At 42.9% G+C, this 144,179-nt stretch overlaps 1 protein-coding gene across 1 annotated transcript; it reads left to right on the forward strand.

The window, feature by feature from the left end:
• Positions 1-9,023: 9,023 nt before the first annotated feature.
• On the forward strand, positions 9,024-83,840 carry LOC130483628 (eukaryotic translation initiation factor 5A-1-like). The gene is made up of 2 exons (XM_056856439.1): positions 9,024-9,027; positions 83,294-83,840. Exon 2 carries the CDS (start codon positions 83,306-83,308, stop codon positions 83,711-83,713), a length of 408 nt encoding a protein of 135 aa, XP_056712417.1. The 5' UTR covers positions 9,024-9,027; positions 83,294-83,305; the 3' UTR covers positions 83,714-83,840.
• Positions 83,841-144,179: the final 60,339 nt, after the last annotated feature.

Below are 144,179 nucleotides of genomic sequence, written 5' to 3' on the forward strand. Positions count from 1 at the left end.
AGCTTACATGCCTCCTTGACTAAAAGTAATGTCAAACCAATAACATTTTAAATACTTTTGCCCAGTTGTACATTATCTTTCTAGACATGGGAAATTGCAACATTATGCAGAAATAATGCATCGAATTGATGGCATTTCCACAGATAATACATTTAATTTAGCATTTATTGACTTGCACAAGAAAAAAAGACACAATAAATGTGACTATTATTTGCATTTGGTAAATTAAAAATGCTAGTGTAAATAGAAAATGCAGAATTATTCATGTTTGCTCTAAGCCTAAGGGGTTCCGTGTGACAGTTTAACGAAGGTTCTTCAATGGTCCCCTATTTCCCTGAACTATTAAACCCAAGTAGCTGGTGGATACATAGTGTTTAAGTGAACACATACTTGTATTTGAAAGAACTTTCCTAGATTTGCAATGTTCCCAAGGTTTATAGCACATGCTATAATTTCTTTAGACTGACGACAGTATACCTACAGGCTAGCTCCGTCCTAAGACTAATATTTCAAGCTTAGGTTTATTTTCGTTATGAGATCATTCATCCCAACCATTGACCACAGTTCTGTAAGCGGTCATATTGTAGAGGTGGTGGTTACATTGTCCAAACTATGAAGAATAAAATGGAAACCATACAAATTAGCACTATGGATTTCTGCAGTGTTGTATTTGTTTTGCAGAATGATGATAGGTATCAGTGGACTGTACTCCTGGAAAAAGAACATCTCATCCTAATAATCCAATGATAAGCATATTTAACAGGAAAATATGTGTAGTTTTCAAAGTCCAGACTACATAATATGGTTTAACCTCAAAACAAATTGCAATGAAAGCATTTTATACCAAAATCCTCCTGCAGATTCAACAAACCTGTATAATATGTAACCCATGCATTACCTTGTTGTAGAAATAATTGACCTTTTGTCCATGTAAAGTAAACTACAGTCTTTAGCTTGGTTCAGACATTACACAAAATAATTAAAAATGTATGTCCTATATTTTATTCAGTTAATTTTTTAAATCAATAGTTTAGTTTGTTAAGCCAACATTCAGTTTACAAATCATCACATAAATCCTGGTTTGCCTCAACAAATGCTCCCCTTCACTCTGACTGGGCATCTCTGTAGCTAGGGAGTTTGTTAGGGCAGCCCTGGGAGACCAGTCCAGATTAAGGCAGGCTGTCTGCATTCATTTGCCACACCAAGCCATAGTTAAGATGAGCTGTGATTAACACACCAACTTCCGAGACCATGGTTTCAACACCTGGTTTGAAGTACCCTAATCAGGGCCAGATCTACAATTTTTTGGAAGGGGGGCAAAAGTACAAAATGACTCCCCTCCCATATATTATATACATATTTTTCTTTATATATACATATCTACTCTATACTAGGAGCTCTGTGGTTCAGAGTGGTAAACTTCAGTACTACAGTCCAACCTCTGCTTATGACCTGAGTTCGATCCCGACGGAAGTTGGTTTCAGGTAGCCGCCTCAAGGTTGACTCAGCCTTCCATCCTTCCGAGGTCGGTAAAATGAGTACCCAGCTTGCTGGGGGTAAAGGGTAGATGACTGGGGAAGGCATTGGCAAACCACCCCGTAAACAAAGTCTGCCTAGTAAACGTCGGGATGTGACGTCACCCCATGGGTCAGGAATGACCCGGTGCTTTACCTTTACTCAATGCATATAATATACATGTATAATCAACAACTCTTTTAAACAACAGAATAAAGCCAGAGGCGCTGCTGTGGTGAGCCTTTGCCCTGTGGCAGCCGGCCCTGCACGAGGCACTCCAGTAAGGTTGCCAACCTCCAGGTAGTAGCTGGAGATCTCCTGTTATTACAACTGATCTCCAGACGATAGAGATCAGTTCACCTGGAGAAAAAGGCCACTTTGGCAGTTGGACTCTATGGCATTGAAGTCCCTCCCCTCCCCAAACCCCGCCCTCCTCAGGCTCCACCCCAAAAATCTTCAGGTGTTTCCCAACCTGGAGCTGGCAACCCTACACTCCAGGCAGCCTCTTCCCCACAGCAGCCAGGCAGTAGCTCCAGTCTGTCCAACGGCCGCCACCGTGGCCCACATGGCCCCCTCTCTGCCGCCCCCCTCAATTCCTGTGCCTGGGGTAACTGCCCCCTCACCCCTGCTAGATGTGGCCCTGGCCCTAACCATAGTTAGCGAACTGCCTCACTGTGATGAGTTGGGGTGGTTGGACCGAGAACTAAAATATTTTTGGTGAGAAACCCCCACTCAGCCCTGTGCCACTGTCCTCGTGATGGTAGCATGAACTAATTTTAGGATTAATTGAGGACTACTGCCCATACCACACTTCCCTGTCACACCACCAAGCACACCCATGAAAAATGTCAATGAAATATTTAGTTACTGACCTGCCAGTGCTTGGCACTGTTTACAGCTAGCCATCTCTGAGGTAAATTGTGACGGTGTTCCTGAGCCTGAGGTACCTTCTCCCCTGCCTTGGTAAAACCTGGTTATAACCATTTCCACCCTTTATACCATGGAGAATAACAGAGATTGAACGCAGCAAGAAGGGGATAATTGGGGATAACTTTATAGAAATGTAATTTATTGAGAGATTGAGATATGGAGATATAATTTCTTGATAGAATAAACATACATTGTGTCAGAGTGGAGGAAATACCAATAACTGCAAAACTCCTTTGGACTTTCAAAGCTGGCACATTTTCCTCAGGTTTCCTAACCTCTGAGAATCTTCACTAGAACCTTTTAAAAGCACAGCTTTGTCAGCCCCGCTGCTTCCAAATAACATTAAAAGACTATGAATGAGAACCATCAACCAGTATGTGCCACCCTAGGCTGCCACACTAAACAGCCCACTTCCACCTGCAGCGGCTGGAAACAGAGCAAGATCCTCAAGATCCTCTCTGAAACATCCATTAAATTGGCTCCTTTCCCCACTCTGCTCCTCTTCCTTTGGAGGAGGAGGAGGAGGAAGAAGAAGAAGAAGAAGAAGAAGAAGAAGAAGAGCTGGTTTTATATGCCGACTTTCTCTACATTTTTAAGGAGAACCAAACTGGCTTACAATCTCCTTCCCTTCCTCTCCCCACAAGGGACACGTTGTGAGGCAGGTGGGGCTGAGAGAGTTCAGAGAGAACTGTGACTAACCCAAGGTCACCCAGCTGACTTCATGTGTAGGAGTGGGGAAACCAACCTGGCTCACCAGATTAGACTCTGCCACTCTTAACCACTACACCATGCAGTAGGTTCCAAGGGGCCTGATTGGCTGTTGCTGGCATTTTCTCCAAACCACCAGGGTACAAAGGGGATCGACAGACATGAGGAAGGGGACAGACTTGGCTCTGTCTGTCACGCTCAAACATCCAAATTCATTCGAGCAACATTCAAACAACACCCCTAATGATTAGCTCCCGCTTTGCAACTGGTGAGCAGGAAGAGAGTCAAATGGGCAGGTGCCTGAGCATGCAGCATTCCAAAAGAGAGCGTGCTATTCCTCTATGTCAAGTATCCTAGAGGGGTTTATGGAATTGCACAGGCAGCCTCTGTCACAGGACACTTCTGTGGCTGAGGCATCAAGAAATGGACACATGTAGCAATCCCATAGCAACTCCAGCTTGCATCCTTAAAAGGCAAAAGTCAAGCTACATACACTACGGTCATGGTCCGGTGTGGTTTTTAAATTGCAAAATATTTAGATTAGACCAGAAAAAATGCATTACTATGTCAACTAGATGTGTCCTAGCCATATGGGGAAAAATGCTTAATAGATGAGAACCGGGCGGTCATAATGGTGTTGGCTGCCATGGGTAGGACCTGTGGCTGCAGTAATGTCTAGTTTGCCCTCGAGAGACACTCTGCAGAGTTTCTGTGGCTATTCAAGACCACTGAGTAAAAAAAGGAGAGTGGAGCAGTCTGTGCAAATTAAGGTTGAGGTTTCATACATCCTTTCTCTTCCTCCCCTCTCTCAATTCTAGGGGTAAAGTGCAGTTAAACCAAATTCTTTCTCATCTGATAAAAAAAGGAAATAATCCCAGATGTTAAAATGGGTTGTCAGAAGCATTGACAAGTGTAGATAGAATGTGATTTATGGACCTTTAACTTTTTAAATTAAAATCTTATATCCTTAGGTAATACAGTAGGGCTGGTGTGCATTGAATTCTTGCACTGCATTCTAAATTATCTATATCGCATTAATTTGCCATAGATCTGTTTCAGTTGTTTGAGTAAAATGGACAAGATAAATTGAATTAGCTTGAAGTTTTAAGATTGGAAAGGGGGAAAAAATCTCATGAAAAATTGTCAGGAGCTGAGGGAACCAGCTTTCACAGTTGCAGCACAGGAAAGAATGCCTCTGTTTAAATATTCTGGTGGCAAACGTCTCGATCCAGGGTGCAGAAAAAAGGGGCTTGCCAATGAAGGAAAGTTGAGTCCCACTAAGCCAAGAGAACTACATTTCTTGCTTTAGAGACATTTTCACTTGCCTCACTTCACAGTTCCTTTTCATGTTAACGCATGCATTGGCTGCATCCAGTCATCACAGACACAAAAAAATTTTCATGTCCAGAACAAGCCAGAAATTCTCAGGGTTAGTTTCTCCTCCATACACATGTGCTATGTGGAGACTGAAGATTTCATTAAAAAAACTCTTGGGATATCCGCTGTAACACATTGTGGTTTGTTTCTCACCTACAATCTGGGATTCTAATATCCTTTATGCATGGCTGTTTCACTCACCGTCACCACTCCGATGACTTCAGGTCTTTGTTTGGATTATGCATGCCGTTTCCGACCGTCAGAGGTCGCCTCTCTCTCTCCCTGCATTTCCCTGTGTTTTGCCCATGGTTTGACATTAGGAAGAATTTTCTAACAGTTAGAGCGGTTCCTCGGTGGAACAGGCTTCCTCATGGGGTGGTAAGTGCTCCTTCACTGGAGGTTTTTAAGCAGAGGCTAGATGGTCATCTGTCAGCAATGCTGATTCTATGACCTTAGGCAGATTATGAGAGAGAGAGCATCTTGGCCATCTTCTGGGCATGGAGTAGGAGGTCACTGGGGGTGTGGGGGGAGATAGTTGTGAATTTCCTGCAGTGTGCAGGGAGTTGGACTAGATGACCCTGGTGGTCCCTTTCAACTCTATGATCCTAGGGAACTGTTTCATCCCAAATTTGAACATGCAGGCAAAACGCGGGGGAATGCAGGGGGAGAGCAAGGCGACCTCTGAAGGTCAGAATCAGCTTGCATAACAAAAGGACCCGAAGTCATCAGAGGGGTGACAGTGAGTGAAACAGCCATGCATAAAAGATCAAAAAGAGCAGTCCTAAGCAAGCCTACTCAGTATCTCACTAAGGTCTATTCAATGGGGGTTACTACTTGGTAATTGTTCTTAGGATTGTGCTGTAAATGAGCAGTAAAAGCGTGCTTAGAATAGTGTGTGTGTGGAGGAGTGTGTGTGTGGAGGAGGGGTTCCTCCAACAAGAAATGATTTTTAAGGTACCCAATTCTAATGTCACAAACAACTGTAGTTAGAAAGTCTTCAATCTCAGAATTAATTAATAAATTAAGGCATTACTTTATTAAGGCACTAAAAACCCAGAGTGGCTTACAAAAAACCTGAAAAAACGTTAGAGCCAGCATGGTGTAGTGGTTAAGAGCAGTGGTTTGGAGCGGTAGACTCTGATATGGAGAACCGGGTTTGATTCCCCACTCCTCCACATGAGCGGCGGACGCTAATCTGTGAACCGGGATGGTTTCCCCACTCCTACAAACAAAGCCTGCTGGGGGACCTTGGGCTAGTCACACTATCACAGCCCCACCTACCTCACAGGGTGTCTGTTGTGGGAAGGTGATTGTAAGCCGGTTTGATTCTTCCTTAAATGGCAGATAAAGTCGGCATATAAAAACCAACTCCGCCTCCTCCTTCTAATATAAGAATATAATTTAAGCAACAACAACAAAAGAGAAATAAATAAAAAAGAAGGAAAAATAAAACATGCAACTCAAACTCCTGGGCTGGTCCTTCAACCACTAGGCAACTGTCTTAGCCACAGATTGAGATCCCTTTATATTTTACTCTCACTCTGTCTGGCATAGATGTTTAGTTGTGATAGTTTTCCACCAATGGAGCACCATTCACCAAAGAAAATAAAGAGAGCTTTCTGCTGGCTTTCCCACAAGATGTCCAGACCATTGCATTTTCAGGAGAGAAATGTCCAAGTCTCAGCAGACTTTTTTTAAAAAAATGTGCTTCATGTATCCTTGTTGTGAATTTTAAAAAATGTAACCTATTTCCCCCCTCATCTAAACCCTGAAAACATGCTGAAAACGGCTTGAGAAATGTCTCCCTGTTTTACTTTGGATTCACATATTATGCATTGCTTGGTTTTGTGTACCGACAGATAATGAGGCAACATCACAAAATATATCATAACAATAACACTGGAGGTAATGAAAGAAAAATCATTTATCTTTCTGTTTTTCTCTCTGCCTGGGAGAGAATCTGAAAATCATTGCCAGCAAATTTGAATAAATATTTTGGTGGAAAACATTCATTTGAATATAAAGGACCAGGGAGTTTAGTTACCCGCTAGATAAGACTTGGATTGGGGGGGTGGGGGCGGTAGGGGAGAGACAAAGAAATAAGGAACTGATATTTATCAACAAAATAAACTGCCTTTTTCTGAACATTCCTGTAAATATTGGAAGTATCTAGAGGTTATTGGTAATCTCTTCTGCCACAAATACCTTGTAAACCTATTTCTCAGAAAGTGTATTCTTGATTATCCCTCACCTTTCCCTACTCTCTTTTAAATTCTCTGCAGCCAGGAGGAATCTGTGAGAAATGTCATTAAGCTTCAACATTAGCCTCTGCAGGTAGAGCTAAATAATCACATTTAAAAGAATTATTAGAAAAGTGTTTTTCTTTTGACCCTTCATAATGTTGATGTTGGAATTGAACGTAATTGATTCAGATCCGTCACTCAGTTATACCAGAACTTCCAAACTCCACTTTGCACATGTAAGAAAAATTCTAAACAAAACAGACCATTTTGTCCTTCCAGGACAAGATGGGAAGCCCATTCCTGAGATTTGGGCCGAAAGCCCATAGGAAGCCGACTAAGGCCCCAGCACCATGAGTGGCCCCAGCGCCGGTGTGCAGCCCTGGGCGCCAGTACCTGGCCGCCGGAAACAGGCCGCAGCGGTGAGCCGGGAGGCATTCCCGGGGCATCCCGGTGTCCTGGGAGTCGTTCCCGGGGTGTAACGGTGCCGGCTGGGGGGTGGGGCCGACGCTAGTCAGCCTCCTGAGCTGTTTCAGCTCAGGAACACCCCCTTTTTTTTGCAAGATACACCAGCTAAAAGCTGGTGTATCTCGCAAAAAAGCTGGTGTATCTCCTGTACAGCCCTATGTGGGTTGCATGGGATTTTTGTGCCGCTCAGGAATTCCACTCAGGAATGCACTGTAAGAGAGATAGGTACAGGGCGGAATCTAGGGGTGAAAATCCATGTTCACTTTAGCCTCTTTTATTCCCTGTTTCAGACAGGATTCAGACAGGATCTAACGCATGGGTTTCGCCAAACGTGCGTTCGATCCTGGCTGAATTCTGGCTGAAACAAGGAATAAAGGAGGCTAAAGCGACCATGCATTTTCGCCCTAGGAGTGTTGGTCTAGCAGACTTTTCTGTGATTGGTATTGGGAAATGGAGCAGGGCCATGTACTCATAAATCTCAGACAATGCTCAACAGGAAGAGGAAAGGCTGACCAGTAGAGGGCTTTGATTCTGAGTTCTTCTCACCGTTGTTTCATTGTCTAATGTTCATGTTAATGCCATGATGTCAACCTCATGAATGTATTTCCAATTGAAAACAAACCAATTTCAAGAATCAGAATGGTGCAGGGACCACAATAATAAAGTACAACAGAAGATCCGGATTCAGATTACTTTGCAGTCATGAAACTCATTGGGTGCCAATTACAAACATTCTTTCTCATTCTGATGTACCTGATAAGGTTGTTGTGAGGATAAGACAGGAGAGGGGAGTCATGCATGCTGCCATGAACTACAGATACACTCATACATGTGCACATACGTAACTAGTAAAAATACAATTTCTGTGTGATGGCTACCCTGGTTTTAGCAGTTATAAGCATGGAAATGCCAAATAACGGAGGAATGGACCAGAACCAACAATTACTGATTTTGAGGATGGGGTTTCCCTCAAGACAGGGTTCTAAAAATGGGGCTTTCCTAATTTCAATTAGATATTTGTATGGCCCAGGCTAGCCTGATCTTATCAGATCTCAGAAGCTAAGCAGGGTCAGCCCTGGTTAGTATTTGGATGGGAGACCACCAAGGAATACCAGGGTTGCTGTGTAGAGGAAGGCACTGGCAAACCACCTCTGTTAGTCTCTTGCCATGAAAACCCCCCAAAAGGGGTCGCCATAAGTCAGCTGCGACTTGACGGCACTTTACACACACACACACACAAGGTATATCTAACATTATTTTTCAAAAGCTGACAACAGAAACCCAGACTTTAAATGTAGGGATTGAGCAAAAGAACTATGCTCTTGGATTACATGTGACAGGGGGAGGGGAAGTTGCTGTGGCTGAGCATTGCCCTGTTCCTTTTGCATGTACTTTAAGTTTTGTTTTGTCCAAAGGGCAAGAGCTAAAGGGCTGATGGCCCTTTACCTTACCCTTGGCTCTTAGCCTGTGGGAACAAACTAGGGTTGTCAGGTCACTGGCAGGGGATGGAGGGGATAGGGTTGCCAGAGCCAGGTTGGAACACTCCTGAATATTTGGGGATGGAGCCTGGGGAGGACATGGACCTCAGTGGGGTACAATACCTGCCCTAGACTGACTATGGACATGGCGGTGAAGCCCTGTGGCCCCGGCCCTCACCTCTGCTCCTGGGGAGAAGGCGGCCAGAGAACTGGCAAGACAGCAGATCAGAGCCTCTCCCAGGAGCCAAGCCAGGAGAAAAGCAGTAGCCCTGGGTGCAGTAGGTGCCCCCTCCTGAGACCACGGGGCATCGCTGCCTTGCGGGTCCACCAATCAGCTGATTGCCAGTCAGGCCTCAAAGGCTGAGGAGATGGCATCTGCCCCCACCCAGGAAGATCAGCCCCGAGCCCATACTTACCTGACAGAGGACAGCAACAGCAGCAGCAAAAAGTCTTCAGTAGCTCAGCCACTATGGCTCCCCAACTCGCCGACACTGGTGGCCACAGTCCCCATTTCCCCACAGCCAGCAGCCCATTGAAATCACGAGCTGTCAAGCTGGGGGGACAGAATTGCAGACTGCCTACGCCTGGAAGGTAAGATCCCAGGTGACGGAGGAGCCGGAGAAGAGGCGGTGCTTGGAGATGTTACTCACGAGTAACCCTAGGACAGGCGGAAGGACAGTTCCTTCCTACAGGGGAACTGGGAGAGCCAGAGGCAATGGGGAAAAGGGATGCATCTAGGCGAGAGGGGTGGAGGATGGGATGAGAAGGTGAGAGCATGGCAGAAATAAATGGGAGGAAAATGGGCCAGCCTGGGGGGGAGGGGGAGGATGGACTACAGCCTGGAAGTGCAGAGAGAGAGAGCAATAGGCAAGAGGTCCAGGGCAGCAAAAGGACCCCAGGTGCGCTCATCCAGCATCTCTGCCCATTCTGAGGCTTACTCAGGTGGGAACCTGAAGGTAGACAAGACGAGGCGGCTGGTACGACCCCTGAGGGTAGAGCCTAAGTGCACAGTGCCATACAGTCAGGAAAATGGATCTCTGTAGTCTGGAGATGAGGTATAATTCCGGGGGATCTCCAGGTCCCACCTGGAGGCTGTCATCCCTAGAACAAACAATACCCTAGGAGGAATTTATGTCCCATCACCTGGTGGAATATTGTCCCAAATTCTTGTTTGTATATCTGTTTAAAGTGCATGTGTGGGAGGATATATTTGTATTTAAATTATGCATTTTGTCCATTTGTTTATGTAAGCTGCTTTGAGTCCCCAGTTCAGAAGAAAGGTGGGGTATAAATGTTTGAATGAATAAATATAAATATTTGTGAACTGAGTACAGGGAAAACAATTATGTGATGCTTTAACTAACACAATTTTTGCGCTGAAGGAGGACAAATGCAAGCACAAAGAAAACGTAATCCTGAGCCCCGTCTACTCAGAAATAAGTCCTATTTTATTCAATGGGGCTTTCTCCCAGGAAACTGTTTTTAGGATTGCAGCCATTGTCAGGCACAGTTATCTTACCTTTGTGAGCAGTTCATTATGCCTGTTTTTCTTTTTTAACGACAGCTTTTATTTACCACCTTCTAGCTGCGGTTCAGGTTTGTAAGGCTAATGGATATCTCATGATTTAAAAGAAATGAAACCACCAATGTAGTGTCTCTCTGTTATACAGTACATGTGTTAGTGGTTTGCATTCAGCCAGTCGCTCATTAAAGCCTTAAGCTTCTGAACAACTGAAAGGCATTTTCCTCAGAATAATGTAGCATGATATTATGTGGTTTGAAATGAGGCACATTACAAGCACTTCCACTGTGCTTCTGTTGTGAAGAGTGAGTTTATACATCTTCTCACTGGGGAGGGAGGGGACACGTGAGCATTGGAATTTACAGCCAAAGGATGTAGTGATGGCCAGGAGCATAGATGGCTTTAAGAGAAGAGAAGATAAATTTGTGGAGGGTACAGCCATTAGTGGCTACTTACCATAATGATGAAACAGAGCCTTCACATTCAGAGGCTGACAACCTCTCAGTACCAGTGCTAGGATATGCCTTGGTGTCTTTTTGGTCCTACAGAGTAACTGTGTGAGTATTGGATGGACCATTGGTCTGATCCAGAATGATCTTAGAATCATAGAGTTGGAAAGGACCACCAGAGTCATCTAGTCCAACCCCCTGCACAATGCAGGAAACTCACAACTACCTCGCCCCCACACACCCAGTGACCCCTACTCCATGCCCAGCCCATTCCTGGGGGGGGGGTTTGGATCTGTGGTGGCCAGGAGCGCACTGCCACGCCACCTCTTCAGAGGCTTCCCAGCCTGACGGCGGCGTAAGTACCCATTATCACAAGTTAAACGAACACTTATGCTGGCATGGGGTCACGCTGGCTAATATGGAGCTTCAGCCTGCGTGACCCCATGCTATGTCTGCTCCCTTTGCCTTTGCTTCCTCTCTCTCTCTCTCTCTCTCTCTCTCTTTTTTGCTTCTTTTTCTGCTTTGCTCAGAGAACAGTTAACATACAAAAAACATATATTCTAAGTAAGGTAACAACCTTTTATCAAAAACCTGTATTCTTTTGCATCATTCCATTTATAAAAAATTCTTTAAAAAGAGTTATAGATTAAAATTACTTTAAAATAAATATATTTTTATGAGGAATAGATGGTATTTACTGATGAAGTAATATGATGAAACAAGTACAACCCAGGAACTTGTCTTTTAAACTTTACCTGAAGAATTAACTACCTGATGTCTTTAGTGAACAAGATTTCAATTTACAGAGAAATTTCAAACAGTTATAGAATATATTCCTTATTGTACCTATGTGATCTAGTACTTTATTCTATAAGTCTTCTGAAACCTACCTGATGAAGTAACTACCTGATAATATTTCAACTTGTAAAGAAATTTCAAACAGTTAGGAAAACATTTCATGTTGAACTTCTGGGATGTTGGATTTTACTCTGTAATTCACATCTTTTGGAGTAATTAACAAAAAAGTTGTATAATTGACTTAAAGAAATACTATATATGTACATTTACAAACTATGTTGAACATTGAAAATGGTTACACTATGACAATCAACAAAATTCTTGAAAAATGTATACTAGGAAAAATTGGATTTATATTAGAAACTTATAGACTATATAAAATTGTTGCTATCTATGATTATATATACATACATTATAGATATTACTTTCTGTTTCCATTGCTCAGAGGGATGACAGTGAGGGTGTTGAGTATTAGTCATGATGTAAAAACGTGGGATGTTGAATGCCTACCTATATATCTAACTCTGAACAAAGTCCCAGTGAGCAGATTTAAAAACTCCAGATAAGGAAAGGGGGCATGTTACTATAAATCTGGGGGAACCCCGATATTTGCAGGAAAATATTATTTTAAAAAAATAATAGAAGGAATAAAATAAAATTTAGAGGTCATATAATGCTGAGATCTCATGAGATTGTCTTACAAGGTCATGGTAACCATTTTGGATTCCCTGTAAGGAAGCAATTGTCTTAGGAATAGAGTTGGTGAACAGGAGCGTGACAAGAGATTGACCATGTATTTATTGATATGTTTACTTGATTTCTATGCCACCTTTCTCGTAGAGACTCAAGGTGGCTTACAAAACTTAGAAAGCAAAACAACAAAAAATACTAACATGGAATAAAATGTGATATAAACTAATGATAAATACAATAAAATCTTGTCGAAGGCTTTCACGGTCAGAGTTCATTGGTTCTTGTAGGTTATCCGGGCTGTGTAACCGTGGTCTTGGAATTTTCTTTCCTGACGTTTCGCCAGCAACTGTGGCAGGCATCTTCAGAGTAGTAACACTGAAGGACAGTGTCCTTCAGTGTTACTACTCTGAAGATGCCTGCCACAGTTGCTGGCGAAACGTCAGGAAAGAAAATTCCAAGACCACGGTTACACAGCCCGGATAACCTACAAGAACCAACAATAAAATCTATTTTTCAATTTCCACCAATTGTCATTCTATAAAATGCACGAAAATTGTATTTTTCTAATGGGAATTCTGTGTAGATTTAATGTTTGTGGAATTTGCACGGTAGATTTTGTTGTATTTATCGTCCGTTTGCATCGGCTTTAAAGGAAAATAGCCAACACCTTGAATTGGGCTCAGAAACAAATAGGTAAGCAAGATAGAAGTTAAACTGCAGGTGTTGTATGTTCTTAGCAGCTAACCTTTCTAACATTTTTTTTACTAGTTGAAGCTTCTGAATTGTGTATTAATGAAAACATTTACCTGTTCATCATATCCTGCTTTTCAACCACATGTAGGGTTGGCAACCTCCAGGTATTAGCTGGAAATCTGCTACCATTACAACTGATCTCCAGCCGATAGAGATCAGTTCACCTGGAGAAAATGGCCAATTTGGCCATTGGACTCTATGGCATTGAAGTCCCTCCCAAACCCCACCCTCCTCAGGCTCCACCCCTAAAACCTCCCACTGGTGGCAAAGAGGGACCTGGTAATCCTAACCACAAGGTCCTCAAAGCTGATTGTGTGTGTGTAAAATGCTATGATGTCACAGCCAATTTATGCCAACCCTAGCAAAGGGCTTTCAAGGTGAATGAGAAGCAGAGCTGGTTTGCCATTGCCTTCTTCCACCGAGTCTTCTTTTGTGGTCTCCCTTCCAAATACCGATCCTGCTTAGCTTCCAAGATTTGAAGAGATCGGGCTATACCATGCCCCCTTTCCTCTCTCAAAGCAGATTACAATATCTTAAAGACGCCATATTTATTATCTTATTATTTTGTTTGCATTTTCTACCGCTGTTGCTGAAAAGTTTCAGGAAGCTGTATTTTGCTTCCTTCAGTGTATTGAATTTCTTTGCAGTCTTTTGTTTATTATTTACAGCTTGCAAGAGAATACAGTTGGGAAGCAGGTATCAGCACAGATGTGCCTCAGAAAATCAAGGATTTCGAGTCTGTTTGCCATCTGTTTTGGAATACCATTTCTCCTTAGCAGAACTGCAGATTTTGAGCCAAGTTCTGCTGTTAGCAAAATCCAGTGGTAGCCGAGGTAGAATCAGTGCAGGCATCTCATTTCCACCAGGCTGATTCTGCTAATCCTTTGCTTCAGTGCTCAGAAAATGCTGAGCATTTTCTCTGAAGATATGGCAAGATGGCAATTGAATGTTCAGCAGGCGTGAATTTTGCACAGCAACAATTACAAACCGCATGTCGCCATCCATCCATCCATCATACTAACTTGGGTTTGCCAACTTTTTTATTTCATTCATTCCATTTTTATCCTTCCAAGGAGCTCAGAATGGTATGGTATATACACCCCTCTTTCTTATCAGAATAATTCTTTGAGAAATGTTATTGTGCGAAATTGCAAGTGGCCCTAGATCATCCAGCGAGTTTCATGGAAAAATCAGAATTTGGGTCCAAGTCACTCCAATTCTAGTTGCATACCATTAACCACTACATCATGCTGGCTCTCTCAACATCTATGTCAGTGGTCGGCAAACTTATTAGTCAACAGAGCCAAATATCAACAGTACAATGATTGAGATTTCTTTTGAGAGCCAAATTTCTTAAACTTAAACTATATAGGTAGGTACACTGTTTATATGTTCAACATAGAACACTGACCTTTTAGGGGAGGGGCTGTGGCTCAGCAGTAGAGCATCTGCTTGGCATGCAGAAGGTCCCAGGTTCAATCCCCGGCATCCCCAGGTAAAGAGATTAGGCAAGTAGGCGATGCGAAAGACCTCAGCCTGATATCCTGCCAGTCTGAGTAGACAATACTGACTTCCGATTCAGTAGAAGGCACCTTTATGTGTTCACGGATCATTTCCGTTGCCACACCCCGCAACACTTTGACGAGTTTCAGCCCCAAAATTATTCACCGAGTGCACGGGAGGTTTTGCCTTGGCTTTGCCGCTCCGTAGACGCACATCTTCCCCCATGCGCATCCTCCAAACTCAAAATTAAGCCCCCCAGCAGAGTTTTGAGAATTTGGTTGGGGGGAAATGTGCATCTCTGTGTGTATGTGTGTGTGTGTTAAGTGCCAGCCCGGCCACGGCGAGGGAGACTCCGAAGCGGAGGGCGGGGCAGAAGGCAGCGCCCCCAGCCCACTCTTCCCCATGTCCCCGCCCTGCCCTGCACCTACCTCGGCTGCAGCCGACTCCCCACTGCTCCTCGCCTTCCAGCCCCAAGGGGTGTGCTTCCCCAGCCCTTCCTCCAGCCAGCCAGCCTGGCCTGCCCGGGCTGTGACCCCGCACCTCCGCCCCCTGGCGGAGGGCCGCGAGCCAAGGGGGAGAAGAGGCAAGGCGACAGCCAGTCACCCGCCCGCTCGCCGCCTCCACCTGCAGGGAGGAGCCACAGCACGCCGCCGCCGTCTCCTCCTCAAGAGCCGCACTCAACCGGCCAAAGAGCCGCATGCGGCTCGCGAGCCACATTTTGCCGACCACTGATCTATGTTATTTATTTATTTAAGTATCTATATCCCACTTTTCTTCACACTGGAGACTCCAAGCAGCTTGCAAGGGACAAACCAATAATGTAGACAAAAATATACAAAAGAACTCCAGATCCCCTGGGCTGGTTCGCTCAGGGCCATGGGCTGCAATCCCTTGGACTCTTGCTCTTCAGTTCATACCAAAGGCTTGTGTCTCTGGCCATTTCCAGACTAAATACACAGTTCACAGCAAATTCCCTTTATGGAAGGGGGGGGGGTTGGTGGAAAGTACTGTCAATTTGCAGCCAACTTATGGCGACCTGGTAGGGTTTTCAAGGCAAGAGGTGAGCAGAGGTAGTTTGCCATTGCCTGCCTCTACAAAGCAACCCTGGACTTCCTCAGTGGTCTGCCATCCAAATACTAACTAGAGCCAACCCTGCTTAGCTTCCAAGATCTGATGAGACCAGGCTAGCCTGGTCATAGCTATGGAAACGTTAGATCCTGCTTATAAGCTTTTCTTTGAAGGGCCCTGTGGAGAAATGCCTTCACACTGGCAGAGGATCTTTTGTAGACAATGGCAGTACTACTACAGCTAACCCTAGTTAGTACTGCATAGAAGGCAATGGTAAACCACTTCTGATGAACCCTTACCTTGAAAATCCTATGATGAGACAATCCAAAATGGAAAAAAAAAGATATAGTGCTGGAAGATGAGAACCCCAGGTCAGATGGCACTCAACATTTTGGTGGACATTGATTCATAGGGTCACCATGAATCAACAGTGACTTGATGGCACTTCACACACAGAGAGAGATCATGTATATAGGTCTGCTCTGTACCTTTGTACTGGAGCCTGGTTGCAAGTTAGTAGCTGGCAAGAATAAATGTTCAGGGGACCAACCATTGGTCCTCAAGCATAGAGCATTTAAGTGCTTAGGGATGCAAATGGTTTTGGCTGGAGTGAGACAGAAGGTTTATGAATCAAGGAGCTTCTAAGGGAGAAAGGGGAGGGAAGGGAAGGGATGGATATCCAGCGCTCAAGCACAGCCTTGAATGTATTTATATATATTAATTGGTCATAATGAGGGCAGCAGGAAAAGAGGAAGACCCAATAAGAGATGGACTGACTCAATAAAGGAAGCCACAGCCCTCAATTGGCAAGATCTGAGCAAGGCTGTCAAAGATAGGACATTTTGGAGGACTTTCATTCATAGGGTCGCCATGAGTCGGAAGCGACTTGATGGCACTTAACACACATACACAATTGGTCATAACAATACCATAAAGATTACATATAAAGTGTTGGATCTATACAGGCTTTGCACTCAAATATCATCTAATCCTTCTCCTTTCTGCATGCCGTATCCCACACAGCTTTTGTCTTTGCAGTTCTCAAGATCCCCAGCATAGTCAAAGGAGACCCCCTCCTCCCTTTCTCCCCAACTAAAAAATTGGCTGAATCCATCCCCAAAGCTGTATCACACACTTACACAATCCAAACAGATCTATACAACTAACAGTGAAAAGTGAAGAACTATGAACAAATATTTTTTCTAAAAACTAAGTAATCAACATTTCTTCATCACCTGCTTGGTCGATGAACAAGACATCAGACATGAAACCCAAATCCAGTCAGTTGATATATCACATAAGAGTAAGAGTTTTAAGGATGATTGTACCCAATCGTCTGTGTACAGTCCTGTGCACTTCAAGACATGGGTCTCCTTAGGGCTACTCAATTGTTATTATAATAGTACATGGTATCATGAAGAAGTTGACTGTAATGATACAGGACAATCGTTCACTTTGCAGCAATTTCTTGCTCCAAGCGAGTACTCCATTATTCCTTGCAGTGGCTCTGGACAGATCTCATTATACATAGCCTTAAATATTAATATTAATATTCATACCAATTCTCTATCCTCCTTTGGCAGCCTATTTCATTCCCCTATCTTTCTTCAGAATAATAAAGACATTTCTCATGTTTAAACTAAATATTCCCTGTTGCAGTCTCAGACCATTGCTCCGTGGTTTTCTTTTCTTGATTAGTTATAATAATTGATTCTTCTGCTTTTAAAAATCTTTCATTCCTTCATGTTTTGCAGACAGGTATCATGTCCTGTCTCTTTTATTTTTACTTGCAACTGGCCCAGTTTCCTTAATATTTTCCCCCTAAAGACATAATTTTGAACATGTTGAATCATTTCTGTCACTCTTCCCCTGACCTTTCAATCGCTTTGGTTTTTCAGATGCTATAACAGTGCAGTCCTATGCAGAGTTGCACCTTTCTAAGCCCACTGACTTCAGTTGATCTCAAAGGGCACAGCTCTGCTTGGATTGCATCATAAATGCAATGAATCCTTTCCCCCCAAGTGTATTTCTTATTGTATTTTCCCCCTGGCATTAGCATGGCATTTATTGAAGATTTTAAGGCAATATGACCAAGTGGCCTGACCTTGATAGCCCAAGCTAGCCTGATCTCAGAAGCTAAGCAGGGTCGGCCCTGGTCAGTATTTGGATGGGAGACCACAAAGGAATACCAAGGTTGTGATGTGGAGATAGGCCATGGCAAACCACCTCTTAACGTCTCTTGCCTTGAAAACCCCATAAGTCACCATATGAGTACCAATCAAAAGCAGTGCAGATGTGCAAGAGGCTCTTATGAGCAGCGCAATCTAGAAGGGGAGAGGTAGCTGTGCCATGGCTGGGGGATGGCACAGCCGAGCCACCTCCGAAGCAGGTTGCTGCACTGCAGCCAGCAACCCAACAGGGAAATTCCCCCAACCCCCATGGAACCACCGTTTGCAGTTCAATGGGTTGCGTCTACGTTTTCACCGGCATACGTTCGCACCAGCAAATGTGGGTGTTCCTGTGTCAATGGGGCTCAAGAAGCTGACTAACGCAAGCCCCATACCTGGGCATGCCCCCTCTGGCACCGCTGCAAGCCCCTGTGCCAGAGGTGCGCTGGTGTGCATGGCTGTGCCGGCACCCATGTGTGGCACTTCTGCACCACTCCCTGGCACCAGTGAAAGTCCTGTGGCACCATCATGAATGTCACTTACACCAGTGCGAATGGCATTTACGCCAGCGCCAGAGTCACACTGCCTCCTTAGCACTTCCCCCTCTTTGTGGATTGCGCTGTAAGACTAGCTCCTTCTAAATAATACCTTCAACATTTTGAGTCTTACATTTCTTCAAGGGAAGTTTCTCCTTCTTGCTCCCTCAAAATCCCAATTCACTATCTGGGAACTGTGTATCATCAAGTTGCTTCCAACATATGGTGACCCTATGAATTAAACTCCTAGGTTTGACAATATTGCTGTCAAATTAGAAATAGGTTTTATGGTTTATACTGGTACAATTGGAATAACAGCTAGAGCAAGTGCATGAATTGGAGTTTGAAAGCGGGCCTAGACGGGTGTGCCTGCTTAGGTGAGCACTTGGAGAGAGCAATGTGGCTGTCAGAAATCAGGAGTCACCCATTTATAATAGGGAGTTATGTTGGTCCATAGCAAAAAACAAAAAAACAAAAACAAAAGCCATCTTGTGCTACAATTAACCAAAATAACATAACCCAGTGTGCAAGCTTTGAGGTTCTCCAGAAGTTTTCATCAGGCCAGGTGTTATTTTAAAAAGAAACAAACAGCAAAATGGAAGGGGGAAAAATAAAGCTCTCTCAGACTTTGATGGTACGGACTCTTCATCAGCATCATGCGTAGAAGTGTTCCTAGTATTAGGTTGACTCCTTGGCATGCTGGTAGGGCTGCCAACCTCCAGGTACTAGCTGGAGAGCTCCTGCTATTACAACTGATCTCCAGCCGATAGAGATCAGTTCACCTGGAGAAAATGGCCACTTTGGCAATTGGACTCTATGAAATTGAAGTCCCTCCCCTCCCCAAGTGCCATCCTCCTCAGACTCCACTCCCAAAACCTCCCACTGGTTGCGAGGAGGGACCTGGCAACCCTACATGCTGGGAACAGGAAGCAAGGAAAAAACGAGGAAGCCATCCAGTTGAAAACGTAACAATATTGGATCGAATCTCTCTCACACTCCAAATGGAACACACAGGTACCATAAAAGGCCAAAAGCAAAGTAAAAAAAAAATAGCAGTCCTTATACTAAGTGTACTGGAGATTAGTTGATTCAGTAAGTAAAGATGCAGTGGAAGCCAAACTTTGTTTGAAACTCCAACTAACTTGACACATGGCTTTTCTAACAAGAGCACCTTCCCTTTGAAACCTGAGCAATGTATTTCATTTTTCATGCAACAAGCTACCTTAATTTTTTTTAACAGTAAGATCCAGTGGTTAGTAGTGCATAAATTTAATTACTGAATGATCACCCTATTTGCTTTCATTAACACAGAGTCTTTTTTCCTTCCTGTTTGGTTGGGAAAGTAATTAACTGTCATTGTGTGACAGCAGATCTTACCCTTCACCAAGTTTTTCTTGAGTATTTCAGATAAAATTGGTGGCCTGACCTCTTTCCTCCTCACTCTGTCTGCCTCTCAGACATCGTTTTAATTGAATGAACTCTCACACAAGCAAATGTAATCACAGGAGACAATTCTTCTTATTTTAACCTGCTCTGTGAGTTACCAGCTATGGTAAGCCCCAGTAAACATACTGGATAATATGTAGAATTAGCACTTCATTAGATAATGTCTTTTTGTCTTGTTGATTAGTAAAAACAAGTGAGACATGGCAATAAAGAGTAATGGGCAGGCTAGGGTTGCCAACTTCTAGGTATTAGCTGGAGATCTCCTGCTATTGCAATTGATCTCCAGCCAATAGAGATCAGTTCCCCCAGAGAAAATGGCCACCTTGGCAATTGGACTCTATGGCATTGAAGTCCCTCCCCTCCCCAAACCCCGCCCTCCTCAGGCTCTGCCCCAAAAACCTCCCACCAGTGGCGAAGAGGGACCTGGCAATCCTAGGGCAGGCTGATCCTAAGGTCTTGCTACACCATAGCCATGCCGGTGTTGTCATGTAGTCACATTTTTGGATCTGGGAATCCACTCATCCAATTTGTCTGCCATCCAGCAGCCCTTTCTGGTTTTGGAAATATTGCTTCCAGGATCACAGCTTCCTGCTTGGAGTAATGCGTATGTGTGCGCGCTGTCAAGTCACAGCTGACTTATGGCAAACCCGTAGGGTTTTCAAGGCAAGAGACGTTCAGAGATGGTTTGCCATTCCCTGCCTCCATGTGGACTGAGAGAGTTCGGAGAACACTGTGCATGGCCCAAGGTCATACAGCAGGAGTTGGGAATCAAACCCGGTTCTGCAGATTAGTGTCCAACGTTCTTAATCACTATTGGAGTAATAAAGGCAAAAAAAATATCACTCCTTCCTCTCTCAGTTAAGCTCTGTAGGGGGGCTGTATATGCAAAACATCAGTGAACGTGCAGCCCCTAAACAGGGCAAATAAAGCTTCCAGGGCCATTTGGGTCAGGAAAGTGGTGTGTGCGAGGGTGGGGGTAGGAGGCTGAAGCCCCTTCTTCCTCTGCACTGTGGTCCTGTTCTGAATTGGGCCTCTACAGCACTTGGGAAATTAATACCTTGGAGCTGATATCTGACTGAGGAGAATGAGAGTCAGGTTAGGGGGAATCAGGGATCTGTTGATTCCCTGGCCTATTATAATGTTTGTGTATATTCTGTGGCATCACTGCTTCACTTCTCCCAAGTTCACATTCCTTGACAATGCAGGGAATATAAGGGCGAATATGACACTAATGACACACTTTGCAAATATATTTGTTTAAATGAAGTTTTTGTGAAGTCTCCATTATATGTAATTGTCAGCTGGGTAATTTGTTTCCCTTTGGAAACAAATTCTAATAAGTTGAGGATTGATTAACCAAGTTTAATACAAGTATCTGTGTGTATGTATGTACTGAAAACAGAATTCTCAAGTTCCCTTTTGCACAAGAGAAAAAAGATGCTGCTTATTTTTGTTTTAAAAACAATTATTTCCCAAAAGTAACAAAGTGGCATTATGTTGACACCATACGGTGACTGAAAAATGGATTCCATGGGGTTCTGTCTGTTAGATTGACTCTGGAGTTTCTGTTTTGTAATTTATTTTGGCATCCTCAATGACTTCCCCATATTTAAATAGATGCCTGTTAGTGAGACAGCCTTTATATGAGTGGGGGAGTGCTAGGGGAGGGGGTCTTGCAAACAGCAGGATGTGATCCATCTCCTACTGCTTAATGAAGAGAACACTCCCATACTTCTGTCCTTCTGGCGGCTTCCCCCGTAATATTATTCATCCACATCCTGTGCTAAGGAGCTATGTTTACATTCACATTAAAAAAAAAAAAAACCCAGCACTTTATGTTCCTCTGTTCTAATATAGGGCTGCACAATCCATCAGTTCATTTCTGCCTCACGAGGGTTGCCAGCTCTGGAAATAGGGCTGCCAATCTCCGGGTGGTGGCTGGAGATCTTTCGTTATTACAACTTATCTCAAGGTGACAGAAATCAGTTCCCCTGGAGAAAATGGCTCTGTTGGCAATTGGACTCTATGGCACTGAAGTCCCTCCCCTCTCCAAAACCTGGCCTCCTCAGACTCCACCCCCAAAAGCTCCAGGTATTTCCCAACCAGAAGCTGGCAACTCTATCTGGAATTCAAGCCTTCTGGTATCAGGATGAGTTTTGGGGAACTCTTACAGGGATGAAACCCAGCATGGATCTGAAGATGAAGGCAATAGTACATCCTAGTGCAGGGGTCCCCAACCTTTATGAGACTGTGGGCACATTTGAAATTCTGACGTGGCATGGTGGGCACAGCATAGGGTTGCCAACTGCCAGGTAGTAACAGGAGATCTCCTGCTAATTCAACTGATCTCCAACTGATAGAGATCAGTTCACCTGGAGAAAAATGGCTGCTTTGGCAATTGAACTCTATGGCATTGAAGTCCCTCCCCTCCCCAAACCCCGCCCTCTTCAGGCTCCACCCCCCAAAATCTCCCACTGGTTGGAAGAGGGACCTGGCAACCCTAGCACAGCAACAAAATGGCTGTCACAAAATGATTGCCACAGCTTAACTTCAGAAACACGGTGGAGATCCTTGTGCTGTGGTGGCAGCTGCTGCCAAAGCAACATTCTAAAAAATCTGCATGGTCAATCAATCCTCCAGTAGTCGGTCAGAAGCCTTGCTGGGCATTAGCCCTCCCTTGCCCCACCCCCTTCCTAAAAACACTTGGTAAGCGCCAGAAAAGGTGTTGAAGGGCACCGTGGCACCCATGGGCACCACATTGCGGACCCCCACCCTAGTGGGTTTGGGGTAGGTCCAGGTTAAAGCCTGAATTTTTGTTGCAACCAGCCGAGTAATTTGGGGTGGGTTTAAGAGTGGTTTGATGCAAAGTCTATCATTTCATTTAAGGCTAAAATAAAATTAGTTAATTTTTTTTAAAAAGCCATTCCCCACTTTATTCCAGCAGCTGGTCCCAAAGTCAAACAATAAACCAGAAATGGCCAGGTCCCCTCATCCCCCAAGCTGGTTGTCAATCTAACTCAGTTTGCAGAATGTGATGCAAGAAAGTAATTTAGCTCTTTATATAATGGGATTTGATGTGTGGTGATTCCATTTACAAGCAATTGTCCTGTGGCTGTCTCTTGGAAAGAGACCCAAACAAAGTGGTTATGAATGTGCTAAAAATAATCACCAACTCTTTCTCTCATGGTCTGATCAGTTTCTTAGTTTTGACATGCTTGTATGCCAAGTAGTTGAGTCTGAATGTGATTTACACATAGATAATGAAAGCAATACGCTGTACTGAGTGCTTGGGACCTCACATTTTCTGTTTAAAATTGATCAAGTCGCTGAATGACTGGGCAAGATTCATGTCAAGATGGTGGGATCATTTTTATTTATTTGTGTATTTGATAGAATATTTACCTTTTACCTTTCTCCTTGGCCCAAGGTAGCTTTGAATCATGCAGAACACAATAAAATCCCATTGACATACGTGGAATCTTTGTGGGGCTCTGGGGGTGGTTTTTTAAAGTAGAAGCACCAAATTAGCAGCGGAGTTGCTAGAAGCTCTTCTTAGAAGAACCCTGATTTTTGTAAAGATTGAGTCAGGGGGTCCAGTTTATGGGCCCCCAAGAGGGTGCTCCCATCCATCCGCCATTGCTTCCAATGGAAGGAAAATGGGCCCCCATAAAATTGGACCCCCCCCAACCCAAACTTTACCAAACTCAAAGGTTTGTGTAAGGAGAGTCACCATCAGCTCCACTGTAAATGTGTTTCCTGTACCTTAAAAAACCGGCCCTCAAGAGCCCTGCAAAGATTCCGCATAGACTGCAATACAATTGTGCTCTTTAAATTTTAAAGAGCTGCTGAACCTGCTGCCCAGTGCAAATCAAGTGTGGCAGGTTCGGCAGCTGTTAAAAATTTTAAATAGCTTTATGGAGCCCTTCATCCATGTTTCTGGTTTTATCTGGCTAAGGGCCGTAAATAAACTATCTATCTATCTATCTATCTATCTATCTATCTATCTATCTATCTATCTATCTATCTATCTATCTATCTATCAGCAATTCAACACTTCGAGAACAGTGAGCAGTGAGGAATTAAAACAACTTAAGTAGATCAAAGGGACAACCTATACAATAATAACATTAGTTCAGTTTACCAGATGTTACCATTCCAGCTGAAATTCTACAGCATTCAAAGTCTACTCTTTCTGAGTGTCAGCATGGACAGACAGCATGTCTGAACCATAAAGGAGGCACGAAACCAAGAGGTCCAAAGTTGGGTCAAGGAACCATGGGTAAGGCACCATGAACCAAACTAAACTAAAATGCTGAACATTTATGTCCAAAGGGTGGAGGTGGCCTGAACTCACTGACCAATAAGATCTGTGGCTGGCAATCTCAATTAACTACATAACCCTGTTACTAGCCTGGTGACCCAGAGGGTCAGAGTGAGATGGTGGGGACTTTTCCACAGGCTAAGCCTAGGGCTGTTGAGTCGGTAAAAACCGAACTGAAAAAATACCAAATAAATGCTATTTCGGTAAATTTCTAGTTCGGGTTTACCAAATCAGCAAAATCCGGGAGGTTGGCAAAGCCGAATTTGCCTTCTTGAAAATTCGGCTTTACCAGGAACATATTTTCATGGCTCTGGGGGGGAGCATTTTTGCAGGTAGAGGTCCCACAATTTCAGGGTAGCTTGAAGGGACTCTCCTTGCAAGAACCCCCAAGTTTGGTAAAGATTGGGTCAGGGGGTCCGGAGTTACAGGGTCTGGAAGGGGTCGCCCCCATTCCCCCATGGGAATGCATTGGACTTCAGTCTTCAGTCTTCAGACTTCAGTCCAATGCAGTCCTATGGGGGAATGGGGGCAACCCCTTCCAGACTCTGTAACTCCGGACCCCCTGACCCAATCTTTACCAAACTTGGGGGTTCTTGCAAGGAGAGTCCCTTCAAGCTACCCTGAAAATGTGGGACCTCTACCTGCAAAAATGCCCCCCCAGAGCTATGGAAAGCCACGAATGGGTTTAAATGGCCAAATTATTCAGGAATCCCAAATTTAAAGCTGAATTCCCACCTGTACTGGTATAGGGGAATTCGTCATTCGAGTTTTCCCAAATAAAAAAAGGCCTTTTAAACCCAAACCCAAATTTTCCCGATTTTTTTCTCTCAACAGACCTAGCTAAGCCCTCCCATTTCTCACAGGTGACAAGATTCATAATTTTCTACTAATTGAATGGAATGTGGCACCAATGTTTTCGGCCTTGGAGAAGAGAGTCAAGATAGAACTGCCTTCTCCCAGCACCTGGAATCTTATCTCAGTTGCAAAACGTCACAGTGTGCTGAATCTCAAGCAACAACACAGTTATTTTCCAACTTAAAGTTTTCTATTGTAGGCCTGAAGCCTGAACCAATGTTGTAAGAGAACAAGAAACTGTACTTAAAAGACTCAGTTTCTTGACACTGAAAGCCTGAGAGGTCCAAGAGAATCAACAAAGTTGCACTCCCTCTGTCCATCTCCTGCTGTTTTAGTCTCACAACCAGGCCTGAACCCAGACTGGAAAGGATCCAAACAATCCACTTGTATCAATACAAACTGAGATTCACCCACAACATTAAAGTTCCTTTTTTGTATTGCTTGATAACTATTCTGATTAGGCCCATATTTTATAGCTTAAAGAATTTCACTGCAGTCAAACAAAATTTTCATTCTACTGTGTTTTTAATAGCACACAGTTCACACTGTATTTTGTGTCATTCAGAACTGATGTGCATTGAAGAAATACTCCTACCAATCATACATGAATCGAAAGGAAACAAAACATGAAGCCCAGCGATAACGTAACAATGACAAGTGAATATTAATAGTTTATCTCAGTTATGAGAACTTTTAAATGAGGTTTGTATATTTAAAGGATTCCCCCCCCCCTAGGCATGGGGGGAATCACCAAAAATAGCACAATAATAATATTGTTGTAATAATAAGGGAATAGTCTTTCCCTGAGATAGAGAAGGCAGATATGCTGAAAAACAAAAGCTATGAATGAACAACAGCAGAAGCAGGAAATGCATGTGGAGATTAGGAGACAATGCCTAAAGTTTCATTTCCTCTGTACATCACCACCATTGTTCCGCATCATGTCTGTTTGACCAGTTCATGGGTCAGCTCTTGCTTACATGGATAATCTATTCACATCAATGCTTCCGGTAATTCTCATTTATTACCAATCTTTGCAGCTAACATAGAAGTATCTAGGATTGATAACCATCATGAATAAAAAGAGTTCATTGTAAAATGCAGACCAGAAAAACAATACTTTAGACTCTTTATTACTAGGCCAGGCAAAAGAGATAAAATTGCATTTTTCAGGCTTTAGATTACTTATGTTATTAATTCTACTCAGTTTTATGTATTCAGAAGTAAGCTCCACTGTGGGAGATGGAAGGCAGCATAGTTTAGTCCAATCTCATCAAATCTCAGCAATTAAGGAGAGTTGGGACTTGGATGTAGGGTTGCCAACCTCCAGAATGTCTGTACAGGTATATTTACATATTGCTTATCCCATCCCTTATCTACCATCTTTGTAGGGTTGCCAACCTCCAGGTAGTAGCTGGAGATCTCCTGCTATTACTCCTGATCTCCAGCAGATAGAGATCATTTCCCCTTGAGAAAAAGGCCGCTTTGGCAATTGGACTCTATGGCATTGAAGTCCCTCCCCTCCCCAAACCCTGCCCTCCTCAGGCTCCACCTCTAAAATCTCCCGCTGGGGGCCAACAGGGACTTGGCAACCCTACATCTTTGTCACATATGGGAAAAACAATAAAATGAAAAGAAGCTTTTTTTTTTTTTTTTTTTTTTAGCCTGCTGGGGTCAGATGGGGAAAGTTGTCTCTCTTTTGACCAAGTTGTTGCTTGTCTCTCTTTTCGAGCCTTACCTATTTTGCTTAGCTGATTGAGTGTTGTTCATGGGAGTGTTCACCTATGATTGCAAATACTTTGTGCATGCATATTCTCAAATTTATCTATCCCCCTTCCTACCCAATCCATCTGCCCAACCTGATGAAAAAATAATAATTTATAAAGGAGATGCTTCCATTGGTGGTCAGTGTGGTAAAGTGGTTAAGGGCAGTACTTTCCAAAGTGCTAGTGCCCTTGTTTTTCAAGTCCAGTGGGCCACTGAAATAACAGAGCCATGTTTAAGTATGGCAGGTGTCCCCCTTCTCTACCAGTCTTGCCTGTTTTCTAAAGAAGAGAATTCTGACTTGCACTTCAGTAAGAACTAATCCATGAATTATTTGTGTCTTCCATCACCGAAGTAAAGCCTTATTTTTTTCCTTCAAAAAAGAATAAAGCATCGCAGGGACAGTATATGACCTTTTTCTTTTCTTTTTTTTCTTTTCGAACAAAAGCATGGCACAGAATCACATTAATAGAGAATATGATTCATGCTTGGTACAGTAAAGGCTTTCCTCAGTGGAGGGCCAAAAGAAAAGGCCTCATTCAAGGGCGTCCATTTTAAGGCCATTCATATTTTATGAGGAAGGAATGGATTGCTTATTTTCAAGCAGGAGCTACTGTAAAAATTATTTTGATTTCCTTTGGCCACAGGGCTTGGCACCAAACAGTAATAAATCTCTTGCTTGGTGCTGAGATATCAGGTGGTGTTTTTGCTTCTAGCAAATACATGTAATATATGAAATTTAGGTCCTCTTGTCCCAAAGGTCCCAAATATAGGTCCCAAATATAGGTTGTAAATAAGTGAAGACATCTCCACTGGTTGATCTTCCAATTTTTTTCCGGACACTGAATACTTTTTACATCAATTTCCTTTAATAACACTTTACTCAGGACACTGCATGCTAATAAGGGAATTTGAAAGGTGGAGCCCAACATTTGCAACTTGAAGATAGTAGAAACTTGACCAATTCTTTGAGAAAATTTTATATAGTAAATAATTGTTTTCTTACCCCTGGTGCAACTAAGTTAGGGTTGCCAGCTCTGGGTTGGGAAATACCTGGAGATTTTGAGGGTGGAGCCTGGGGAGGGAGGGGCTTGGGGAGGGGAGGGACTTCAATGGGGTATAATGCCATAGAGTCCACCTACCAAAGTGACCATTTTCTTCAGGTGAACTGATCTCCATTGCCTGCAGATCAGTTGTAATACCAAGAGATCTCCAGCCAGCACCTGGAGGTTGATAAATCTAAACTAAGCCCATATCATATATTATCATATGGAGTGTCATACAAAAGACAGCAGATTATTCATTCTGTAATTTCTACAGCACTTTAATGCTCAAACTAGACGTTGTATTAAAGAGAACACAAGGCTGTTGCAGAGAACGATGTTCCCATGTCTCCTCTAGGGCTGTTGGAAATTTTTTTTGGTAAAATTTGGATTCGGCAAAATTCAGCCCGTTTTCATTCGGGAAATGCCGAAGTCCGAACTCCCCTGCTTCGGGTCTGTGCAATTTGGCATGAGATCCGGATTTCGGGGGAAAATCCTGCCAAATAAAGCCATTAAAAACACAATCGCGCCTTTCCGCTGCTCCGGGGGTCATTTTGGGGGATAGAGGTCCCAAACTTTCAGTGTAGCTTGAGGGGATCCTTCTTGCAAGAACCCCTAAGTTTTGTGAAGATTGGGTCGGGGGGCTGAGTTATGAGCCCCGAAAGGGGTCCCCCTCCTTAATGTGCATCTCTGACAATGGGGGTTTGCAATTAGCAGAGCTTGCCGCCCACTCCCCAAGCTCCCAGCCCCAACAAACAGTGAGCTGGGGGGAGCAAGGGCGGGGCAGGTGCGAAGAAGTTTGCAAACCATGCAAAGCAACACGTTTGCAACCATGCAAAGCAACACGTGACTGGGAGTTTGCAAACCATGGAAAGGGACAGAGGCAGGCTAGCTATGCATAAGGAGCAGGAGGGGGTGGAATTTCCCCTTTTGCATCGAACTCGGGACCAGGCAAATGCATTCTTTAAGTCACCATTTGAAAACCAGTTTTGAGCAAGCATCAAAATAGACCTAACAGAACTTATGAATGAGGGAAAACCTGAGGACACACAACTGAAGCCCTCCCTCAAACCAGGGAAAGAGAGACTCGTGGGGGCACACCCCCCCAGGCAGAACGGGCGAAAGCCCCCTTTGGCTTCCCCCCCACCCACAGAAACTGCTCCCTCCCCACACACACACAGACCCTGCTTCCCCCACACACACACACACAGGAGAAAAATTATAGAGAAAAGCCACAAAATGGGTCTTACTGTAGATGTCTTCTGTTCCATCTTCTTCGCACCTGCCCCACCCTTGCTCCCCACAGCTCAGCTGTTTGTTGGGGCTGGGAGCTTTGGGCGTGGGAGGCAAGCTCTGCTAATTGCAAACCCCCATTGTCAGAGATGCACATTAAGGGTGGGGGGACCCCTTCCCGGCCCCATATTTCCCCCCGATCCAATCTTTACAAAACTTGGGGGTTCTTGCAAGAAGGGTCCTCTTAAGCTATGCTGAAAGTTTGGGGGCTCTACCCCCAAAAATGCGCCCCCTGCAGCCAAGGAATGGCTCGAATGTGCACACGCACCCCACCCCACCCCAAGGGGGATCTCTCTCACACACAAACAGATACTCTCTCTTTCTCTCCCCGGGCCGCCCAGCAGCTGGGCTCATGCACTCAATCGTGACTGATTGGCCAGAAGACCCAGCTGGGCCACCGATTGGCCATGGGAGAATGCTGCTTACTAACTGACGGTTATGCTGCTGCGCAGCACCTTGAATTTGCCGAATTTATTCACCGAACACCCCGAACTCGCTGAATTCGGCTCCCCGTTTTCCCGCCTTTTTTGAATTTGGTTCCATCCGAACTAAAAACCGCCGAATCAGAGGAAATTTGGCTGTTTTTCGGTTCGGGATGAACTGAATCGACAGCCCTAGTCTCTTCCTCTAGCCTACATCTCAATATCTAGAGATCTCCAGGTTGCTAACCTCCAGGTGAAGCCTTGACATCTCTCATTGTGGTGTAGTGGTTAAGAGAGGTAGTTTGGAGTAGTGGACTCTAATCTGTAGAACCAGGTTTGATTCCCCACTCCTCCACATGAGCGGAGGACTCTGATGTGGAGAACTGGGTTTGATTCCCCACTCCTCCACATGAAACCAGCTGGGTGACCTTGGGCTAGTCACAGCTCTCTCAGCCCCACCTACCTCACAGGGTGTCTGTTGTGGGGAGGGGAAGGAAAGGTGATTATAAGCCGGTTTGATTCTTCCTTAAATGGCAGAGAAAGTTGGCATATAAAACCAACTCTTCTTCTTCTTCTTCTTCTTCTTCTTTATAACCAATCAATTATATGTCAGTTACCCCAGAGAAAAGAACAACTTTGGAGGGTAGACGGTATGGCTGAGGTTGCTGAGGTCTCTCCCCAAACCCTGTCTACCTCAAGCTATGCCCCAGATCTCCAGGAACTTCCCACACAGAGTTTGCATCCGTACTCTAATACAAGACATGACACCATTATCATGCTGAGAATTTGTGTGCTTGCACTTCATTTAATGGATGCCACTTGCAAACACTCAGCATGACAACACGCTAAAGAGTTGTAGCTGTTGCAAGGGAGAAAGGAAGATATGGGTCTTCCTCTGCAATCTACAAATCTAGTTGCAGCCCCCAAGTAAATAAGGAGGTATGTCTTAATTAATAGGCTACAATTTTATTAATACATGTGTATGTCTGTGTGTGTAGTACCGTCAAGTTGCAGTCAACTTATGGCAACCCAATATATATATATAATCTTAGTGATTTCATTGCAATCTTTTGCAGAGTTACTTCAGTATAAGCCCCCTGACATCACTGGGCTTCAGCTGGAGTAACTCAATATAGGATGGCAATGCAAATACATTAAACCATAGGGTTCTGAGGGAATGCTAGAGTGTCACCCATATACCCATATACAATGAGATCACTTCTGGGTCACGCCAGAAGTGAAACCACTGTATCACCGGCACTGTCATGACTTTACTGGAGAGGGCCCTTATGCTGATATGTCTCCTGTTGGTTGCCAGCCAACCTCAGACTGGCAACCCTTCCACTATTGTGCTGCATGAAGGAGAAGGAGATGGAGAAAATAGGGTTTCTTGACCATAGTCCAACCCTTCTGGGCTCTGGGATCCTCCTTTAATCTCCAACTGCTACCCTGGAACCCAATTTATTTCCTGTATGCATCTATCTTTCTGGTTCTTTCCCTTATTTCCTCCCACTTTCTCTTGTCCCTTTATTTTTTCCCTGTTTCCTTTTCTCTCTCTCTCTCTCTCTCTCTCTCTCTCTCTTAAAACAAATAGAAAGAAATAACTGAAAATAGTGGCTGTACTGCTAGCGTGATTATGCTCTGGTTGGCCTGTGGCCCCATTTTGGTTCTCCTCCCAGCAGCTGAAAACCAATGGCCTCTATTTACTCTAAAGCCAATCCAGGAAGAAGAAGGAAGAGAACAGTTGGTTTTTATATCCACTTTTCTCTACCATCAGCTCTGGGTTGGGAAATACCTGGAGATTTTGAGAGTGGAGCATGAGGAGGGCAGCGTTTAGAGAGGGGACTTCAATGCCATAGAGTTCAACTGACAAATTGCTGCCTGGAGAACAGTTATAATAGCAGGAGATCTCCAGCCACCACCTGGAGTTTGGCAACTCTATCTGCCACTCCTGTGGAGGAGTGAGGAATGAAACCTAGTTCTCCAGATTAGAGTCTGCCACTCTTAAACACTACGCCACACTGACAAGCACAGTGGTTGCACCATGTGGGAATGGATTACGGCCTATATAAAAAACATGTGGAAATAAAATAGGACGGCGTTGGGCTCCATCAAACCAAGAGTTCTGCATTAAAATACTGAGCACGATCCAGCAAAAGCTGAGCACTCGGAAGTTATGTTTCAGAGATTTAAATCTAGGCCTATTACTTGTCAACCGAACTAAGTGCTTAACCCTTCACCTGGATTCTGCACAGTGTGCATTTCTCCCTCCATTTTAATATTCTTCCTTGTTTTGATTTGCCTCGCACCAATTATTTCCATTGGTGAGTTGCTCCGAGATTTGCTAATGGCTGTGCTTGTACCTCCCTGACAAGGATTCCCTTAGCAGTTAAGGAGATTCGACTGGTACTTTCCTCCCGGCTGTCTTTTCCCATCCTTTGGTGCTTATCACTTCTGATGTGCTGGGAGTAAGTACTTTAATACCATCGCCAGAGCCATTTGTTGAGAAGATTTTTTCGCTCCCTCTCTCATCTTCTGAATAGCATGATTTAACATATTAATGTGCTGAAAACATCCAGACAGTCTCCTTTAGGGATTATAAAGGAGGGAAATGATGAGATACATGCAGCCTTAATGATCCATCCTGATCTGAGCATATTGATAAGAAAAGCCTTTCAGGAATGAATGTACAAGCTGTGCGTGAGAATTGTGCCACTATAATTAGAAAGCAGCCTAAAGGCTTCAGAGTGATTAAGGGAGGAGCCACAGTTCCGTAATTAGACTCTCATTGTTTTACAAGGTCCCCTCATTTGTGGCCAGCTGACCTTTCTGCAAGAACACAAACAAGTTAAAGGGGATTTTGTGAGGGAGGTTTTCTTTTGGAAGACATTCAAGTCAGCCATGTACATTTATCAAGTAAAAGGTAAACTGCCTCATCTAGAGTTGTCACAAAGCCCAAGCCACCCCCAAGTGATCGGGTCGCCAGCTTCAGGTTGGGAAATACCTGGAGATTTTTCGGGCGGAGTCAGAGGAGGGCGGGGTTTGATCTCCAGCTAGTACCTCGAGGTTGGCAACCCAACCCGCAAGTGATAATGGCCAGGGTATCAGGTGAATACAGCCCACCATTTTAGTTTACTCCATGGCTCCCACCATGCGGTAAACTAACCCTTTGAATTTTGGACGGATGAAATACTGTGCTCATACTATTTATGGTATGGTAGGACACCAAAAGAGCAATCCTGAGCAGGTCTACTCAGACGTAATTCACATTTTATTCAATAGGGCTTATTCACAGGACAGTGTTCTTAGGATTTCAGCCAGAGTGGAGCTATGGTTAGCAAAAAATCCATGTATTTATTTATTGAATTCATTTATACCCTGCCTTTCTCCCCAATGAAGACCCAAAGTGGCTTATATCATTTTTTCTTCTCCTCTTTTCTCCTCTCAACAACAACCCTGTGAGGCAGGTTAGGCTGAGAGAGTATGACTAGCCCAAGGTCACCCAGTGAGCTTACATGGCATGAGTGGGGATTTGAACCTGGATCTTCCAGATACTATTCTGACCCTCTTAATCACTACACCACACTGGCTTCACATTGCCTTTTGGGTCCCACATTTATGTAGATTAATGTAATAGTTTCACTATTTCAGGAGTTTTGGGGAATCCTTAAGTCATAAAACTATGACAGATATAAGTAGGTTTGCCAACCTCCAGGTACTAGCTGGAGATCTCCTGCTATTACAACTGATCTCCAGCCAAAAGAGATCAGTTCACCTGGAGAAAAATGGCTGCTTTGGCCATTAGACTCTATGGCATTGAAGTCCCTCCCCTTCCCAAACCCTGCCTTCCTCAGGCTGTGCCCCAAAAACCTCCCGCCAGTGGTGAAGAGGGATCTGGCAACCCTAGACATGAGGCTAAGGACCAGTTCTGAGGATAAAACTTTCATCACACAAATTTAGCTTGTTGAGTTCAACCAAACTATCCTAAGTCAGGGGTCTGCAAACTGCGGTTCCCGAGCCGCATGCGGCTCTTTGGCCCGTTGAGTGAAGCTCTCCAAACTTGGTTCAGAGCCCCTGCTCTCGCGCCCGCCCGCACCGGCAGCCGGGCTGCAGAGCGGGCGCACCTGAGAGAGAGAGAGAGAGAGAGAGAGAGAGAGAGAGAGAGAGAGAGAGAGAGAAGGCGAGCGGGCGCGCTGTCTCTTCCCCCCCCCCCGCCATGGAGAATGGCCAGGTCCCCCTTTCCCTTGCCCTCAATGATTGGGAGGCTAAAGCCTCCCCTCCTCTCTAGCCGTGTGATTGCTGGGTGGGCTGCTCGGCGGTTCGTTCCCCCCACCCCCTATCAGCTGTTGGGTGGGGCAGGCTTCCTTTGGTAGACCTGGCCTCCGGCTCAGTCCCATTGGGAGGCCATGTCTACCCACTGGCTTTCTTGGCGGTAGACCTGGACTCTGAGGAGGGGGGAAAAGTCCCTCTTCAGAGGCCAGGTCCACCAATTGGCTTCTATGGGCCTCCAGAGGCCAGGTCTACTGCCAAGAAAGCCAATGGGTAGACCTGGCCTCCCAATGAGACTCAGCCGGAGGCCAGATCTACCAATAGGCTTTTATGGCGGTAGACCAGGCCTCCAGACGAGGACCAGACGGGGAGGGGGAAATGGCAGGGACTTACAATTTAATTTTTATTAATAAATAGTTCACTATTAAGTATGATATCAAGTTTTATTCAGTGTACCTATAGTTTAATTAAGACTGAAAACATTAATTAAACTTTATTAAGTTAATAAACAGTGTACCTACCTATATAGTTTAAGTTTAAGAAATTTGGCTCTCAAAAGAAATCTCAATCGTTGTACTGTTGATATTTGGCTCTTTTGACTAATGAGTTTGCCGACCCATGTCCTAAGTGATGAGTTGATAAAAACCATCACATCTAAATGAAGGTCTTCAGTGACACAGATCTGATGAGAGTTTCTGAGATCACAGCTGTCTACATTTCAGCCATAACTGCAAGAATCATCATCATGAATCTGAGGGTGTATCCATGGAAGAGGCCTCAGGTCATATGTTTCTCCACATCAGTGAATCCTTAGAAACAACCCATGTAGTGCATTTACAACGTTTGAAGTGAAAGGCCCATAGGGTTGGCTCCAGACTACATTGGCAATTTCCACTGATTCACTTCGTGTTATTTTTCAGGGGTCCTCGGGGTGATCCCCCAGGGGCAGCATTTCATGGAGGCCAGGGGGCTGCTGTGGGAAGAGGAGGCAGGAAATTGCATTTAGTGGATGGAAAATATAATCTGGATTGACTCCTCATTTTGTGAAAATGCTGGGGGGAGGGTAAAGACAGATTTGTTTCCTAACTTTCCCAATTCAGCTTCCCCTTCCCTAGGACTGCCTATAAGCAAGAGATTACAAGTACAACAACAAGAAACTGTTTCCAGCGAGGATTTTTTTGTTTGTTTGTTTGCTTGCTTGCTAGATGCAGGCATTTTGTATACAGCTAGAAAAAGAAAGAATCGGAAAAGAAATAATGGCACCTTGTCACCTGCCTGGCTATGATCAATGTTTTTAATTTTCAGTATTTATCCCTGCTTACTATCTGGAAAGGTTAGAAAACAAAATAATAATGATTATACTCAAGCTGCCAGAGAATAGGCTGACTTTCCCAAAGCATCATTTGTTATTTATTTTGAAATAATCAGTTTAGTCATTCACTATTAAGTACCGTGGTGCATAACAACATTGCATGAGCTTTGATGTTCAGTTTAAATTCTCTCCTCCTTTATTTAAACCCCTCTACAGGGTTGCCATTTTATATAGTCTTGTCAGGAATTCTGTACTGGTCAATAGTAGAAGGAATAATTTATTACTAAAGCAGGTTCATTCTTTCAAAAGGGTGCTAGACATACATGTTTAGCCTTGAGAAAAGATAAGGGTGCAGGAGCTACCTTTCAAATAAGAAAAGAGGGTTAATTAAGATTGCCAGCTCCGGGCTGGGAAATACCTGGAGATTTTGGGGGTGGAGTCCGAGGTAGGCGGGGTTTGGAGAGCGGAGGGACTTCAATGCCATAGAATCCAATTGCCAAAGTGGCCATTTTTTCTAGAGGAACTGATCTCTGTCACCTGGAGGTCCATTGTAAAAACAGGAGATCGCCAACCACTATCTGGAGGTTGGCAACCCTAGGTTAATACAGGGATATCTGCATCTACTCAGTACATCTCATGGATCATTTTGACTCATGGAAAAGGGAGACTGAGTGTGGGGAGGGGCCACGACTGAGTGGGAGAATCTGCTTTGTACCCAGAAGGTCCCAGGTTCATTCTTCAACGTCTTCATTAAAAGTAGATCATGTGAGAGACCTTTGCCTGTGACCATGGAGAGCTATTGCCATGGAGAGTAGGCAACACTGACTTTGATTGACCAATGGTCTGACAGTCTAAGGCAGCTTCATAAGTTCAGAGATGTAATTTCACAAGGGTAGGATCTGGTTACTTCTTAGGTTATATCCAGTCTAGCTATAACACAGTAAGACGAATGGCTTGCCTCCACGCTGGAGTCAGGCTATTGCTCTACACTATAGTCTATTCAAATAGCGAATCAGCTTCCTATTACAAATACTACTGAGCTGTAGCTCATCTCTATTCTGCATTCAAATAGCTGGTGGGTGTACCATTGGGCTATTATTCATTCCCCCATTTAAACAGCTCACTGGATTGCTATTTCAGCATGGTCCTGTGCTGTTTTGCAATGAGGAAGGGAGATAGATTTCAGATACATATTTGAAACAATGCTGGTAGGCCAGCAGGGAAAAATGCAGAAAAAATTAGCAAACCATAGTTTCCTAGAGCAGTGTGATGTCACTTACAGATTTGCCCCGGAAATTACATCATCACACCATTGATGGAACAACACTCTCAATATCTCCACTGGTTGACAACCCTATTTCTTATGACTGCTGGTCCGACTCACAAACTCCCTGATTCTGCTTCTCCCATGAGCAAATTGAATCTATGAAACTTTAGTTGTATGCTATTTTATTTCTGTTTACATCAACAGATGCAGGTGTTTTTTATGCCATCTGTGCATCAGCTGTATATAAATGGTGTGCATCAGCTGTATATAAATGGTGTGAAGGAAAGTAATGAATTAGTAAAACCAGCAACAAATGAGGATGGAAGCAAAAGGCTCACAATGGAGAGAAAACATGAAAATGGGTCTATTTGTGCATCCCTGCTTATTAGGACCTATGTTTTAAGAAGCAATATATTCACCAGCTCTGGCTTTTATAATCAATACCAGGAGAAGCCATTGTACCTGGTGCAGATTAATTTTCCCCTCTGTGCTTGAACTAAGGTTGCCAACCTTCAGGTGGGGCTTGAAGTTCTCCTAGAAGTATGAGTGATCTCCATACCACAGAGATCAGTTCCCCAGGGTAGATGGCAGTTTGGAGGTTGGACTCTATGGTATCTCTGATGACCTGTCTCCATTTACCCAACTCTGTTCTCCCTTGGCTCTGCCCTAGGGCTGCTAGGTCTCTCCTGACCATCAGCGGGGGAGGGGATGAGGGTGACCTTACCAGGCTTAAAATGAGGCTTAGGCCTTGCCGTCTCCTGTGTGATGATGTCACTTCCGAAAGTGATGTCATCACATTGACAACAATGAGGGGGGAGGGGGAGAGTGATCTTACCAGGCTTAAAATGAGGCTTAGGCCTTGCCATCTCCTGTGTGATGATGTCACTTCTGGAATGATGTCATCTCCTGTGTGATGATGTCACTTCTGGGTGATCTTACCAGGCTTAAAATGCATGATGACATCATCTCCTGCATGATCATCTCCTGCATGATGACATCACTTCTGGAAGTGATGTCATCACATTGACAACAATGAGGGAGAGGTGCTCGTATTTGGGCAAAAACTCTATGGTAGAAGCTGTCTTTACCATAGAGTTTTGCTCAAATGCCAGAGCAATTGGATGACTGAATGTATCTCAGAAGGCACAGCACAGACTGTTGAGTCCAATTGAGAGTCAAGGGGCAAGAAACGTGAGAGAGATGAGAGAATTGGTCTGCTTAAGCCATCGAGAGTTTATAAAAACGTGGAGTGAGAGATTTGTACATGCATGTGGGAGGGAAATTTTTGAATATTTGATTCCCTGACCCTCCTGTGATTCCTTATTGGTCCCCAGGTTGTTCCCCAAAATAGCATACTTGATAGTTAAACACATACACATAGGGTCACAACCTCCTGCTGGCAAGGTCTGTTGCCTGCCACTGCTCTGAAGAAAAAAATTTAAAAAGTTACATGACTGACATCATTATATTATTTCCAGGTACAACCATAGAGTTTCCAGAGGTTTCTTGAGCTGCCCTTGGTCACTTCTGGGTAGGTGGGAAACGGGGGGAGCCGAATTCCCCGACTTTGGGGTGTTTGGGGAATAAATTTGGCAAATTCGGGGTTCGCCCCCCACGTGCGCCTTCACGGGGCTTCGCTGAAGGCGCGTGGCGGGCCCTTTAAACAGATCTGCGCCTCCCGGCTTGACAATCCACTGCCCGCCTTCTCGGGAGTCCTGGGAAGAGGGGCGGGGGGTCTTTAAACCCCTCTGTGCTGCCTGTGCAGACAGCGCAGAGGGGCTTGACAACCCACCGCCAGCCTTCCCGGGAGTCCCGAGAAGAGGGGCGGGGGGGTCTTTAAACCCCTCTGCACTGCCTGTGCAGACAGCGCAGAGGGGCTTGACAACCCACCGCCTGCCTTCCCGGGACTCCCTGGAAGAGGGGCGGGGGGGTCTTTAAACCCCTCTGCCCTGCCTGCGCAGAGGGGCTTGACAACCCACCGCCCGCCTTCCCGGGAGTCCCGGTAAGAGGGGCAGGGGGTCTTTAAACCCCTCTGTGCTGCCTGCGCAGACAGCGCAGAGGGGCTTGACAACCCACCACCCGCCTTCCCGGGACTCCCGGGAAGAGGGGCGGGGGGGTCTTTAAACCCCTCTGCCCCCCCGCCTTCAAGGGGCTTCCCTGAAGGCGCGCAGGGGGCCCTTTAAACAGATCTGCGCCTTCCAGCTGGAAGGCGCAGATCTGTTTAAAGAGCCCCCCCCCGCGCCTTCATGGAAGCCCCGTGAAGGCCTGCGGGGGCCCCAAATTTTCCCCTGAACTCCGGATCTCGCCCGAATTTCAGGGATCCAAAGCGGGGGAGTTTGGACTTCAGCACGGCCCGAATTTAAAAGGGCCAAATTTTGCTGAAGCCGAACTTTCCCGAATTATTTTTTCAACAGCCCGGGTTTTACCTAGAAGAGACATAGAAGTGTCAGTGAAGTCATCCTCTCGTTTACCCGCCCCCAGTCCTCCTAGCAACAAACCAGAGCCACTCATAGATATGGTTGGGTTTTCTGTATACTGGCGTGGGGTGTGTGCTTGAACTCTCCAAGTAAGGAGAAAAACATTACCCTGCAAATTAAAACAAAGGAACCCCCCTTCCCCCTGGCCATTTGAGAATGCTTCAGGAAGCATTTATTATTTATTTAGTTAGGTTTCCTCTCTGTCTTTTTAAGGTTCCCAAGATGGCTCACAGTCGAGCAACCCATAAAACACAAACTATAAAAACCATTATAAAATCAATAAAACATCATAAGACAACAATTGACATCTCTCAGGGAATAATAACAACCACCACTACATTTAATCATCCAAAGGCCATCCAAACTCAAATGCCTCCAGAAGGCCTATAAAAATGAAACTGGTCAAACCTCTGGGGATGGGAGTGGAAAATGTCAAGAGCTGAGGAGCATCCGCTGAAGAAGAAAACTTGAAAACAGAGGAGACAGAGGAAATTAGGCTTCTCAAGCTTCTAAAGGTTGCCAACCTCCAGGTACTACCTGGAGATCTCCTGCTATTACAACTGATCTCCAGCTGATATAGATCAGTTCACCTGGAGAAAATGGCTGCTTCGGCAATTGGACTCTTTGGCATTGAAGTCCCTCCCCTCCCCAAACCCCGCCCTCCTTAGGCTCCACCCCAAAAACCTCCCACCAGTGGCAAAGAGGAACTTGGCAACCCTGTTCTATAGGCTTGTAGAATCCTGGGGTGGGGGGATTTATTTATTTAGAAAGTTTATATGCCTGCTTTCCAGAGACCTGCTCCTGGTGGCTCTGAATCCACACCCCAAGACCTGTCGTCCCCAGGCTCTACCCGCAAATTCCTTCCTTTCCCCTCTTCTCTCACAGTTCCAATCCCTCTCATTTCTCATTCGTTTCCCCCCTTTCTCAGGCCCAAAGAAGAATAACATACTGAATTGTGAATTTGGAAATGTGCAGACCTGGCCATTTTCTGATAAATTCTTCATTCATCTAAAGATAAACACATTGCCATTTATGGACTGGCAACAACTCAGCACACGTCGGAAGATGAGCTGAAACTGTAGCTACTGCTAAATGGGACCAAGCTCTGTTTTCCCCAATTCTCCCATCCAGATGGAATGCAGAAAATATTAGATATATTATAAGAGCCAGGTTTTGACAGACTTCAAGCCAAGTTTAGAAGGTTTGGGCTCTGGATCAAGCTCCAAAATGTCCAGACTTTTGGGAGCTTGTTTAAACCAAAGTATATTTTAAGGTTCATTTCTCATTATGGTGGCTTCAGTCACTGAAATTAAATAGAGATGTGAAAAACATGTGTGAAAATAAAGGAGATTGCAGGCCCAATATTTATAATGCTGATACTGCCAAATAACTACCATTTCTGAGGCTCCAAGAAGCAGGGACTGTTTTCATGAAACACTCCCTTTTCTGTATAATTTTATTCCTTACTCAGTTGGTGAAAGGGAAGTTCCTCTTGTTATCCACATTTTCAACATGTGGCCTCACTAAGACCGAGGCAACAAATGGGTTGCCAGCTTTGATGCTTCCCCCACCCCCCAAAAAAAGCATTGCCTTAATGCCAAACCAGGATTGAAGCCAGGGCAAAATTTGGGCGCACAGTACTAGGTTTGCCAACCTCCAGGTAATTAGTACAGGAGCAAAACTGTGTATTAAGGCTGTTGGGAAAAAAATGGTAAAATTCGGATTCGGAAAAATTCAGCCCGTTTTTATTCGGGAAATGCCGAAGTCCAAACTCCCCTTATTTGGATCCATGGAATTCAGCATGAAATTCGGTGTTCATGAATAAATTAAGCCATTTAAAGCCATTAAAAATACATTCGTGGCCTTCTGCGGCTCCGGGGGGGGGCATTTTTGGAGGTAGAGGTCCCAAACCTTTAGGGTAGCTTGGAGGGACCCTACTTGCAAGAACCCCCAAGTTTGGTAAAGTTTGGTCAGGGTGTTCCGAGTTATCTGCCCATTGGAATGAAGAGGAGCCAGCAATCCTTAATGTGCATCTCTCTGTGTGTGTGTTAAGTGCTGTTATGTCACTTCCGACTAGGGCTGTCAAAAAAAAAAATTCGGTACAGTTCAGATTCGGCCGAATTTGACCCTTGTGGGTTCGGTACATGCTGAAGTCCGAACTCCCCCGCTTCGGATCCCCGGTAATTCGGGGGGATCCAGAGTTCGGGGGAAAATTCGGCCCCAGCGCGCCTTCAGAGGGATTCCCTGAAGGCGCGCGGGGGCCCTTTAAACTGATCTGAGCCTCCCAGCTGGGAGGCGCAGATCAGTTTAAAGGGCAGCCCGCCCCCCTTCAGCGGGCTCCGCTGGAGAGGCTCGGGCTGCTCTTTAAACTGATCTGAGCCTCCCAGCTGGGAGGCGCAGATGAGTTTAAAGGGAAGCCCACCCCCCTTCAGCGGAGCCCGCTGAAGGGGGGCGGGCTGTCATTTAAACTCATCTGCGCCTCCCAGCCGGGAGGCGCAGATGAGTTTAAATGACAGCCTGCGCCTCTCCAGCGGAGCCCGCTGAAGGGGGGCGGGCTGTCATTTAAACTCATTTGCGCCTCCCGGCCGGGCTGCCCTTTAAACTGACCTGCGCCTCCCAGCTGGGAGGCTCAGATCAGTTTAAAGGGCAGCCCGCGCCTTTCAGCGGGCTCCCCTGAAGGGGGGCCGAATTTGCCGAATTTATTCGCGAACTCCCAAACTCGCTGAATTCCCCCCCCCCGGTTGCCCGCCACTTTTGAGTTCGGATCTGTCTGAACAGAAAATCACCGAATCAGGGGAAATTCGGTTGATTTTCAGTTCGGACCGAACCGAATTGACAGCCCTACTTCCGACTCATGGCGACCCTATGAATGAAAGTCCTCCAAAATGTCCTATCTTTGACAGCCTTGCTCAGATCTTGCAAATTGAAGGCTGTGGCTTCCTATATTGAGTCAATCCATCTCCTGTTGGGTCTTCCTCTTTTCCTGCTGCCCTCAACTTTTCCTAGCATGACTGTCTTTTCCAGTGACTCTTGTCGTCTCATGATGTGACCAAAATACAATAGCTTCAGTTTAGTCATTTTAGCTTCTAGGGTCAGTTCAGGCTTGATTTGATCTATTACCCACTGATTTGTTTTTTTGGCAGTCCATGGAATTCGTAACACTCTCCTCCAACACCACATTTCAAAGGAATCTATTTTCTTCCTATCAGCTTTCTTCACTGTCCAGCTTTCACACCCATCCATAATAATAGGGAATAAGATGGCATGAATTAATCTAGTCTTGGTGGCCAGTGACACTTCAAAATCTTTTCTAGCTCCTTCATGGCTGCCCTTCCCAGTCTCAATCTCCTTCTGATTTCTTGGCTGCAGTCTCCCTTTTGGTTGATGGTGGAGCCAAGGAATAGAAAGTCTTGAACAATTTCAATTTCCTCATTGTCAACCTTAAAGTTGTGTAATTCTCCTTAAACTTTCTCCTTAAAGTTGTGTAATTACTTTTGTTTTCTTGATGTTCAGCTGTTCAGAAAGTGCTTTGGCACTTTCTCTTTTAACTTTCAGCAGTAGTCATTTCAAATCTTCACTATTTTCTGCCAATAATGTAGTGTCATCAGCATATCTCAAATTATTAATGTTCCTCCCTCCAATTTTCACTCCACCTTCATCTAAATCTAATCCAGCTTTCATAATTATATGTTCTGCATATAGATTGAAGAGATAGGGAGATAAAATACATCCTTGTCTGACACCTTTGCCAATTGGAAACCATTCAATTTCTCCATATTCTGTTCTAACTGTGGCCTCTTGTCCAGAGTACAGGTTGCACATTAAAACGATCATATATGGTGGCACACCCATTTCCTTTAGCCATAGCTTTTCATGATCCACACAGTCAAAAGCTTTGCTGTAATCTATGAAACACAAGCTGATTTTCTTCTGAAATTCTCTCGTATGCTCCAGTAACCAGCATATATTTGCAATATGATCTCTAGTGCCTCTTCCTTTTCTGAAACCAGCTTGAACATCAGGCATTTCTCATTCCATATGTGATCTAGAGAGCGGCAAATCCAAGGCAAAACCTCCCATTGTTTCTGGGGCAGCCAGAGAGAGACTCACCGACCCACACTGACCTCAAGGCGAAGGTGGCAACCAGTGAAAACAGCAACAATCACACTCGCAAAGAGCAGATCAAGCCCCCCCCAAGACAGGTCACCCCCCTTTGGCTTCCCTCCCACACACACACAGTAGAAGCCAGTCCGTGGCTTCTAAGAGCCGATGTAACTTCACCAAAAGTGCATCCAACAATGCTCAAAGTGTAAGTAAACAGCGTAACTAGCATAGGTAATGTATCTTTTCATTTCAACACAGCCAAAGTGCATCTTATAAGGCTACTAGCGTTAAGTGCGACCTGCGCAAATTCCGTAACTTCAGTATTGATACATTTCATACTGCTGGATTCAAATATTCCACAGCAACAATCACACTCGCAAAGAGGAGATTAACCCCCCCACCCTTTGGCTTCCCCCCACACACACACACACACAGTAGAAGCCAGTTCATGGCTTCTAAGAGTAACGTATATTTTCATTTCAAATCTTCCACAGCAACAATCACACTCACAAAGAGGCAATAAGCCCCCCCCAGGACAAGTAACCCCCCCAAATCACACTCCACAGAGGCAATCAAGCCCCCCCAGCAGAACAACCCCCCCTCCGAACCAGAAGACGCAAATTCCAAATGAAGGATAAGAACGGGCCAGCCAGAGAGAGACTCACTGACATGGGATGTACTAAAACAAATGACAGGCTAGCCCATTAGAAACAACGGGAACGGCTGCACAGCTGCACTCAACTCCAGGCGAGGGTGGCAACAGGCAAAAAAGGCACACTCCCGCAGAGGCGAGCAGGCACCCCTGGCAGAACAGGCAAAGCCCCCCCCTCAAACAAGTATGGCTCTCAGCTCAGCCCCAAACAAATGAACCAAGGAGGAGGAGGCACAGGTGCCGAGTGGAGGGAGACTCACACCGCACTGCCGCACTGACTAAACTCCAGGTGAGGGTGGCAACGGGCAGAAAAAGGCAGAATGCACACTCCCGCAGAGGCAAGCGGGCACCCCCCCAGCAGAACAGGCAACAGCCCCCCTTTGGCTTCCCCCCCACACACACACAGAATCTGCTTTCCCCCCTTCCCCTCCCCACACACAGGAGAAAAGGTATAGAGAAAAACCCCAAAAATCAAACTGTGTAGATGTCTTCCAGCAGGAGCAGGGAGGAGAAGTAAATCCAATCCTATTCCAGTAAGCAGCAGCAGCTCAGCTCAGGATCTCTCAGGAGCAGCAGCACCAAAATGGAAGGAAATGAATACAGAATTGGGACAGGATGGGAGTTTTTATACTCTTCTCCTGGCCAATTCAAAAAGGGAGAATCCCTGCTCTGATTGGCCAGAAGACCCAGCTTGGGCCACCATTGGCTGCAAGAGAACACTGATTCGGGGGCGCCGAATTTGTACAAATGTATCCAGTGTCAGCCCGAACTTGCCGAGTTTGGTGCATCGTTTTCCCTCCTTTTTTTACTTCGGCTCTATCCGAACTGGAAACCGCCGAATAGGGGAAAATGTGGCTGTTTTCATGTCGGATGGACCAATCGACAGCCCTACTGTGTATAACAAAGTGCAAAAATATTTATGAGCTACCACATATCATCATAAATATTGACAATCTATCATCAAACAGTCAAAATCCATAGTTCATGGCATATCCTGGTACATTCCTTCCAAAGTATGCATAAAGCAATATCCAGCTGGTATCTTCAATATGTGTAATCACAGTAGAAAGGGGATATGGCCATTTCAAAATTCTTCTGTTCAGTTCTTCCTCAGTCCCCTAAATAATCAATCCTATGTTATTCCAGCTTCAAAAATTCATGGTTGCATTCTAACATTCCAGATAGTTGCCAAGTTCCACGTAGAGATACAAACAAATGTAGCAATGTAACAAACAAATGACTACTACATCTGAAGTAAGTCTACTCAGAAACCTAGTCAGGTCATTGCTATGGCGCTTACTCCTAGGAAAGTGTTCTTAGGATTGCACTGTTAAATCACCAAATCAGACTTTTCATTGAAGATCAAACTGTTGTTTTTTTCCCTTACAAATTTTATTGTAATTTTAGCTTTGCCCTTATTCTTCAGCACTACTTGCTGTAACATTGATTTTTCCTCTCGAAAAAGGGACATGAATTGTCAACTTCAGCTTCTGGTTTGGGAGTAACATGTAATATTTTGAGGGCATGAATGTTCTGACTAATGCGTTTTTTTAAAAGTCCAATAAAAATAAAAGAACACTATAAAATTTTTGGAACAAAGCTATACACATTCCATGAGTAGGCTTGGTCATAATATCTCAAATGAATCCAGGATGTGAGACCCAAATAACTTTGGGATGAAATGGTTTTATTTCTGCTTAGCAGATTTATGCTTGTCCAAATATTTTGATCATGATCTAAGAACCAGTGAAAATGGAATTGCCATTTATTTGGCCTAAACCAAGTCATTATTAGATACCCAGAAACCATTAGGAGTTACTAAAGAAGGTTCAGCTTAAATCATATTTGTGTGGTGATTTAAGCCTTAAAACAGACCTTTTTTTGTCAAAAACACACACAATATGGTGGTTGGCATTGATTTTTATGATAATGACAATCAGGCCTCTAGGCCATTCTTAAACGTCAGTCCTGAACAGTTGATGTTAAAAACATCAGTGAGAAACATTCAAAACTTTAGACACAAATTAAAACCTCTTAGGCTCTTTAGCAGATGTGGGAACAAAGCAAAGAAAGGAGGGGGACATTGGGGAAGAAAATAAAATCATGAAGTCTCTTCTTTCATCTCTCTAGAACTTTTTCTGCTTTGTAGGTTTAGTCGGTGCTTGCAATTTGGAATCAATTCACACAGTCAAACAGTTCTCCACATGAGACACACCAACGGTCCCCAGGCAGGAGTCTGAATGTAATATGTAACACAGGGCGTTCAGGGATAAAACTGCAGCCACACAGAAAGCATTCTAAGGTGAGGGCATTTCTGTGGTGGGACTGACCTGGATAGCTTGGTCTACTCAGATCTCAGAAGCTGACAAGGGTTGGTCCTACCTAGGGTTTGGATGGGAAAACACCAAGGAAGTCAAGGGTCACTACGCAGAGGCAGTCAATGGTAAACCACCTCTGAACATCTCTTGCCTTGAAAACCTGACATGGTCACCATAAAACTGGACCCCCGGACCCAATATTCACCAAACGTGGGGGTTCATGCAAGGAAAGTCCCTTGCAGCAACCCTGCAAATTTGGGGGCTCTACCTCAAAAATCCCCCCCCCAGGAGCTTTGCAAAACCTGGGGAAAGCCGAACCTGAAAAAGCTGAATACTTGCCCAGTTTTGGGGAGAATTGCCAATTTGGCTTTGGCTTTCTTCCCAGGATTTGGCATTCAGTAAACCCAAAATTTACCGAAATGGCTTTTTTCGGGTTTATTTTCAGGTTTATCAATATGCACAAGCCTAGTCACCATAAGTCGGCTGCAACTAGATGGGACTTTCTACCACCACTCACTGGTACTGAGTACCGCCACCTTTTGGGGGGGCTCTCCCAAGTCCTGAGGGTAGGTTTGCCAGCTCCCTCTTCACCACCAGTGGGAGGTTTTTGGGGTGGAGCCTGAGAGGGGCAAGGTTTGGGGAGGGGAAGGACTTCAATGTCATCGAGTCCAATTGCCAAAGCAGACATTTTCTCCAGGTGAACTGATCTCTATCGCCTGGAGATCAGTTGTAATAGCAGGAGATCTCCAGCTAGTACCTGGAGGTTGGCCACCCTACCTGAGGGGGAACGGATGGAAATCAGCACAACCTTATGTATTGCTACGTGTGTATGTATGTGCCATCAAGTCATTTATACAGATCACAGCAAAGGGCTTTCAGTGCAAGTGAAAAGCAAGGCTGGTTTGCCATGTCCTTCCTTTGCAGTTCCTTCCTTAGTGGTACTGACCCGGTTTAGCTTCTGAGATCTGGTGAGATGAGTTCCAGTTCTTTTAAAAAAAATAAAATAACAAAAGCACTGTCTAAGATCACTATTGTGTTTCGAAATGTCCTGGGAAAATGGCACTAATTTTACCAAAACTTTCCAATAGAAATTAACACATTAAAATGTTGGGGGGGGGGGAGTACACTAATCATAATTGTCATCACATTCCACAAATTAAGACAATCACAAATGTCTTGTCAAAAATATGTTGTCATTAATACATCAAATCACAAACTTCTCTACATACCGTTGAATTTGCTTTTGCCGCCACGAATGCAACAGATTGTGATCTTTTAATTGCAAAGATGTTGCCACATACAGAGTCCAATGAACATTTGCCAAACACATTTCAACCAAATAGTCCTTTTAGCACAGGTTGTATTTATCTAGGCAGGTGAGGAGAAGTTCAAATGAACTTCAGTCTTCCAGAACAACTCCTAAGAAACAGTATGTAGTTGGGCACTGTTGGGGGGCGTAAAAACACTCACTTCGGTCCTGCTGTTAAGAGTTTTGTTTTAATTGTTTAAGGATCTATGGGTCATAAATCACATGAAAGTTGAAAGAGTTGTAGAAAGCAGCAAGAAAAAAACACTCTTTTAGCTAACTGTTGAGGGAATTACAAGATCGTACATTTCCTTTCCCCATATCTCTTGTGTATAGTCCTCCCTCCCACCTGTACCAATCAATCTGTCAGTCAATCAAGAATGCTTAAACATTATTCCAAGCATTTACTTATAAGGTTACTTATGTCAGGTCTTTTCTAAATAGCTTGATTTGGGGGTGAAAACACTCTGGGGTATTCTTCACGGTGGATTTTGCTTCGGTTTCGAATTGGAGCAAATAATAAACTGATTTAAATAGCTTTTTCATGGCAGTGCAGATTCTCCCCCCATCCCAATTTTTCACGGGAGAAACAGTGCACTTCTCTGCGCTGCTTACGTCTGCTGCCGCTCATGACTCACCGCTCCAAATCCGCCTAATCCCGCCCACTCTTCCCATGATCCTGTGTGTGTGTGTTTGGGGGGGGGGGGCATCCCGAGAGAAGCAAATCCAGAGGGGCAGCCAGTCTGCTCTGGGTCTCCCTCCTGCCGGTGCGATCCTATGTGTGTGTGTGTTGGGGAGGGGCATCCTGAGAGCGGCAAATCCAAGCCAAAACCCCCATCACCCTTCTGAAGAGGGGCAGCCAGTCTGCTTTGGGTCTCCCTCCTGCCAGTGCGATGCTGTTAGAGTGGCAACTCCCCCAGCCAATCACCGTTCTTGGGGGAGGAGAAAGGAGACGTCCCGTGGAGCGAAGCAAACATTTCTTCATGGGCATCCGAGCAACAAAATGCTCTTTTACTGGAAAGTACGGCTCAGAAGTGGTTTGGATTGCCTCTCTTTTAAACCGGCTTATTTTGCTCAGTGGGGGAAAACACGGCTCTGCTGTGAATAACCAAAATTTGCCTCCGACGCAAAACAGCGTCGAAACAGCAGCAAATCTCCATGAAGAATACCCCTCTCTTTCGTGCCCCAACCTCAGAGATGTGGGAGCAGAGCTTTCCTCAATAAGAAAGCTCCAGTTCTCTTCCAGAGTGACATCTGCTACATACATTGTTAGCTTCTACTGATATTTGAAAGACAGAAATTGGCACTGTGGCTGCTTTGAGACAGTTCACAAATTAAACACAATATAGTAAAATCGTTAAAACACCAGGATAAGATCCCCCAGTGAGAAGCTGGCAACCCTACTGACAGAGCAGGGCAGCACACACAGCAGGGAGTTCAGGGAATGGTCCTCTCACAGGTAGATGGGGGGAAAGCACCTAGAGGGGTGGCAGGGGAGGTGCTCAGATAGGGGGTCAGTGGCAGTGGATCCCACCAGAAGCGCTGGGCCTGGGTAGCTGCCCCACCTTGGAGTATGTTGGTGCCAGCTCTGGTGTCATTCAGGCTAGGGGCCTGTTCTTCTGTTGCCCCTGGTTTCCTTACTGTGTAGGGAAGGCCAGTGCATTGTTATGCTTCTGTCATATTGCAGAGTTGCCAACCTCCAGATACTAGCTGGAGATCTCCTGCTATTACAACTGATCTCCAGCCGATAGAAATCAGTTCTCCTGGGGAAAATGGCTGCTTGGGCAATTGGACTCTATGGCATTGAAGTCTCTCCCCTCCCCAAACCCCGCCCTCCTCAGGCACCACCCCAAAAACCTCCCACCAGTGGCGAAGAGGGACCTGGCAACCCTAGTCACATAATAAGCAATGGGTGGGGACAGGACCAGTTTTTGAGACCAAAATATGGCCAAGGGTGCCTATGATGTGAATTTTGCCACTGTTTTCCTAACTGTACCATTTTTGAATATGTTTTCTTTCAACCCTGCTTTTATCCTGAGCTTGCAGTCTGGAACAGTGAACCCCTTTGATCCCCCTCCACCACAACTTATCTTCCTTTCTGAACAAATCCTGATGGCAAAGGCATTGCATGAATCAGGACTTGCCTCGACGATGCACATGGAACAGAGGGAATATTATGAGATGGTACCTGACCTTAATTACAAACAAAATTCTGGCTTCCTTTTGGCTATTTATTGTTTTCAAAGAGTTATTAAAATATTGACTGAAAATGAGTACAGATGGGCTTTCCTTCTGTTCATCGAAGTTCAGGCGTTTTCAAGGAAATGAAATTAAAGTCGTTGATTCACAATCTGGGCTTGGCAAGACATGTATGATGACCAGAAATGGCTGAAAAGACTTGGTGCTCTTAAGTAAAGTCCTGTTTGTCTGGGTAGTCTTTTGCTATGTAGCCAACCATGATACTTTATTGGGTGTTCTCACACAAGTAGCAAAGTTTTCGTAAGCATTCTCAGTGCATGCAAATTGCAAACAACCAACAGAAAATTGTGCTTGCAAAATAGTATCCCATCAACGACAATAGGTGGGGGATTTTTAAAATCCTATTGCTAAGAGGTAATTGGGCAAAATGACACAGTTGGAAATGTGATTTGCTTTAAGGGAAGACTGTGAATTCCCCTACCCTGCTGTTTTAAACCCCAATCCCTTTCCCCTTTCAATTTTGCTTCTCCATTGTGTTAATCAAACTTGTGATTCGTTTTGTGTGTCTGTGTGCCATTTTAAGTTTCTTCAGACCAATTTTTTTCCTGTAAAAAATTCCTTTCAATTTTCAACTTTCTGAGCATCAATCAATCAGCATTATACATTATATGCATATTGTTTGCATAAAAGACATACATTTAAATAACATATAAATCAGCACAAAACAACATTCATTCATAAACAAATCTATAAACTGTGAAAAGGAGACGACCAAAGATAAGGACATAACTGTAAATGCATCTTTTTAAAAACAAAAAAACAAAAACAAAGATGAAATAGGGAATATTTCCCTGCTGGTCTCATGAAAGAAAAAAAACCCAAGATGCATAATAAAGGAAGAAAAGGTATATGAATAGGGATGAGGAGAAAAAAATATTGTGAGAAAAAAAGATGCAGCTAGGGGCCATTGGTTTGCTGAAATAAATAAATGTTACTGGACAGTGAACTGCATGTGCAAATGGATGTCACATATTTCACTTATCAGGCTGATACAACAGGAGGAGCTGTGCATATCTAGTTCCAAATAATCTGTCAGAGCCAGTGTGGTATAGGGATTAGGAGCGGTGGACTCTAATCTGGAGAACTGGATTTGATTCCCCACTCCTCCACATGAATAGGGTTGCCAGGTCCCTCTTCACCACCGGCGGGAGATTTTTGGGGCGGAGCCTGAGGAGGTCAGGTTTGGGGAGGGGAAGGACTTCAATGTCCAATTGCCAAAGCGGCCATTTTCTCCAGGTGAATTGATCTCTATTGGCTGGAGATCAGTTGCAACAACAGGAGATCTCCAGCTACTACCTGGAGGTTTGAAACCCTACACATGAAGCCAGCTCGGTGACTTTGGGCCACTCACAATTCTCTCAGCCCCACCTAAAGGGCTGCCATGGCTTTGAGTGTTAAAGCAGCCGCAGCGATGCAGTGCTTCCGGAAGGCAAACTCGAAGTGCCGTCATTGCGTGCGCATGCCTGCGCGCACCCACAGCCACTGCTCCAGAGCAGCTGGGTGGATTGGAGGGGAATTGCCCACCAATACCACCCACCTGGCAACCCTACCCTGCCTGCCAAACATAGGTTTGCCAACTCCAAACTGGGAAATACCTGGAAATTTGGGGGTGGAGCCTGGGAAGGGTAAGGTTTGAGGAGGGGAGGGACCTCTGTGGGGTATAATGTCATAGAGTCCACCCTCTACAGCAGCCGTGGTTTCTCCAGGGGAACTGCTCTCTAGATAAGTTGTAATTCCAGGAGATCTCCAGCCTCCTTATGAAGGTTGGCAAACAACACCTCATTGAAATTTTTGCCAGTTCTTTAAGTGAATTATGTGGACGAAGCCCCAGCGACTATTTACTCACACAGTGGAATAAAGAGGCTGTCCAAAGTATCCACTGGTTTGAACCTCTATAGTTCCAGATTTCATGAAAGCTTTGACCACGAGGGTTGTAAAATATATAGCTCCGTTGCTGTTGTTTTTTCTGTAGCGTTAAGAACATGATCTAAAACTTATTGACCTCATTGGAAAGCCTTGAACTGACTTCAGTGACAGCTGCATCAGGAAACTACAGCAGGCCGATAATAGAAACCAGGCTTCTGAGGGTATGTACGGGCCTATTAACTGGAAAAGCAAAAATACCAAATAGCTGCTGGGAAGGGAAGCAGATGAAGGAGATCGATGAGGTGAATTCTCCCAGCAAGAGCAATAAAACAGCTTCTCTATAAATGGACTTGAACTTCTCCTTTCACAAACTGGCAAGCATTTGTTTAAGAGCCTCCACGGATGTGACGGAGAACTGTGCGGGTGTGTATGTGAACAATATTGCCAAATAAGCAAAAAAAAAAAAATCCTTAAAAATTAATCTGGCACCTGAAGGAACATTAGAAAAGAAGAGATACTTCAGAAAAGATTCAATTTGCTGTGCATTAACTTGAGCTCTGATACACATCATCTTTTTTTTTAACTGCTTGTTTTATCTAAACTGCTAAACAGCCATAGGAGTAGGGAAGAAAATTAAGGGATTTCAAATTTGTTGCTGCTGGCAAAATGACTTTCTTATCTAATCTAGGCTGAAGTTGGATGAGAGACTCTGTTTTCATAATCAGTGTCTCCCCAAAGTCCTTTCTAAAAAAAGAAAAGAACATAAACTGACTTGAGAGTCTTTCTGCTATCAGAAGATGTCTTGACGGAAACACCTCAAACCATAAAGCATAGCCTCTCTTGTCATCGACGGCTGACAACACCTTGCCCGAGGAAGTTCACAGCCCTGTAGCATATCAGTTATATAACTAAAACATATGCAGAAACAAGCTAGGCTTGATCACTATGCAAAACATAAACATCTGTAGCCAGCTTGGATTGCCTTGGCCACTATCTCGGCCAGGGCTGAGAAAAAGCCAAATGGAGTAGACAGGATACCTTTTACTGAGGGCAAACAGGGTCAGTCCCATTCCCATGTTATTATTTCCTTGCTAGTTCTATATACTGAGTCACTGAAACAATTAATAGAGGGTACATGCTGTGTAACAACCCTCTCTGCTCAACCAAAATGTCTTGCAGCCCCTGAAAAACTCATCAGTCTATTATAATGCACATTTTTATGGACCAGAACCCACTTTCCTATATCCATGAAGTGTTACCCTCATTTGACAGATATATACATGAAAAAATGGTAAAAAATGGGAATCCTATCTCTGAGCCAACTGTTCCAGTGGTCCTGGTGTTTCTTGCCTTGATCATGCCATGCACCATGAAGACACATGACCTGAATTTGGAGAAAAAATGGCCTCCAACATGTTGGTCTGAGAAATTCTGCTAGTCTCTGTGGTCTTTACTATAGAGATTAGGGGATATTCCTAGACCATTGTGCAGAAGTGACATCTCATTCTTCCCAAACTCCACTCACCGCAGGCACGACCCCAAAAATCTCCTGGCATTTGCCTAGGCGATGTTGGGAACTCTGTCTGACTTCTCTGTGCTTCTCTTTAGCCAAGCCACTTTAGGCCTTAATCAAACTACCTTTGTGTAGTTTGACCTCAACAGTCAGCGCCTGCCTCCTCTCCTCCACCAACTATATCTTGCTGAAGGATGATGTTTATATATCACCTTATAATACAAGACGATTTTTGCTTCCTCAATGCAGATTAGAACAAAAATAGTTCAATCATTTTCTAAACTATCTGATCTACACCCAATCAATGCTGCAGAATGCATCCGGTTTAATATTAAAGTCACCTTAGAATTCAGGTATGTTTAAGCTATTGCAGGACTCCTTTAAAGTGGGAACAATTGCGAACAGATACAGTTAAAAGGGAAAATATCTTAAGAAACTGGATGTCCATATTCCATATCTTTGTGGAGGAGTTCCAGACCCACTTTGAAAACTAAAAGGAAAACACCAAATCTATTATTCCCGAAGTGAAGGCTAGAGAATCATTTAAATGCCTACCAGCGGCATTTTACATTAGAAAGCGGAGGGAGGTAAAATAAGTTCAGAGATTCCACACAGGTTATGAAGTCTACGGAGAAGAGTGAAAAGACAATTATGAATACACACAATCTAAGCCTCAAAGCCATGTTATCATTTATTTCTTTCAGCTTTTAGATTATAATTTCAAGGTAAAGTCAAAAAGGTGTTTTTTTCTCTTCTTTTTAGCTTAACCAACATGGCATTTAAACGTCTGGTACAACAGATTCTCCACTTCAGAGATCCAACTTAACGCTTTTAAAAATAATTTTATTAAATAAAAACCTAAAATGGAATAGAGAATGCTCCATGCCACTTCATGTATTGCACAGTAGCAAATGTACATTTTCCAGTGTGTGTTGAAAGAGCTCAAACCACACCTGGATGGAGCCTGCCTGAGACATTCCACAAATCTTATTGATGTTCTGCTCAATCCCTTCCAAATTCCTATACCCAAGCAAGAAGATCCACATTCATTTTAAAGACCAAAATGAGTTGGCAACAGTTGCTTGCTTTAATCCTAATTCTTTGGCATAGCCAGTGGTATAACATACATTTGTAACACCTGTGTATTATGGGCCCACTCCAGCCCGAACTGAGCACTTCTCCAGCTTAGTTTTTCTGTGTACTTGTCAACGTGTTATGGGAACATCTCAAAAACATATAGCGTGTAGTTCTCCTCAGAGAAGTCTAATAACCATAACCCTTTTTGAATCTTCATTGTTACTTAATGCTTGAATCTTATATTCCCAAAGGAAAAGAAGAGCAAAACAGTCACAATTTGTATACTTATCTCTAATGAAGCACTTTTTCCATCCAAGGAAAACCTATTTGGTTAGGGGGGAAAGGACTTGTATACCATGTGTTGATCATATCTCACTGCCATCTCGCCAAACTGTAAAAATGAGCAACCTAACGGTCCAGTGGACATCAGTTTGATCCAGCTGTGGACATATTGAAATGATGTGCCTAGTTGCACAAGAATGTGGTTAGAGAAAAACATTATGATGCACACTTATTATTATTTATTTAGTACATTTTTATTCCATCCCTTTCCCAAGGAGCTCAGGGCAGAACAAATCACTTCCCTTCCTCAATTTTATCCTCACACCAACTTTATGAGGGAGGTCAGATGGCACAATTGCCCCAAAGTCATCCCAATGAGCTTCATGGTGGAGTGGGGATTTGAACATGGGTCTGTTAGATCCTAGCCTGTCACCCTAACTACTATACCACCACACATCCACCTGAAAGCAATATGAAGCAAATATGTGGCACCCACACTGTCCCCTTCCATTTTACCCTCACAACTACTGGATGAGGTCTAGGGTTGCCAACCTCCAGGTAATAGCAGAAGAACTGCTATTACAATTGATCTCCTGCCGATTGAGATCAGTTCACCTGGAGAAAATGGCCACTTTGGACTCTATGGCATTGAAGTCCCTCCCCTCCCCTCCTCAGGCTATGCCCCCAAAATGGCGAAGAGGGACCTGGCAACCCTAATGAGGTTGTTTAGGCTTAGAAGGAATGACTGGCCCACATTCACCCAATGAACTCCATGACTGATCAGAATGTAAATCTCCCCTCTCCTAGTCTGACATGCTAATCATTAAACAAAACTCAGTTTCTCTCATATATTTGGGAAATGTTCTCAGGCTTGCAGCTCTCCCTAGCTGGATTGTGGGGAATTATGGGAGCTAAAAAGATATTAAATCCATGATGTGGAGGCCCCATGTCAGTATCCTGTATAAAGGGCTCTGTAGACTTGAATAGGTGCAAGGCAGAGCTGGGATCATGCCTGCCCTTCTAGGATGAAGAAGGTAAGCCTCTGACAGCCTCCACTTGCAAATATAAAAGCCCGTGGTCAATGTTACTGTCAGCTATAACTCCTTTCCCCATTCAGATGGAAGTCTCAGGAACTGCATGCCTCATTCAATGGGTCCTCCTTCCCAACTTTTAGGAGAATATAGACCTATTGTTGTGACAAACACCCAACACACACAGGGCCAGATCTTGGGGGGGGGGGGACTGGCAGGTGCACTTGTCCTGGGCACAAGAAGAGGGAGGGCACCAGTGTGGGCATGGGGAGCATGGGCATGGGGAGGAGTGCTGTGGTGGCACAGACACAGCTGCCTGCCCACAGCCTGGCTGGTGTGCACGCCACCCGCCCACTCTCAGCTTGTACCAGCTGCTGCTTTCCCTTTTTTTTTCCTGCAGGGGCAGCCACTGTGTGCCCTACCCAGCATGTTTCTCTCCAACCCTGGGGCCACCAATGCCTGGCTCCAGCACGCGTAGCACACCTTCTCCCTCCCTCCCCCATGCCCAGGGCGCTCCTTCCCCCAGCTCTGTGCCTGAATGCACATCTGATTCTAACGTTATTCCCCCATCCAATTTGGATGATGGTGAAATTGTAGCTCTCCCCCAACAGAGCCTTACTGCCAAATCACAGGCAGATAAGAGGAAAGCACCCTCATTTAACAGAACATTGGAGTCCTTCATTGCACACATAGGCCTGGGGCTGCTCCTCCCTCTTTTCACTTCAGGGTGACAGAATCCTAAAAGTAATATGATTTTACGATCTGAAAGCCAAGGGCAGCCACAGTCATTGCAACACCACTGGGAGGGGGGGGGGGAAATGTCCAGAACTCCTATCAGTTTGCATTTGACGGTCAGAAGAAACATCATTTAGATTAATTGCTCTTCTGAGATTAACAAACAGGGTGTGCTGAGCTCCTGTTTTAATTCATTATTATCCAAATACACATGTCCCAATTAGCAAGCACAGAGATATACGGAGCCACGGGACAGCACAGGAAAGATGGCCGGCCAAGTCTGTCTCAAATGGCATCTCTTTGTTTGTTTCTGGGGAAAGTTACCCAAGTGTTTACTCTGTAAAAGCGTTTGTGGCTTAAGCTCTGGGTACATTAGAGATTGCCTCTCACCTCAGCTTCTAATTTACCTCATCAGTTGTGATTAGCGGTAACATACACACTTGAGCTAGCCGATTTGTAGGTCTGAGAGCAGGTGATACTTAATTCCCACGAGGGAGAGCTTGAATTTGCTTTACCTAGGCTGCTGGCAGAGCCCAATTTGTTTACCCAAGCTGAATCCTTTTCTTAAGCCTCTTGTGAAGCAATGGACTCAAACCGTGAGTTCAGCGGCTTGGCGATGCTGGCTGTTTTATGTACTGTAAAGCCAAAGATTTCTAGAACTACTTTCATGACTACTATTAGTACTACTGACCACTAGTAATATTACTGACACGGTCGTCATTAATGACAGGATGGTGTAGGTTAAGGCTGACTGTCAAACTTAATGGCGAACTACCTTGTCATATATCAGGATGTTTGACAATTGGGGTATTGGAGACTATATCAGCTAATGATTTCTGTGGGAAAATGAAGTGTCTCTGTTGAGCATGGTAAACTAGCAGTAGTCAGACATTAATGCCCTACCTCAATCATGCATTATTTAAGCATTATTTATGTACTGTGCTTATATTTGGGATTCACAAACATTTGGTTCTTTGCAGGTTGGGGTGGTCGTCAGCTTTTGGGGAGCCTTGCTTTATTCTTCCCTCTGTTCTTTTCTCTCTCTCAAAAATCCAAATTCAAATTATTCTTTTATATACTAATGATCTGGTTTTGTGTTGTTGTTTTTGCCATCCATTTTTTTAAAAAAAAATCAATTAAACTGAATGTAAGTGCTAAAAATGTGGTGCTATTATGGAGAGAAGAAGAAGAGTTGGTTTTTATTTGCTGACTTTCTCTACCACTTAAGGGAGACTCAAACCAGCTTACAATTACCTTCCCTTCCCCTCCCCACAACAGACACCCTGTAAGGTAGGTGGGGCTGAGAGAGCTCTAACAGAGCTACAGCTAGTCCAAGGTCACCCAGCAGGCTTCATGTGTATGAGTGGGAAACAAATTGGTTTTGGAATTGGGTGTCATCAATAAGCTGATGATACTCAGCTCTATATCTCTTTGTTGAAACCACTGAGCACTGCGTTAGAGGTAACTCAATGTTCTTACATTGTTTATTGTATGTCTTATAGAGTTATGATTGCATTGTTTTAAAAATTTTGTAACCTGTCTGGAGTCTCAGTGAGAAAGCCAGATTATACATAAAATAAAATAAATAAAAATCCAGTTGATTTTTTTCTTCATTGTTCTGCTTTTGGAAGAAAGGTTGATATTAAAACCACAGAAGAAAAGAGCAAAAAACAGCCTGATCCAAGTGCCCATAAACCTCCTAATAACTTCTGAGAAAGAACAATAGAAAGAACCATTCTGCTTGTTAAATGTTTGTCATCTGAGGCTTGGACAAGTTACACCTATTATTTCCCAGTAATCCACTTTAGTAAGCAAAAGGCATACAGCCCATTAATACTGCCTGAAAGCAAACCCAAATCAGCAATTCCAAAAAACGTTGCTCTAAAGAAATTATATTTATAAGATGAATGATGCACTATTACGAGAAATTGCTCTTTCCCATTGCTCAAGCAAACCAGCCTACCTTTATATAATAAAGAAACTGAGTCTTCCAATCCATTCTGCTCCAGAGTTTTTACGAATGCTTAATAAGTTATTTCCCAGAGCTGGCTCTATGCCAGTTGTGTGGCAGTGCCGATTTTTCATTATCGACAAATGAAAATAGAAAATCACATTAATGGCAAACTACCTTTAGCAAACGGCCTTCTCTGCCATCGTTAAGAAAGAAACCCTCCCAAATGTTCTGGACTGTACAGATTAGTGGCTGAGGAGTTTTTAAAGTCTCTTTCAAAAAAAGGGTGCTTCACATAATCAGTGATCAATCTCACTGGCACTCCGCTGCCCGCATCAGCACTCAGTGGGGCAGCAAATGAAAAAGGAAGGGAAAATAGGGCCCAGTGACACCATAACACCCCTGTGTAACGGGAAGTGATGTCACTGCATTTTTACCACAGAGTTTTAGGTGACTCCTAGAACATTCCGTGGCATGGTGACAATTTAGGGTTGCCAAGTCCAGGATGGCAAACTTCTGGAAATTTGAGGGTGACGCCCATCATGATGCCAGTGCTTCTGGGGTAAGCCCAGAAATGATATCATCATGCCGTGCATGGCCACGCATGCTTGACATTGCCACAGACCAGAAGCCGCCTGACTTCACATTCAGCCTGGTTAATTGGCGGGCAATTGCCCTCTGGAATCAGGCGTATTGTGGGGCTACATACTTTGGGTGGTGAGTCCATTTTTAATTTTTCTTGACAGAATTTAGGAATGCTTCTGAACCAGGTACAGCAATCAAGCTTCTTTTTGTTCACATTTTAGTTTATTTCAGTTTATTTCAGTGTATCCATCTTTCCCTTGTAAGTTGACTACACTTATATCCTGCATTATCTTTTGTGTAGGCTCAGAGCAGCATTTCACAGGTATTAAAAAGGTGACCACATGAGATGAGAGCAAGTTTAGTCCATTCCAACTCCAGGGGGAGCTACAATTTATCTCTGCTACTGTTCAGAGCATGTGAATGCTTGTCTTTTTTTCCATTCTCTCTTCTTCATTCATTTATATCCCGAAGGCCTCTCTGCTACTGGAAGGCCTACAATTAGCTAAAGGTTTTTGCACTCCTTTTGTTGCAGTAAAACTTTACAAAATGCAACTTGCATGTGTGGCACTGGTTTATTCCCTCTGCCTTAACAACAGTCTCCTCCACCAAGTCTGAATCTGGAAAACAACAACAACAACAACAACAACAACATCACCCATGCATTATAAAGCAGAGGAACCGAGTAAGTGATAACCACAGGGGGGCCTCTCAAACTGATCTAACTTAAGTCTTCATCATGTCATAATACGGCCCTGGTTGAAACACAGTTGTAAATCACCCTTCTTGCGTGCCAGTCAAATGGCGGAAGAATTGCATTGAAAACTGCAATTGAGAGGATGAGAAAAGTGGTTTAAGGGAGGCACACGTACAGCTGGTCAGAGACTTGCTTATCTTTCACAGGCCAACAGCATTATTTACACCCCATTTTTCTTCCCAGCAGGGACCCAACACAGCTCACAACTTCATTCTTCCCTGCTCCATTTTATCCTCACAACAACAACAGCAACAACCCTGTGAGGTCACCCAGGTAGCTGTAATGGCACAGTGGGGATTCCAACCTAGGTCTCCGAAAATCCTAGTCTGACATTGTAACTGTTACACCAAGCTGGTTCTCTTATTACGCATTTTCAGACCGTTCTCTTAGTCCTGTGATCTAAATGAACAGGAAATTCACCCTACCTAACCTATCATGCAGAAACCGTTGTCATGGTTGAAGTATATTCTGTTACAGTCAATCTGTTATCAGTGGAAGATCAGCAGCAACTTCTTCTTGGTCCTCTCCTTCTGTATCAGGTTCCAAAGCATCTCATTCGAGACTAATATTCCACACTGTAATCTTTCTTTCTGTTATTTAAACCAAGGTCGAATGTTTTTGGTACTTTAAGTACTTTTACTACATTTACATTCTTGCAGACGGCTGTAAATTGTTCTTTTCCATCCTTGATGTTTACAACCTTCAAATATTTGTAGACAGTTATTAAGTCTGCACAAACCCCCATCATGGCTTAGCTAAGCTATACATATTTATTTCTTTTAATTTTTCATTCCAAGTCAAATATGTCAGCCCTTATTATTGATGTAACTTTTCCCATGAATTTTGCCCAATATATCAAACTTTGTCACATATAAAGGAGCCCTACTCACAAGTATATGTTCACTATTGATTTGTAAAGATATAGAAAAGCCACTTGGACTGGATTTATTCCACTGTGGCTCTGTGGTAGAGCATCTGCTTGGCAGTCAAAAGGTCCCAGGTTCAATCCCTGGTATCTCCAGTTAAAGGGACTAGGCAAGTAGGTGATATGAAAGACCTCTAGCCTGAGACCCTGGAGAGCTGCTGCCAGTCAGAGTAGACAGTACTGACTTTGATGGACCAAGGGTCTGATTCAGTATAAGGCAGCTTCATATGTTCATATGTTCGACTCAGAAGCAGGCAAATGTTGTTTGCAGTTATATATATGGACTTTTAATTCTATATGCCATATATACCATGCTCAGTGGAAGAGCATCTGCTTTTCATGCAGATGGTCCCAGGTTCAATTCCTGACATCTCCAGTTCAAAGCATCAAGTAGTAGGTGATATGATAGACCTCTACCTGAACCCTGGAGTGCTGCTGCTAATCAGAGTAGACAGTAATAACCCTGATAGAACAATGGTCTCAGAATAAGGAAGTTTCATGTGTTCTGTGGGGGGGGGGGATCAGAAAGTCCTACTTTCTTCAAAGGGACTTGTGGTTAAGATTGAGTCAACACATTCCTGCATAGGCAAAATAACGGAGTGGATCCAATGACTCCCCTACACTAGAAGAAGAATCTTTCTCTGGATGAAGGCATCTTTAAAGCTTCCTCCATCAGAGCATGTCTCTTTTTGCAGGAGGAAGACACCTCACTGAGCAGAACAAAGTAATGGGATCCAGTCCATCCTGTGTCACCTGACAACATAAGCAACCCTACAGCTTCTGATCTCACACCAGGTTGCATGTGAAATTCTGGATATCAACGTTCATCATATCGTTATTAATTTCACCAGCTGGGTCTTCTAGATAGGATTCCAAGAAAGCAAGATATTTGCTCCCAGTTTATTTTGGACGTAAGTTCTGCTAAATCAACCTAAAGCTTCAGCCTTAAACATTTGGATCCCACCTAGAATTTCCACGAGCACAAAGAGGGATGATTTTTTATTGATTGCCCTCCTCCCACATCAACCCTGAATGCCCTCCAAATGCAGATCCGGAGCGATGGGGGACACCCAGGAGCAGCTGGAGGGGAATCAGAAGTATCCCATGGAAGAGGAGAATCTGTGAAAATTGCTCCTCTCCTTGAGACCAGAGAAATTTTAGACAGGATCAAATCCTAGGGTGCAATTCCACAGAAGGATTTGAGTAAGTAAGGTTAGGATCATGCTATCAATGAACTTAAGATCAGTAAGTGATATATTATAGATCAGGGAATATTTTATACCGAACAAATTTATACTAAATTCTAGCAGCCTCCAAGTTGCATACTGCCCAACAGACACTGAATGCTACTGTTCTGTATTTCTTGATCTGTGGCAGCCATATAAGGCTAATATCCAGTATAGGAATAGCAGAAACATTTTAACCTTAGTTGAATATTTTATTTATTATTCTTATTTATCCCTCCTGCAAGGCGCTCAAGGCAGTATATTTGGCCCATCCCCCCATTCATTCTCACAACAACCCTGTGAGGTAGGTTAAGCAGAGAGACTGTGTGATTGGCCTGAGGCTGTGAGTTTCATGGCTAAGCGGAGACTTGAACATGGGTCTCCCCAATCCCAATCTCAAGGGTCTCCCTGCAAACACCAATGGGGTTAGAAAATTGCACTAAAACCTGGCACTCGAACAACTGCACAACACTGGCCCTCAATATCACTTGGAAAGAAATGTTTCATTTTAATTGCAAGGTAGTAAAAGCACAGCAGGGGGAAAAAATCTATGCACAAGAAAAGCCAGCCCTATCTATTACATTATCAAGAAATAAAATCAAATAAAGCCATCCATAGATTTTTTTTCATCTCTCATCATACACGTTTCCCTTTTAGTAGCAATGTGCTATTTTGCTTTATCCAATTTCTGCTGCTATCTGTCTTCTCCAACATGATGCAAAATTGTAATAGTTCTTTCTGATAATGTATTCATTGTTGTTGTTCCTGAAGCAGCCCCAAAACTGTTGTTTTTTTTCTGATTAGATTTTAGCAGCCCATGCATAATATCCATCCCTTTCGAGAATACTCACTCCAATTCAATATTTGCCAGCGCCGGCTGGGGTGGCTATATTTCCTATATTTGTCCCTTGCCTCATTAAATTCTTTGTGTAGCAAATTGCATTAAATCAACATTAGACCTGAATAGTCTCGGTGCCAATTCAAAATAAACATTTTGTTGTTTACCCCTTTCCTTTCCATTTTATGTACTAGGTTTTTGTTTTTTTAAAAGCATCTTCAAATAGGATCAATCGACAAAATGCCCATAGTGGCTTTCAGAGAGAAAAATGGCAAGATACAGTGTTGGTTGCACCAACTCTATCTACCTATATATATTGCTCCTTCTTTCCCTGAAGGGGCTTCTAACACCATGAATAGCTCTCTCCTATTTTTTCTCACAACAACCCTGAAAGGTAAGCTAGGCTGAGAGAGAATGATTGGATCAGGATCACTCAGTGAGCTTCATGACTGCGCTGGGACTTGAGCCCAGCTTCCCCCAATTCCAATATGACACACACACTCCTGTGTCACAGAAGAAGAGTTGGTTTTTACATGACAACTTTCTCTACCACTTAAGGAAGACTCAAACCGGCTTACAATCACTTTCCCTTCCCCTCCCCCCAACAGATACCCTGTGAAATAGGTGGGGCTGAGAGAGCTCTAACAGAGCTGTGACTAGCAAAGATCACCCAGCTGGCTTCATGTGTAGGACTGGGGAAACCAATCCAGTTCACCAGATTAGCCTCCACTGCTCATGTGGAGGAGTGGGGAATCAAACCCAGTTCTCCAGATCAGAGTCCACCGCGTCAAATCACAGCTCTTAACCACTACACTGGTATCAAGGGCCAAAATACATTTTTGTTCACTAGATGTTTGTTCACTAGATGCCTCTGGGTTTCCTATCTTGTTTAGAAAGCACCTGGAGTATTCCAAGCAGAGTTATGATCCAAAGTTATGTGAATAACTCCCTGTGGGAGGGCGTTTCAATGTCTGAAAATGGCTTTGGGGGGAGGTAGGACCCCCTTCCTCCCCCCAAGCAGTAGTTCAAGCCAAGAAGGAGTCCCTCTGATCTTCCTTTGAAATGACATTCCTGCAGCTGATGTCTGACTGCAGGCTGCATGTACCCTGCATGTTGGCTCTGCACTGATTCCCAAGTCACCAGGCCAAGCCGCTCTCCAGGGTACTACCTCAGCTCTGCCCCCACAAACCTGAATTCCACTAAAGATCCACTTTCAATCAAGCTGTTAAACTTCAATCATTTTTAAAGCACAGTGATATTCATTTATATTACCTGTCTTTTACACATGCATACACGCTCACAAACACACAAATCCTGTATGGCACAGCTCCTTTAAAAAACGTTGCCCCTTTTCAAATCATTCACAGTAGCAGAAGGATTATTCTGATTATTGTTATTATTAGGGTGTAAAACCATACAAAAAATTTGATTGACACCCATCAGCATGATGGCTTTGTTCATTTATGAATGGGTGTAGAAGGACATCACAAATTAATCAGCAAGGAAATCATTTTGCATTATTAAGGGTGGGTTTTTAATCTATTTGATCTTCTTTGAATAGTTACACATACAAAACTGTACCAAAGAGCCCAACCCTCTAATTTAGATGCTCCCCCTCTGATAGACATAGCATTTGACTCTGCCAGTGATATCAGTCGATCTTTCTGCCTCCAATCCGTTTGTTCCTGAAGGGAACACCTGACTAAGAAACCTAGGGTCTTAAATGGTTTTGTACATGCAAATTCACAAAAGAAGGGCTAGAGTAAAAGAAACACACCCTTAAAATTCAAATAATTCCTTCCCTGGTTTGTTTGTGATGTCCTTGCTCTCCCACTTGTATGAATGAAAGCTTCCCGAAGCAGTCAACCAGATGAATGTCAATCAAATTCTTTCACATCGTTTCACACCCTAATAATTATGATGATATAATTCTCCTGCTATTAGGAATGATTTGAAAATGGGTTATATGTTCAGAGGAAGAAGGCTTATTATCTGGTACTCAAAATTTTAACAAAAGATTGTGATCTATTTAAACAAAATATGTGGAAATTGTTGGCCCCCTTCTGTACCAAGCTTTACGTTTTGTAATTCTCACTTTGGGGAGGGGCCGCAGCTCAGTGGTAGAGCATCTGCTTGGCTTACAGCAGGTCTGAGATTCAATCCCTGGCATCTCCAGTCAAAGGATGTGGTAATAGGTGATGTGAAAGACTTCAGGCTGAGACCCTGGAGAGCCACTGCCAGTCTGTACTGACCCTGATGGAACGATGGTCTGATTCAGTATGAGGCAGCTTCATGTGTTCCCTTTCCGAACCTGTATGGACTCTGCTATTGAACAGGATGAATATGGCTAGCCTTCAAAGAACTGGATTCTTGTCCCTATCGGGAAGCCCAAATACATCTTTAGGCTACTTCCAAGGCAGAGAGAAAGAGATTAAAAACAAATCCAGTGCACCATTAGCCTATAAGTGTACTTAACATTTCCTTGCAAAACCAGTAGTTCTGTTCTCCTTGTTTGTATTCTATTTCGTTGACTGCTAACTTAGACCTACCGTGAGCTGCAAGGAGACGGGTTTCTTTACGGAAATGCATTTTAGCTAATGCCAGGGTATATTTTAGAAATACATGGTTTTTGAGTCCCAAGACAAAAATCATATATTTTCTATTGTGGATGTCAGTCCAGAATAAAGGTTCCTGAATAGTTACTATCTATTCATGAAAAAAAAAAACCAGTAAAAGTAGTGATTTGCTATGCAAAATATTGTGAAAGTAAACATATTTCACAGCATGATGCTCAGTATCCGAGTCTGTTGGAATAGCCTGTTACCCCATGGAAACAGCAAGCCTGTCAGAACCCTGAACAGGCCATGGTCAAAGACATAGCCTGTGAACTATCATTAGCAAACACTCTGAATTAGGAATGATTAGGAGCAATAGTTCAAAACCCTGTGAAATAACAAGTAGGCCTGCACATTGAAGGGGTAGTGCTTGGGACTAATAGCTCACGAACTATCCAATCAGCAAACAATTTTTAATTAGGTGGAGCACTAGCTCAATAGTCTAAAAAAGCAAGTAGGGGATCGTCTTGAGGAGCGGTACCTAGGAGTTATAGCACATGAACTCTCTAGTCAGCAAATACTTTGAATTAGGAAAAACGAAGACCAATATTTCAGAACCCTTTGCAATAGCAAGGAGTGCAGCCATTAGAGAGGGCGGGGTATCATGGAGGTCAAGTCGTTGAACCTCCATTCCTGCTAAGTGGGAATGGGACAGTATGCACTCAAACCCCTGGACTGTTCAGCCAGGATCTTATCCATGAAGGGAAGAGAGACCATAGTTTATTAATTTTGTTGATATTTTAATCCTGTTGTTATTTATTAACAACAGGATTAAAACTCATGAATCAAGCCTCTGCTGTCAGGAGGCCCACCCCGACAGGTAACATATCAAAAGAGGCTGAAGTCCAAGCAGTGAACACACACTGCCACGATGTTGTCCTGTTGATCTCTGTTCTATTGTTGTATGTCCCAATGCTATATTGTTCTGGTTGTTTCCAGTATGGGTAGGCCTCAAATTTATCAGGATCCATACATGGAAGCTTAACCTTTGACACAAGAAGTGATTGTTCTCAGTTGATGCCCATTTGTTCTTCTACACTCCATTGGGACCTCTCTGTTCTTTTCCACTTAATCACTCAAAATCCCACCAGATCCTGCTTAGTGTGTGAGGACTTTGTCCCAACGGTCACTTAAGTTTTGCAACTGTTCCATGCCGTCTTCTGCTTTCTGCCAGCTTCAGCTGTTCCAAGGACCCATCCTCTATCCGCATTCCATCTTGGGACACCAGAACTGAACACATGAACACACATGAAGCTGCCTTATACTGAATCAGCCAGTTGGCCCATTGTGTAGTCAGACTGGCAGCGACTCTCCAGGGTCTCAGGCAGACTTGATCTGACTTGATGTGTTGTCTCTCTACTAGATCCCTTCAAGTGGAGATGCTAGGGATTGAACCTTAGACCTTCTGTATGCCAAGCAGATGTTCTGCCTCTGAGCTACAGCCCCTCCCTGATTATTGACCTTTCAACTGGCCTCAGTAAGGCAAAAGTTAAATACACACTATCTCATGCATAATACTCTATTTAATAATACACAGTAAAGCCATTTTGAGCCTGGGTTCGTATCAAATGCTGAGGGCAACAGTGTGTGAACTACCAGGTTAACTACCTTTTTTACCAGGAAGAATGACAAATAGCCTGGCACCCTTTGCCACAGCAAGGAGCTCTATGAACAGGGAACAATTCAGAGCAAGAGCAAGACAGTTAGTGCTTTGAATGAGGAGAGATTTACAACTAAGCCACTAACACCGCCCCCCCCCCCCAAATCTCTGGGATTAAAAAAATATATACAAGGACAGAATGTGTGCATATACACATATATGTCTCTGTAAAAACAATAACCTTGAAGCACAAAGAATTGAGTCCAAAAATAAAGTGGGATATAAATATTTTAAATGTTAATAAATTAATTAAATATAAGGCTACCTGCTCACTTCCAAAGTTGTAACAATAAAGAGCTAGGCTTTTGCCTTGTCAAAAAGGGAACTATGCAAAATAATGTTAGGTTCTGAAATTACACAGGTAATGATAATTCAGGGAATTGTATCTCTGCAAATGTTGCATCCCAACTGTTTGGCAAGGTAAAAGCACCAACAGACATAACTGGGGGCATTTTGCAAACCCCAGTATACTTGATCCCTCTGTCAATTGGGAACAAATAACTGGAGACCACTTCCAATGAAATATATGCATTGGCCTGTTGCACAAATCTTTCTGTTTTATGTGAATCTAGAAAGTGAATTGGAAAGAAGTGCTGCACTTGATACTCAGAGATTTACTGCGCTCAGTGTCCTCAAGACTTGATCTGTTGTATGTCCTAATATCAAGGCGCCAGTATGCCTGCTTTGGTCTTGCCTCACAAATTAGAAAGGGTTGTGTCACTTAGGCATAAGTAACCTTCTCTATCTGAAGCACAGCACAGGCGGTCATCCCGAAGGACCAGCGATACCGTGTTGCTATTTTTTTTTTTAGCGAGCTAATTTATAAGAGAGATGAATGGGGGTTGCCTTGGATGTCACATAAATTCTGCTAGAGCATGTGGGAAAATCTATTCAGGAAATGAGGCCTTGGCGACACATGGCCAACCAGAGTAGACAATGCTGTACAAGATAAACCAATGGTCTGACTGACTAGAAGGTACATCATAAATTCCTCTGACAGGCTGTAATGCATGATTGTTGGGCTGTATTTGGCTTAGTGGGTTGGAAGCAGTGGCACAGTGAAAGACACAAACAACTTGCTTCTAATTTACAGAACCACAGTATGGGAAATCATGTATGCAACTAGGGTTGCCAGTGCCAGGTCCCTTTTTGCCACTGGCAGGAGGTTTTGGGGCAGAGCCTGAGGAGGGCTGGGTTTGGGGAGGGGAGAGAATTCAATGCCATAGTCCAATTGCCAAAGCAGCCATTTTTTCCAGGGGAACTGATCTCTATCGGCTGGAGATCAGCTGTAACAGCAGAAGATCTCCAGCTAGAACCAGCAGGTTGGCAACCCTATATTCAACAAGACATCGTATCAATATGGCTTCCTCCCTTTGCTTTGCCATCTTACTAGGAATTCTTGATCAATTGAGTGATGGAATTGGCTAGCTTTTGTAAATGGGGGTGGGAGATATAATTGATAAGGCAGTACATACTCAATTCTGCCCAAACGTTGAAGCACTAAAATCCAAGCTGGCAAAGCCACATGTGTTCTATGGGCAGACTGCTCATCATGCAAACATGTGATGAAGCCAATGTACAAAGTGCACATTTTTGTCAAAGTAACTCTTCATGTACAACATCTATCAGCTAACTGGAATCTTTGACAAATCAATTAGTTAAAGAGTCTTGAATCTGTGAGAGAATTAAAAAAAAAACAAATTATATGAAGTGCCACTATATTTGCACACAAGAGGTCCCATGCTATTGGTAAATTGTCAGCTCCACAGCAGGTGCTGAACAGCAGATTTTATGACATGTGGCATATACCAGATGTCAGCAGCTAAAGCTACCAGGTGAAACTCCTTGGCCTGGCTGTCCTCCAGTATCCTTTGTAGGAAGTCTCTGTGGCCTCAGTACCAGAAGAAGAGAGGGTTGAACTCCCCTTGTGGCCTCTCTCTGCCATGCTGGGCCTCTCCCCACAGCTTATTAGAGAGAGCTTGGCCATGCCCTTCTAGGCCTTGTGTTGAATCACTACATCCCTTCCTATCCAGAAAGCCCGAGGGAAATCCTGCAAGGATGAGTATTCCCACAAAACCTCAGATGGAGGTAGGGTTGCCAACCTCCAGGTAGTTGAGCAAACCCAAAACAGCAACAGTTGCAAACAATAATAAATCAAAAATATATACTTGTGATAGTGTTATTTCAATATCATATACACTATGTAAAATGAACTTGGTTTACAAATTTAACCATATATTCCAAAGAACACATAATTAAAGGTGCAGAATTATAGGTACAATGCCCATTTTTTGCAGTCCTTTTAGCTGTATAGAACGTCTTGTCATTCAAGAGGTAAGAAGGTCAGTTTAGTTCTCCAAGAAATGTGAGGTAAAGGGGGCCTCCAGAACGTGATTTCTTACCCTGGACCTATGCTCACTGATCCGGTATTTTATAGGTCTCTGCGTTTGTCCAATATACCAGAGAGGACATGCGCATCTGACCACGTAAATGAGGTACCGTGAGTCACAATGATTGAAGCTGTCAATTTTGAATATGCGACCCGTTACTGGATTCGTGATTTCACGAACTGTCAGCATGTATTTGCAGCTCTGACAAGAGCCACATTTTAAATTACCTGCAGGCAACTTGGATGAGGACATAGGACGTGATATTGGATTTACTAGTATGTCTCTAAAAGACCTAGTGCGTTTGTACGCGATCCATGGAGGTACTTGGCAACCGGGTAGATGTTGCACCAGGTGCCAGTGTTTACGGAGAATTTGGCCAATTGGGGGTGACATGGAAGTATATTGCATCACACAAGTAAGTCGTGTAGGCTTAAGGGTGGTGCATTCTGTAATTAATGATTCCCTAGGTTTGTTATTAGTTTGATGCATAGCATTTTGAATGACATATTTAGGATATCCCTGTTGTAGGAGATCTGCATTCAACTTATGTGCTGCTTGGAAAAAATCAACTTGTTGAGTTGAATTCCGTTTCAGTCGAAGTAATTGACCACTTCTATAATGCTTACCCTTGATTCCTGTTATGTATAGACCATTTTGCATTGTATATATTGCTGTATTTCTGTAGTGGCCGCTGAGGAAGGCTCTTGTTAAGCCGAAACAGAAAGACAACCGGACTTCTGTTTAAATGAAGAACTGACCTTCTTACCTCTTGAACGACAAGACGTTCTATACAGCTAAAAGGACTGCAAAAAATGGGCATTGTATCTATAATTCTGCACCTTTAATTATGTGTTCTTTGGAATATATGGTTAAATTTGTAAACCAAGTTCATTTTACATAGTGTATATGATATTGAAATAACACTATCACAAGTATATATTTTTGATTTATTATTGTTTGCAACTGTTGCTGTTTTGGGTTTGCTCAAGTAACTACACAGCATGCTAACGTTTGTTTGCCACGACCTCCAGGTAGTGGCTAGAGATCTCCTGCTATTACAACTGATCTCCAGGGGAACTTTTACACATGCCAAATAATGCACTTTCAATCCACTTTCAATGCACTTTGAAGCTGGATTTTACTGTGTGAAATGGCAAAATCCACTTGCAAGCGATTGTTGAAGTAGATTGAAAGTGCATTGAAAGTGCATTATTTGGCATGTGTGAAAGTGCCCCAGGTGATAGAGATCAGTCCCCCTGGAGAAAATAGCCACTTTGGCCATTGGACTCTATAGTATTGAAGTCCTTCCTCTCCAAACCCCACCCTCCTCAGGCTCCACCTTCAAAATCTCCCAGTGATTCCCATCCCAGAGCTGGCAACCCTCCAGGGAGGTGTGGCTTTATTCCTGGCTGATGAAATCCCCAGGCATATTCTGGGCCTTAGGGTTGCCAGGTCCCTCTTTGCCACCGGTGGGAGGTTTTTTGGGTGGAGCCTGAAGAGGGTGGGGTTTGGGGAGGGGAGGGGCTTCAATGCCATAGTGTCCAATTGCCAAAGTGTCCATTTTCTCCAGGTGAACTGATCTGTATTGGCTGAAGATCAGTTGTAATAGCAGGAGATCTCCTGCCACCACCTGGAGGTTGGCATCCTTACTGGGCCTGCTGGCCACCTGGTAACAGGCCCAGCTATTAGACATGGCTTGTTAAAGTTGCCATGTGGCTTAACTGGCAGATCCAGCCTTTGGATCGCTGTTTCTGTCCCAGGGCCATCAAGCTACTCCTTGGGGCACAAGTGAAGAGGGGGCAAACAACATCACCGGACCTGCTGGGTGACAAGTACTTGTCCCTCCATCCACCAATCTAGTTAAGGGTGGGGGCAGGTTCCCTGACCCAGACATGAAATATCAAATGGTTGCCTTGGCAACAGAACTTCTTCCAGCAAATGAAAGTGCAAGAATGTCCGTGCACAATTAGCAAACCAGTTTTGGATGCTTGATAAAATGCTGGCTTTATTTTTTTTTAGGTTGAGGCTCCTCAATGGCAATCCAATTACAATTCAGACCGAAAGGAGTCGAGACAAGGTATGCAAGCCCATATTGTAGGCATCCATGACCCAAACTAACATGCAACTCAGAATACTTCACTGCAAACAAAATGAAATTTACAGCACATTCCTGAGCTGCTGGCGTGTGGAGACGGTGGGGAAGAGGCTCGACTGCACCACCTCCTAACCCGTTCCCTGCTCGACGCCAAGATGAAAAAGGCTTTTTTTCGTTTTCAATGGGGCTAAAAGCAGGTGCAGCAACACCATCCCGGCCGCCGGCATCCAGGGCCAAAAGGGAATAGGGAGCTGCCTAATGGCAGCTCCGCCCCCAGGAACGCCCCTCCATGCTGGTGCTGCAAGTTTCTGCCGGGATTTACGTGGCAGGGAGACTGCAGTGGCGGAGGAGCGGCATGCAGCTCCGTGGCGCTCAGGCGCCGACGGAACTGCCCTCACCACCAGCGTAAGTGCCTCAAATCATGGCACAAGACACACTTACGCTGGCGGCGAGGTCACGCCGCCGCCTAAGCCCTATCGGCCCCCAGGCTCAAGAATGCTCTGTTTGTATTCCCATCTATGAGTAATGTAAGAAATACTACGTTATGAGACATATATGTTTTAAGTACTCACAAGAGTAGCAGCATGTTCCTTCTCATTCATCCACTTTCTTCTGTCAGGCCTTCCACTCATCAACAAGCAAGGGTGATGAAATACAATTCCCAGGATGACTCTTTACTTACACCAACCCCAAATATATCTGCCGACTGGCATGTTAGCAATAGGTCTCTTTAGAAAAGAGAGAATTTATTGCGGCAAAATTAATGTTCTGTATCACTCAGCAAACTTCTCGGCGCAGGGGGAAAAAACCACAATCAGATCCTGATTTCCCTTTCCTCCACTAATCACAAAGCAAGACTTTCCTTTGGCACAATTTACTAGGCGTAAATAATGTCAGAGGGGAATAGTGGATAGAGTCTGTTCAGGGCTTGCCATCAGTAAAAACTGAACCAACATAGCTTCCTCACCACCTAGTGGAACGTTTGGCAAAAATATGAGGACTGCCACAAGAAGCGAAAAAACATTATTATCCTGGCAGGCTGGCACTTATCTGACTAGCTGAGAGTGGCATAGATGGGTGTCCCATTCCTCATTTTGTCCTCACAACAATCCTATGAAGTAATTTCAGCTTAGAGTGACAATCCTAAAGTTATGTAGTAAGCTTTGTGATGAGTGAGGATTTGAACCCAGGTCCTCATCCAATACTTTAACAAATATACCACACTGGATCTCAGAACATCTAGATTCAAGTACAGTAACACCTCATGTGTGTAAGGTGCCGTCAAATCACAGCTGATTTATGGCAACCAAGTAGGGTTTCCAATGCAAGAGATTAACAGAGGTGGTTTGCCATTGCCTTCCTCTACATCCAAGTACTAACCAGGGGCAATCCTGTTTAGCTTCTGAGATCTGATGAGATTAGGCTAGCCTGGGCCATCTGGGTCAGGGCCCAGTAGCACTTTAGAGACCAACAATCTTGAAACTACCCTAGTGGAGCTCAGAATGCTCTTATTTTTAGAACTGGTTTTCATATGTAATGCTGAGATGGATTATGCTGTGTCTGCCCACCATCTCAGTTGCTGTTTTTGTCAAAATGGGGTTTAGAAAGATCCTCAATGTTCTCCAAAGATCTGATCCCTGCTTTTTATAAACAAATTCAACTTGTGTCATTCACATATTGTACAGCCTGGACTTAAAGGCATCATTGCAGCTACTCCGGCAACCATCTGAACATAAGAAAAGCCAGGCTGGATCAGACCTAGGTCCATCAAGTCCAGCAGTCTGCTCACACAGTGGCCAACCAGGTGCCTCTAGGAAGCCCACAAACAAGACAACTGCAGCAGCACCACCATCCTGCCTGTGTTTCACAGCACCTAATATATCTGGCACGCTCTTCTGATCCTAGAGAGAATGACTAGATCCTAGAGAGAATGACTAGTAGCCATTTTTACCAGTAGCCATGACAATACCAACCCCAGTTACTTCCTCCCAGACTGCTCCAAGAGGAAGATGTCCTCGCCTTAAACACTAACCGTATAATCCTTTTCCATATTTTTAAGTATAGTTTTTGACAGCTTGGTAGCTGTTGCCAAACTGGGAGTTATGAGACGTTGAAAGCTTTCAATGTTAGCTTTTGAGTTCAGATCCTTGAGCAGCTATGAAATATATTGGGGTAGCACTGGGCGAGTCTTTCACACAATTTCCTTGCTTACCTACCTACTTTGTTTATACTGAGCTTTTCCCTTAGACCCAAAGCGGCTTACATCCGTCCCCTCTCTTCCCCCTTTCTCCTCAGGGTTATTGTGAGGCTAAGCTTCCATACTAAGTTTGTAAGAGGAATGTAAAATGGTCTGGTATCTTGTTTCCCACAACCTCATGGAGAAAGGACACATTTAAAAAATAAGTGTTATCTCTCAGATGTACTTCCAATTAAATATGTTTAGGATCAGGGTGTTCAAGAAGTAAAAAAAAATCTCTCCTGAAAAAACATCAGAAAGAGATAATGTTCTCCTAAACAATATTTTCAGACTACTGTTTCATCTCTGTTTCTGACAGAACGTTTGGGTTGAACAAAACTCTATCTGCATTTTAAATATTCATGGGAATTCATGACTTCTGTGTATTTATACTTTAGTATATTTTATCATTTGAAACATAAGAGGACTTTCAGCCCATTCCTGAAGGGGGGAGGGGTTAGACGGCGGCTGGAGGCGGCGAAACTGTGCTGCCTTCAGAGCGGCTTGCTGCCAGCACAGCAAGTCGTAAAATGACATAAAAATTATTTTTAGCAAAAAAAAAAAAAAAAAAAAAAACATGCAACTCCCCATAGAGTTCCACAGGGCTACACCATGATTTTGCATGCATATCTTACTGCCTGCAATATGGGGCATTTTGGGGCTGAAAGGGGTTAGGAAGCTGCCTAAAGAGTGCTCCTCCCCCAGGAACACCCAGGGGAATGTCTCCCAGGACATATGCCGCTGTGGGGGTGGCACGGGTGCAGGAGACTCACACTTCTGCGCTGAACCCTGGGACCAGCATAAGTCACCGTGTGCAGGCATCCCTGCCAGTTTGCACAGAGCAAGTGGCACAGATGCCAGTGTAGAGGTCACACCGGTTTCTATGTAGCTCCACCCCCCTTCAGGAATGGGCTGTTTGTATCTATTTTTCAACCAAGCAAATAAAATATGGATACAAGTGTTAACCAAATGAACACTGAACTCATCTTTACTACAAAATGCAATCTCAATAATTTTGGGATGAGAAGTTAGCTTCATGTGGCATTTCTCTCTCTCTCTCTCGTATCGGGGACTCTTACCTTGATCCACTTGTCCGAACTTTAATGATTTCAGATTTTAGGGTGGAATGTTGTTAAAAGCTCCCACCTAATTCCTTATTTGAACGTGATTTAGCCAACAGCATATAATGTGCATGGCAGAACCCTAACCAAAATCCCATGAATAATTTAAATGCTGACAGAATTTTGTGAGTGATTGTGGTGTTTTTTTTAAAAATATTTTTATTATATTTTTTAAAATACAAAGAAAAAAGGGGAAATTAGAGAAAGGAAAATAGAATTACATTCACTGTTTTTCACCGGCGCACGGACTGTTTCATCATCTACATAGAATGTCTCTCTAATCTATTAATGGCCTTATTTCCTAAATCTAATACAATTTTCTTATACTACATCAATTCTTGTTCTTAATAACTCTGTCAGTATCTTTCATAAACATCAGTATCTTTCATAAAAAGGCCGCCATCTTTGCATGTGTTCTTCAGTCATCTCTTAATGCAATATGGCCGAAGGTCTTGCCATCATTGCATATTCATGCATTTTTGTAATCCACATCATTAAGTCAGGTGTCTCCTTGTCCTTCCATTTTTGTGCTATTAACAGTCTTGCAGCCATCATTGCATACTGATAAATTTCTTTATACTTTATGGGTATTTGAATTGGAGTTATTCCCAATAAAAAATATTTAGCTTCCAATTGAAAGCTCGTTTTCAGCATCTCTTGTATTTCTTTATGTATGACTTTCCAAAAAGTTTGAATTTTTTTACATGTCCACCATTGATGGAAATATGTTCCTTCTGTTTCTGAACACTTCCAACAGTTAACCTGGTTTTCTTTGTACATCTTCTGCAGGTCTTTCAGAGCATAATGCCCTCTAAAAACATTTTATACCAGTTCTCTCTTACTGCTTGTGATCTTGAGAATTCAATTTTTGTTTTCCACAGTTTCCCCCAAATTTGCATTGGAATCATCTCCCCAAAGTTTTGCATCCACTTCACCATACATGTCTTTACTTGTTCTGATGCTGTGTCTATAGCCAACAATATTTTATATATATTTGACAAAAGGTGGTCCTGATTTTTCATAATCAAAGTTTCAAATTCTGTCCATTTTCTTTGTTTGGATCCTTGTAAATAGTCCTTTCTTAATGCATGAATTATTTGGTGATATGTAAACCAAGAGATTTTTACATTTTTTTCCTGAAGTTCTTGCAATGATTTTATTTGTCCTTCTTAACTAGGTCGTTATAAGTGAGTAACCCATGTTTGATCCTGCTTGCAAAGTCTGTGTATGCTTCAATAGGAGACATCATTTCTGGTGGTGAGGGACTGAGAAATCTTTTAAGTAAATTCCATACCTTCATCATCTGTATTGGTAAATTCTCTATGTTTACATTCTTGAGTTTAGTTACAACTTTTTTGGTCCAAAGTAGTTGATGAAATCCATGTCCAAGATCAGCTTTTTCTAATCTTATCATTCTGTCTTCAGGGCGGATAATCCAGTCTGATAGTGCAGCCAGTGTGGCTGCTTGATGATATAATTTGAAATTTGGTAGATTCAATCCTCCTCTACTTTTCTCGTCTTGTAGCACTGCAAATCTTACTCTGGGTTTCTTAGCATTCCAAATAAATTTATTCATTCTTCTCTGCCATTTAGTAATTATCATTGGGTTTATGTCAATTGGAATTGTTTGAAAAAGAAAATTGAGTCTTGATTGTGGTGTTTTTCAAGAGATCCAAGATACATCCTGGATATAATAGGATGAAATATCCCTATGGGAACCACCACAATGTCCTTATCAGTAAACAAGTAGCATTTGATGAAATACCAATAGGCAATACTCAAATGTGAGCCATAGACAATGCCCTTACAAACAGATCATTACTTGCCCTATTGAGCAAGCAGAATACATACTGAAAAGGACCTAAATGGGATTTACATGAGAGATTATACAGTCAATGAAAGGGGAGTGTCCTGACTCAGTGAAAAGCAATCATTTTGGAAAGTTGTTACATGCATAAATGAATTGGTGGACCATAACCTCCTTGAAATAGAAGATAAAATTCTTATATGAAAATGAGGAACAGATTTCACTTTATTCTAATCTCCTCCCCCTCCTTCTTCCACAGACAATGACCAACTGCAAAGAATCACTTGCAAGAAAGCGTAATGAAAATGCAGTACCTATATTTTGTTTTAGCTCACTATTAAATTGAGACGGTTGTGACATGATCATATGAATCCTCCCTACTCCTAGAAAGTTTACATGACAGTTACAACAGGTCTAGTTCTCTGTCTGCAGGGAACAATGATATATCAGCTTTCTATGTGCGGGAGTTTTGGGGAGAAATATTCAGTTGAATAATTTTGTTTATGTGTTTTTATTGAATTACTTTTATCATTTTAAATGTTCTTTTTAATTGTTCAAATGTTTTAATGTTTTTTATGTTCCTCACTTTGGGGACCCTGATCAGGTGGGAAAGTGGCATAAAAATGTTTTAAATAAAATAAATAAATAATGTGTCCTAGATTCTGAAGTGGAATGGATTCAAGAAGATTGAACTACATGGGCCGCAGAGGTCGAAGAACTAGTTCAATTCCTGTGGCCCTCTGGTCCAGACCTGGATACAGGGCTTGACTGCTCCCCTGCTACATGTTTGACCCCTTCCACCCTTCAGAGGAAAAAAAGGCAAGAGTTATAAAATAGTTTTCAAGACAGTTTTTGTCACTTTGAAACAAAGATCATCTCAGTGGGGATAAGGCTTTGGTCCTCTGCATCTTAGTTTATTCTCATCAGTAAAACGAGCAAAATATACATTTTTATAATAAGCGAGTATTGATTCTGCAGAGGTGCAAACATCAACATTACTGATCTTAGAGATAAAACAGTAGCTAAAGTAAATATTCCTCTCCAGGGATGACAGCACTGATATTCTCAGTGTACAAAGCTGATGATATATACACAGACTTGGAATATTTAATCAGAAGTACCGTACCACCGTCTTTTAATTCTGCAAGCTGCTGGTGAAATCCTGACCTTAGCAATACTCAGTGGATTCAGTACTTTATCATAACACAGATTTTTTTAAAGTTACCATGTAAAGAACTGAAGAATAAAGGGAGGAAATAATTTCTTGTTCTGAGCAAGTTGAGTCAGAAATTTGCATAGAACACGTCCATCTTCTTAACTCTGTCCTAGAGCTGATTTCAAAATTTCACAGAAAAGCTTCCACTTTTAACTAGCTCAAATCAAAGACTGCTCTTCCACACAGTCTTAGGAATCAAATCCTACTGAAATAGAGATTTTGTCGGAGTAAACTAGTTTAGAGAGTCAGACTGGGGGGGGGGGCTTTGTCTAAGCAGAAAATGAAAATTATGACAAACAAGTTATTGAAAATCCAACCTTAAAAAAAAAAATTTAAATCATGAAACAGAGTGAATGGATTTTTAGTTCAGCTTCTCACTTCTGCTTCATTCTTTGAACCTGAACAAAGTGAAGACGAATCACAGCGCTTTAAAGTATATTCTGAGGGTCACGATTTTGTTAGCAGTTCATTCAATTTCCATCAAGCATAACCTGCTAAAGTGAGTGAGCTGCTCAGGATTGTTTGGAGGGGAAATGTTTTTATTCTTACAGCCTGTGAATTGCTCAGAATTCCTAGACTCTTGATCCAGCAGCTGTAAGAGCCGGCAGAGGAGGCAACACAGAGTTCCGTGACATTTCATCAGTCTTATTTCAGTTTTTTAAGTAATTGAACTGTTCTCTGTGGATAGACAGAATCATTACCTTTTAAAATATCCTCTTTATGAATTTTTTTTGTAGACCAATAGTGTTTATTTAATTTTAGTTTATTTCATCTGAAGGCAAAGATAGAAGTAGCTATAGCTGGCCAAATACAATTCTTGGTGTTGACTCTAAAACATGGATGGTAAGTACAAGCAAGTGCCAGCTCTATCAATCTAAAATCTAGTTTATGGAACAGGATTATTTTTAGACCATGCAATTGGGGCCAGCTCAGCTGGCATCATGCAACCTAGCCAGAGTTATCATGGGGACAGACTGCCAGGGGGAAAGAGGGAAAACTGCTGACAGGGAGAAGATAAATGTAGTGTGGCCTGTATGTGGGAAGGAGATAAGGAAGCAGGGAAAGGAGAGAGGATAAGGGGGTGCTTTCAGGGAAGTGAAAGAGGAAATAGTGGAGAGGGGGAAATGAGACGGCCTTCACAAGTCCTTGTGGGTCCCCTGCACATATTAAATATAATTTGCAAGACATTGGTACCAAATCCTTTCAACTATATAATTATGGAGAGAACTAATCAGGTGAACTGTCATCTTGCTTGTCTTCTGTTAAAGAGAGAAATAGGGGAGCACTTCATCCTGTGAAGAGCATCCTCAGATGGAACCAGATTTTATGATGGATTGTACATGCAAATAGTTGTTTAACAAGCAAGTTATCTAGAAAGTTTCGCCCAGCAGTTAGCTTTTGTTTATTCATTTCCTTCATTTACAGCACATTCCTGACTTCTGAGGATGAAAGTCCTCAGGAGGCCAGGAAGGGGCTGTGCCGGCATTGAACCCCCAATGCTGGTGTCCGGGCTACTTACGCCACCATCAGTGGCCCCAATGCCGATGGGGAGGCCCGGACGCTGGTCTCCCGGTGCTGCTGTGGCAGTGCCACCCTGGGATGCCAATGGGGCCTTCCACCGGCATCCCACCGGTGTAAAGTCCTGCACCGGCATTCTAGTGGGCGTTCTGGCATCCATGGGGACATTAGTGGAAGAAAAAAAGGAGGGGAATAAAACCCAACCTAAAAACAAAAGCTGTGTACGCAAGGTTGGGTGAAAAGAAAATATATATAAGTCTATGTATAAATACTGAAAGTATAATTTATTAGAAGTGCTATGTAAAAGTTAAAATTATTTAAAAGCATTAAAATAGCACAATGGCATTTCCTGAGGCTGATAACTGTAACCACATACCAAATGCGTTTCGGCCTTTGGGACCTTCATCAGTGGTTAATTAAAACCCTTTGTTAAGCCTGCTTTACTAGGTTGATACTTGCACACATAGTATAGGAGAGACTTATACTAACCAGTATTACAACAAGAACGTATTATACCAGATGTTTGAGTAGTTGGGAATAGAATTTACAACATATACACATGCCTGGTTGGGTTTGAACTGTTTGTATTTGCATTCATTAATGTATTTCTGTAAATGTGTGCAGGCTTAACAAAGGGTTTTAATTAACCACTGATGAAGGCCCCATAGGCCAAAACGCGTTTGGTATGTGGTTACAGTTATCAACCTCAGGAAATGCCATTGTGCTATTTTAATGCTTTTAAATAATTTTAACTTTTACATAGCGCTTCTAATAAATTATACTTTCAGTATTTATACATAGACTTATATATATTTTCTTTTCACCCAACCTTGGGTACCCATCCATGGGGACATTCCCAGGGCATGCTGGGGGGAGGAGCTGCCTAAAGGCAGCTGTCCCCTTTCAGCCCGGCATGCCGGCGGCGAGAACGGTGGTGCTGCGCCTGCTTTTTAGCATGCACGGCCTCGCTGTTCTCTATTGGGGGAAAAGCCCCATTTAAAATTTTAAAAGCCTGTAAAAGGGTTTTTTGTTTTTTTTTGAGCTTTTGGCAGCTGGGAAACAGGCTAGGAGGCACCGCAGTGGTGCATCCTCCCCGCCATTCCCGGCCACCTACAGCTCAGGAATGGGCTGTTATACCTGGGCTTTTGCCCCAATGGTGACCCAAAGTTCCTTACATCATTCTCCTCTCCACCATTTTATTCTTGTAACAACCCTGTGAGGTAGATTAGGTCTAAAGTGTCTGACTGGCCTAGGGTCACCCAGCAAGATTCCATGGCAGAGTGGGAATTCGAACCTGCGTCCCCCCCAAACTCTAGTCCGACACTCTAATTAATATACTGTGCTGGCTCTGTATTGAAGACTAGTGAGTGATTGGTCTGAAACATAGGAGACTACTGTTAAATCACTCTCTAACCTTCTATTCTCACTAGTGTATAAATATGAATGTAATCACGTTGAGGGAAGCACCAGGTGGCATTGCTGTAAACCACACTACAACGTATACTACTGTTCATCAGATTATATTTCCTGTGGATTGTCTACTGAAATGTTCTTGTTTGCAATCAAAATGCACATATATAAAAGTGCCAGCTCACTGACTGATCCTTTGGGGATCCTGTATGCATGATGGTTGAACGAGTGCCCCCCTCACTGTCCCCATAGAATAGCGTGTAATGCCAGATATCATGCATATACATATATCACCAAACATATGCATGTGGAATGTACATGGATACTATCCATACATATACATATGTGGGCCATTCCCCCAACCCACATTCCAGGACCCCCAATCTCTGAATACGTGGGCCTGTCCAAAATGTTATAGGAGTCTAAGATTTTGGATGGCAGGCAGCACACTTAACCACTCCCCTCCTCCCCCCGGCCAAGAATGATAAAACAAAGCTCTGGATACTTATAACACTATACAGGCACACAATGATCATATTCATAGGATTGCTAGTATTAATACCATTACTGTTGTTTGGTACAATACTTATTCCTCAGGCTTGGCAGAAAGAATTCCTGAAATGTGCATTTCTGAATTTTTTTAAAAATGTAATTTTGCTGGCCGAAAAATAGCATTTCTGGTAACTTTGCTCATTATAAACTGCCAGATGAGAAGGGAGGCACATTTTATTAGTGGTTGCCCAGCTAATTGTATCACTTTTGGCAGGATTTGCAGAGGAAAGTAAATTACTTTGGACTACAAAAGATGATACTTCTATCTGGGGAGGGGGTAGTTGTTTTTAGAAAGGCAGAGGAAAATGACTTGGGGGGGAAATGGATTTTACTGCCATATTCTTATCAATATGAAATTGGAAAGAGTACAACTGCAGGCTATATAACAAAATAACTTGCAAACCAGAGAAATCAACCAGAGTTTATTTATCTACTACATTTAAACCCCACCTTTCCCACCAATGGGGACCCAAAGTGGATTACATCGGTCTACAACCACCCTGTAAGGTAGGCTAGGCTGGAAGTGTGTTACAGACATTGGGAGCAGTTTAAGCAGGTCTACTTAAAAAGTAAGTCCCATTCTATTCAGTGGGGCTTATTCCCAGGATAGTGTTTTTAGAGTTGATCTGACGCATCTTAAAAAATAAAGCCACAGTCCAAAGGACACTTTTCTGGGAGTACTCTCCACTGAATAAAATGGAACTAGTTTCTGAATAAACACATTTAGGATTGCTGCTCAAGTATTGGAAACCTACATAATTAGTAGAGTTGCCAACCAGCTGGAGATCTCCTGCTATTACAACTGATCTCCAGCCGATAGAGTTCAGTTCACCTGGAGAAAATGGCCACTGTGGCAATTGGACTCTATGGCATTGAAGTTCCTCCCCTTCCCAAACCCTGTCCTCCTCAGGCTCCACCCCAAAAACCTCCCACCGGTGGTGAAGATGGACCTGGCAACCCTAATGATTAGAGTCTATTCTTTTTGAACATCAGTCACAGCCCCTGCAAAAAATGAATTTCTTTCCCACCTAAACATATTTGCATTTTTATTTTTTCTCCCCTCATAAGGATACTGATGATTATTTGTACCATTCCAAGCTTATTAATAAGGATGATCATCTGCAAACGCACATACACATTGCTTGATACAAATAATGGCTGAAAATTAGTCACCCAAAAGAATATGGAGTTGAGCAGCTAACTTTTAATCTTTAAAATGATTGCTGGTCTATTAGGCTGTGTTATGATTCAGTTTTATATACACGTAATGGTCTAATTTATAACCTTCAACTTAGATCAAACATCTTTTTTAATTGGCCTTAATAAAAACAGAACTGCAGTAATCTGATTAAAAAGAAATAAAGAGGAAATAAAACCAATGGTTATATCTTACTATCCCAGGAAAGACAACAATTAAGATTTGAGCTGTGAAAGACCAGTAGGTTAAATGGTGCTACCTCTAGTACTCAACAGGGTTATTATCTTATTTGGAAGGAAATAAAATAAAAAAAAATCTGTGCTTGCTCAGCCATGGCTGAGGACCTGACTGGATGGGTACAAAGCTGGGAAGCAGAAAAGATGGCTCAAGAGATGACTCAGGTGAGACTTCAGAGGTGGAGAGGTGTCAGTGGTGGAGATGCTACAGTGAGGAAGCTAGGCACCATTCACTGCATCGAAATTTCAGACTTCAGGCTTGATACTGCATCGTGAAATACAGAAGAATAACTAGATGCCACAATGTCTAAAAGTAAAGTTGAGAACCTTCTTATAAGCAACAACAAAAGGGGGGGGGGACCTTAATCCTTAAAAAAAACTAGAATAAGATACCCAAAAGGTAAGGATAAGGTACCCAATATGCCCAAACAATATTGTCACACTGTTGTAATTTTGGGTTTTTATGTTTATTTGGCATGTTCAGCACAGATACATAGAGGCTAGAACAGGGCTACATACAAGTTACGCTGAGAGCCAACATGGTGTAGTGGTTAAGAGCAGTGGTTTGGAGCGGTGGAGTCTGATCTGGAAAACCGGATTTCATTTTTGAAGGCTGTCTCTATGGTTAAATCCATAGAAGACTCATTCCAAGGGAAGGGGGCTCAGGGGCCTCATTCCAACAGCATTTACAGCCCTATCCATGCAGTGTATGGAATGCTGGGATGATCAGCTCCATGTAGAACATAGGACAATTCATGACAAGCATTATTTTAGGAAGGAGAAATACAAGTGGTCCCCAAAGCAGAAAAAAAAAACTGTTTCATTTAATTGATATCAGTGAGGCTTTGATTAGCAGTGTTTGATGGCCCTAACTTTCTTTGGATTGGAGACTTTTAATGGACTTGTAGAAGATCAAAGCCACCAGGAAATGATGCTAAGTGTTGTTATTTGGCTTCACTGGAAAACAGCCCACAGTAGGAGAGGTGTGACTTTTCTCCTGTGAGCATAATCTTTGAAGCCCTAGACATAATAGGTTGCAGCAGGCAGCGGCGGTTGAGCTCACGGCAGTTTCCATAACATCTGATCCACCATGGCTGATCCACCATGACCTAGACTTCGAGACCGGAGATGCCGGCACCTACGCCACCTTCCCCATGCAGTGCTCCGCTCTCCGCAAAAACGGCTTTGTGGTTCTCAAAGGGCGCCCCTGCAAGATTGTGGAGATGTCCACCTCCAAGACCGGCAAGCACAGGCATGCCAAAGTGCATCTTGTTGGCATAGACATCTTCACCGGGAAGAAATATGAAGATATCTGCCCTTCAACCCACCACATGGATGTGCCCAATATTAAGAGAAATGACTTCCAGCTTATTGGGATCCAGGATGGGTACCTCTCCCTGCTTCAGGACAGTGGAGAAGTGCGGGAGGACCTGCGTCTTCCTGAGGGAGACCTGGGCAAGGAGACTGAACAGAAGTATGACTGTGGCGAAGAGATTCTGATCACCATGCTGTCCGCAATGACTGAGGAAGCTGCTGTTGCTATTAAGGCCATGGGTAAATAAAGGAACCACAGGGCAGCAGCAGCTCCACCTTGTTATGAACCAGAGAGGATCGCAACCCTCAGACTGGCTCGATTTGGCTCCAAACCACCCAAATCTTTTTTCTCTCTCCCTTTCCTTTAAAAAGCAAAATCTCCCCCACCCCTTTTGAATTAAACAAGAGAAAAAAAGAAGAAAAAAGAAGAAGCCCTAGACATAATACGAGGTTATAATGTAAGTGAATAAATTCAGCACATTATATTATCTATGATGCAAGGAGTAAAAACTTATAAAGGAATGTTAGAGAGAAACACGGGTACATTAGTATCTATATCATTTATGCCACCCAGACTATAATTTCAGAATATACTCATATTTAGAGTTGAGGTGAATTAATCCAAGTTTGCTCGGAATTGTCAACTAGAATCCAAACCCTATCCCAAGCTCAAAATTCCTTATAAAGGAATTCTGTAGCGTTAGTTTTTCTTCCCCCTCCTATACTTGTACACTCAAAGGGATATCAGCTGCTGCTGTTACTTCAGTGTAAGTAGGATTACCAGCCTCCAGGTGGGGTCTAGAGTTCTGCTGGAATTACAACTGATTTCCAGACAACAGAGATCAGTTCCCCTGGAGAAAATGTCAGCTTCGGATGGCAGAGTCAATGCTATGGGTGGGTAACTAGGAAGGTTGACAAAAGGCCTAATAATGGAATGGCTATTAATGGGTTACAGATGATAAATTATCCAAAACTTTAATACATCACAAATAGTTTTTTAAAAACCACAGATTCTAGGTGAGATCTCTCCCCAAATTTGCTTTTTCACAGGCATCACCCCAAATCTCCAGGAATTTCCCAGAAACGAGATAGCAACTGTAATTGTAAGGTTGGTATAGATCGGGGAGGGGGCAAGGAGGGCAGCTGGCGCCCCTGTGGCATGCAGAAAGGGCAGCAGTTACAGCCCTGCTATTGACCAGCTGTGGTTGGCCACTGTGCACGCACATCAGTAGTGGCTACCAGACAAGCTGCCATACTCAATGCCACCACCATGAACTATTCAAAGTGTTTTTTTGTGGGGCCGTTGTCAAAATGATCGTGAGAGGTTCAACTTGACACAAAATGGACATTGCAAAACAAAAAAAAACACGCACAAGAATGTTCGAATGTAGATTGTATTTTTCTTTTCTTTTTTGTAATTTTCTGAGCATCCCTGATTGTAATCTTTACAGTGACTTGGTATGGTAGATTAACAGTATTATTTTCAGAGGCCTGATTCCCTGAGTCCAAGAAGAGGATCAGAAATGTCTTGACTAAATAAATAAGAAGGGGTGTTGGTGGAGAGAAGAAAAGAGGGGCTTGCCCAAGTTCACCTAACAAATTCATTGGTGAGACAAGATGAGAGTCTCTCTGAATAGGGTCATGCAAACAAAACAAAAATTGGTAAATTTCAGATATATATATATATATTTTTGTAAACCTTGAATAAGTCAAATGCCCATACCGGTAAATATGGGTATTCGGCTTATTTCCAGGTTTACTGAAAAAATTCAGGCCCATTATAGTCTATGGGGATTTTTCAAAGCTCCTGTGGGGGCATTTTTGGAGGTAGAGTCAACAAATTTGCAGTGTGGATGCAGGGGGCATTTTTGGAGGTAGAGTCAACAAATTTGCAGTGTGGATGCAAGGGACTCTCCTTAGACAGACACTGAAGTTTGGTGAACTTTGGGACAGGGGGTCCAATTTTATGGGCTAGCAAAGGGGTTGCTCCCAACCTCTAGGCATTTGCGAGCCGAGCTGTCCACCAGTTTTCAGGTTCAGAAGTTCAGCATTGCCGAGGACTGGTGGAAAGAGCCAATTGGCAGGCTAGCACCTCAAAGTCTGGGGGCTCCGTTTGTATTTGGAGTGCATAGCATGATGTCCATGCAAATTAGCTTCCAAACTAAGGATTTCAAGAGATGGTCATGGTGCAGAGAAATGAAGCCTCTACTTGGGGCGACCTTCAGTTTGACAGCAGCTTTGGGGGGGGGGTTTATATCAGAGCCAGCCGAAGTCATGACCAAGGCAGCTCTTGTGAAGGAATACTGCTGAAACGGCTAATTTCGGATTTATTTTCTGTTCCGGTATATTGATATGCACAACCCTATCCCTGAGTTTTAACTTGCAGTTCAGTGTAAATTCATCGAAATCAGTGGCCTTAGAAGAGTATAACTCTGATATGGATCATTTCTTAGCAGATACACTATACTAGTTCTTATTGTTTCAATCATTAACAAATGAAGCCAAGAGAAATGCTGGACTTTTATAACCTTCTTTCAAAAAAAAAATGAAATAGTGTTCCACATGCCAGAAGAAATGAAAGACACACTAGGGGGAAAAATAAATGAAGCATAAGGACTGCACTAGAGCTTTGCTATAGAACACCACTAATGCTATTCTGAGGGGTAAGCTAATAAGTATTCTTAATGGTATTTGGAAAAAAAGACAGAGAAAAAGGATATAGGAGCAGTAGAAAGGAATAATAAAAATCAGGCTTTGCATTGAAAACAAGGCATAACCTGTCATGTTTTAGAACTTTAATTAAAATATAAAGGGTAAATTAGATTGATTGTACTTTAGAAAAATGACTGGGTTTTTTCCTATGGAAAAGGAAATAAAGCACACAAAACACTGTCATATCTTTTAAAAGGGAGCTCGAGGGAAAATGTAAGATTAAATCAAAGAGACCATCTACAATGGACTTGAGAAAATTGAAAGAACTAACTTTGATTTTTATAAATATCTACATTCCAGTCAACATTCAATAACAGAAGATCAAATACAACTTTATCCTGAAGGTTTGAATTTCTTGGTCATCTCTGATAAAACAGGTCATTTTAGAAAACTGAAATCTCCATGAAAAAGTGGGGCAGACAATTAATACCTTCCGGTCTAGTGGAGAGCCATGAACTTTATGATTATTCCCTGACTTTAAAGACAAAATATGTGCTTCTATTTAAAGGTGGCTTTTTAGCAACCGGTAAGGTTTCTAAGACTATCATTATTTCAGAGGGATGGCAGTGATTTTCAATGGGATTTTGATGAACAAGTATTCAGACTAAGCAGCTGGAAATGGCTTGTTACATTTTGGAACAATAAATATACTAAAATTAAGGGTAACCCTCTTTTTATTGTAACTAGGATTCTTCTTTATTTTTATTTAGTGTGTATATAATATTGATTCTGTATTTTTTTAAAAAAACTGTTTTTATTGTCTATGTAAGTAAAATCCTGACCTGGAAAGTCTCAGGCTAGCCTGATCTCGTCAGATCTCAGAAGCTAAGCAGGGATGACCCTGGTTCGAATTTGGATAGGCATCCTCCAAGGAATACCAGGGTCGTGACATGGAGCCAGTCAATGGCAAACCACCTCTGAATGTCTCTTGCCTTGAAAACCCTATGAGGTTGCCATAAGTTGCAATAATACAAATAAAGTTGCATTTGATAACAATGTGACTTGACGGCACAAAAAAAGAGAGTAAAATTGCTTTTTTTTAAAAAAAAAAAATTCAGATCGAGCCATTTAGCTTGTTTTGCTACTGTAAATCATTCTTCCTTACCAGGTATCTATACTTTATCAGCATGGTGTAGTGGTTAAGAGCGGCGGTTTGGAGTGGTAGACTCTGATCTGGAGAACTGGGTTTGATTCCCCACTCCTCCACATGAGCAGCGGATGCTAATCTGGTGAACTGGATTTGTTTCCCCACTCCTACACACAAAGCCAGCTGGGTGACCTTGGGCTAGTCGCACTCTCTCAGACCCATCTACCTCACAGGGTGTCTGATGTGGGGAGGGGAAGGGAAGGTGATTGTAAGCCGGTTTGAGTCTCCTTTAAGTGGTAGAAAAAGTTGGCCAATAAAAACCAGTTCTTCTTCTTCTGCTGCTGCTGCTGCTGCTGCTTCTAACTGCCATGACTCTGCTGTAGGGGAACTATATGAAATTACTATGTAGTAACTTTTTAGCAGATAAGAAACTATAGTGAGAGTTTCGAAAATGTAAGATTGCTGTATATTTTTGTAAAAAAGGGATTTATAGCGTGAGGACAAATTACTAATAACTTTTCAATAGATAATTTCATGTTATTCTTCCATTCTGTGTAGTGACTAATAATTATTTGTTCCCTCTCCAGTGCCATTTTCTTATATTATTTATTCTGTATTTTTGCATGTCTTCTTAGAATAAGGCAATAAAACAAAAAAGAAGTGATGTTAGATGGAAATCTGCAAAGGGTGCAGAGAGGTTCCGCCTCCCATTAATTTTCTCTTTGTTATCTGAAACCATAATTATCAGAATAATTAAGCACAAAGTAGTCTGGGGTGGACAAAGAAAAGAGAAGACAGAAAGATAACATCAGGTTAGCAGTGAACACATTTTTAAAAAAATGCTTAATAAAGCATAGTCGCTTGTTGGACTTACTCAGGCTGGGCCCAATACAAACATTCGGTAACATGCAGTACACAGTTCAGAATCAAAAGGTTCACATAATGAAAGGATGGAACTAGTACATTTTGAAAGTTAGCTAAAATATTAGTAAGACTACTATAAGAATTAGATCAATGTCCTCAGAACCCAGTCAGTCAAGACAGCTTCAGGACTTGGTCACGATGTTTCAGAGCCCATGCAATAATTTTCCCTACTATTTCTGTAGTCCTCTTTCAGACCCTAATAGGAAATTTAACAGATGGTAATAATGGAGCCAAGGAAGGCAGCATGGTATAGCCCGATCTCTTCTGCTTCAGATCTTGAAAGCTAAGTAGGATCAGCTCTGGCTACTATTTGGATGGGAGACCACCAAGAAATACCAGGGTTGCTATGCAGAGGAAGGCACTGGCAAACCACCTCTGTTAGTCTCTTGACTTGAAAACCCCATAAGAGGTCACCATAAGTTGGCTGTGACTTAATGGCACTTTACACATGCACACAATAATGGAGCCAGAGAGCCAATGTGGTATAGTGGTTAGGAGTGATGTACTCTTATCTGGAGAACCGGGTTTGATTCCCCACTCCTCCACATGAAGCCTGCTAGGTGACTTTGGGCCAATCACAGTTCTCTCAGAACTCTCTCAGCCCACGCGGAGGCAGGCAATGGCAAACCACTTCCGAACACCTCTTGCCTTGAAAACCCCACAGAGCTGCCATAAGTCAGCTGTGACTTGACAGTACTTTATACACACACACACAATAATGGAGCCATCAATTTTTGTTGCTGTCAAATTATGTTGGTGGATGCAGTACTGTAATAACATCCAGTTTCTTAATGAATTCTGTGTATTTATTTGGACTGACCATGCAATCCTAAGCATATAGACTCAGAAGAAAACCCCATTCAGTGGGGCTTACTCCCTAGTAAGTGCACTTGAGACTGCAGCCTTAGTAAAATAATCAAATGAAAAAAAGCCAGCAGAGTTGGAAAAATAAAATGAATAACTTAAAATATATATTTAGAAATGTTCAATGCACATTGAAATGCAAGTGAAACTATAATGGAAGCATATATACTAACATACCTCAGGAATTACAGGAATGTTCTGGAAAGAGGCAACTTTACTGTCTTAATGTGTTGGGTATCAATACCTCCCCCACCCCCAATAATTATTAATTCAGGAATCCACTCTGAACATAAAAGCAGAAAGAAAAATCAATGTTGGCAACAGATGTAAAACACCTGAGACTAACAACATCTTATCCTGGAATATTATGGTAATTTTATTTCTGTATAACTCGGATTTTTTTAAGAGTTGCAGCACAAAGCATTTAAGACAATGGCTGGGATCTCACTCAGAAAAGGAAATAAACAAAAAAGGAAGAAGATATAAATGGGTTCATGCCACAAGGTGCGATAGAAATCAGTGTCCAGTAATGATCAAATATGTATCGGCTGGATCAAATGAAGTTCTGGAGGCAGCATTGTCTTAATGAATCTGTAAGCAATGCCTAATCTCAGATGCTGTTCTCTCCAACATTTTAATGGATCTTGCCATTTCACATCTCAGAGTATATTATTAAAACAACAATGCTGATTGGTAAATCCATTGTTTGCTTTGATAACCCTTGAGGTCATGAGTCATTTTCCAGTTCCACTTGCTTTACTGCTCTTCCAAATAATGAAGTGCTCCTGTATTACTTAGTAGCCAATTATAAATAATACAGTCGGAGGTTGGAAGATTAACGATCTGTTTATTGTGGCCAAAATAAATGCAGTCAGGTGTGATTGCCCCCAAAGCAAGCAGGACAGTTCACACGCCAGAACAAAGGATTGCCATAACATTTATAACCTTTGTTCAGGGGTGTTACAATATACGCAATACAGAGCATAGACCCACAAAGACCCAATGATGGACACCTTTGGATTAGCATAGGCCTATCAGTGGGAGTTGAGGCGGGGATCTAGGTGGCTACATGATCTGGGACAGGGAACCGAAACTTAACATTCCTTAAGAAGTAGGTAATTCTGGGCTGTGTATTGGTAGAAGGCTGTACCAGACACAGAGAGCCTGACTGACTGACTCATGACTCCCGGGTGCCACCTTCCCAAAGCCCTCATGTGTGTGCACAAGAATACATAGTGTTTCAAACCAGCTCTTATACTTTAGGCCTAGCATTTCCATAAGAGCAATTATGCAGACTGAACACAAAAGCATACATTCAAATAATAATAATGATTACAGGCATTACAATAACTTTCATGTCTTCGCATGGGAATTTTCTAACCTTAGGTACTAGTACAGAGATGTTAATCTTTGATTACTTAACATCCAGGTACTAGCTGGAGATCTCCTGCTATTACAACTGATCTCCAGCTGACAGAGGTCAGTCCTCCTGGAGAAAATGGCCACTTTGGCAATGGGACTCCATGGCCTTGAAGTCCCTCTCCTCCTCAAACCCTGCCCTCTTAAGGCTCCACCCCAGAAACCTCCCGCCGGTGGCAAAAGGACCTGGCAACCCTATTCCAGGTACTAGCTGGAGGTCTCCTGCTATTACAACTGATCTCCAGCTGATAGAGATCAGTTCACTTGGAGAAAATGGTGGCTTTGGCATTTGGATTCTATGGCATTGAAATTCCTCCCATCCCCAAGCCCCACCCTTCTCTGGCTCTGCCCCAAAAATCTCCCACCAGTGGTGAAGAGGGACCTGGCAACCCTATGAATGCCGCTAACGACACTAGCTCGAAAGCAGCATATACACCTGATTTGCAGTGGTGATTTGGGGGCATATGTAATCCAAGCAAGCTAGCTGACCACCAATGGTAATACAAAATTATTCAAAATACTGTTCATGTTGGATTGTAAACAAACCCCCAAATGTGATCAGGTGAGGTGCTTAAGAGAAAACAGGCCTTGGGAGCAAGAAAACTTCACCCTTGCAAAATCATCCCTAATTAGGCAAGGAAGTGAGTCAGTTGAGCAAACACTGGAGACATAGGCCTACATAATGCTCAAGAATGCTCACCACCTCTGGGTGCTGTTAGAATGCTGGAAAGTTTGCAAGCATTGCTCTTGTTATCCACGAACATAAACTTGCTTTGAAAAGACAGACGAGCTTCTGATGAATGTGGCTTCATTAGAAGAATTTTAAAATGCCATTTGTCTTCATGAAGGGACAAATTTAATTCTAGCTCTCTTCTGGGCCTCCAGAACATATTTTAATCAATATTGTTTTGTACAGCGTAGTCTATAAAAGCACACACATGCTGAAATTAAAGTTTGTACATATTATCTTCCTCGGAACCAAGCTTGTACATATTATACTTCCACAAAACCAAGCAACATGATATTGTTTTTTAAAAAAATATTCGGTACATTTTTATCTCGACCTTCCTTCAAGAAGATCAGAACAGCATACTTTGTTCCCTTTGCCTCCATTTTATCCTCACATCTAGGTAGGGTTGCCAGGTCCCTCTTCGCCACCAGTGGGAGGTTTTTGGGGTGGAACCTGAGGAGGGCGGGGCTTGGAAAGGGAAGGGACTTCAATGCCCTAGAGTCCAATTGCCAAAGCAGCCATTTTCTCCAGGGGAACAAACCTCTATCAGCTGGAGATCAGTTGTAATAGCAGGAGATCTCCAGCTACTACCAGGAGGCTGGCAACCCTATATCTAGGGGTGTGCATTTGGATATACACAAACCGACATTAAACCCAAAATTAGTTTGTGTCAGCTCAGAGATATTTGAAATGATTTAAAACACTCCCAAATGAAAATGTTTCTCCCTGAATTTTGGAACTGTTTTGGTTTTTTTGGATATATGTATATATATACTTAAAATATTGAGGAGTGAAGTGTAAAGTTCCCCAAGATAGTATGGTGGATAAAAAATCTGCATATTATAGGCTCTCATGAGATGCTTAGTTCACAGGAAATAATAATGCCATTGAGCTGATGTTCATGTCACTCTTTTTTCTGACACTGTTGCTTATCCTCTTTTTGATTACACTTATTGTTGTTCTAGGTTGAAAAAAAATAATGTAGAACAAAATTTAGAATTTTTATATAGAAACCAAAGTCTAATACAGAGAAGAGCTTTTAGGAAGTGTCAGAAACGACAGAGAATAATGTCTGAAAGCACAGAAAAAATGGGCTGAGAAGATGTGGTAACAAGGTGAGCACAACATATCAAATTGGAAAAAAAAATCCCTATAGAGAAGGCAAGATAGATAAAGGGAGCCAGTTACTGTGTGCGAGGGAGTGTGTTTAATATACTCAACTGTGTAGGACCCTTGAGGGAAGGATCATGGAGGTTATCAGACCAAACACTATCATTATGGACTAATGGTATTATCAGAAGAGGAGTCCAGTGGAATTATGGCTGCTTCCTTGGTCCATCTGCACAGTTCATAAAGTTCCCAGCAAATCCCTCTAGTGCTGGATAACATCCAACAGTGTAATGATATTTTCAAATTGGTTGGAGTTTTGGGCCCACAGTTTACTTCAGTGTCTAACAGTAACACAGGGAGTTAAGACACAGCAAAAGCTACAGTAGACTGAAACAGTGCAAGGGGAAGAAAGTGTGTGTTGGTTCTGTCTGAGAAAGAGAAAAGCCATAAGCTCCAAATTCAAAGTAACATGAAAAAATTAGTCCTTCAACCATACTGTTACAATCGATTGGTAAAAGGATGGACCCCCCCCTTTTAATGCAGTTTATCTTAATGCAGTGGGAAAGTCTTATCCACCATTACAAATCCTTTCAAATATAGACCCAAAGTTTAAGGCCAGTTAATATGCAAGCATCCCATTTTACAAATTTGGGTTAAACTCATAGTGAAGGATTCTGTATTTGCAAAAATAGGTACATGAAATGGGAGCATGTTTATTGAGAAGATCAATGGGAGAGGGAGACAGAATGGGGGAAAAACACATCCTATAATTCAAGTGGGAGTTTCTCTCTTTCGAAAACAAGATGAGAATTATTTTTAACTCTGTGTTTATTTGAACATACAGGATTTTTTTTTTTTTATCAGCCCAGAACTGTACTACGAACAGCCATCCATTGTACCTTCCATTCTGCCATATACTGAGTCGGTCATGTCATTGCTGACAGGACATGTGCTGAACTCAGCGTGGATTCGGTTGTGGTGCTCAGTCAAAACCACACAGCATTCTGAGAGGCTGAAGAGAACCATAACTCAAGGCATATTGAGTTTAGCACATCCTGTTATTGCTAGTCTGCAGTGTCATACACTAGAGACCCTCTTTTCTTTTTGACTGAATGCTTTTGAGCCCTCAAACCATGTGGGGACAGATGAAAATAAGCCAAGGGTCAACTGTTATTTACGTGGAGCATTTATATATTGCCCTACTGTCAGTGCATTCAAAATAAATGCCTACAAAACACACAAAGAAAAAGAGAAAAGGAGGGAAGGAAAAGGAGAGGTAACTTAGGAACTAACTCTTTATTAACTTATATTATGTTCATGTAATGACCAGGTGTACTAGTCATTACAGGAGACAGTCCTGGGATGAGAGAAGCCACACAACAGTTGACTTGGAGGAGGCCTTGGAGTGTCATATCTTCCCCAGTGCAGCTAAGTGGAAACCATATTGGAAGGGGAAGAGCCTACCCAGATACATAGGTGATACCTCAGTGTCTGACCTCTAGTGCAGCTAGGTAGAATGGATGCTGCCGAAGACAGATCGGGATCCAATGGCAGTTGATACCATGTGGCATTTCTTTGGCCCTTCCTCTGTTCCACTGAGGGAGAATATTCTGCAAGAGAATGTGCCAGCTAGCAGTTGGTCCCAGTCAAACTGATGAAGGTGGAATAGTTGCTGATGGAAGCAGTTCCAGGAGGAGAGGCCAAATGGAGCCAAACCAAGCCAGGGGAGGCTTCACAATCTCACAACCTGACTGTTAGCTAGGGTTGCCAGCTCCAGCCGGGAAATACCTGGAGATTTTTGGGGTGGAGCCTGAGGAGGGTGGAGTTTGGGGAGGGGAGGGACTTCAATGCCATAGAGTCCAAATGCCAAAGCAGCCATTTTCTCCAGGTGAGCTGATCTCTATTGGCTGAAGATCAATTGTAATAGCAGGAGATCTCCAGCTTGCTCGTACCTGGAGGTTGCCAACCCTAATGTCAGCTGGAACAGCTTGCTCAAGGAGAGTTTTGAGACAAAGGGCACCAAATAGCAGTTTATCCTGCATTATGCATGTGTGTATGTGTGTGTGTGTGAGCACATGAATGTGTTAAATCCATGATTACTGAAATAGTCAGTGTGCTGTTCTTGGTTTACAAAATTACAGCAAGGCAGACAGAACTGATCTGGTTTGTGATGGTTTTTCTATGTTCCCTAGAAATAAGTTCTCTGCTATTTTACATTTGAGTTAGTTTTCACCCCAACTTTAACTTATTTAATTGAACTGAATAGCAATGTAGCAATCATAACCCAAGCAAATGTACAGCTGGAAGACCTAAAAAGTGATTTGGAAGCAAAACTCCCTCATTAAATTAGAGGGCAAAAATTTAGTTTGCAACCTCCTTGTATAGGAACAATTGTTAGATTACTATCAGCATAGTATTTGCTGTGGGAATATAATGCCACTAGGAAATGCTGATTTAGACTTAGATTTGGCATATAACTCCACCATCACTGAAGAATTTAATTATCCCTCCCAATCTAAACTGGCTAAACTGAATTTAAATCAGGTACAAGGAAGGCAATCAGCCACATTGTTTTAGATGCTTACATTATTTAAACATTTTGCATCTTGATTTTATATTTTTTGGGGAAAAACATTGGATAAAGGTATATACAACTGGAATAATAGTTGGTATTAATACTGCACTCCTAGCTCACTTGCCTATTGCAGGAATTTTCACTCTTTTAATTGAAAGAGAATAGGAGAAATCAATGGTTGTATCTAAGAAAAGTGAATTTCAGAAAAAGCAATTCCACTCCACATATCTATTTAACTATATATAACTATATATAACTATATATAACTATATATAACTATATATAACTATATATAACTATATATATATATATATATATATATATATATATATATATATATATATATATATATATATATATATATATATATATATATATTCTTATTCACTCGTTAACTTCAATACATGTCAATCGTGAGCCAATTTTCAGCAGTTACATTCCCCTGATCGTATTTGTATGAAGATGCGATTAATTGGGGGTGGGGCGAGGGGCGGGGGAAGAGAGGCCATCTGCTGAGGCCGATGTGTCGGTGGGCTCAGAGGCACACAAGATGATCACCAGAAGTGTCAAGTGGATGGTTCGCATAGCCAGGCTAGCGGGCGTAGGGCATATCCATTGAATGGCCAGCAGCACTCACCACCGGTGAACCACTGCCAATTGAAACGTGCGGTTTGGATCCACCAGAGCATTTCTACAGACACAACAGTTTCCATCCATGGAGCACAACTTTCTTGCTCCCCCCCCTTTGGGAAAGCTCTCGGGATCCCCAGGAGCAAGATTTTAGGGGCATTTGGAGCTGCAGGGCGAGAGGAGAAGTGAGAAAGTCTTGGCCCATGGGTGGAAATTAGGGTTGCCAGCTCCGGGTTCAAAAATACCTGGATATTTTTGGGGTGGAACCTGAGTAGGGCAGGGTTTGGGGAGGGGTAGGAGTTCAGTCGTGTATAATGCCATAGAGTACACCTTCCAAAGTGGCCATTTTCTCCAGGTGAACTGATCTCTGTCACCTGGAGATCGGTTGTAATAGCAGGAGATCTCCAGCTACCACCTTGAGGCTGGCAACCCTAGTGGAAATTGTTCTGTCTGCAAAAATGCTCCAGTGAATCCAAGCCTCTGTATGGCGCTCTAGAAGAGGGGAATCAGCTTTTCTTTAACAAGCTAGACATTGTGATTTTGTTAACATGAGAAGATACTATAACTTTTTTTTCAATTTGCCCCAGAACAGAGTAACATATCCTTGCTAGTCATATCAACACACTGATTTTAGTGTATGGAGGATCATGTGTAGAGGTGCTAGAAGGAGAGACAGATAGGGTTGCCAACCTCCAGTAAGTAGCAGGAAATCTGTTATTTCAACTGATCTCCAGCTGATACAGATCAGTTCATCAGGAGAAAATGGCCACTTTGGCAATTGGACTCAATGGCATTGAAGTCCCTTCCCTCTCCAAACCCCGCCCTCCTCTTGCTCCACCCACAAAGTCTCCAGGTATTGTAACGATGCCCTTCTATACCCCCTGTGATATGGATACCCTTGGACTCTCGTGTCTGTACATTGGGACTGTTGCTGAATGGCAAGAGAGGCATGGGGAGAGACATCACCGCACTCCAAGACACAGGAGAATCCCAGGCACCCCACCGGACATCGCTGTAAGGAGCCATCAGGGACCTGCGAATGGCACGGAGAAGGGAAGTGGACCTGGACTCCATCTTGGAACTGAATGCAGAGCAGAACAGAGAACTTCAAAATCTGCTCCTGAGCCTCCCCACCAGAGACCTGCCCCTGGAACAGCTGCCCACCTGGACACCTTTGCATAAATCAAAGGCACGGGCCGGCATATCAAGATCTGCCTGACGACTTCAGACTCAGAACAATAGCGTTTCCCCCTTCCACGCCTTACATTCCTTCTCAGGACAGGCTAATCCCATCTTCTCATTCCCCACTCTGCCCCCAGTTCCTGCCAGCTGTCAAAACGCAACCAGTGAGTGATTGACAGTCATCAATATCCCCCTCATATTCCAATCACCCTGGCCCACACCTCTTTCACTCTCAATCTTTCTCCAGTTTTAAAGCAATGTTACCTTTGTGCCCCACTGCTCACATGCCCTGTGAGTCAGTCTGCCCCGAGGGCAGAATTTTACTATAAAGCAAAGAACCCTGGCGTATGTCCGTGCCTTCTCCTTCGGATCCAAAAAGAGCGCCCCGTGTCTCTGCACGGCTTCTTGGCTATAACACGCTGGTTCGTGTAATAGCCCCCCCCCCCTCAACAGCTTCCCTCCTTGGAACCTCGCAGGACAGGTAGCTATTGACTCTCCTTATTGCCATCCCTATTAGAACTCTTGTGTGTGTGTGTGTGTGAATATTGCGTGCAATTGGATTTGTGTGATTTGTACCCCCTTTCCCCCTAAATAAAGTGCACCCTGTTTTGACTGCATTCAGTCTCTTTAGCCATTTGTTCGTTACTGGTTTCGCTCACCTTGTGTAGACACAGGAATAGACCCCGCTAAAGCCTCTCGTTTGTGCTCTAAATTTGTCTCTAAACTGAGTCCCCCATTAAAAGTTGGAAGCCCCAGCATTCCCCGAAACAGTATTTCCCAACCTGGAGCTGGCAACCCTAGGGATAGAAGATTTATACCAAAATGGAAGCAGCTTTGTGGTTCCAGAGTCCACTGTAGCCCTGTGGAATTGGGCCTGCTCTAGAAATACAGGGGAGCCCTAAGTGCAGAGAGGGGTGTGTGGGTGTTTTGCCTCCCCCTCTGTCACATAGGCCTTGGTTGCTTCGTGAAGAAAATGTACTCCTCTCCTGTACACAATCGCTTCACTTGCTTATGGTTCCCACATGGCTAACTAGGAATGGGAAAGAGAGGGGGTGTACCAGCCTATGACTCAAAGGCTCAAGATTAAAATTAAGATGTCAAGCAAGATGTCGTGGGAGACATTAGGAAAATAAGAGGGTCCTCATTACATATACCTGACGAGAGCACCACATACAGCAGGATTTGAAATACAAATGCTTTGCTTGTTATTTGCTTTCCAAATACAGTACTTTATACAGTTTTCCCCCTTCCTCCTCCCTTTTCTCATTAAATGCTGTGGGAAAATGTAGTTCAGAGAATCAAGCAACAGAAATGGAAAACAGGACATACTTCCTGCAAGCCGTCTTTCCACAAATATCCATGGATCCTGGGCTTAATAAAAAGGTAAAGGCAGTCCCCTGTGCAAGCACCAGGTCATTACTGACCCATAGGGTGATGTTACATCCCGACGTTTACTAGGCAGACTGTGTTTATGGGGTGGTTTGCCAGTGCCTTCCCCAGTCATCTACACTTGACCCCCAGCAAGCTGGGTACTCTTATCAGCCTCGGAAGGATGGAAGGCTGAGTCAACCTTGAGCCAACTACCTGAAACCAACTTCCGTCGGGAGCAAACTCAGGTTGTGAGCAGAGGCTTGACGGCAGTACTGCAGCTTACCACTCTGCACCACGGGGCTTCAATATGCGTAAATTCCCAAGAACACAGGTACTTGCGACCAAAGCAAGTAGAATTGAAGTAGAAAATTGTAACCGAATATTGAAGGTATTTTGCTCCTAACCTTTACTTATAAAGCATGTATATTCCACTTTCTGAGAGTTAGTCCAAGACTGCGGTTGGTAGGGACCAGAATCTTGACACAGAAGTGTAAGAGCCTGGGATCAAGGTCTTAATACATCACAGTCTGTCGTCCATGAGCGGAGGAGGCTAATCTGATGAACCGGGCTGGTTTCCCCACTCCTCCACATGAAGCCTGCTCGGTGACTTTGGGCTAGTCACACTCTCTCAGCCCCACCTACCTCACAGGGTGTCTGTTGTGGGGAGGGGAAGGGAAGGTGATTGTAAGCCAGTTTGATTCTTCCTGAAGTGGAAGAAGAAGAAGAAGAAGAAGAAGAAGAAGAGTTGGTTTTTATATGCCGACTTTCTCTACCACTTAAGGTTTAATAGACCCAGAATTTTTTTTTTTTTTAAAGCCAAATCTCCACATCGGTATGAGAGGGTTTTGGCTTTTTCCAGAAATTCAAATGTTGGGGGGGTCTATTAAACCTGAACCTGAAAAATTCCAGCTGTCTCCAAACTCCACGTCAGTCTTGGAGGCAGCAGGCGGAGGAGCAAATGTTCCGCTCTCCGCTGACTGCTATTTCTGAGCCCGCATGGAGTTTGTGGGTGGAGGTGGCATAGAGCTGAATGCTGGGCCTGGCTGAGCCCAGCCCAGCATTCAACTCTGTGCCTTCAAGACCCAGCCAGCCAGCAGGTGAGGGGGAGGGTGAGGGGGAGAGGGAGGGAGGGAGGGAGGGAGGGGGTGAGAAGATACTCCCCTAGTTTTTTTAAAATGGCAATGGGGCTGAAGCGGCCTGAAAAATGCCGGGACAAATTGGCATTATTCGAGATCCGCTTTTCTGCTCCCTTGAATTGCCGCCATTTTTTCGGGATAAAAACAGATGAAGAAAAGTTGGTTTTTATATGCCGGCTTTCTCTACCACTTAAGGAAGAATAAAAGCAGTTTACAATCACCTTCCCTTCCCCTCTCCACAGCAGACACCCTGTGAGGTAGGTGAGGCTGAGACAGCTCTAAGAGAGCTGTGACTAGCCCAAGGTCACCCAGCTGGCTTTATGTGTAAGAGTGGGGAAACAAATCCAGTTCACCAGATTAGCCTCTGCCACTCATGTGGAAGAGTGGGGAATCAAACCCGGTTCTCCAGATCAGAGTCCACCGTTCTGAACCACCTCTCTTAACCACTACACCACAGAAAAATACCAATAAAGTATTTTCCCAGAGGGGGAGGTTGGTTCGGCTTTGCTGAATACACACTCATAAATGGAACCACACACTGATAAAGGAGGTAGTTGTGAAATTCCTGCATTGTGCAGGGGGTTGGACTAGATGACCCTGGTGGTCCCTTCCAACTCTATGATTCTATGAAAGTGCAGTTGCTTACCACTTCTCCTGATCTTATAGTGGTTACAGTTGCTACTGCAGAAGACAACATTTTCATTTCAACATAGGGCAACTAATAATCAGGTCCTGCCTTACAATGGCCCCTCCTACTTGCTGAAAAGGTCAACAGGGAAACCCTGGCTTAGTCTAATGGCAAAGTTTGGTCACAAGATTCAGCTGCTTTTCCCAGTGCATCATCACTGTAAACTTGTTACCCCCTTCCTGGGATGTAACTTGGGAACTTATTTCCCAGTTCCAACAGATTAGCCTTTTGTTATTCTAACAAGCATATTTATCCTTTCTTAACAGTTCTAGCCACCTGCATTTCTGTGAACAAGCAATTAATTGTGCTGCTATCTGATTATCATCCACAGTTTACTCTTGAGGAATTTTGACTACAAGTCATCCAATTTAATTGGGTGGGAAAGAAACAGTGAGAAAAGTAGTTAATATTCTCTACTGTGTAGTTATCAGCGGATAATTGTGTTGGATGGTACTTTGTTTTATAATATCTGAACACTTAATTTCCATGCTACAGTTCCAAAGAGGTATATTCAAAATATTAAAGATTGCCGTTTACAAGTGGGGACCTGTGAGGAACTGTGAGGGAATGATGGTGGGAATCCCTTTACCCTTTCCTTTCCCACACAGCGTATCCGTTATTGGAGAGAGGAACTGGGTTTAGAGAAATCTTGCATTGAGCCACTCCAATAATCAGCAGCAAATGGGGGGCTCAGCTCTCCTTCATCTCTAAAGTAAACTGGATCAGGAGGGAACTGAGATCTAGGACACTGCACCAAAGTCATGCATTAAAAAAAAAAAAAGCTAATGCTATCTTGGGGTACATCAATAGAGGCGTACCATCCAAATCGCAAGATGTCATAGCTCCAGTGTACACAGCATTGGTCAGGCCACACCTGGAGTACTGTGTGCAGTTCTGGAGGCCCCACTTCAAAAAGGATGTGGACAGAATGGAGCGGGTGCCGAGGAGAGTGACAAGGATGATCAGGGGCCTGGAGACCAAGGCCTGTGAGGAAAGGCTGAAGGAGTTGGGAATGTTTAGTCTGAAGAAGAGGAGGTTGAGGGGGGACATGATTGCTCTCTTTAAGTATTTGATGGGCTGTCACTTAGAGGAGGGCAGGGAGCTGTTCCTGTTAACAGCAGAGGATAGAACACAATAATAATGGGTTTAAATTGGGGGCAGAAAGGTACCAGCTGGATATTAGGAATTTCTTTTTTTACAGAAAGAGTTGTTGGACAGTGGAAACAGGAAGGTGTTGAGCTCCCCCTCACTGGCAGTCTTTAAGCAGAGCCTGGACAAGCACTTGTCAGGGATGTTCTAGGCTGATCCTGCATTAAAGCAGGGGGTTGGACCAGATGGCCTGTATGGCCCCTTTCAACTCTATGATTCTCTGAGAGTTTCCCTTGTGGTCACTTCCCACAGTTGTCTGACTCAGCTATTCCTGTGGCCCTGAAGCAAATATTGGGGAATTGCAGTTGGGCTCCAATGGGCCAATAGTCCCACAACTCAAAACTTCTTATGGGAATTGTCGTCCAGAAGGGTGCTGTGAAACTGGTGTCACAACCTGAAAGCATTTATGATATTGTAAATTTTCAATTACATTTTTGCAAATTTGTGAGTTGTGCATTTATGTGTAACATATTGTATCATATCTTTATAGTATTTTGTGGCTTTTTTAACATGATATGGAGCTGCTGTGGTTGCAGGGCACTCATCAGACATTCTTTTTTGATGCTGGGGCACTTGTTTGATTTGGGGAAGGGCTGTAGCACAGTGGTGGAGCATCTGCTTGGCATGCAGAAGGCCCCAGGTTCAATCCCCGGCATCTCCAGTTAAAGGGACTAGGCAAATAGGTGATGTGAAAGACCTCTGCCTGAGATCCTGGAGAGCCGCTGCCTGTCTGAGTAGACAATACTGACTGTGATGGACAAAGAGTTTGATTCAGTATAAGGCAGCTTAATGTGTTCGTTAATGATATCTATGCGTTTTAATATAGATATTTTGTTGTGTGTGATTTCTCTCTCAACCTTTTGGGTGACCTAATTGTTCTGTCTTTTCTGGTTTGACTTTTATTGCCTGTTTTTCCCTTTTTGGGGGTGACAACCTGAAAGCTGTCATATGTGGCCTCTCAGATTCAGAATACCCAGTGGATCATTGTGTTAGCTGAATCAAAGTCAACTAAAAAGCCATACAGGTTGCAAATGTGCAGATGGCCCAGCGGCCTTTTGAAGATGCATGAGCAGGGGAATAAGCTAGTCTAAGAACTCTGGGTGGCTCTTTGTACATTTGAGAATAATACGTTGTTCAGATCTCACTAAACATGTTAATACTGCCTTGTTTAATTAATTTATGAATTTACTTAGAACTTCAATAGTCTGCCTTTCTCAAAGCAGACTCAAGTAGGGTTGCCAACCTCCAGATACTAGCGGGAGATCTCCTGCTATTACAACTGATCACCAGCAGATAGAGATCAGTTCCCCTGGAGCAAATGGCTGCTTTGGCAATTGGACTCTATGGCATTGAAGTCCCTCCCCTCCCCAAACCTTGCCCTCCACAGGCTCTGCCCCAAAAATCCCCAGGTATTTCCTAACCCAGAGTTGGCAATCCTAGATCCAAGGAAGTTTATGAAGATATTTAAAATTATTAAACAACTGCAAAACAAAAGTTTTAAAACCAATAAATAACAATAATAAAACAACAATAAAACATCCATAAATCAAGATTAAAACAGGCCTTCAGTTTACAAAAAAAAAAAAAAAAAAGCCCTGCTAACAGGTTTTAACACTGTCTGCAGAAAGAAGGAAGTGTAGAAGGGGGGTACTACAACTAGCAACTGGGTACTACAACCAAGAACCCTTCACACTTCTCTGCAGGAGGGGATCTTCAAGAGATGAGTGGAGTCAATGAAGTGGAGCATAACAAGAAAGTTGGTCCTGTTCTGAATATGTACTTGGGTGTGTTTTTGCATTCAGGATATCAAGTTCACATCTGAAATCACCCAAGGACCTCGCTTGATGGAGATGGAAGTGAAATCAGCCCAGTCCACATCATAAAGATGGTATGAAGATCAAAATGAGACCAACAAAAAAGGATGTATGTCATCTAAACCCTTGAGGCAAAGTGATACAGAAAGGTACTTCTTGAAAGGACTGCAGGACACAAAAGTATAACATTTTATAAAAGGTATTCAAAACCTAAATCTTGCACAGTTGGCAGGAATAGGCTCAGGATGGTATGAAATCAGCCTCATGAGAATCTACCCATTTTGCAACAAATCTAATCACGGTACTGCAGAGGGACGTAATTTCCGTTGTTTCAAATGAAATAAAGGGCCCACTATGTGTGGGGCATACTAAGCATTATCTTTATTAAATATTGATTCTAAAATCTTTAAGCCACTAAAAGATTGGAGTCTGTGATTAAATTACAAATTAATCTAGCGTTAACTGGTTTTCTTGAGCACAGAATCAACTTGGATACTCTCAAGTGGCTTCCTTATGTTATGGGCAAATGGGAAAACAACATGTTTTGAGCTAGACATCGGGAAAAACTCAGATGGGGTAAGAAGAGGATATTTGCATCCCAGACTCAGGCCTTAAGAGTGTTCCCACTTGAGTCGATCTGATAAATTAAGACAATTTATGCAATCTGGTCTTATCTCTCGGGTTAGAAGAGATTATGCTTTGGTGTAAAACAAATCTTACCGGTGAGCTTTAGACAAAATTACTGTCTGCATTCAGAACAACGGCTGAGAGGCAATTGCTTGAGAGAACCTCATTTATGTGTAGAAAGATAATAGCAGGCCATGCAGCTGAATACAGACCATGAGCCGTGCATGGTGACACACCAGGGGCTCAACCAGCCTGATTTGGCTTCAGCCTGCAAATGCACGGGGACTGCAAAGCTCCTAGCAAGCCACAATGCATGACCTTCCATCCAAATTAGGGAGATGGCGAAGGAGAGACAATGGGTGTATTGGGTACTGCTGTGGCAACAACCCTTAATTCTACATTAAGTCTTCTTATGATTGCTCAGAGCCTTGGACTTTTATAGGTATTTGGCTTTTTTCGGCTTTGGCTTTCCCCTATGGGAATTTTTTATGAGCTCTGGGGTGGCATTTTTCGAGATAGAGCCACCAAATTCACAGCATAGCTGCAAGGGACTCTCCTTGCATGAAGTCCAAAGTTTAGTAAAGTTTGGGACAGGGGGTCCAATTTTTATTGGCTCCCGAATGGGTCACCCCCTGCCTCCATAGAAAAGCATTACAATGAAGGATCAAATTTTTATAGGTTCATACTTCTGTACTTTGAATTCATATGCAATGTTATTCTATAGGATTTTTAAAGATGACAATAGTTTAAAGAACTTGATGTCAGCAGAATACATTTCCAGCTACTTCATATCTTCTCTTTGAAGTAAAGAATATAAAATAAAATGTTTCTTTCCAAATCAAAACATTTTTATTGTTTTCGTATAGCTATTTTATATTTATTTAAATGCATTTATAGTTATATTTAAATGTAAAGACTCAATTGGATATTTGATAGTAACTAGCGATGATCTTAAGCAATTAGGTTACGTGGAATAAAAATATTCTTCAGATATCACAAATGACCACAATATGTAATTGGAATGAAAAAGAACCAGTAGAAGGGATGTTGTAAGCTACAGAGATCAAGGATTTAACAAAGGTAACCATGGGAAAGTATTATCTATGATCAGTGATGATTTGGCCAAGTGGCAAATTTTACATAAACCACAATTAGACTGAAAGGGAGCTAATTAAAACAAACATGGTTAGTCTAGGATTTTTATTGTTATCAATATTTTTAAATAGATTTTTAAATTATTTTAAATGGTATAATGTGAATAAATGTAGTTCTCATTTCATTTCTCAGTAATCTGTCATTGCAACAATTTAGACTTAGTTTTACATTTTGAACCAACCAGAAGAAAAATGATAGTGCTAAGTTATTCATGTTATGATATTCCCTGTTCGTAAAAAAAACATCCATTTAAAGCCAGATCTTGATTTGATTCCAGAACTAGTTGGTATAAATAAATTGAAATGTGAAAGATGGAAATTGAAATACAACTGTGGAATTTCTCAAATGCATTAAAAGTTCATTCAAAATTTAGATTTGCAACTAGCTCTGGATATTAGTGATCCAATCTGACATGGATATGTGGAAATATGCCCTGTGAACTCAAACTTGTAGTGCACAGAAAAAGAAAAATGCCAGAATTCAGCACCCACAGCTGCCCATTTGATGGACCATACTGGATTAGGCTGTACATATATCACCTGACATATGTCTGACACTGTCAAAGCTACACACCAGTTTGGAGAGTAGATTGAATTCCAAGCTCTTCTGTCCTCTTTCCCAGACAGAAAATGGATGCTGTTGAATAATGCTTACTTGGCAGGGGAAATAGGTTTTCCCTTTGAGTCTGCTGATTTCCTGAGCTCTTCATCAGAGGGCCTGCCTAACATGCCTTCGCCTTCTGAAGTGGCTAGTAGAAACATAGTCTTCTTTGTTGCTTTGCCTCAGATATGGAGTTCCCTTCCCAGAATGATTCATTTGGCGTTCCCGCTGATGTTCTTAATGCCAAGTTACTGTTATTACTAATGACAACCGCCTCATCCATTAAAATATCAATGGATTTGTGTAGACACAGCCATAATTTGGGCATGCATTTTTGAGAGATGCTTAGCATACTTTTGAGCACCAATAATTTCATTATTCCCACTGCAGTTGTTATCCTTATCACAACCATTGCAAATGTTAAACTTCCAGATCATTCTAGGTGGGTCTGAGTAGGAGAGGAGATAATTTTGGTATGCATTTTTGGGGGATGCTTCACATACTTTGGAAAATCCCAAATAGGGTTGATATCTACAGTTGTGATTACATGCTATACATAATATGATAAGTGACATGTATCCCCACCCCAAGGATTTTTAGTCTAATTTTTAAAAATGTATTTATTAAAATATTTGTGCTTCATCTTTCCCTTGCATCTCAAGGCAGCTTACAAATCCAAATTTAATACCTAGACTGTACAATAACAAAAAGGGCAAGAGTCCAGTAGCACCTTAAAGACTAACAAAAATGGTTCTTGTAGGTTATCCGGGCTGTGTAACCGTGGTCTTGGAATTTTCTTTCCTGACGTTTCGCCAGCAACTGTGGCAGGCATCTTCAGAGTAGTAACACTGAAGGACAGTGTCTCTCAGTGTCAAGGGTGTAGGAAGAGTAATATATAGTCAGAAAGGGGTTGGGTTTGAGCTGAGTATTGTCCTGCAAAAGTATTGTCCTGTAAGTATCAAGATAATGTGCTAATGAGGGTATGGTATAAAAATATTGTCGAAGGCTTTCACGGTCAGAGTTCATTGGTTCTTGTAGGTTATCCGGGCTGTGTAACCGTGGTCTTGGAATTTTCTTTCCTGACGTTTCGCCAGCAACTGTGGCAGGCATCTTCAGAGTAGTAACACTGAAGGACAGTGTCAAGGGTGTAGAAAGAGTAATATATAGTCAGAAAGGGGTTGGGTTTGAGCTGAGTATTGTCCTGCAAAAGTATTGTCCTGTAAGTATCAAGATAATGTGCTAATGAGGATATGGTATGTTAATATGGAACCATTGTATCCTGAAGTGATCTGTTAATGTGTGTAATCCAAAACTAATCTGTATGGCTATTGTTGAATGTTGTCTTTGTCTGGAGGTTTTTCAGGGCAGGAAGCCAAGCCTTATTCATTCTTAAACTCTCCTCTTTTCTGTTAAAGTTGTGCTGATGTTTGTGAATTTCAATGGCTTCTCTGTGCAATCTGACAAAATAGTTGATAGAACTGTCCAGTCTTTCAGTGTAAATGCATTGACTTTAGTTTGAAGCTGAATAAAGACCTTGCATTCATGGCCCATTACCAATGCTGATTTCTCCACACCCATCTCCCCTGGACATCACAGACTCTTCTGCATATCACACCTAATCCCATCAAGCCTGCTATTCACATTTACATACTGTTCCTCTACTTAAAGACCGATGGAGTCACATTCTAGCTGTATCTGAAGAAGTGAGCTGTGGCTCACGAAAGCTCATACCCTACCAGAAAATATTTTTGTTAGTCTTTAAGGTGCTACTGGACTCTTGCCCTTTTTGACTACTGCAAACAGACTAACACGGCTACCCACTGTACAATAACAGTGTGAGCTTAAAGAGAGTTATAACCTTCTAGGGCCAATGACTTCAATTCTGCTTAGAACTTCTAGAAGAAGAAGAGTTGGTTTTTATACCCTGATTTCCTCTACCTTTTTAAGGAGACCCAAACTGCTTACAATTGCCTTCCCTTTCTCTCCCTACAACAGACACCTTGTGAGGTAGGTGGAGCTGAGAGAGTTTGGAGAGAACTGTGACTAGCCCAAGGTCACCCAGATGGCTTCATGTGTAGGAGTGGAGAAACCAACCCAGTTCTCCAGATAAGAGTCCACCGCTCATGTGGAGGAGCAGGGAATCAAACCTGGTTCTTCCGATTAGAGTCCACCACTCTTAACCACTACACCACTCTCCCCACACAATGCCAAAGCCTACACTTCATTAAAAGCCCCCACAAATAAAATGGCCTTGTAGTACTCCTAAAAACCTCTAGAAGCAGTGCCTCCCAGACTTTTGTGGGGAGCCCATTCCATAAGGTGGGAGGTACTGTAGAAAAAGTAAAGGCGGGTCAGTGCCAGACGGGCTGCCTTAAGAACAGCCAGTAGGCGGCAAGGCGAAGACAGCAGTTGGTGAATGGAGACATATGAGGAGAGGCAGTCCTTTATTTGATGTGATTTATTTCATTTATTATCTGCTTTTCTTGCTGAGACTCAAGGCAGATTACAAAAAGTAAAGATCAACCCAAGCAAAAGACCTCCAATAAACAACAAGTAAGACTAGCATCGCAGAGGACATTGATTCATAGGGTCGCCATGAGTCGGAAGCGACTTGATGTCACTTAACACACACACACACACACACAAGACTAGCATTACTAGAACTGGAACACAATGTAAAAAAAACCCCTGTCTACAGCAATAAAAACTGCCTAAATCACAGCATACCATAATGCATAAAATGGGTTAAAAAGGTAGAAGATAATGCAGTAAAAGGAAGGTGATACATACAATAAACAATGTAGGTCCCAGGATGACTGTAGCTACTGGGTCTCATTTGGGCCCTGCTCCTGTGCCACAGCAACCCTTTTAGATGATAGGAAAGTGAATAAAAAGAAGGAAGGTGATAAATGCAATGGCAGAAACTGAAGGGTAACAGGATGTTTCCATTGGGAATGAAGAATTAGGGTGTTCAACCAGAAATGTTTATAGAGCTAGGACATCATGGGTGTTTTGGACTAAGTTCAAGGAATGTGATGGAGCAAGAGAGAATGGGTGAACACATGAAGCTGCCTTATACTGAATCAGACCCTTGGTACATCAAAGTCAGCATTGTCTACTCAGACCGGCAGTGCCTCTCCAGGGTCTCAGGCAGTGGTCTTTCACATCATCTACTTGCCTAGTCCCTTTAACTGGATATGCCAGGGATTGAACCTGGGACCTTCTGCATGCCAAGCAGATGCTCTACCACTGAGCCACAGCCCCTTCCCTGGGTGGGGTCATTTCAGAAAGCAGAGGATCCTCAGATGGGTGAGGATTAGAAGAACGAATGTCCTGAACAGAGACTGATCAGAAGACAAAAGCAGAAGGGGTGAAGCATAAATAACAGATTAAGAACATTAATAATGTACAATATGAAGAAGAACTGGCGTAACACCTGGGTAACAGCACAATTGTTTGGCTTTCGCTGCGGAGTTGTTAGCGAGGCACAACAACTATAACAACAAGTAAATCTTGTTCTCAGCATGTCAGATGTGAAGGAGAAGCAAGCGAGGCTGACTTCCCCTTCGCCTCATCCTGGAGCCGGGGTTGATGTTCTAGTGACACATGCTGTAATGTGTTCTTTCAGGCTGAAGCCTCTAGGGTGGCATCTTTGACTGTGCTGTCTGAGAACATTGACTCATCTTTGTGAACTGAGATATATTGAACTTTCGAGCCATAAACAAGTGGAAGGGAGACAAGGAGCTTGTCAATTGGCATAAAACCTGGATTTCTCATTCTGTCACTCCTGCCAGAGATCTCTTTCTCTGTCTCACTCACACTCACCTGAGGGGACAGGAATTCATGTTGCATGCACCTTAATAAGGGACAGGACAGGAGGAAACCTGCATTCCTTATGCTGCATCATTGACACCACTCTGTAGTTTTAATGTACTCAAAGAGTTTTGACAGTTTGGTTTTTGCCTCTAGGATATGTTAGAGTGAGGTGGAAAATGGAATCCTGTCTCATTTTGGGAAACAACAAGCTGTTTTTGCCCCAATGCGAAAACCAAATAAGTAGCGACAACACCAGGAAGAGCCTTTATTAATGAAGAGGCAAGAACTTTTGGAATACAGAACATTATTTTCAATTCCTGCAATGTTCTTACAGCGCTGCCGCAACATTATACTCCAGATCGTCTCATACTTTTTCTTTTAAAAAGATGTGCAAGGGTATGCCGTCCTGTCCCCGGCAGCCTAGTGAGTTGGTGTCTCTATGGTGTTGTATTTGCTGCCCCTCAGTGAAATGTGCCGTGAGGAATTCAAACTAACCAAAGGCCTGTTGTGAGCAGCGTCTCAAGGCATTATTTGGCAGGTTCCCCTCCTCGGTCAGGCGCTCGCGCAGTGGAGGCAGCGTGCAGCCCTGTGTGAAGCCACAGTGCTATGTATCGAACACTCTTTCAATGCCTTGCGCATGGAGCGCTTTTTTCCAAAGGCACAGTTTGCTGCCAGCCAGCTGGGCGTCCCTGGAATGGTGGACGGAAAGCCTGAAAACAGAACGATAGTTGGTCGTTTTCTTTCTTTAATGGGCAGTTTATCGAGGGAGGGAGTTCGCCATAAGGCAGGGACATAAAGGGAAATATAGAAAACAATATTCCTCATTAGTTCCTTTAGAAGCCTCTCCCCCCCAAAAGCCAAAGGCCCTGTCAACTTCCAAGTCCATCTTCACAAATCCATATTGACAGCCTTGCTCTCTCCGAAAGACAATAAAATAATACCATTTAGTCATAGCAGTTTGTGTTCTGAAATAGAACCACGGGACACAAGAGGGTAAAACTAAGGGATAATCTCATCCTGGCCTCCTCTAGGCATCCTTGCATTCTTCTGCCATCAGGATTGTGTGGTTTACCCCATGTGTACAAATATCATCAAAACTTTTAGCAAATTCACAGTCCCTTTCAGACATTCTAAACAGGTTGTTATCCATTCCTGGCCGTATTTCAGTTAAAGTGAAATTGGGATGGAGGTTTCATGCAGCATATTTAAATCTGTTAGTGAGTTGTGTCTGAAGCGCTCTGGCCATTTCAAACTGCACCCCTTTTTCCCTTGCTTTTTTAGCAGTGCATTCTTTTAAGTCTTTTTTTTTTAATGTTCTGTGCTATAGCGATAGGCCAATAGAGCAGTTCAGTGCTTGCAGCTGTCATCTGCAAGTTGACAACGTAGCATTGAATAGAAAGCCAGCGTGGTGTAGTGGTTAAGAGGGGTTGGCTCTAATCACAACTCCCCCACATGAATAGGGCTGCCAGGTCCCTCTTCACCACTGGCGGGAGATTTTTGGGGTGGAGCCTGAGGAGGGCGGGGTTTGGGGAGGGGAGGGACTTCAATGCCATAGAGTCCACTTGCCAATGTATGCTCATTGATTGTATCATTATTTTGTATTTTTTACCCAGTGTGGTGTTATACTTTTGAGCCCTATCGTACTACCTGGCAGTTGGCAACTTTACACATGAACCGTGCTGGATTCCCAACTTCCCCCACATGAAGCCTGCTGGGTAAGCCGCTTTGAGACTCCTTAAAAGGTAGAGAAAATCAGGGTATAAAAACCAACTCCTCCTCCTCCTCCTCCTCCTCCTCCTCCTCCTCCTCCTCCTCCTCTTCTTCTTCTTCTTCTTCTTCTTCTTCTTCTTCTTCTTCTTCTTCTTCTTCTTCTTCTTCTTCTTCTTCTTCTTCTGTTGAATTGGTCTAGTGCAGTGGTTCCCAACCTTTTTTTGACCAGGGACCACTAGGACTTTTTTGTTCGATGCAGGGACCCCAAGGTTCAAAATAAAAATTCCGAGAATTTGAAAATAAACTTGAATCATAAGTGTTAGTTAAACATTAAACTTAGAATAATATTTGAATATATATATTTATAATAGAGAACTTTTAATTGAAAATATTAATTTATTATGGGTTTATAACTTTGTTTCGCAGACCTTAATTTAGTTCTCACGGACCCCTGGGGGTCCACGGACCCCTGGTTGGGAACCAGTGGTCTAGTGCTTTAGAGCAAAAGTTGGAACATTGGGGGACGGGGGCAAGCCAAAACAGAACTTTCTACAAAGAGGGTGGAGGGGAGGGAGCAACATTTTCAGAAGCACCGCAGACATTACAAACACACTACTGTGATTCAGAAGTGCAAAGAAGACCTGGAAACGGTGGAAAGAGTTTAAAAAACACACAGCTCAGCCTCACTTTGCAAAGAGGCTATGTCTGAAAAGGTTTTTTAATCTGTTAGCAGCCAGGACTCAAAACGGATGTGCCTGAAATGACTCCAAAAATCCATTAGAAACCAGTAGCTAAAACAGGATTAAAAAGGCTGTTTGAAAGGGCCCCAGATTTCATGTATTCTTCAAGGATAATGAGGTCAGTTGCACACCGGTTCATATACTCTTATTTGCTTTTTCTAAAAAGAATTAAAACAAAAAAGTTATTGCAGTAGGATTGCCCCCATGCATGCAGTAGAAAGTTGTTATTCCAATATGCCATTTTCTGTATGTATTAGAAGTGCACGGAGGTGTCCATTAAACCACAGCTGGAAAGCTTTGGTTACCAACTTACAAATTTGATTTAGCTTCATACACAGCAGTTAATTATTTCATAGCATGACGCTTTAATTTTTTTTTAAACTTGCAAAGTCTCATTAAAAAAAAAAGTCCTACTTGGCTGAAGGGGTCATTTCAACCCCCGGAATAGCTATGACAGCTAGCTATTGAATGTATGAAACCCTGTGCACATTCGGTTAAGTTTTGATGCTTACAAAAAACTTAATTTGCTTTGCTAAGTATTCACTGTGGTTAACAACCTGCAAATGTTTCCACAAAGACATTCCCTGGCCCTTACAACAGGGGAGGACAGATTTTATGTTTCAGGAATCTATTTAGTTTTTTCTTTCTTTCAAGTGTCTGAGGAGCTACCAGTCAGAAAATCATAGGTCTGTGGATGACACAAAATGACTGATTGGTAGGTGGATAGGGTTGCCAGGTCCCTCTTTGCCATTTTTCTCCAGGTGAACTGATCTCTATCGGCTGGAGATCAGTTGAATTAGCAGGAGATCTCCTGCTACTACCTGGCAGTTGGCAACCCTACTGATTGGTAGGTAGAGCAAAACACAAAATGGCAACTTGAACACAAATTACAACATTTCAGAGCAGGTCTGCAGTGCTTGAGTGGGAAAGCCTTTCCTCTGTTCTTTCTCAGGCCGTACCACCACCACCTGCCCAAATTGTAATTTGCCCTTCAGGGGAAAGATATCTCTATATTTTCACTGGAAGAGGCAAATGGCATCTTTTATTATAAGGGGAAAGAGTTAATAGCACACTCTTTTCCTGTCCAGACCAAGGTTGTATAAAGGGAGGAGAGGTGGATTTGAAAGGGTGCTGGTGCTCTCATTGGTTCATCCAGAAAAAAGGTTAGGGTTGCCAGGTCTGGGTTGTGAAATACCTGGAGATTTTGGGGGTGGGGCTTGAGGATGGTGGGGTTTGGGGAGAGGAGGGACTTCAATGCCATAGAGTCCAATTGCCAAAGTGGCCTTTTTCTCCAGGTGAACTGATCTCTATTGGCTGGAGATCAGTTGTAATAGCGGGAGATCTCCAGCCACCACTTGGAGATTGGCAACCCTAGCAAAGGTGCGTATGTGTGTGTGCTATGGCGGCCACAAGAAGTAAGAGATTTACGGTGTAGGAGGCCTCTCCAGTGACTTTGCTGGCGATACAGTGACATAACGTCCGGTATGACCCTGGAGAAAGAACGTCCCATCCCTGTAATAGAGGCATAATGGGATATTGATTGCCAGGTGATGTTATTTTGTGTCATCAAAAAATGGCTCAGATACCTCTTTCCACATGCTATGCCTCTGTGAAAGGAACAGGACATTTTCTTTTGGCCTGTTGGCAGCCCTAGTTGCATAAAAAGGGCTCTTCTTTAAGCAGAAAAGAGCCGTTCCTTGTGCAAGAAACTGAAACTTCATTGCAGGGGAATTGGCCTAGGCTCAGTCATGCCTATCTACCTATCGCATGTACCAGCATATAGGCCAACACAAGACTTTTATGCCTTTCTGAGTCCCTGATTGGCCTTCAGTCTTTCCCAGGGCTCGCTTGCTTTTTTGGAGGTTTTGTTTTTTTTGCTGCATGTAGTTTACCTGTGCCTGCGGAGGGCCTTCCCTTCTTCTGTCCCTGTACCTTTAAGAAAATTTGTTTAAAAAACGTTGTGCATGCAAGTCTTACTAGGGGGGGACTGGCCTGCCCAGTTCCACCTAGACAGGACTGAGAAACTGAAGAGGGAAAGATCCATTCACCTGGAGAAAATGGCCACTTTGGCAACTGGACTCTGTGGCATCGAAGTCCCTCTCCTCCCCCAAAACCCCGCCCTCCTCAGGCTCTGCCTCAAAATTTTCCAGGTATTTCCCAATCCAGAGGTGGCAACCCTAACTCCCACCCACTGGACTGGCAGAAGAGGAAAGCAAGAAAGGGATAAGGGAAAATGAGCCTGTTGGAACACCATACTCCTTCTGGGCTATTTATCCTTCTGAGCCAGCCTCTCATGGCTAGAGCAATTGAACAGCTACATGTCCGTTAAAATCCCTGCCAGTTGACTTGAGATGACTTTAAGAAATCCACAATGTCGGGTTCAGTTGACTGACCCCCAACAGTATTTGCATTGGGTTTGTTTTTCTGTTAAAGAAACCATACAGTTTGTCTGTGTTCAGTTCCGTCTTTATTATGGCCCACAAGCCAATTAGAGGCCGAATAAAACAGATAAAAACACGAATGTAAAATTAATTAACTACATAAAGCCTCGCTGTCTTAAGATACTTACAGTTTGTCTGTGCTAATCGGACGTTATTTTCAAATGGAACATTTTTTTCCACCCAACCGTGGCTTAATGGAGATATGTCATACCTCAATCAGTAAATTATAGTGTATGTTTTTAAGGCAGAAGACAGTTCAGGCAAGCTCTTTCATGCAACAATACACTTTCTGTCTATAGCAACAGAAGAGATTGAATAATAGAAACAGAGTTAGAAAGGCTCTCCGTGGTCATCTAGTCCAACCCCCTGCACAACGCAGCTACCTCCCCCTCCCCACAACCCCAGTGACCCCTAGACTTTCCTGATGGACTCCAAGAAGGAATATGTTCAGCTAAGTGATCTGTTGTCTAGTTTCTTCTCTCCATGGTGGACAGCAGCATCCTGGGAAATGCCTTTTATCCTTGCAATTTTCACAGAATTATCAGGAACTAGGAGTGTCTTTTCCTTTTATAAGACCCCCAATTCCTTTCTCTGCCAATGAAAACAGGAGTAACTGATTTTAATAGTATGGTAAACTAAAGTCACCGGTTGTGTGAGCCTTGCCTAGATCACTTCCGTTGGGGATAAAAAGCGTTGTTCTCCTTTATTCTCTGGACTTGCCATGGGAGACCTAACTATTGGAGAAGGTAAAACCCAATGGCTAATTCAATCTGGAAAAAAAGTTGTGAAAGTAGAAATTAGCCTATTTAATTTGCAAATTTCCAGCTGAGACAAGCGAAGGGACACAACAAAGAACCGTTATTGTCCCGATTGGAGAGGTTGGCAAATCTGTGATTTATTATTGTGGCTTTTTTCCCCTCTTTGATGCTATAATAAAGATGAATGTTATAGTTTTAAAATCAGTCACCATTATGTTAACAGATGGAGGATGAAAATTAATGACAATAAAGACATTAGTGACAATGGAATTAATGACAATGAAGTTAAATTCTAATATGTAATGGCTGAGTGATAGCATATGATAGCAAACTTAATAATAATAACTGCATTATTAAGTGGGAGCTTTTCCCTCTGTGCATTCTGCATGAGGCATCTTTCCAACTGGTGTTGCTAGTTCCCCATATGCTAAGCTCTTGTCAATTATGCACATTTTTGTTGTGGGGCAAACAGGTCCCTTCTGTTTTCCACAGGTCCTATTATATTTTTAGTCTTTTGTCCTCCTTCCTTGTGCACAAATGATGCTCTTCCTATCTCTCTTCCAGACCCAGCTTGACTTGGAGTGTAATTGCCACGTTGAAATTTTCTAATAGAAAATCCATCCCAATACCACAATAATTCGGCTGTACTGGCGGTTCTGCTTCCTACATTTAGGTATTCAGGGGGGAATGAATGAGATATCTAGTGTACATGATCAGATTATGTAAAAAGCACCCTCTCCAAGGAGGTATTTAGAAAGATGCTGAGCTTTTTGTGGAAGTTACTAGCACTTTCTTAGAAGAAAAGCTTATATTTACAGTGAACCAGGACTACAGTGAAGAGGAGTTATCTTAATTCCTCTTTACCCAGTTTCTCCCCGAAACCCAACAGCCCATTTCTTTTCTTAGGAATTTGGAGTCTAGTTCAAATCAATTCCATTTTGATCAAACAGAAATTCAAAGAGAGGAGAATCAGTAAGAGGGGTTCTGCAAGATGCTCAGAAGCAGGCAATGTCTTCCCAGACCTTCCTATCTTCCTGCTGGAGAACCATGATGCAGTATGTAACATAGAATAACTGGAAGTGTTGATATTAAACTAGGGTGCGTTGATTTCTTTTTAAAGAGAAAGCAAGGAGAAACTCCTCTTTTACAAGGTAAAAAAGAAAATAAGAGGAATCATTGGTGTATCTAAAAAAGTGAATTTCAGAAAAATAAATTCCCCTCCACACACCAATTAGGGTTGCCAGGTGGGTGGTTTCGGTGGGCAATTGCCCGCCAATCCACCTGGCTGCTCCAGAACATCAACTGCACGTGTGCACGGCCACATGTGACGTGATCATGTCACTTCCGAGTTTACCCCCAGAAGCGCCGCATCGCGGTGGCTGCTTTAGCAATCAAAACCCCAAAACTGGCAGCCTTAACAATACTTGTCAGGACTTTACATCCACTGGAATTTGGTCACTTCTAGTTCACTTGGGGCAGTGGGAGGAAGGTTGACCCTTGCTGTGCTATTTCAATATACCATGGGCCTCTCATTTATGTATTTGTGGAGCCAAAGTTCCAGAGGGCCTAACGCATTACATTTTATTCTGCCTTCTTTATACAGAGCCCAGATCTACATTTCTTGCAGTGTTTCTAAAGGGCCTAAATCTTCGTTCAGATTCAGAGGAGCTGCTCTTTCTTGTCTCAGACGCCAATCTAGTTGTCTCCTACTAGAAGTGACCAATTTCCAGTGGATGTCACTTTTTGCCTTAGCAACCAAGAAAATCTGGGCTAAAGCTGTTTTTAATCAGGGTGTTTAATGCATTTAATTACTAGCCTTTTTTGGTCAGACTGTTTTAAAGTTATTATTTATGACTGGGTTTTGTATGACAGATGGTGATGTCCTTTGGCCACAAACAATAAACTTTTATCTTATCGTATTGTATTTATTTAGATATACAAATAATTTTCATAAATGGTTTCAGAACCTGCCTAGAAGTGCAATCCAAAGAATGTATACTCTGAAGTAAGTGCCATGGAATTCAATGGGACTTACCACCTAACTAGATTTGCCAACCTCCAGGTAGTAACAATAGAATAATAGTACTTATAATGTGTATATAATCATAAATAGCAGTTGATTCATACAGTCTATAGGTTTCTAATATAAATCCAATTTTATAAGTATACATTTTTCAAAAATTTACTATTGACTGTCACAGTTTAACAATTTCCATTGTCCAACAGTTTGTAAATGTATATACATAGTATTTCTTTAAGTCAATTATACAACTTTTTTATTAGTTACTGAAAAAGATGTAAAATACAGAGTAAAGTCCAATATCACATAAGTTCAATAAGAAATGTATTCTTTAACTGTTTGAGATTTCTCTACAAGTTGAAATATTATCAGGTAGTTACTTCATCAGGTAAATTTCAGAAGACTTACAGAATAAAGTACTAGATCACATAGGTACAACAAGACTTACAGAATAAAGTACTATATAAAATAGGTTTTAAAAAAGGTAAAGGTAGTCCCCTGTGCAAGCACCAGATCATTCCTGACCCATAGGGTGACGTCACACCCCGATTTTTACTAGGCAGACTAGGTTTACAGGGTGGTTTGCCATTGCCTTCCCCTGTTGTCTACTCTTTACCCCCAGCAAGCTGGGTACTCATTTTACCGACCTCAGAACGATGGAAGGCTAACCCTAACCCTAACCTTGAGCCGGCAAAACAAACCAAAGGTATTTATTACGGCCCACAACCAGCAAAGCATTTAGCCGGCTACCTGAAACTGACTCCCGTACTGCAGCTTACCACTCTGCGCCATGGGGCTCCATGAAATAGGTACAATAAGGAATATTTTCTATAACTGTTTGAAATTTCTCTATAAATTGAAATCTTGTTCAATGAAATAATCAGGTAGTTAATTCTTCAGGTAAAGTTCAGAGACAAGTTCCTGGGTTGCACTTGTTTCCCTGGATTACTTCATCAGTGAATACCATCCATTTTTAATTGATATAGAGACATGGGAAAATTTCTAACCAAAATGGAGGCCATTTTTTGCCCCCCCTTTAAAAATTAATTGTTAAGTGCCGTCAAGTCGCTTCCGACTCATGGCGACCCTATGAATGAAAGTCCTCCAAAATGTCCTATCTTTGACAGCCTTGCTCAGATCTTGCAAATTGTAGGCTGTGGCTTCCTTTGTTGATTCAATCCATCTCTTGTTGGGTCTTCCTCTTTTCCTGCTGCCCTCAACTTTTCCTAGCATGACTGTCTTTTCCAGTGACTCTTGTCATCTCATGACATGACCAAAATACGACAGCCTCATTATTAAAAATTAATACTTTATTAAAATAAACCAAATAAAATACAAGGATCTAGAACACAAATTATAACATAAATCAACATCAAAATATACCAGCTCAAACTAACTTCACATTCTAGATTTAAAAAATTCAATTTTTCGAACTTAGCCTTAAAAAACAGGTTAGTTTACTCAGAGAATACAATCTGAGTCTCTGACAGCGTCTCCAGCCACTCCTCCTTCTTTGGGCTTATTATATTTTTCTTCCAATTTTGGGAAAGTATTAACCTTGCCGATGTTACTGCACTAAGCACAAATTCAAGGACTTCTTTCAGAAGGAAATCCACGCAATTCAACAAGAAAACCTTAGGGGATAGTGGTAACTCTTTCTTTATACCTTGTGAGATCACCAAAGCAATCATATTCCAGTATTCTACTGCTCCGCTGCATTTTCTGCTCATTTTTTTCCCTCCCACTCCTCAAATTCTCAAGGGTGGGGGTTTGCAAATGGGTACCTTAACAATTAAAAGAGAATTTCCATTTCCTTGTGCACTCAAGTAGTTTGATCCTGGTAGTTTTTCCAGTGCAAAAGGATCTATGATGTAAGCAAAGTCCTTTCCTTGCCTAAAATTGCATTGCCAGCCTCCAGGTGTTAGCTGGAGAGCTCCTGCTATTACAACTGATCTCCCGGTGACAAAGATCAGTTCACCTGGATAAAATGGCTGCTTTGGAAGGTGGACTATATGGCATTATACCCCGTTTAAGTCCCTCCCCTCCACAAGCCCCGCCCTCCTCAGGCTCCACCCCCAAAATCTCCAGGTGTTTCCCTACCCGGAGTTGGCAACCCTAGCCTAAGACCTGCTGGAGTGGACAGTACTAGGGGCCAATGGCTTGACTCAGCTTAAGGCTGCTTCACCGGCACTGTTTGTTCTGTTTTTCTAAACTCAATAATGTCTTGATCTGACCTTTAGGCCAAATATCTGTGATGTATCCTCCACTATTGCCTCTCTCATTAGTAGAAGAGCAGAGATTCAGGGACTGTGAAAATTCCAAGATTGCTCAGTCGCCAGTTTTGCAGGCTTTGCTAAAACAAATCAACAGACATAATGAACGGATGAAGAAAGAACATGAATGGGTGCACAGGTGCAATATCACAGCCAATTCATTATTTTAAAAGAGATAAAAAGGTCTCTGAAATAAAAGAGAGGGAGGGGGTAAGCTGCCAGGAAGACATAAAATTGGTCCTAATTTTGCAAATGAAAATAAAGCAGATCTTTCCTGCCTTCCACTTCCCCTGACACTACCTTGAGCTGTGAGAAAAGCCCCTGTGGAAGGTCAGACCTCCCCAAACAGATTTGGCATGGGAGGCTGTAAGAAAGATGGGAAATGGGTCCCTCTCACTCTTAGGCTTGCGTCATTCATGCAGCTGTGAGGGTGGTGGGTGATTTTGCCACAACCTGCTTCTTTACAGCTGTTCACTGTGCTGCGTAGTCTTTTATTCAAAAGGGCCACTTGACCACCAACAGAGGCATTTTGGTATGTGCAGGTGGATATTAGCAGAAGGGGAGGGGAGATCTACTTACATTCACCCATTACATTTGCAGAAATTGGACTCTAGCCTGTATTATTTGTGTGTGTGTGTGTGTGTGTGTGTGTGTGTGTGTGTGTTAAGTGCCGTCAAGTCACTTCCGACTCATGGCGACCCTATGAATGAAAGTCCTCCAAAATGTCCTGTCTTTGACAGCCTTGCTCAGATTTTGCAAATTGAAGGCTATGGCTTCCTTTATTGAGTCAACCTTGAGCCGGCAAAACAAAGCAAAGGTATTTATTACGGCCCACAACCAGCAAAGCGTTGAGCCGGCTACCTGAAACTGACTCCCGTACTGCAGCTTACCACTCTGCGCCTATCTTTGACAGCCTTGCTCAGATCTTGCAAATTGTAGGCTGTGGCTTCCTTTATTGAGTCAATCCATCTCTTGTTGGGTCTTCCTCTTTTCCTGCTGCCCTCAACTTTTCCTAGCATGACTGTCTTTTCCAGTGACTCTTGTCGTCTCATGACGTGACCAAAATACAATAGCCTCAGTTTAGTCATTTTAGCTTCTAGGGTCAGTTCAGGCTTGATTTGATCTATAACCCATTTATTGTTTTTTTGGGCAGTCCACGGAATCTGTAACACTCTCCTCCAACACCACATTTCAAAGGAATCTATTTTCTTCCTATCAGCTTTCTTCACTTTCCAGCTTTCACACCCCTACATAGTAATACGGAATACGATGGCATGAATTAATCTAGTCTTGGAGGAGAAAATCACAGGGAAGTTCATTCAACATATGCAGGTTTAGCAATGGAGAAGCGGTAGGGTTGCCAGCCTCCAGCTGGTGGCTGGAGATCTGCTATTACAACTGATCTCCAGCCGACAGAGATCAATGCACCTGGAGAAAATGGCCGCTTTGGCCATTGGCATCTATGGCATTGAAGCCCCTCCCCTTCTCAAACCCCGCCTTCCTCAGGCTCCGTCGCAAAAACCTCCCACCGGTGGAAAAGAAGAACTGGCAACCCTAGGGTGCGGAGGAATCTGAAACAGAATGTTGGCAGAAACCAATGGAGGAATTGAGCATGGGTCTGGTGCAGACTGAGCCGCCACCTCATACAATTATCAGTAATCACTTGCGTACACACTTAGTGATCTGAGCCATAATGTGGGGGATTACTTTCTAAGCAAGGTACATACTCCCCACCCCTAGCTTATTTAGGAGATTTCACTTCCAAACCAAGGTTGTCAATATTTTCATGTACAAGCCAGTCTGAGGAGATCAGAATTACACCTCCCCCAAATCCTTTAAATTACTCTATTTGAGATAAGAGAAGTGAGTTCACCTTCTTCTCCAGTTGAGCATCTCTGAAAATAGAAATAATACATAACCAAAATCTAGAGCAAATCCCTAAATGCCCTATAGAAGGAAAACGTTAGAGCTGCCAACCCAATTGAATCCTCATCATGTGCTTCGCAATCACATTTTCCTCTGCTTCACAGCATCTCGGTAATTCACAAGATTATTATGTTGCAAATAACCTATTCAAACACAGCCTTTGGTTTAAAAGCAATTTCCTTTATATATGCAGAACCAAGGAGGCTCAACTAAATAAACGAAAAGAGGAAGGCTTTGTTTATGAAACGGAAATAGAAACCTGGGACTAGATCCAGTTCATTGCAGGTGCAACACTTACCCATGGAGGGAACATCAGAGGGCCCAGTTTTCCTCTTCCCTTTAAAATTTTTTAAAATTATTTTTAAAACAAATACAACACACATACAATACACTCCTCATACAAAGTCAATACTCCATGTCTACAACAAGATCCTCATTAAATACCAAGTAGGAGCGGAACTTATTCATTTTATGTCACCAGATACTGATCTTTACATCTATGCAAACAAGCGAATCTTCAGCTAAGCAAAAATGTACACATTTATTCTCAGATCTACACACAATCTGTATACTACTGAGCTTATTTAATATTATATTATGTTGATAAATTAAATGCCCGTTACTGAGCCTGAAAGCGTATGTGTGAACAGACTGCTGGACTTGATGGGCCTTGGTCTGATCCAGCAGGGCTTTTCTTATGTTTATGTTCTTAAACTGTAAATAAAACATTATATTTCTTATTTCTAGGGTTGCCAACATCCAGGTAGTGGAAATCCCTATACAGGAAAATTATTTTTCAGTACACAACCACTAATCACTCTAAATATTCTTTTGCAAACTGTATTACACTTTATACATATCAACGTATGATGAATTATTATAGTAAGACATACAATACTGAATGCATAAGATGGACCATAGCATATAAGTGTCCATAAACCAAAGTTCATATAACTGATGTTCAAAGTTATATAACAAGCATCCATCCAGAATTGTAATAATGTAATAGTTGGAACACCAGGGGGGAAAAAAGAGGGGAGAATTCCACTTATCCGGCAGTATGATTCCACTTATCCGGCAGAATGGGGGTGGGGGAAGGACTAAAGAGTCATTCTCATGAACTGCAAAGTTGCAGTCGGATATAAATGTGTAAAGTCTGAAGAAGCTATCACAATATCAATGCGAAACAAGATGAAACCGGGGTCTTGTTACTTTCTTCATATTTCAAGTGTATACAACCTGTGTGTATACATTGCATGCGTGTACAATTACACATACAGCGCATAGTTTTCTCCAGCAGCATTTTCTACACTAGCTTCTTAGCAGCAATACATCCAAAGAACAACATAGGATTGGCCAGCAAGGATCAGCTGACCACGGAACAAGTGCATCTTTCAATTTTGGCACTGAAGGATCATACTGCCGAATAAGTGAAATCCCCCCCCCCTTATTTCAGTACACCTCTTGTTTATAGTATAACCTCCAGGTAGTAGCTGGATATCTACTGCTATTACAACTGATCTTCAGCCGATAGAGATCAGTTTCCCTGGAGAAAATGCCCCCTTTGGCCATTGGATTCTATGGCATTGAAGTCCCTCCCTCCTCAAACCCCGCCCTCCTCAGGCTCCACCCCAAAACCCTCCCACCGGTGGTGAAGAGGGACCTGGCAACCCTACTTATTACCAAATCTAGTATCTTATATCTATGTCTATGTATAACAGTTAGTAAAGTTAGCATAATATCTTGTGGTACTTAACATATGTGTATATACATTTTTTTGGTAAATAATGTAATTATCGAGTGTTATTTTGCATCAGTAACAACTTTTCCATCTGCTTACTCTCTACACATTAATTATTTTATTACATAATCAAAACCCAGCTTCCAATTTGTTTTCCTCTTCCCTTTTGGTGCGCAACAGGGCACATGTACAGTCACCATGCTAGACTCCTTAAAGGCAACAAAAGCCTGTGCTCATCTCCCATATCCTTGCCTAGCTCTCCCTCCTCTTGTTCAGCTGAATAGAGAGGGAACTGGGGGGCATGCTGAGCTCACCTATTCCCTGTAACAACCTGGAGTGCTGAATGTCAATGCTAGGGGTGGTTTTGAATTTTACACCACTGCTGTTTTGACAAAAAAAAAAAATCCAATATCACTCTCCCTTTGTCCGTGTAGAATCCATGATTCGCTAATTTCATGCCATTTTCTATTTCTTGCCCATTTGCCCCCTGAAACCACACACATTTTAAAAAAATGTGTATCAATAAATCAGTGTTGTACATAAAGGCCATTTATGCATGGGAGGCTTTGACTTGGATTTGCTGCTCTCTCGATGCACATTCTCCCCATCCGAATTCTCAAAACTCTGCATGGGAGCTTATTGTTGAGTTTTGAGAATTCAGATGGGAAAGATGTGCATTGAGAGAATGGCAAATCCAAGACAAAACCTTCCATGCATAAATGGCCATAGATATACAAGGCATATGATGTATGTACTAATACTGCCTCCATTGTGTCCACTAGCTCTCGCCTGGCACAACTGTTTTAGGGTGATTTGGACATTGGGCACCTTGGGAGTCCCAAGTAGGAATTTGGCTTTGAGCTGTGAAGCTTTTGCGAGCTTCTTTGGGGATAAATTCTTATCTCTTCACTATGACCTCCCATCTAATACTGATATAATAAATGGACCAGAGGCTCCATGGTCATCTTTGGGTCCAATTTTGGACCATTTCAACCAGCTCACGGAGTCTGATGTGGAAAGGATTCTGTATGCTATGAAGCCTACTACATGTTCTCTGGATCCGTGCCTGACCTAGTTGGTGAAGGCCGATATTATCAATCTTGTCCAGTTAGCCAGGAGTTTTGGGCTGGGTTGTCACCAATATGCAGATGATACCCAGCTCTACCTGTTGATGGAGGACCAGTTGGAATTGGTGGCAACAGACCTGAAGTTGCCTGGAGGCCATGGTAAAGTGGCTGAGATTCAGCCGGCTGAAACAGAATCCATCTAAGACAGAGGTCCTGTGGCTGAGACAGACCAGACTATGATGGGGGTTACTGTTACCAGCTCTTGATGAGATGCAATTAGAGCCAACACCATCCATCAGGAGTCTGGGTGTCATTCTGGATGCATTGCTGACCATGGAACCACAGGTCTCAACTGTTATTAGGATGGCTTTCATCATCTTCGCCATGTTTAGTGATTTGCCCCCTACCTGTCCTGCTCTGACTTGGCCACAGTGATCCATGCAACAGTCACCTCCAGGCTGGATTACTGTAACTTGCTCTATGTAGGGCTGCTCCAAGACTACTCTGGAAGCTTCAATTGGTACAGAATTCAGCTGTGTGGGCCCTAGCAAGGACCCCTTGGAGAGTTTCTGTTCAACTCTACTCTCTTCCAGCTGCATTGGTTGCCGATATGCTTCCATATCAGGTTCAAGGTGCTGTTTTTAACCTTTAGAGCCCTTAATGGTCTGGAACCATCATACCTGTGGAAACGCCTCTCCCACTATGTCCCCCCAAGGATGTTTTATCACAATCTTCTGGAAGTCCCTGGCCTGAGAGCAGTCTGATTGCCCTTGACCAGGGTCAGGGCCTTTTTGGCCATGGTCCCTGTCTGATGGAACTCTCTGTCCGAAGAGACCAGGGCCCTGTGGGATCTGACCCAGTTCTGCCGGGCCTGCAAGACAGAGATGTTTCACTAGTCACATGTCTGAGGACTTATGGCTGCTCCATTACAACCATAGGTCACCAAGCAGAGCCCACTCGTCTAGATGTTTCCCTCGGTCCCCCTCCCCACTTACTTTGTGGAGGGTTTGTTGTTCTTGGGAGTTAGCTCTGCCGGAAGCTTAGAGTGCCATATTTATTATTTGTATTATTTTATGGATGTTAATCTATTTTAACAGTTCTGTTTTTAAATGTCTATTGACTTGTTGTCACCTGCCCCAAGCCCCGTTGTAGTGGGGGGTGGGTAGGATATAAATCTAAAATATAAATAAATAAATAGACAAACAAAATCACTGTCCATTCAGAACAAGTTTACATGATACGTGAATCTGCCTTCTACTGAGACAGATCACTGGAAAATCAAGGTCGGTATTATCTGCTCAGACTGGAAGCAGCTCTCCAGAGACTCAAAGAAAAGTCTATCGTATAATCCACTACCTGAATATTTTAACTGGAGACAGTGGGGATTGAACCTGGGGTTTCCATGATAATGAAGTGTTCTAAAGTGGATCTCAAATACTTTCCAGGTTCTCCTGCTGGAAACTGTAGTTTGACCCTGAAACTGCACATGCACCAATATGATGAGTGCCACCCATTGATGAAAGACGCTGTGGGTCTGAGATTAGCCGGCGTGAGCCCATTTCGGGATGGGAAAGGGCGGGGTATAAATTGAATTTTTAAAAATAAAATAAATACACTCAAAATGTTATTGTGCATGGCTCGCCATGATAAATAACCTGAATAAAATCAGTAAATCGTAAGCAACTATCAGTGGCATCTATCCAGCCAGCTGCCATGCTGATCGCAATTAACCGAGCAGATGCACTCCGTTTCAATTGCAAACAAATCATCGATTCAATCATATACAGTGCTCAATTTGAGAGATTACCAGCATTGTAAACAAGCTACGTTTAGTTTCTGACCCTCTTATTCATGAAAATTGGATCATCGGTAATGACTGCAGAAACGAATGTACCAAAGAATATGGATAAAGCATAATTACGCTATAAGATTTAGGACTTGGATGGGAAACCACAAAGGAAGACCAGTATTGCTACGCAGAGGCAGGCAATGGCAAACCACCTCTGAACGCATCTTGCCTTGAAAATCTCCCCAGGGGTCGCCAGAAGTTGGCTGAGACTTGACAGCACTTTCCACCACCGCTAGGTTTTCAGGCATGCCTCTCAGCTTTTTTTTCCTATGTAGCATCTAGTATTTTAGACATCCTTGAGCATCCCCCAGGTCTTCAGACATCATGATGGTGTGTGGCCCATCCCTCGACAGATGGCCCGGGTCACCTACAAACAGCTTAAACCTGTTTGCCGGGCTGCTTTCCACATCCGCACATGCACAGTCATTAGCATCTATTTGTGAAGGTAAGCCCACCTATCGCATACCTGATACGGCTGCCAGTTGTTTAACGGAATAATACAGTCACATAAAAACAAACACTTCCAGGGGAAAAATATTCTGTATCTTGACATGTGGTATTTATCTGATTGTCTTACACAGCACTGTTAATAGTTGCTGACCTTCCTGGATCTCTAGCAGCTCATGCATGTGCATTCTTGCACAACCTCACGGGATTTGCAGTTTCTTTTCCCCCTTTGCATTATCACAAAAACCACTTTCATTTTTCTAACTGAAAATATGAATCAAAAAGCATGCCTGGCATGTGGCTCGCAGACAAATCAACTGTAAAAACACCCCATCTGCCTCGACTAGGAATAGATTTTTCCAGAGGGGCAAAAGCAACCACAAAGTATAACAAAAGACTATCAACCACAGCTGCTGGGCAGCCATGAAGCTGCCTAGCTTGGTGTTTGAACTGGGTTGTGATCTTTGGGGATGAGATGAACTGATTTCAGGCCTGGCTTGCAGATAAGGAAACACTGTCAAAGAAGTTATGTCTGCCTGACAAACATACCCAGACACAAAGTTCTCAGCAGAGCTGGTTTTGGGGGTCTTCTTCTTGTTGTCAGTGCTGCAGATACCAAGCAACAAAGGTCTTTTATGCATGGCTGTTTCACTTGCATTCACCCCTCTGACAACTTCGGGTCTTTGTGTTGATGATGCATGCTGTTTCCAACTGTCAGTGGTCACCTTGCTCTCCTGCTGCATTTCCCCGTGTTTTGCCCACATTTTCAAATTTGAGATAAAACAGGGCCATGTTCGCACTGCGTGTTTGCAGCTCCAATTTCTGCGGGCTTTCCTTGCATGTTCCCACTTCATCTCACCCGAAGGATTCCGAGTACGTCTCCAGAGCACAATTTCTCCGTGTTAAGCGCATCCGCTTATACAGCGAATTAATAAAATAAAATGTCTTCCACACCCAGTGCTTTAAAGTGGGAACATGCAATGTGTGTTCAATCCACTTCCTGCTGCCAGCCCACTTCCTGCTGCCAGCCAACCCCCGCACTCCGCCCGCCTCCCTTACTAACGTTGGACCCATCGCTGTCCTTGCTTGGAGCGCCGACTGGGAATGCGTGGGAGCGTGCCGGTCTTTGGGCTTATCAAATGCAGCGGAGAAAGGCGGCACGGTGGGAACAGAAATTTAAAGTCGTTTTGGATATTTGTGTACTGGACGGGTGTAAATTACGAGGTAAGTTGCTAGTGCGTTCATGGGCCAGGTCTCTGAAAACACGGACAAAACACGGGGGAACACAGGGGGAGAGCGAGGTGACCTCTGACGGTCGGAAACGGCATGTATAATCAACACAAAGACCCAACATCATTGGAGGGGGGACTGTGAGTAAAACAGCCATGCATAAAAGACCAAAGACTCCATCTGATGAGTTTACCATTGGCTACTCACCATCCGAACTGGCTTTGTAAAGCCACCCTAGATCAATCAGGCTTGTTGGCTTGTAAAGTAGGGCAAGGATTTCCGAACATGAGTTTGTTTACAAGTTGAGGAACGATTTTCCTAATTAACCATCCAATTAATTCCACTAATGTGCACTGATAAAGAATGCTATTCAGGTCAGATGCAGACTTTCCGAGAGCATCATAATTTAGCAAAGAAACAGCAGGCTCGCAAGAAGAAAACAGAGCCAGAACATGGTGAAAAATGTCATTCCGCTTCTGCTCTTTTGTTTTGAATGTTGGATGCTTCTCTGACACCTGTACACCTCGGCAAACTAACTCTCCAAAGGCTGCATGAGAGATTTCTTCAGTTGCCTTGGCCAAGTCATTTGGCTAAGCCACACTGTGTTGTTGTAATAGTTATTCCTCGGTACAGAGGCATGGGAACCAAACACATTTTCCTCCATAGTTCAAAGGTTTGATCTAAATGGAAAACCATTCTCCTCTATTGCTTTGGAATATGTTTCATGGGCAGGGCTGACATATTAAAGACATTTCCCAGTTCCCTATGACACCTGAAGACCGGGCTGACTTATTTAAGTTCATGATAGTGTTGTCTCACATGTATGTGTGTATATGTGTAAGCCGAAGACACTATTTATGTCTGCATTTCTATACACACATTTGTCCTAGAGTGCCCACATGTATTCTTCAATATGATGATCTAGTCTTCATCTGTTAAGCCTCTTTAACAAACTATTCTATTACTTGCATACCTTTTTTTAAGGCTCCTGAAAAATACATTAAAGGGGGAAGCTATACTTTAGTTATTCAGACAGCTTTTTGCTTTGGTAGTCCCCCCGCCCAGTTTGGATACTTCTGACCTCCTATTAGTCCTTTAAAAATGTTTTTATCTAGTACTTCTATTTGTTATCCCTCTTCATTCCAAATGATTTAAGAGTCTGTTTTTATCCTTCTCATAGTTCAGAGGTTCTCCTCCCAGTTTTTTTGTCCAAACATCACAACATTATTCAATCACATACTTCGTATTTGTCCTAAATGTGTAAATGTCATTAGAGTCTGAAAAAAGGTTCATATCACCCTCAAATGCCCTAAATTCTTTTGTTGATGCCTTCACAGGAGTCTAGATTCAGAAAAGAATCAGGGAAAAAATATTTTTTCACTAAAAGTATTTAATCAGCATGGCCACTGTAAGTCTGATTAATTTGAAATGTCAAACAATATGGTATTATCTTTTATTGTATTCAGTCTATTATACATCTTAGTGTTATTGCATTAAACTCATTGCTCTTATATGGAGACTGCTGAGATTCACTTGGGGTGCCCCTAGGAAGATTTTGTGGAGTCACCAGCTCCCGTCAGCCATCAATGAGGACATCATGGATTCCATTGTCCTTTGTCAGTAATCTACTCCCCAGTTTGTAAAATCTATACTCCTTTCATAACTTTGTATTGCAACTATTTTTATCATGAAGAATTTTCCATTCTAACTTCCAGTGGTGTTCCAAGGTCTAAGGCAATTCCCCCCTCCAGCCTTGCCACCCAAGTTTATTTTTTCAACCTTGAGGTTTTTGAAAACAGAATTGACCCTTGAACTATGAACTCTCCCGCACCTCCAGAACAGCATGAATTAGGATTGAGGATTGAGATGGAAGCCAAATTGCTCCTTGAACCTGGCTTCTTTCTGCATAACCTTATGATATATTTTTGGACATGTCTGAGTGACATGAAATGAGAGCCAGCATGGGGTAGTGGTTAGAGCAGGGATGTCGAACTCATTTTTTATGAGGGCTGGATATGACATAAATGTCACTTGGTCAGGTCGGGCCACGTGTTTTGCTCCCTCTAGTGGTCCATTCAACATGACACCTGATTTTATCAAGAGTAAAATGCTGCTGCTTAAATCAGAAGGGAAATAAACTGGATGTAATCTTCTGCTATATAGAATCAACCACTAGAGGGAGTAAAGCATGTGTGGAACTTTAAAACCCCCCACAGAAGAATCAGGAACTTTGATACGAGAATAAAAGAGAATGTGGAAAAGGCCAATGTTGGCGTGCCAGCATTCAACAGACAGTCAATCATTTGCTCAAAGTGAGTGATTCAATGTGACATGAGTCCTGAAATTCAGCTTGTTACATAGCTGCATGTCAGATTCTTTGATGTGATGGAAGCACATGTGGCACATTGTACATTCACATTGTGTTAGACCTCCTAAAGAAAGACCAGGCAGGATTTTCCCTAACATTTTCTGATGGGTTGTTTTGCATTGTGTGGAGTCTTCAGAAGTACCTTCGCATCGTTACTGTAACTGTGGGTAAGAAACTAGAGCAAAATTTCTGCTTGCGCTAGAAAGCTTGTGCATGTGGAAATGCAAGCAAAAGACTGCAGTAGCCAATTATACTAAGTCAAACTTTTTGTATCCCCACTTGCATTTCTGCTTGTATAACTAATTTCTGGCCACTGTAACATCTAGGGGGGAAAGTGGGTAGGTGTTACACAAGACCTTGCACAAGCAGAAATGCGCTAAGTCCATTTATGCTTCCACTTCAACATCCAACCCTAGGTCTGTAACCATTTGTTCAAAACTTTTGGAGTGACTAGAAAGGTGCTCCTGAGAATTAAATGAACTTTTTAAAATGGTTCCTTACTTTTATAGAACTTACAAAAAATGATGAATAGCATGAACATTCTCAGAATAGATTGGTAACCCCTTCTGTTTCCTGTTAAAGGGAAATGTAAACCTGAGTCTGTTGGTACCATAAAGACTAACAATATTTTATTCCTGCACATGTTTCATGGACTGGTTCCCATATCTTCATATGAGGACAGCTAAGAAAATATCTGCTGTGTAGGGTTGCCAGGTCCCCCCTCCCAATCAGTGGGAGGTTTTAGGAGTGGGGCTGTGAAGGCCGTGAGCATGCACAGGTGTATGCACACAATGACGGCACTTATAGTTTTACTTCTGGAAGCGCCGCATCGCCGCAACTGATTTAGCACTCAAAACCCCCAATTTTGGGTTTTGAGTGTTAAAACAGCCGCAGCGATGAGGTGCTTCCGGAAGGAAAACCGGAAATGCCGTCATCACATGCATGTCATCCCGGCTCTGGAGTGGCTGGGTGGATTAGCAGGCAATTGCCCACCAATATCACCCACCTGGCAACCCTACTGCTGTGATTTCTGCATGCCTCGTCTAACACAATAGCAATGGATTACCCACTATAGAAGTGGAGAGGTAATTAGAGGGTTAATTCAGTTGCAAAGTTATTCAATACATAGAGGGAATGGGTGATGTTGCCTAGTAACTAATTGGGGTCTAGAAGTTTCTTCTTCTAGTTTCTGTTTTGCTTATTCCTTCCTTTGGTGCTTGCTGGATCTGCTGGAGACCATGAAAGAACTGTGCACTTCGGCAATTTAGTTTATCTGTTCTCTGTGTTTAAAAGTTAAGTAGAGGATTTTTTCCTGGAAAAATCTTCAGCCAGGACTCATTTTTCATTTAGCAAAACTGTAACATCTATCATGTATTTGTATGCAAACACATGCAGTTTTAATCAAATCAATTAACTAAAACTCACTGTAGCCCTTTGCAGGCAATCCTCCGTGGATAATGAGCCAGCATCGTGATTTGGGGGTGGGGGGTGGGGATTGTGGCAAATCCTGTACAAGTGTGCAAGAACCTGTGATGAGAACAAATGCAGTTGGTGAATGTGAACTTTGCCAAGGTACTGATCACATGGGCAAGCCTGTGTGCCTTAGAGTTTATAGGCATTTAAGGTCTATTCACAGAGAAGGAGGAGGAGCAGAAGAAGACGGAGAAGAAGAAGAAGAATTGGTTTTTATATGCTGATTTTCTCTACCATTTACGGAACAATCAAACTGGCTTACAATCACTCTTCCCCTCCCCACAGCAGACATCCTGTGAGGTGGGTGAGGCTGAGAGAGCTCTGAGAGAGCAGTGACTAGCCCCAGGTCATCCAGCTGGCTTCATATGTAGGAGTGGGGAAACCAACCCAGTTCACCAGATTAGCATCCGCTGCTCATGTGGAGGAGTGGGGAATCAAACCCGGTTCTCCAGATTAAAGTCCACTGCTCCAAACCACAGCTCTTAACCACTACACCATGCTGGTGGCACAATATAGCCTAATCTTGTCAGCTCTTGGAAGTTAAGCAGGGTTAAGTAGGGTTGGTACTTGGATGAGAGGGCACCAAGGAAGACTACAGAGGAAGGCAATGGCAAAGCACCTTTTTAGCAGGCGCAACCTTGTTTTTCTCTATGGGGCAAAGAGCCCCTTTAAAACTTTAAAAAGCCTCTAAATGGCTTTTTTCAGTTTTTGGCACTGGGGAGCTTCTCATAGGGCAGTTGCTCCAGCCCCCTGATTGTTCTGTTTACTCTTTTCTGCACCTTCTCAAGCTCTGCAGTATCCTTTTTTAGGTGTGATGACCAGAACTGTACACAGTACTCCAAGTGTGGTCTCACCATGGATTTGTAGAATGGCAGTATGATAGCAGCAGGAGTAAAAAAAGGGAACATCAGAGACCACCCTATTTATCCTATACTAACTCTCCGCTGTCCTCCCCTGAGAATCGAAAGGCTGTGGTAAGCAATATTAAACGGCATGGCACAGTCCATTGCTTCCAGCAGATCCAGCAACACTAGCTTGTCCTAAGTAGTTGAAATGGAGGACGGGTGGGAGGATGGCCAAAAAGGAGACAGCTTTCCCTCCTCCTAATTCCCAATTGTGATCTCCTTCTTTCTGTGCCATGCAAGTTAAGAAATGAGAAAGAAGTAAAATGTGTGTTATGTGCCAACGAAGCGGTGTGCTGCATCTCAAGTAAGGAAAATTACATTGGAACCTGACCTCTAAGAAGCAATTAGATGAAATCTGTTCTGCAGCTTGTTTCCAGCAGAAATACATATTTGGCAAAACTTCTTTCTGCAGCTCTTTGCTCTTTTGCTTCCTCCCGGGTTGGTTTCCTCACTCCTACACATGAAGCCTGCTGGGTGACTTTGGGCTAGTTGCAGTTCTCTCAGAACTCTCTCCGCCCCATCTACCTCACAAGGTTCTGTTCTGGGGAGAGGAAGGGAAGGCAACTGTAATCTGGTTTGAGTCTCCTTAAAAAGATAGAGAAAATGGGTTATAAAGTTAACTCTTGTTGTTGTTGTTGTGCATGAGAGCTACCATGGTGTAGTGGTTGGAGTGTCAGAATAGGATTGGGGAGACCCAAGTTCTGTTCTCCACTCTGCCATGGAACAGACTGGGGGACCTTGGGCCAGTCACTTTCTCTCAGCCTGGTCTACCTCACCAGATTTTTGCTCTAAGAAGAAGAAGGAGTTGGTTTTTATATGCCAATTTTCTCTACCTTTTAAGGAGAATCAAACTGGCTTGCAATCTCCTTCCCTTCCCCTCCCACAACAGACACCTTGTGAGGTAGGTGAGGCTGAGAGAGCTCTAAGAGAACTGTGACTAACCCAAGGTCACCTAGCTGATTTCATGTGTAGGAGTGGGGAAACCAAGCTTGTTGACCAGATTAGAGTCTGCCACTCATGTGGAGGAGTGGGGGAATCAAACCTGATCCTCCAGATTAGAGTTGACTGCTCCTAACCACTTACATGGCTATAACCATGTAAGATTCTTTGGGTCCCCACTGAGGGTAAAAGAGGGGTATAAATATATTGGTAAATAAATATGTTAGGACCTGTGATCTCAATTGATTGCAGAGACACTCAAGGGGTAAATATCTGGGACCTTTGTACCTTCAGGACTGCCTCTCCTGGTACAACCCCCCCCCCAAAGAACATTAAGTTCTACTAATACCAACCCTTTGGTGGTCCCAGGCACACCAAAGGATTGGAGTGTGTGGTGGTCCTTGTCAAGAGCCGGGGGTATTTGGGCCCTGGCCCCGGACTGGTGGAATTCCCTTCCAAGTATTATCAGGGTCAGTTTCGCAGGGCCTGTAAGGCGGAATTATTCCCCCAGACCTACAACTGAGGGCAGCCGTAGATTATTATCTATGCTGGCCTCCCACCCACCCCCACCATATCACATGAACACATGAACACATGAAGCTGTCTTATACTGAATCAAACCCTTGGTCCATCAAAGTCAATATTGGGAGTTACCGCACTTGTATTCCCACCGATGTATTAAGAGTTTGAAAACATTATAAAAAATACTGTTCGCACTTTCTATGTATTCCCACCGATGTATTAAGAGTTTGAAAACATTATAAAAAATACTGTTCGCACTTTGTTTGGCCCCTTTAGCTGTGAAGACGTCTTCCAACCATTTATAAGCCGTGGTATCCAAAAACCCTTTTAAAGCGATGTTTTTTTACAACATTTTCAAACTCTTAATACGTCGCTGGGAAAACAAAGTGCGGTAACCCTGAGCGTCTACTCAGACCGGCAGCAGATCTCCAGGGTCTCAGGCAGAAGTCTTTCACATCACCTACTTGAATGGTTCCTTTAACTGGAGAAGCCAGAGATTGAACCTGGGACCTTCTGCATATCAAGCAGATGCTCTACCAAAGAGCTACAGCCCCTCCCTCTGACGAGATCAGGCTACACTATACCATTCCACATCCCACCTTCAGAAATTAGGACATACCAATAGTCAGTTTCTGGTCTTTAAAAAAAAAAAAGAACTTCATATGCCTACAGTTATATCAGTGTATGCTTGATAGTCTCACAGAGATGTGCTTTGTTGCACATTAAAATTGCACCTGGAAATTGGCCTTCCATTCTCTGCGGTAGGTGAAAATCTAAATGTGGAAAGTCCCCGGTGTTATTTGCGCACTCATATCAAAAGTACAGCTATGCGCGGTACCTGTCACTTCACAGTCAGAAATCAAATTAACTTTCTGCACTGGTATTGGCACGTGGACATGGGCGAGGTGGTGCTTTGCCTTCTCCGGGTTTATTTTTCTCTGCCATTACCTCGAACGAAAAGGAAACCGTTGCTGCTTCTAATCATGCTGTTTTGCTCCTTGCTTGAAAGCAACACAGACCATCCAGGTCTTCTTGTGGCACAGAACACAATAGGGGGGGAAAAGAGATTTAATTGCTCATTGAGGAGCTGGTAGCAAAAGGTCACCAAACAATATAAGTTCTTGTTTGGTGCTGAACTTTAAAGAGAAGCTTTAGAAGTTAGAGACTGCAGAACAAGATCCGGGAGTTTGTCGGCGTGCCAGATGGCTGAGGATATATATATATATATTGTAGCGGGGGAAAACAGAGAAAGCAAGGTACACTTGACGGGAGGCTCTGGTAAGGTCACCAAAAAGCTAACCAGCCATCCATAATCCAGGTGTTCGTGAAACGACTTAAAAGAAATCATTACAGTTTCTATCTGTGGCTTAGCAAGCGGGGGGAGGAAGGACGCTGTGGGTTGCCGGGGATGTCACCGTGATGAGGATTAGTCCCGAAACAGAGAAAATCAAAATGAAACCTTTTAGTCATTCCTGCTGTGTTAAGGAAGGTCCTGCTGCATTTGTACATGGAGGGAAATTATCGTTTTCAATTGGAGGTGAGCTGGATGGGGGGAAATAATGCTATGTAAGGAAGTTGATGGAAGATGAATGACAGTGATTTGGATCCCATGATGTGTCGGTGGAGGACGCTGACTATTGTGGGTCTTTCCAGAATCCACCTTCACACTGTAGTCCTTCCTGATCCAATGAAATTTTATTCCTTAGATCATGGGACCCTGGAATGCTGGGAGGCTGCAGTGGGAAGGGGATGAAATTCCCCTTTCTGCTTCTTCTGTCGGTGCAGTTCTGCTGATGGAAGAGGAAGAAGGCAGCATTTTGCTCCCTATCTCCTCCCGACTTCAGTTTCTGGACTCCTGTGGCTAGTAGACAGCACTGGTCCCACCATCACAGGAATAAAATTTCAAAGTACTAGAAAGGATTGTTTGAGTGGGAGTGGAATGCAGGAGCTATCTGTGATCTTTGTATTGGTGTATCATGAAATATCCAGCTCATAATTCCCCTCCCCCACACCATCTCTGGGTATGTGCATTCATATAAGGTGCCTGAAAGCCAGTGTGGTGTAGTGGTTAAGGTGTTGGACTAGGACCTGGGAAACCCAGGTTCAAATCCCCACTCATGCCATGGGTGACCTTGCTGGATCTTGGGCTAGTCACACACTCTCAGCCCTGACCATGGTTAGTATTTGGATGGGAGATCTCCAAGGAATACCAGGGTTGTGGCATAGAGGCAGGCAATGGCAAACCACCTCTGAACGTCTCTTGCCTGGAAAGCTTTCGAGGTCGCCACAAGTCAACTGTGACTTGCAACAAAAATGTAATAATCCAGCTCATTATCTTTCTGGAAATAGATTTTTAGAATCTCATTTTAATGGTGCTGTACATGCATCTAAAAAGTTCATACTTTTCTCTATTTTCCACTGATTTTATGATCATTTTAGGAGCCATATTAAGAAGAAAACTAGCCATCACCCTAATTTTTGGTTAATTTATCGCCTAACATAATAATGTCCTCATCGGTTAATAATAATTCCTTCTATATATAGAAGTTTAATTGAGCAGTTCTAAATGAATGCAGTAGCCTATTCATTTTGATTGAAGTCTGAAAACCAGCAACTAGATAGATATCCATGAATATGAAATCATAAAGAAAATTTCCCAGCTGCATATCAATTAGAGTTTGTCATTGGTTTCCCCTGTAAATCAATGTGTTGCTCTTTCACAATCTGATAGACAGAACGGGTTTGATCCAGTGTCTCCCTTCCACTAAATGTTCTTTCACTGGAAAAAAGTCAAGTTAAGGAATTGTTACTTCCTCAGAGGAAGACTTAGCAGAAGGAAGTCATTGGATCCAATTTAGTGAAAGGGAGTCAGGGATGCAACCCAGACTGTTACAAGTTACCAGACAATATCTTCCTGCATCTTAAATTCAGTTTCCAGGTTGCTAATTAATAATATATTGATTAAGCTCAGGTGCAGTCATAATCTACAAAGGCCTTCCATAATTACATTATCCATTGAGAAATAGCTTCTAAGAGTTTGACAGTGATACATTCCTTCAGATTCTGAGGAGCAGGCCATGTATTTCAAAGATCCACAGCTTGCTTAGTCAATAAGCTGGATCAAAAGTGAAAAGAGAAATTCTAATCAGATAAATTAAATACTCTCAGGATAACCTTCGACGATTTAGCCTGTGCATGATTATGATAGAATTAGTTCACATTAAATTGCATCAGTACGCACCCAGTTATCATATACTCGATCTTTATACAGTCTGGCTACAGTGAAGAATAAAACTTTATTTTGAAGTAAATCAATATGTCTCAGTATGGATCGCATCAATCAGAAAGTCGTATTAAGGTCAGGTCACAGTAATTAACTGTTCAGTAAGTACCCAAAGAAGATGACCTAAATCCAAGTAGGAGGGAAAATAATAACCATTAAGTCTCGAGCTATCAGGTGACCTTAAAAATGTAAAGGAAATCTTCGCCTCTGTTTCATTGGTTTCCAAGGATAACTCCCCTGGATGTCCTTTGTGGATGTATTTTGCGGCATACCTGTGGCACAAGCCACAGGCAAAATCTGCAGTTGATTCTAACATATTGATCAAAATGGAAGCTTCCCCAGTGGCACCATTAAAAGCCCTACCTTTTCACATATAGCACCGGTTGTTCTCTCAAGAGACAATAAAGCATCTGACAGTACTATCTGGTGGGTTAGATATGCTTCAGGGAAGACTTTGGTGTCGCTGGCTCTGCATCCCTCCACAACACTCAGATCTTTCTTGGACTGGTCTTTCTGAGAACCTGTAGGCTGCCTGCTAGCAAAACTGATCAAGGGCCAGTCCTGTGTGATGATGGGTCATACTTGTGAACTTCTGAATGGTGGACGCAGGATGCTGCTCTCCATCAGGTATAATTTTCAACTCTTCAAACCTTGCTTCTTTCTCTCTCCCCTACTTCATTACCTTGATGGAGACCACATATATAGTTTTGAGCTAAATGCATTTTAGGTGATCACCCATATTTGGTAAGGCCCAGGGAGAACAGACAGATTGGTAAGACTGGCTTCTATGGTGAGACCACACTTGGAATACTGTGGACAGTTCTGGTCACCACCACACCTAAAAAAGGATATTGCAGAGCTTGAGAAGGTGCAGGAAAGAGCAACCAAAATGATCAGGGGACTAGAGCAACTGCCCTATGAAGAGTGGTTAAAATGCTTAGGGCTGTTTAGCTTGGAAAGAAGGCAGTTAAAGGAAGATATGGTGGAATTCTATAAAACTATGCATGGTATGGAGAGAGTGGACAGGGAGAAGCTTTTCTCCTTCTCTCAGAATACCAGAATGCGAGGTCATCTGCTGAAGCTGGAGGGTGAGAGATTCAAAACAGATAAAAGGAAGTATTTCCTTACACAATGCATAGTTAAATTGTGGAACCCCCTGCCCCAGGATGTGGTGATGGCTGCCAACTTTGAAAGCTTTAAGAAGGGAGTGGACATGCTCATGGAGGAGAGGCTATCCATGGCTACTACTCAAAATGAATACTAGTCATGATGCATACCTATTCTCTCTAGTATCATAGGAGCATGCCTGTCATATTAGGTGCTGTGGAACACAGGCAGGATGCTGCTGCTGTCGTCTTGTTTGTGGGCTTCCTAGAGGCATGTAGTGAACAGACTGCTGGACTTGATGGACCTAGGTCTGACCCAGTATGGCTTTTCTAACGTTCTTATGTTATGCGCTATAGTGAGAGTAATTGTGGTACAGTGGTTGGTGAATTGGACTATGGTCTGAGATACTCTGTTTTAGATTCACACCTTACCATATAGCTTGCTGATTGTCCTTGGGCCAGTTACTCTCTGTCTCAACCTCACCTACCTCACAGGGTAGTTATGAAAATGAAATGGGGAAGGCGGACCAACGGGTGCCATCTTGAACTCCTTTGAAAATAGGTGGGAAAACATGAGCTTGATAGAAAACCTGTTTTTTGGTTTATGGCTTACAGAGATGGCGGTAAATGAGAGATGGGTTGGCTTGTGACTGGCACTCATGTTGGATAAGAATTCTGAAACAGCAACTTGGTAAAATATATTTTTAAAATATAGAGCTGTTGCCCCTGAAGAAGGCATATTTGATACCTGTTGGACATTTCCCTGATTAAATTCTCATTCAACCCCAGTCTGAGGTAAACTCTGTTTTCCTTTTGGCATGGGGGTAGGGTGTTGCCTTCCTTCCCTTTTCATTTTTTCATTTGTGGCTGGCGTGCACATAGGAAATGGGGTTAGTTTGTGACTCTCCACTTGATTGTGCATCTGACCCATCTCTGATAGCAGGAAAATCAGAAATCCTCTTCTCTTCACATTCCCCTGAATTTCTTCCAAAATGCCACCCTTTGCTGAGCGCAAGCAGCTCCATGCGGCTATGAACACCTAATTCTGTTTCAGAGCATGACATAGCATGCATGAGCTAACATGATGTTCCGTATTGTACCACTGAAGCATGACATTGTCCCATAAGATAATCACATTTATCTGCTTTAGTAAACACGGACTCCAATATCCATTTTCTGTTTGTCGACAGGAGTGAGGTGCAGCTATACACAGCCAACGTTGTCTTTGTAAAAAGAAAATAAACTGTTATGCTTGTTCAGGGCACTGTGTCTGGCTTTCTTTATGCTTCTGTAATGCAATAATAATGTGGCAATCTCTATTCTGAGGCCACCACCCATGGAGAACCTTAATTTCTTTCAACAGAAATGGAATGAGTGCGGCTAATACTGAATCAAAAGTATAGCGTGTTCAGCCGCAGTGTAAATCCAGTGCCATGACTGAACCCCATCCAAATACAATATTTTTACACTGTGTTTTCACCCCTCCCTAAAATTGTTACATCTATAAGTGATCTGCAACTTGATAGCACTTTGCACACACATGCACAAAACAAGTTGTTTTGGTCAAAACATACTGTGCTTTATTTCCACTTTATGGTTTGTATATGTATAAAAAACAGTCAAAATACACTTCACATTTAATATGGACCCTTACAGTCTTCTGATCGCTGTACAGTGAAACTCCTTCATTGATGCTGCTGTTTTCATTACAATACCTATTTTTTTTCCTTTTAAATATCATAAATAGTTAATAAGCCCTCATTATGTGACCGGCTAACTTTGACTACCTTCTTCAGTGTTTCCTTGACAACTCCCCAACACATTAACCAATTGCATCTGGGTGAAAAAAGAATTATCGATTGAATGGCCCCCAGAGTGTCGGCCATTTTTTAAATTATTATTATTACAAGGTGATCCAGGCTTCCAGACATTTCCAGCAGGAGAGGAAGAAGTAAAGCTTCCAACCAATTTCTGAAAAGTTAGTCTTGTCTCTGTGCCATTTTGCAATGAAAAGGTGCCTCAGCAGGTGCCAATCTTCCAGCGGTAAACAGCAAATTAGCACCAGAAGGTTGCTTTAATACCTGTCCTAAATCTATTTTGATTCAAAGAAGTGAAGGTAGAAATGTGATGGGATAATAGGTGGCTTCGAAAGGACCTGCTAAATATTGGTGTGTGTGTGCGTGTGTGTTTTACAGTTCATGCAGATGGTACATTCAACCAGTTTTATTGACCAGGAGAATAAAGTTAGCAAGGAGGAGGAGGAGAGTTGGTTTTTATATGCTGACTCCCTCTACCATTTAAGGAAGAATCAAACCAGCTTACAATCACCTTCCCTTCCCCTCCCCACAACAGATACCCTGTGAGGTAGGTGAGGCTGAGAGTGTTCGAAGAGAACTCTGACTAGCCCAAGGTCACCAGCTGGCTCCATGTGTAGGAGTGGGGAAACAAATCCAGTTCACTAGATTAGCCTCCACAGCTCATGTGGAGGAGTGGAGAATCAAACCTGGCTCTCCAGATCAGAGTCCACCACTCCAAACCAGCACTCTTAACCACTACACCACACTGGCTCTCCTCTTCCATTAGAACATGGGCCCAACATGGGCCGTAATCTACCATCCTGTTTACAGCAGTGCCCACTGAGATGTCTCTGGAAAGATTACAAATAGTTCAGAACAGTCAGTTTATTACATCAATTGCCAGCAACAAATAGTTCACAAAAGTCTGCAGCTTGTTCCCAGTATCTGGTATTCAGAGGAACAGTTGACTGTTTTATTGATTCAGAAAAGGTACCTTGCCAGAGAGCCTGCTCCAGGCATCTCACAAAGTAAAATAAGACAAGAAACCATAGAATGGCGTAAAATCATTAAAATTAACAAACTATTAAAAACCCAGCTATTAACGACTCATTTAATTATGATGGTTAATAGAGGATGTGAGAGCCATCCTCTGTGAATTTGCTTAATCCCTTGAAAATGCTTATCTAGTGAGCAGCCCCACATCTTGTAGAATGTCCAGACTTAATTGTGGTTAAATATATATGTCATCTGTTGTTGAATATTTCTGTTGAATCTCAGAGTGATGTCCTCCTTTGCAAACAAATTACTTTCCAATGTGATCATCCAAAATGTCATCCCTATTTATGTGTGTGTATGTGTGTTAAGTGCCGTCAAGTTGCTTCCGACTCATGGAGACCCTTTAAATCAGTGCCCTCCAATTTGTCCTATCCTTAACAGCCTTACTCAGGTCTTGCAAATTGAGAGCTGTGGCTTCCTTTATAGAGTCAATGCATCTCTTGTTGGGTCTTCCTCTTTTCCTGCTGCCTTCAACTTTTCCTAGCATGATTGACTTTTCCAGTGACTCTCATCTTCTCATCATGTGACCAAAATACGACAGCCTCAGCTTAGTCGTTTTAGCTTCTAGAGTCATTTCAGGCTTGATTTGATCTGTAACCCACTGATTTGTGGGTTTTGGGGGGCAGCCCACGGTATCTGTAACACTCTTTATGTAACATACCAAAATGAACCTAATCAAGGCAATGTGAATAGAATGGCTTTGACAATGAGCATGCCCCAAATACAGTTCAGGCATGGCACAGTGTAGAAAATGTATATGCCACCTGTCCAGCAGTTGGATCTAGCCAGCTTTCCCCCTAAAACTCACCCTTCCTATACAGGTTCCATGACTCCCTCCCCCATAGCCTCTTTTGGTGGTCAGGGTGGACCCTGTCTTCCTTTTACACTAGCAGAATTGCTGGTTAGATCCAACCCCAGAGACCTGCCTGAGGCATCTCACAACCATAGCAATAAAACACAATAAAATAAGCCACTGGAAACAACGTTCAGCCGCCTAAAAACAGTCGAAAACAAACACTGAGCAGCCTAAAATGACAGTCATAAAACAGTCATCAGGCTAGAAGAAATTCCTAAAGGAGCTAAAGAAGAAGGAACACCTCCGTTTAAAGACAGGGTAAAAAAAAAAAGCAATAATGCTTTGGCCTGGTGCCTAAGGGAAAGTGGGGGCTGTACCAAGTGAGCCTCATGGGGGGCATTCCAGAGGCGAGGACATGCTTCCTGCCATAACTTGAAACTCACAAAAAGACTCTTTGCAGAAACTGTATGTTCTTACAAAGATCCCCCTCCCCATTTTGCCTCAGCCTTACAACAGGTACTGGTATTTGTAACAGGCTGATTTGCGTTTGACTGCTCTGTCTCATAGATAGTTACTCCCATTAGAAGGATTTCAATTCTAATTGAGAACTAATTGAGGGAAACTAATTCCGAGCCAGCTCTAATTGGGAGATCTCTTTTGATGTTTCCTACAATTAATATTGTTGCAGTTAAATTTGAAACCCTACATTAACACCAAAGTAGGTGAGGCTTAAAGTGTTTATGATCCTTGGACTGGAGACCCAGCTTCAAATCCCCATAGCTGTGAAGGTCTCCCTTTCCCTAACCTACCTTCTAGGGTCATTATAGGTTGTTGTGAGGATAAAATGGAGGGGGAGTGAAGTGTATACGTTGCCATGAGCTCCATATGTACTCTGAGATCTTGTCAGCAGGCTCGGCTGCAGGATCCCACAATTAGCGAAGTACATTTTGTGGGGACCTCAATGAAGGCCTTCTCAGCTGCTGCCTCTAATCTCTGCAGCAGGAGGGGCAAATAAATGACTACTGACCCTTTATATTAGAGGAAATTTTCCATGTCAGGTACAGTAGTTGGATCTCATTGCATAAAGTCTTTTGTAATGTAATGCCATGTGCTTCTCTGTTCGTGATTCTGAGTTTAAAGTCTTGCCCACCCCATGCAGTAAATGTGGACATGGGATTAAATTATGAATGAATGGATGGATGGATGGATGGATGGATGGATGGATGAATGGATGGATGGATAAGCAAACAAATGAAAGAAATACTAACATGTTCTTCAACATGAAGAAGTGTTGGTTTTTATACGCCACTTAAGGAAGAATCAAACTTGCTTACAATCACCTTCCCTCCCCTTCCCCACAACAGACACCCTGTGAGGGAGGTGGGGCTGAGAGAGCTTTAAGAGAGCTGTGACTAGCCCAAGGTCACCCAATGGCTTCATGTGTGGGAGTGGGGAAACCAACCCAGTTCGCCATATTAGCATCTACTGCTCATGTGTAGGAGGGGGGAATCAAATCTGGTTCTCCAGATTAGAGTCCACTGCTCCAAACCACCGCCCTTAACCACTACACCACGCTGAGTTGACAGTGGACCTTTCTGTCTACATAAGAGCCTCTTCTGCTTGTGGGAACCTCCTTTGACCAGAGGAAAGGTTCACCAACAGCAGAACAGAGTCCGTGGACACAATCCATTTTCTTTACCTCTGATAAGAAAAGGCATGTAAGTTGTAGGATGTTATCGGCTGCAGGAAAATAATTCTGTGATAATTGCAAAGAGAAGAAGTACAGTCTGAAGGCTTTGAAAGTCTCAAAATAATAATTTTACTCAATAGTTTAATTCAACGCCGAGCAGCCCAAGCGGTCCAGCCAGTGAGAATCTGTCATTTTCCTCTGCCAAGATTATCACTTGAATGGTACAAAAGTGGCTTTCTCCATGGAAATTAATTTTATCACATTGTAATATAAGTTCTGGTTTTAGCATCACTCTTCTCCACAATGTAATAAAGTCGGCAGCAATGTAAATCATTTAGCAGGATGGGGACATAATGAGAGAGAAAGGACAAACCAAATGTGCAGGATGGATAAGAATGACATAAATGCGTCTTACGCTGATAGATTGAACGTAGTAAAATATTGGAACTGGAAGTTATTGTAAGAGTGATAGTATCTGCGAAGGGGAGAAATGATTTTCTGAGACTTCAGGAAATGGGTTCAGTGTGTTATTAGCTGATCAGAAAAGGGGGAAACTGTCAGTATAAAAGTGGAATATTTAGGATGAGACAAGGGAGTGTTTTCCTTCAAAAGACAGATGATCTGTTAATTAAATTTTCATTTAAACTTAAATGTTAAAGAAAAACATTTGCCCTAAAGTGACTGCCTGAAGACACCTTCTTATAGCTAAATGTAGCTTATAGTTATATTGAAATTTCTTTCCTCTGTAACAAATGGCTAATCTATGTTGGGTTGGCAGTGGTGCAGAAGAGCTTAATACGGGCCCTGTTCTCATATTACAGTGAATGTATGTACATCTGACTGTATGAAAGGGCCAGCACACGTTTCCTTTACAAATGAAACCAAGAACTAGTACCTGGATGACAGTTGGGTTTTTAAATCACATACTCAGCTATACACACATTGTCTGTACCCTGAGAATTATTCAACACATACATAGAGAAAAGTCA

Source organism: Euleptes europaea, chromosome 10 (genome assembly GCF_029931775.1).
Source record: "Euleptes europaea isolate rEulEur1 chromosome 10, rEulEur1.hap1, whole genome shotgun sequence".
NCBI classification, from domain to species: Eukaryota; Metazoa; Chordata; class Lepidosauria; order Squamata; family Sphaerodactylidae; genus Euleptes; species Euleptes europaea.

What these genes read in the sequence shown, in the direction of transcription:
- LOC130483628 (XM_056856439.1), top strand. Translation starts at nt 83,306, where the DNA reads ATGCAGTGCTCCGCTCTCCGCAAAAACGGCTTTGTGGTTCTCAAAGGG.